This window comes from Euprymna scolopes, chromosome 28 (genome assembly GCF_053919585.1).
Source record: "Euprymna scolopes isolate OS-2025 chromosome 28, ASM5391958v1, whole genome shotgun sequence".
NCBI lineage: Eukaryota > Metazoa > Mollusca > Cephalopoda > Sepiida > Sepiolidae > Euprymna > Euprymna scolopes.
This window is the reverse complement of record NC_136509.1, coordinates 10,638,442-10,782,620: the sequence shown is the minus strand read 5'-3', so window position 1 is coordinate 10,782,620 and position 144,179 is coordinate 10,638,442. Positions and strand designations below refer to the sequence as shown.

The window sequence follows — 144,179 nt, the reverse complement described above, 5'->3', positions numbered from 1 at the left end:
CACCCTGTCCAGGGTAAGAAGAGGCGCGTCGTTGATGCACCACGTAATGATTTTGTAGAGGTAAAAGGTACCTTAAAACAGTCTCCAGACTTTTTTTGTACAAACATTTAAAATTGTCGTAGACTTTTGAAAATTCCGTATGTTATTGCTATACATCTTATAAGATGGCTTTTTGAGTTTTATGATTTCAGGTTCAAATGAATAGCTACAACAGGATTTGCAATACACCCTACTAAAGCCTGATTATCACAGCTGGTGAATTTACCAAATGCAATCTGGACGTGATGACACTTAAGAAAAACGATATGCAATAAAATTCTGTTTGAGGAGATGAAAAAGTCTGTGACGAAGTAATTGACACGTTCACACAAGAGGACATCTATGGAGCCTTCCAGAAATTGTAGGAATGGTAAAACAAGTGCATCTGACATCAATTGAAATGAATGGCTCTCGTCTTGGGGAGGCCTCATGTTTTGACAAGCTTCTGGGCTTGACCTTTACTCCTGATCTTAAATGGAACACGTACATCAAATCTGTTGCCAAGGCCGCTGGGAAAATGGTGGGAGACTTCTATCAATTCAGTAGATATCTCACTGCTAATGCAATTCTCTATCTATATAAGAGCCAGGTACGTCCAAGGATAGAGTACTCTTATCACATCTGGGCAGGAGTTGCCAGAAAGGACTTATCCTGCCTTGATAGAGTTCAAAATAGACTTCGTAGCCTCGTAGGAGATGCCCTTTTCTCTTCCCTGCATAGATCTTACAGATCGTTATTTTCATGGCAAGCGCTCGACTGAGCTTCAATCTATGGCCCACCCTCGCCAAACTTTCACAAGAAATACACGTCTAGCTGAAAACACTATCAATAATTACCCTCACTCTTTATCTGTGTCTAAACCTAAACGTAGATTCCATAAACAAAACTTCTTCTTAGAACTGCACGCCTGTGGAATTGTCTTCTGTTTTCCTGCTTTCCAGCTAACTACAATATGGTTGTCTTCAAGTCCAACGTAAACAAGTTCTTGATGAGCCGTTCCACTTAAGTAAACAAATTTACCGAATTTCCATTACTAAAGATTACTATATTGTCCAATTGACTACTGTACACTCTCAACCCTTATCCTCGAGTCGTATCTGGGCCTTAATAAGTGGTTATCCCTATGTAAAAAAAAAAAAACTGCAGCCGCAGGAGATTACTTCGAAAGGGGACTAGAGTTTCGTGTTTGTACTATCAATAAAAGTGCCCATACGGATAAAGTCTGGAAACTTATTGAAGGCACTTCGTACATATTTATTTGCAGGTATGAGACGTTTTCTAGCCGCAGCAGACTTGGCAGTATCTTCTATGTATTTTGCAACAATATTCAATACTAATATAGAAATGTACAGTTAGAGCGTTTCATTTCTATTGGCTTAATTTTGTAAAACGTATCACGTGGTGTAATCAAACGTAATAACATTCAGTTTTTTTTTTTGTTTTTGTTTTCATGAAGACACTGCTGATGAACCAATCTACGAGAGTCGTTCTAAAAGTAAAGCCTCCTTTCTTTTTTCAAAAGTTAAGTCTGTTATTTTTTTCAACCCAAAACGTTGGAGACTTAAAATATTGAAAATATTTTAAATTATAAATTTATATTTTTTACGAGATATCAGGAGCCCTGATTTCATAGAACTCCTAATTTATCGCGATCTCTTATTTTTCTCTCTCTCTTAAAAAAAAAGAAAAAAAAACAAAAACAATTACAATTTCCATATTATTTTTACGATTGGAATTCTTTGAAATAAGTAATTTGTATATTTATTTATTTATCTGCGGACATAGGATTCCAATAAAAATAATATTTAATACCATTCAGTACGGACCCGACAATGGAAGACCAGATAAGAACGAAAACTTAAATCCTACCTTGATCGCCCTTTGGGGCCGTGGCGCAGTGGATAGAGACGTTTTTAATCCTAACTAAAGCAGGCAAACTTTCACAAAAAACACTCGTCTAGCAACAACCACTATCGACAATTTCCCTCACTCTCTAATTGTGCCTAAATTTAAACACAGGTTCCATGAACAGAGCTTCTTTTATAGAACTTCCTGCCTGTGGAACACTGTTCTGTTGGTCTGCTTTCCAGTTGACTACAATATGGTTGTCTTCGAGTTCAACGTAAACGAGTTCTTGTTGAGCCGTCCCCTTGAATAATTAAATTCTACCCAATTGCACCCCCCCATTAACAATCACAACATTATTGTTTCGGCGACCTCTATGTTTTAGAGTAATTAAAATATTTAGCATGAATATTTGTTTACATTAATTAAGGAATGTAACTTTAAAATGTTATCATAACAATTAAGTTTACTACTCAGAAATAATGACAGGTAAAAACATCAGGTGATGATCTTAGTAACGTATACTAATGACGTCTTTTAGAGGGAAGGATATTCTTTTTCAGATACGTGTAAATTAGTGTTTAGAAATTGAAGGAGACAGACAGAGAGTTTAGGTCATAAGCAACCGGTGAACCGAGGGGTCCGACGCCTATCAAATGTAGAAATCAGCATTGCAACTTTCTAAGAGAGAAAACTACATTGGAATAAAAAAAAACAGAAAACTGCCAAAAATAAAATTGAGGCTCTGTCGTCCTTGGGGAGAATCTTCATTGCATCTTTTCCTTCAAGATAAGACGAAAGATGGGCCGGCTATGTTCCCGATTTACCATATGTTGAACACCCCAAAAGTGTTATTATACGTAAAGTATACATAGACATGTATCTATATATAATAGTTATAAGATGGTTTAAAATTAAATTTGGCGGCCTAAAATGGTCCTTCACATGTGCTTTAAATTTATTTTTTGCAATAAAATATATATTCTTATGTTTTTTTTTTTTTTTTGCGAACGTTAAATATCTTCATTTTATTTCATCAACCTTTTTTCTTCGCCAAAACGTTTTCATTTTAAGGAGAAAAACCTTACCAACTGTTCAGTGAAGAACATACATTTATCTCTGATGAGGTGTTTGGTGAACTTCGTTATTTAATGAAACATATGTAAGACGTACTTCATAAAAATCTAAAGATTGAGTTCGAATTAAATACATGTTCTGATTGTGTTTAATTCACAATCATAATATATATGTACACACACACACGCGCGCGCACATATGTGTGTGTGTAAGTTGTAAAGGTGTTTATGTATATCATTGTTCCATCATTTAAATGTACGTACGCACACAAAGAACTCTAAATCAGACGATCACAACGCTAGACAATCATACACAACCACACATATGTAGAGAAATAAAAATAATGGAAATAGTATTCCGAAAAAATAGAGAAATAAAAAGGAACAAACCGTATTATGTGTTCATCAACGTTTCGTCTTTATTTCGAGACTACCTCTGGTCGAAATAAAGACGAAACGTTGAGGAACACATAATACGGTTTGTTCCTTTTTATTTCTCTAGTTTGTCGGAATACTATTTCCATTATTTTCATCACACACATATGTACACACATATATACACACATATATACACACGTATATGCACTCGCATGTAATCATACACTAAACTATAATAGAAACTCATAAATATACAGACGATGTACAACCCCCATGTTATACAAAAACACACAACACAACACACTCATTTACCCTTATCCTCGAGTAACATTAGGGCCTTGATAAATGGTGATCTTCTTGTAAAAAATCCTTGTAAAATCACTTGGACATTAAAGGATGACTTGCGAACAGTCAAATTAATTTAGAAGATCAATAAGCGCCACAACAACGCAAAGCGATAAATATTCACACAGTAAAAAAGCGTTCTATTTCATAATTAAAAACCAGAGATTTAGATTCAAGTTTTCGATGTAGCTCAAGGGATTACGAAAGAATTACCGTCAAGATATTTCCTTGAAAAAAAAAAAAATTATGAATCATATTTTTGAAGCACTTACCGTCGTTCATATAAAAACCTGATTAAAAAAAATATGTTTTCAATTTTTGTCCTCGAAGAATGTTTGCATTTGCTGATTGCTTGAAATTCCAAACCTCATTTGGAAGCAGATTAAAAATTAATTAACGTGAAATTTAATTCTTTTCAGCTGCAAACGAAAAAAATACATTCATCTTGAAATCTTTACGTACGCGCGCGCACAGGCTGATTGATGAATTCATACAAATATTTTCAACGGAATCAGAATCTTTTCTTTCTTTGCTCTCTCTTCTTCGCAGACTCTTTTTTTTTACACTTGGAATCGAAAGGATATCAGAAGTTTAAAATATTTTCATATTATATAGCAGCAAGTGGACAAAAGAAAATGATACGCAAAATATACATATATATCTATTTATGTATATCTAGCGGAGGGGAGGGCGCCTGACTTTGCCTACGCGTAAAATACGCTTAAATATATTATTTTAATTTGTCCAGATTTCGTAAACATTATCACAGAGTCGTGATCACCTAGAATCGAAACGTAGCATTCAAAGCAAAGTTACCAATGCACCAACGTAACACACGTATGAAATACTTAAAAATTAAAAATAAACTAAGGTGTATGTACAGAATGTTTAACGATCTTTTCAATTTTGACCAATTTCGACCAATTTTGACCAATTTTTGACCAATTTTGACCATTTTTGACCCATTAAAAACAATTTTAACCAATTTTGACCATTTTTGACCAATTTTGACCATTTTTGACCCATTAAAACAATTTTAACCAATTTTGACCATTTTTGACCCATTAAAAACAATTTTAGCCAATTTTGACCAATTTTTGACCAATTTTGACCATTTTTGACCCATTAAAACAATTTTAACCAATTTTGACCATTTTTGACCCATTAAAAACAATTTTAACAAATTTTGACCAAATTTTGACCAATTTTGACCATTTTTGACCCCTTAAAAACAAGACTCATAAAAGAACGATCTGTAAAAAATCCAATCATTTGAGGCCACTAGTGCCGCTCTCTGACTTTTAGTTTCAGGGAAATAGAGTTTGAAAATATGGAGACAGACAGAATGACAGACAGAAAGACATATAGCCGTTTATATATTAGATTAGCAGGCCGCCCGGCATTGTCCGGTCGTAAAATACGCTTAAATATGATATTTTGATTAATACAGATTTTATATTTATTATTATACCAGCGGGAGGGGGTAAAATACTATTAAGTATGATAATTTAATTTGTCCAGATTTTGTATAGAATCAACAATAAATGATTCAGTAATCAACAATAAAGCAGGGGGAAAGATTGTCTTATTCTGTCAAGAAGTGACAATCACCATGTATATGTGTGTATATATGTATATATGTATGTATATATATATATGTGTGTATGTGTATATATATATATATGTATGTGTGTATATATATATATATGTATGTGTGTATATAGAGTCGTTATTTCCAAATAACTATTACATATTAATATTAATATACACACACACACAAAAAAACAAACAAACAAATTTATAGGCGCATAAATAGATATAAGATGGTTTTAAATCGAATTTAGCGGCCTACAATGGCGTCCTTCACATGTGCTTTAAATTCGTTTTCTTTTTTTTTGTGCGGTGGGATATAAAAATTGCAATAAGTGTTTTTTGCGAACATTTTATTAAGTTTTTTTTCTTCAACAAAGTATTTTCATTCTAAGTGGAAAATCCTTTCCAACTGTTGTGTGGAGAATATACATTTGTTTCTGATGAGTTACTCGGTGGGCTTCCACTATTCAACGAAACACATGTAAGACATATTTCATAAAAATCTACATAAAATATTATGAATGCAAATTAAATATATCTTGTGGTTTGGTATGATAACTAACTAATTAAATATATATATATATTTCTGTAGAAATATATTTTATTATTATATATCAATCCATATTTAAGAAGCTCAATGTAATTACAGAGCAATATAGAGAATAAATGACAAAAACTTATATTCCAAAATTCATGATGTTGACCATCTTATATGTCAAGTTCACATTTTATTGATTTTGACTCTTTAGCAGCTATTTTTACCGGTTAAAAGTCAAATCGAATTTGTTCTACATGCCCGATTTGTACTAATTAACTAAGTATATATATATGTATATATATATATATATATATATATATATATATATATATATATATATATATGTGTGTGTGTGTGTGTGTGTGTGTGTGTGTAAAAGTCTGAGGAAGCTATAGACGGCAAAAAAAAAAACGGCCGGGTAGCAGAAACAATAATGTAACTGAACAGAAAGATACGGTAATAAAAGATAAAACGCATATTTGCTCTACAACAGTATTGAGCACTTTATTCAGTTTTTATTAATTACCATCTCAACTAAATATATATATATATATATATTATTTATTAGTTATGAAAATATATATGGCAATTAAGCTACACAGAATATTCCGCATTTAATTCCGTGAGAATTCGTTTATGCGAAAAGTTGTGGTTATCACTCGTTTATATATACGTACATGCTATTGAATTTTCTTGTTAGCTAATCAGGTTCCTAGTTGCCACTGCGCCCATACTAATCAGCCAATGGGCACGCACTTACAGGACAAAGGCACAATTGTCCTACGGGTCACCCCTTCTCTTTGTGTGTTTATGGGAAAAGTAGATATCCTTTTGTTGTAGTAAGCTAACCTACTTTCAGCCTAGGTGTAGTTAGATATGTTATTTTATGTTTTAGTCTACATTTCGGATATTATGTTAGTTTTATATATTATATATATTTCTGGGTATTTACATTTATGGAAACATTTTGTTTTCAAATTTGCCAGTACACATTCATTTTTTTTTTTTTTTTGCATTTTGTGTTTACATTTGAAAGCACACATTTATTTTTCTTGTTATTTCAATTCATGAAAACATTTTGTGTTTGAAAGAGCACATTCAGTTTTTTTGCTATTGCAATTTATGGAAATATTTTGTGTTTACATTCGGAAGCACACATTAATTTTTCTTACTATTTCAATTTATGGAAACATTTTGAGTTTTAATTTAAAAGCACACATTCATTTTTTGTATTAGCTGTTACAATTATAGGAAAAATCTTTGTTTACATTTAAAAGCACACATTCATTCTGTTTGCTATTTTAATTTATGGAAACGTTTTGCGTTTACATTTTGAAGAACACATAAATTTCTTTTACTAAATATTTGGTCTTTACATTTGAAAACACACATAATTTGATTTTGCTATTTCAGTGTATTATAACATTTTGTGTTTATATTTTAAAGCACACATTCATGTTTTTACTATTTCAATTTATTGAAACATTTTTTTCACATTTGAAAGCACACGTTCATTTTTTTTTTGTTATTTCAATTTATTGAAACATTTTTTTTTACATTTGAAAGCACACATTCATTTTGTTTACTATTTCAATTTATGGAAACAGTTTGCATTTACATTTGGAAGAACACATTTAATTTTTACTATTACAATGTATATAAACATTTCGTGTTTACATTTGAAAGCACACATTCATTTTTTTTGTTATTTCAATTTATGGAAACAATTTGTGTTTTAATTTAAAAACACACATTCATTTTTTTTGTTATTTCAATTTATGGAAACATTTTGTGTTTTAATTTAAAAGCACACATTCATTTTTTTTTGTTATTTCAATTTATTGAAACATTTTGTGTTTTAATTTAAAAGCACACATTCATCTTTTTTTTTTGCTATTACAATTTATGGAAACATTTTGTGTTTTAATTTAAAAGCACACATTCATTTTTTTTTGTTATTTCAATTTATGGAAACATTTTGTGTTTTAATTCAAAAGCACACATTCATTTTTTTTGTTATTTCAATTTATGGAAACATTTTGTGTTTTAATTTAAAAGCACACATTCATTTTTTTTTTTGTTATTTCAATTTATGGAAACATTTTGCGTTTTAATTTAAAAGCACACATTCATTTTTTTTGTTATTTCAATTTATGCAAACATTTTGTGTTTTAATTTAAAAGCACACATTCATTTTTTTTGTTATTTCAATTTATTGAAACATTTTGTGTTTTAATTTAAAAGCACACATTCATTTTTTTTGTTATTTCAATTTATGGAGATATCTTTGTTTACATTTGGAAGCGCACATTTATTTTTTGCGATTTAAATTTATGGAAACGTATTGTGTTAACATTTTGAAGCACACATACTTTTTTTTTGTATTTCAAATTATGGAAACGTTTTGTGTTTACATTTGGATGAATACATTAATTGTTCTATTACAATCTATTTAAACATTTGGTCTTTACATTTGAAGGCACACATACATTTTTTTTGTTATTTCAATGTATTGAAACATTTTGTTGGTACATTTGGAAGCATACATAAATTTATTTGCTATTTCAATTTTTTTTTACACGGAGGTCACCACTTATCAAGGCCCGGAAGCCACTCAGGGATAAGGGTTATTGCAAGTACAGTACGTTAGTGTGGAGATTTGATGAAGTGTTTACTTTTGGGGGCGGTTCATTAGGAATTTGTTAACGATGGACTTGAAGACATCCAAATTGTACTCAGGTGGGAAGCAGGCAGACGGAACAGAGTTCCACAGGCGTGCAATTCTAAGAAAACATAGAAACATTTAGTGTTCACATTTGAAAGAACACATTCAGTTTTTTTTTTATTCAATTCATGGAAACATTGTGTTTTAATTTGAAAGCACACATTCATTTTTTTTGCTATAACAATTTATGGAAACATTTTTGTTTACATTTGAAAGCACGCAAATTTCTTTAGCTATTTTAATGTATTGAAACATTTTGTGTTTACTTTATTTATTTTAAAAATACATGTTTTTACTATTACAGTTTATGGAAACATTTTGTGTTTACATCTGGAAGCGCATATTTAATTTTCTTGGTATTTAAATTAAATTAAATCATACGGTATCACTGGTAGAATACTTAACATAATTAAATCCTTCTTAGATAAGAGAAAAATCCAGGTTGTCCTCGACGGTCGTACATCTAAACAGTGTGATATAAATGCGGGAGTGCCTCAAGGGTCTATCCTTGGACCTCAATTGTTCTTAATATTTATTAATGACCTCCCCGAAAAAAATGCCTGAGATGGGTATATATGCTGATGACACCACGCTCTATAACAGGCACGGCAGGAAAACAAATGAACACATAACTAAAGAAATGGCAAAAACACTAGAGGATGACCTCCAATCTGTAGTGGAATGAGGACAAAACTGGATGGTCACATTCAATGCTAAGACTAAACTGGTTTCCTTCAATAATTACAAGAAACCTTCTCTGCCACCAATAGCAATGGCCAGTGACTCCCTGTCTGAGAGTACGTTTCAAACTGCTTGGCCTAACGTTCACAGGAAACATGAGTTGGAACAATTATATTGAAAACATTGCTAGGGCCGCTGCAAAAAAGGTAGGCTCTCTCTACCGTGCTAGAAAACTACTGACACCTGAAAGTATTTTGTACCTCTATAAGGCTACCATTCGCTCATGTATGGGGTATTGCTGTCACATTTGGGTTGGTACATCTGCTGCTAGTCTCTCGCTCCTAGACAAGGTTCAAAAGAGAGTCGCCAATATGATAGGCCTTGAACTGGCATCTAAGTTTCAGCCTCTGTCACATCGACGAAATGTTGCATCCCTCTGCCTGTTCTACAAGTATTTTAGTGGTGAATGCTCTGATGAACTGCAGACACTTGTGCCCCCACGACGTAGACACCCTTGACAAACCCAACAAGCAGCTAAATCCCACCCCCACTCAGTAGAGATCCCTAGATGTAGAAGATCTTTCTACTCCAGTAGTTTCTTCCCCAGAACCGCTAGACTCTGGAATTCCATTCCAGATCCCTGCTTCCCCAACTGTACTGACATGCAGAAGTTCAAGTGTAACGTGAACCGATATCTTGCCGCCCAAATCCCAACATAGTGCCTCAGTAGTTGCTGCCCCTGATAGTAGCCCCCTACACCACAGTGGCAATGTGCCTTGTTTGGAGTGAAAATGTAAAAAAAAAAAATAAATAAATAAAATAAAATTTTTTTCAATTTATAGAAACATTTTGTGTTTACATTTGAAAGCACGCATTCTTCTTTTTTTTTTTGCAATTTCAATTTTTTGAAACTTTTGTGTTTACACTTGAAAGCACACATTTATTTTTCTCTTTTTTATTTATGAAAAAATTTGTGTTTACATTTGAAAGCACACATTTATTTTTCTCTTTTTTATTCATGAAAAAATTTGTGTTTACATTTGAAAGCACACATTTATTTTTCTCTTTTTTATTCATGAAAAAATTTGTGTTTACATTTGAAAGCACACATTTATTTTTCTCTTTTTTATTCATGAAAAAATTTGTGTTTACATTTGAAAGCACACATTTATTTTTCTCTTTTTTATTCATGAAAAAATTTGTGTTTACATTTGAAATAAGAAATATATATGAAAATAGAGAGGAAAAAACAGACAGCAATAAAAATGGAAAGAAGAAAGAAAAGAAAAAAAAGAAAAAGGAGCAATACAAATCAATTATCATCAATCATAAAATATAAAATAAAAAATAAAATCATTTATAAGAAAAAGATAATTAAAATAATACTCATAATAATAAAAAAATATTAAAATTACAAAGTTATAAGATTTTTTCTTTTTTTTACAAGATAGTCACCACTTATCAAGGCCCGGAAGTCACTCGGGGATTAGGGTTATTGCGTGTACAATAATCAATGGGATAATATCGTAGTAATCACTAGTAATGGAGATCTGATAAAGTGTCCTACTTAAGGGGGACGGTTTATCAGGAATTTGTTTATGTTGGATTTGAAGACATCCAGGTTGTAGTCAGGTGGGAAACAGGCAAACGGAACAGAGTTCAACAGGCGTGCACTTCTAAGAAAGAAGCTTTGTTCATGGAATCTACGTTTTGGCTTTGGCACAGATAAAGAGTTGGGGAAAATATTTACAGTGGTTCCAGCTAGACGGGTGTTTATCGTGAAAGAAAATTCAAAATTACTTTGAAAAAAAAAAACCTTTAAAATTTTTATACAGTTCCATAATCAGTGAAGAAGTCACCATCCTTGTTCAGAGCCTTGGTGAAATGCTTGATCAAGTTGAGTTTGATATGCAGCGGCGGGAAGAGTATCCTGTCTCTGTCCACTAGAGGTTCGTTGATGACATTCTTTTCTTTGCAAGAGACTAATTCCTCTCAAAGAAGCCAGTCCTTCGTGTATACTGAGCGTCAATATCCGACATGTCATTTTACCTCCACCAATCTCTAAAATGCCCCAAACATAAATACATGTAAACACAAACATAAATACATGTAAACAAAAACATAAAAAACGACATGTTACGGTAGCTCAAAAACCTGATCTGATTGAGAAAAAGTAATGTGATTTTTGGAATCAGTACATCGGATTCTACGTAAATTAGCTGAAAAACGCAAACAGTAAAAGAAAGATAAGCCCAAATAAACGATAGGTAAGTAGACATATATACAATATGTCCAGTCGAAACATATTGCCGGGTAGAAGCATTAGTCACATACTATTTAAAATTACACTGAATATCCTAACTTGTTACGAAAAGTGACAACATGGTGGATTTAGGGAAACATAAAACATCCATCTTTGTCTATGAAAATCAAAGGCGAAGTAACTCTCATAGTTTAAAAAATAATCTTACTTCCGCTTTTAAACACAAATGTTTTCAGTCTAATTTAAAATATATCTACATATTAATAGAATAGCGCGTGTGTTATTTATTTTGTGTGTCCCGCTTACATCCGAGTGACTGTCGTTTAATTGTTATAGACTTCCATTTGTTGTAATAAATAATTTTACCAAAAATTCTTCACAAGTTTTGGTTTCGGTTTCGATTATAGCTAATGCACCAAAGTCATATGGATATATATTTTTTATTTTTGAAATCAGAACTTTATAATATATAAAAATCGATAGAACATTAACTCTATTATAATATATACTAAATCTGCAAGAATTAAAATATCATATTTAAGCTTACTTTACGACCGAGCTACACCGGGTGTTCCTGCTAGCTTAGGTAAATACTTTTGCAGTATACAATAATATCATAGCGTCTCCATTTACGCTGAACATCTACAGAATATCAACATTAGTATACTACATATAAATGAGTTCTCTGTGGAATTTCCATAGGTCCCGCTAGTTAAATATTAATATTTAATATTTATATATAAATTAATTATAAGTTAAATAAATTAACTTTAAATAATATTTCCAAACGTACATTATTAAAACGATTAATTAAATTTTCTTTAATGTAATATGCAAATGAGGTTACTCATTGAATGTAGATGTCTTCTGAATAGATTGCATGTATAGAAATCATACTGGAATACGATTGTATATAATGTATATAAGTCCGTTTTCAATATGAAAATTAATTTCTGAAACAGTCTATCTTTTTGTACATATTAACTCTGTTCCGTCTGCCTGCTTCCCTCCGGACTACAACTTGGATGTCTTCAAGTCCAATGTTAACAAATTCCTAATGAACCGCCCCCTTAAACACTTCATCAAATCTCACACTAACATAATGTACTTGCAATAACCCTTATCCCTGAGTGGCTTCGGGCCTTGATAAGTGGTGATCACTGTAAAAAAAAAAATTCAATTGTGAACAAACAGATAGCGACACAACTTTATTATAATAGATTAACACAAATGCTCTGACCATTTACAAAAATGTATCAGCGGTTGTTTTGAAAAATAAAACGGTCGAAGCCCGAGGCGAATCCACGTGTTTATAATCCGGTCAGCAATCTTATTTTATTTTAATAGATTGACGTGTTTATCTTATTTGACGTTTTGACTATTCGAAAACCCACTCAACAACTACGGGCTCCTCTAACCCGAGGAATCAAGCTCCTTTGACATACGAGTCTTTTTTTCAAGAACGAGAACTTCTTGTCTGACCAGTATCTTGTGTCGTCGGGAACGATTATCCGATCGTCTTTCGACATGACATTAACCAACAGAAGAGAAACCGGCCACCATGTTGATGAAATCCTCCCCGTTTAATCCGTATTCAAGTAGAAATCAATCCGCCTTCTTGCAATGAAGGAGGTTTATGGAAAATGATAATCCAATTTTACATAAGATTACCTGACGTTACCCGGTATTAAACGTAATGTTAAATTCCTTTTAAATTTTTTTTACAAAGAAATGGTCATTCGAGTATTATATTTTTTAAAAACAGTTCACTTCTTGTAAGTTAAAAAAAAATACTTGAGATGAAATCGAAGCCTAAAGACAGTGCGTCAAGTACGATAACCACTAGACCAGCGTGATAGTATATTTAAAAGGTGGTATCAAACTACTTATTTCTAACATAAGTAATCAGTAATATGAACTATTCACGCATGCGCATTCGTGAAACAGTTGGCAAACAGATAAAAATACGGTGAGACCCACGCACCAATTTTGACCCATTAGCAGTCCTTTCTTCCGGATTAAAACGGATTAAAAAGTTTTCCACATGTCCGAATATCCTCTATATTAAATTTCAAGGCTGTAGATAAAAAATTCGTTGAGTATATAGGTTGAGAAGTGTCCTCACACACATTCTCACTTTTATAGATTTATTAAAATATGTACTCGGCGTTTCCCGATATTCAACGTAACGTTAAATTCCTTTTAAAAAAAATGAAGTAGAAAAACAAAACACGGAAAGAAACTGAGACATGTGCATGCGAGTGTTATGTTTTTTTCTAAACAGTTCACTTCTTCTTCTAAAAAAAAAAATGCTCAACCAAAACTTAAAGATAGTGAGTAGAGTACGATAACCATTAGGCCAGATTGATACGTTTTAGAAAGCGTTTTCAAACTTCGTGAAACATTTGACAAAAAGAAAATCCAAGTCAGATCACCCACAAGGACTAATGTTTCAATTTTTACCTCTTAGCAACTCTTTTTTTTTTCGATTTAAAACCAATGAAAAACTTTCCACATTTCTGAATACTCTATATACCAAATCTCAAGTCTGTAGATCAAAGATTCATTGAGTATATAGGTTGAGAAGTGTCTTCAAACACACACACATTCTGGTTTTATAGATATACTAGTAAGGAACCCGACATTGCCCGGGATTAAATGATGATCAACGAATATTTCACACCCCTATATTTTTATTGTCATCGAAATCCGTGAAATCGCCCGGGAAGAAGTTGCAGTAACTTAGTTCAAAATATATGTTATTCTACATTGCACTCCAGAGAACCTACTGTTTCTTTTGTAAAATTATTTTATATAAACTTCTTTCCAGTTCACGAAAAAAATAAAAACATAACAAAATTTTACAAAAGACAAAAACTAAAAATAAAAACGCGTAAATTATACGCGTCTTATAAAATTCTTTGCAATGAATGAAAAAAAGGAGAAATTTACGTGCGTAGTTTGAACCTAATCATGTAAAAAAGAAAAAAAAAACATGCTATCAACCCACAGTAGAATTTTCACGACCCGTTGTTCTATCATTGTTGCTAAGCGAAGACATGGAAAAATGGCTTTACCGATGATAGATAAATTAAAATAACGGTTTAGATTATCGATTATCGGTAATCATCGGCGGTATTCTGAGACAAAACTTAACTAAGATCCCTCTCAGACTTATACACTAAAGTTCTGTAAATTTTAAAGAAAATCTGTTCAGCCGTTTCGGAGTCTATGAGGAACGAACACACACACAGACAAAATTGCATTTATATCATTGTGTGAGATAGAGATAGATGATAATTAGTTTGCTTCGAGAGTTTTGTATTTGATAAGTAGATTGATTTGTAGAAATCTAATATGACGTCACATTCACAATACAACGCTACTATTTTTTTTTTTAATTTATGTGTTATGTTAATTTTTGAAGACATCTTATTTGAAAAAGTTAAAACGTTCGATCAACTCTATTTGAATATTATGTTTCCGAATTTTGGAGATGAGGATTGATAGTTTGCATTATTTGAATTGTTCGAACTGCTATTCTCATCTTTAGTCTTATTTTCTACAACGCTCCAGCCGAGTTAACCTCCGACCTTCGTCAGGTGTATCTTGTCGAATTCGGGAATCTTTCTGTCGAACATGGAATTCTGAACTGAATTTTGAACCGAACTTGTTATTTAATCCATGAGGATATCATGCTCTTGTTCCGTCAGCCATGATCAAGTAAACGTTTTAAGTAATCAACAATTGTTGTCTTAGTTTCGCTCGCCCTTGGGATTGAACCTTCAACCCCCAGAAGACTGTCACTTACAACTGAATTTCATTTAGTGCTTTATCCGTTACGCCACGGATTCTGGAGGTTGTACGTTCAACTCTCAGTGCGGGTGATACAAAAGATACAATTACGAATTATTTAAAATTTCTAGCCGGTCATGACTGACGAAACAAGAACATACTACCTCCCGAGGATTAACTAAAGGATTCAGTTCCAAATTTCGTGAAAATATCTTTCAGCGAAAACGAACAGCGAACACGAAAGATTTTGTAACCGTTCAATAGACATTATGATCGATGGATGCAGATTTTATTATCATATTTATTCAGTACTAGCAGGCTGTCCGGCGTTGTCGGGTCATAATATATGCTTTAATATATTTTAATTCATACAGATTACGTATTTATTAAGATAAATACGTTTGAAGTAAAAACAACTCATTATTATAAAATTAACAGATATTTATTTTGTTTGAAATTTATATTAAAATTTATAAATATATTTCGAAGTAAAACTTCATCTTCAGTATGTTTTTCTTTCTTTTTTGCTGAATCATAGAATCAGTAGAAGTCCGTTTGTTGTTTTTACGGTAGTCTTTTCAAATGTCGGAACGGTGCGTTGGTCACGCGGAATTCACGTTAGGGTTTGTGTACCTTGATAGAAGCGCTGGTTGCGTTTGAATGAAATAAATACGTATTAGATACGTTTGAAGTCAAAACAACGCATTATTACAAAATAAACAGATATTTATTCTTTTTTAAATTTATATCTTCAGTATGTCTTTCTTTCTTTTTTTTGCCATGCTGTTGTTAGACATTTGAAAAGACTACCGTAAAAACAACAAACGGACTTCTACTGATTCTATGATCCAACAACAACATTACAAAAAAAGAAGAAAGAAAGATATACTGATGATGAAGTTTTACTTCGACATATATTTATAAATTTTAATATAAATTTCAAACAAAATAAATATCTGTTTATTTTGAAATAATGCGTTGTGTTGGCTTCAAACGTATCTAATACGTATTTAAAACTCAACCAGCGCTTCTATACAAGGAACGCAAACCCTAACATACGTATTTATTATTACAGAGCCAATTCTTTGTCGATTATTGTATTGAACCTAGTAGTGAGATCAAAATTAAAAAAAAACCCGAATAACTTGAGTATCATTAGCTAGAATCGAAACCAGAACATGCAACTCTGTAGTCCCATTCCTTAGTCTCCGAGCCACCCTATACACATATAAATACTTAAAAATAACATTGATTAACCTATGAATGTAGAGCTTTGCATGTAAAGAAATTTAGTCGATTAATCCTACAAAGGTCAACTATTTTGTTTTACATTTTACATTTTCATCCCTTAGCAGCCATTCTGCTGACTAAAAACCAAATCGAAAGTGTTACATGCCCAAATACACGATATAGCAAATTTCAACTCTGTAGACCAAATATTCAGAGAGGGGTTTGGTAGAAACTTTTCGAACATACACCGACAAGGTCACACACACACACCGACACACACACCGACACACACACACATACACACACCGACACACACACACACACACACACACACACACACATACACCGACACACACATATCGACACACACACCGACACACACGAACACACACAGACACACACACACACACACACACACACACACACACACACACACATATATATATTTCTGTATGCTAGAAGGTTTTCATCCTAAATTCTACTCAATTATGCAGAATGTAAAAACTATGCAAAAATAGAATCTGCGTTATAGTTAAATGAAACAAATTATCTACTAAGAAACCACAAAAATGAATAAGTAGTTAATGAACGCTCATTTTGCAACATAATATGCTAATTAGTTAATCTTCATGTAGTAGCTTGAATATCCATGACTGAGTATATAAAGAAGTTTGTTTTGATAATTTTTCAAGGCAATTTTTATTTTTGCCTACTTCCGGAGTGCACTTTTTGGGGAACTAGTTTTACCTCCGCATTAAATTGTCTAAATTTTACTTTCGTGGAGAAGCAAATAAATATCAAGATAAAAAGTAAATCTGGGCTTAAGCGCGTGGGAAAATATCAGCAGCAGCGAAGCATGGCTGGCTTGCGAAAAGATTAGCAGCAACAGCAGCAGTAGCAGCGGAAAAACGCGCACATGAAAAATAGGAAGTGTGTGCGAGAAGCAAAAAGAAAGACGGAAAAAATTCACCACGTGGTCGTGGAAACAAAGTAGGCGTCGAGGAAAATGGACGTGTAAAAAACAGACATGTAGCAGCGAGAGACTTTTTAAGTGGTGCCGAAAGTAAAGGCAAATAAAGCTTTTGTTAAAAAAGAAAAAAATGCCGATTTTTATTTCTTTTCATTTTTATTTTAATGAATTATTGAAGTAAAATGTAATTGTAACGTTATATGTATTTAGTTTGACTGACGTGGACAGTCCTTTTAACATAATAGGTTAAATATGAATATAAAAAGAAAGAAAAAATGAACGTTAATACGGAGAAACGCAGTCGCAAATAAGGACTTAAAAACAGACTCGGCCGAGAGTTTTTTTTACAAGGTAGTCATCACTTATCAAGGCCCGGAAGCCACTCGGGGATAAGGGTTATTGCGTGTACAGTACGTTAGTATTGGGGATTTGATAAAGTATCTTACTTAAGGGGGCGGTTCATCAGGAATCTGTTTATGTTGGACTTGAAGCTTTGTTCATGGAATCTACGTTTTAGTTTTGACACAGATAAAAAATGGGGAAAAGTTTTGACAGTGGTTTCAGCTAGACGGGTGTTTTTTGTAGAAAACTTTCAATTCGGTGATTTGTTTGCTTCTTTTTTTTTTGTCTTCTCGCCTTTTTTTTTTTTTTTACAGAGGAGTCACCATTTATAAAGGCCGGGGGGCCAGTCGAGAGTAAAGGTTATTGAGTGTATAGTAGTCAAAGGGGAAATATCGTAGTAATCGTTTGTAGTGGAAATTGGGTAAATTGGATGACTTAAGGGGGCAGCTCTAGGTGTGTCAGATTTTTTGGGAATTTTAACACAAAACTGCGAATAAAATAATTAAAAAAAAACTCGTAATTTCTCTTTTTAAAGTGGGTTGTTTATTTTCTTTATCGAATATACTTCCAAAATAAACTATTAAAGTTGTTTAAAAAATAACAGAAATATTTTTTATTTAAAAAAAAACAGTGTTTACATGGTTTCAATTTTTTCACTTTAAAATTCTGTCAAACTTTTTCTATTCGTTCAATTTTTACGATATTTTCAGGTTCAATGTGAAATTTGATCCTCTTTCCGATAAACCGAATATAATATTCTAGACTAGCGTTTTTTTTTTAATTCCTTCCTCCCATTATCAAATGTCTATTCAAATGAAAATAATTAATTTTCTCACCTCAAATTAATATACCACAAATTGAAGATAAAAGATCAATAAATAAAATATGCTACTTTAAAGCAAAACAAAAGAATAGTCATTTGCAAATTCACCTGTAAAGTCCAAAGTTTAAAACCTTTTTTTTAAAACCACGTTGAATTTTTTTTAAGTGAAACCTTATAATCTTGTTATATTTTAAGTGAAACCTTATAATCTTGTTATATTGTCCAGAGAATTTTGTACAATTACGATAATTTTTTCTATTTTACTCAATGCTTTTTTTTTTTAGATATTAAAAAAAAAATCAAGTTATAAAGAAGAAATAAAATATATTAATTCAAAACTCATGTATTTCTTTGAGAGAAGAAAAAAATCGAAAATTCGTCGAGTGTTTTTTTTAAGGCAAAAACTGATAAGTAAAATGTGATCATTTTTCATCTACGGTGACCCATGTGTGGAAAATTGTTGAGAGTGGTTTCAGATAGACGAGTGTTTTTCGTGAAAGTCAGGCCAGGGATGGGGACCATAGATTGGAGTTCAAACAAACATTTGCCATGAAAATAAAAATAATGATAACGAGGGAAAGAGGTTCCAAGGATAGACTGCTTCGACGGTCTCTTGTCCAGATGTGACAACAGTACTCCATCCTTTGGTGTACTTAACTCTTATATAGATAGAGAATTGCATCAGATGTGATATATCTCATGGTAGAATGATCCCACCATTTTTCCAGAAGCCTTTGCAACGGTTTTGATGTACGTGTTCCATTTCAGATCCGGAGTAAAGTTAAGACCCAGAAGCTTGTTAAAACATGGAGCCTCTCCAAGACGAGAGCCATTCATTTCAATTGATGCCAGACAGGGATCAGAGCATTGATGATGGAAAGATTGAAGCTTGGTTTTATATGCATTGAAATTACCCAGCCACCTCTTTCACATTGCACCACGTGATCAAAATCTGAGAATCAGAAAGAACTTGGTCGTTTACGGCCTTTGAAGTGTTGCCATAGATGGTAGAGTCGTCAGCATAAATGTCTACGAATGATCTTAGGATGCGATTTTTGAGATCATCGATGTAGATCAGAAAGAGAGTTTGGCCCAGGATGGACCCCTGAAAGACTCCAGCATTAATACTGTAAGCTTCTAATTTCTGCCCATCAACCACTACTTTTATGAACATATCAGATTTAATACTTGAAAAGACATTTCCAACTATACCGTAACTGGAATCTTGTGGGGTAGACCGTTATGCCATACCGTATCAAAGGTCTTTGATACTTCAAGGGCAATTGCCTTAGAAAGGAGATTCGCTAATTCTATGAGATATAACTGTTAACACATTTGCTGTAGATCTAGCAGAACGGAAACCATATTGCATGTCACTGAGGAGGTTATTTTTTGCTGAAGTGGTTGACTACTTCTTTGTTAAACACAGATCCCAGCAACTTAATTATTATATTGGTCGGTATTGAGAGGGAGATGACCGATCACCTGGATGTTTAAATACGAGACATACTGATTAGGTTTTTCAATGTGTTGGGAAGAAATTCCCCTTAAGACAACGCTTAAAAAACTTTGGAAGTATGGGAACTAGTTCTGGTTGAAGCTTTTTGCAGCATTATAATAGGAATGTCGTCAGGGCCAGTTGCTTTACTGGAATCGAGTCTTTTGATTAGGTTGCGCACATACATTTGTATGTCGCGCAGCGTGTTTTCAGACACAGGATGAAATACAGAAGGTTGGCGGCCCTGATCGCATAGCGTAGAATTAGCTGCAAAGTATTTGGCAAAGAGTTTGGCTCTGTCTGATGCTGACGAAATTACCTCAGGTCCATTGATGATGGTTGGGATAGAGCACACACTTCTATTCAGGGCCCTGTTTGTTATTTCGCCAAAATTAGCGGGAACCAAACCGCTGCTCAGCTACTTTGGACTTGACAGAGTGAGCATGCTACTCTCTTGCGTTCTTTATTATTTTTTTTACAGTGGTTGCTGGACGTCCTGGAGATAGCTTTAGTCTCAGTACATTTGTTACGTTTAAACAATGGAAAAAGTGATTTCTGTGCGCAATGGCAGCAGCGCATTCAAGAGAGAATTACGGCTGGCTTTTAGGTTTTTGCTGAATTTTTTTTTGAGGGTACGAAGCGGTCTATACCTACAATTAACCATTCTGTCAAGTCTATACTATAGAGGAAACATATTTTTAAAACATGAAACGCAGAGGTAGATCTGATATAAATGTAAGAAAGCTATCCCAGTCAGCCATAAAGAATATATTGTATGATAGAGAGGTATCTCAGAGAATTTATTACATTTTGTTTTAATCTTAACTTAGACAACCGAGTGATCGCAAGCTCCTAGTGGGGACAGAACGGAAGATGAATATAGCTCAGGGCAAGTTGTGAGAAAAAGGTCTTTGTGAGACTTGCATATTGAGCAGCATTGTCGGGCACACGGGTTGATTCGTGAACAATGTGAATTAGGTTATAAGCAATGGACAGATCATAACAGAACCTCTCCTCATCATCTGTCTTCTTTTAGGGAGCTAACCATTTCACATTGTGAACATTGACGTCTACACAGACGTGAATGTTAGCTGAAGGGTGAACAGACAGGATGTGGTCAATTTCCTCAGATATGCTCTTAAATATAGTAACTCAGCTATTATGGGGGCGATAGATGGCAAATACAACCGCAATCGTGTGAGGAAATACAACCCACATATAGGCCAATTTAGAATCTTCTCTGGTGATGTCTCTACCACATGGAAAGCCATGTAGGCAAATATTCTATGCCCATAGCGATCTTCAAGGTCAGATTTGGATGTTAAATTAGGTTACTAAGACTAAGTTTCATTCCTTTAAACATTAAAATTACAAGAAAAATATATTTCCAACCACCGATTGCCATAACAAATAAGTAATATGCAACATGAGTTGGAACTTAAACATTGAGAACATTGCTAAGGCTGCTGCAAAAAAAGGTGAGCCTCCTCTACCGTGCTAGAAAATTTATCACACCAAAGTATAGCCGAATGGATACGGTCTCCGCTAATCGAGCCAGAGATGTCTCGTGTCGCGGGGTTCGAATCGTTCGGCTGGTGTTAATCGTGACACCCTGCACTGAAGAATCCCGAAAGGATGAAACACTAGTGTCTGTAGGTATTTAATTATTATAGTAAAAAAATAATTATATATATATATATATACAATTATTATTTTTTTTTTTTACTATAATAATTAAATACCTTCAGACACTAGTGTTTCATCCTTTCGGGATTCTTCAGTGCAGGGTGTCACGATTACTATCAGTCGAACGATTCGAACCCCGCGACACGAGACATCTCTGGCTCGATTAGCGGAGGCCATATCCATTCGGCTACCATTAACCGTGTGAAATAGCGTTGAATTTTAAACATTTTAATTTAAATGTTCATTACGTCAGACAGACAGTGATCAAATCGTTATACGATGATCTACGCATAAGAGCTAAATTGACCGACTTTTTAATTCAACTGAAAGTATATATATATATATATATATATATATATATATATATATATATACTTTTTAAATCAACTGAAAGTATATATATATATATATATATATATATATATATATATATATATATATATATATATATATATATATATATACACAAAGTCACAATTCGCCCATGCATGTAATAGCGTTGCCACATTTGAGCTGGTACATCTACCGAAAGTTTCTCACTCTTAGACAAGGTCCCAAAAATAGTCTCAAATCTAATAGGGTTCGCTCTATCCACCAAGCTCCAACTCCTGTTCCATCACCTCAATGGTACATCTCTGTGCCTCTTTAAGAAGTACTTTAATAGTATGTACTCTCATGAATTCATAGCACTTATGGCCTTTCGACGTACATACCCCTGACTAACCCGATAAGAGCAAAACCCCACCCCTTCACTGTTGAGGTCTCTAAATGTCGGAAGGCCTTATAATCTAATAGTTTCCTTCCCTCATACTGCTGACACAGAGCCGCTGACGCGTATATAGTTGCAGCAGCAGTAGCCGTATGAAATCTGTGTAAATAACCTTGCTGCTGCGCAGGTTAGCGTCATAGCCGAGAAGAATATAAGGAAAATAAAAGATGAGAGTATAAGGCATCACGTGGCCATAGTAACGGGAAGGCGTGCCGTCGTAAGATGGACGTGTGGCCACGTGTTGGCGTAAGAGACTTTTAAGCACGTCAACACGGCAGGGTTTTGTGAATTACATGACGAACTAAGACACTTTTATAACAAGATGAAATGCATTAGTTTGTAAAGTATCATGTATTCATGCGTTTTATTTTAACTAACCAACAAACAAAAATGAGTCGAATTTCTTTCCTTTTTTATTTCTTTGTGACTCTCTCTCTCTCTCTCTCTCTCTCTCTCTCTCTCTGCCTGCAACGTGTGGATACGCGTTAAAACGTAACGACACCGTTAAAGAAGATTAACGACAATTTTACAATGTAAGACTTTGGAATACACTCCTTCTCTGTCGAAGTTTAACTGTACCGTAGAAAAGAGATCCCGCCGCTCAAATCCTCAATTTACTTGTTATACATGATTCCAAATAGTAGCCGCTTACGTCTAAGAGCAATATGTCTGGTTTTAGAGTGTAAATGAGTAAAAAGAAAAATATTAATCCAGTAAAACGACTTCCGGCTTTGAAAATGTCCGACACTTAAGGGTGTAGCTTATACTAAATACCCCTAAGAAAATCTAGGTCAACGCATAAGAATATGGGAAAACTGATTTTTTTACATTGAAATATGTTTTTTAAAATAAATTTAATAAATGGAAAAAGGAAATAAATGAATATTTACCACAATTTTTTTTCCAAAATATAAATTTTAAAAATATGAATGAAATGCAATAAACGAAATATAACAGAAAACGTGCATTTGTTTAAAAATAATTACTTAAAACTTTAAATTCACAATTAATTGCTAATAATGTTATATATATAAATAACTGTGTGTGTATGTATACATGTATATATATATATGTATATATGTACATCTATGTGTGTGTATATATATGTACGTATGTGTATATATATGTATATATCTACGTATATATATTTATATATCTATGTATATATATATGTATATATATATGCATCTGTATATATACGTATATATATAGGTATATATGTATATATATATATATATATATATATATATATATATATATATATATATATATAGTGTGTGTATATTTGAAATTTAGGCAGCATTTTTTCATTAAAGCAAATATTATTAAATGCAACGGAGAAACTGCTTTCTTCTTCTTTTTTTTCAATTTTTTGATTTTCCGTATAATCTTTTTTACATCAAAATCAAAAATATTAATAAAAGTTCCATGATTGTTGCTGTCACGAGCGCTTCGGATTCGTCCACGAATCATCTTCAGGTGTCGAAGTAAAAGTGCGAAGGAGCGAAAATGAGAAGCAAAAGTGAAAACTAAAATATTCAGCAAACGGCGTTAGATGATAACAAATTAAAATATAGAGTCAGAGAAAAGTCGATTAAAAATATAGATCGATTAAAAATATAGATCGATTAAAAATATAGATCGATCAAAAATATAGATCGATTAAAAATATAGATAGATTAAAAATATAGATAGATTAAAAATATAGATCGAGTAAAAATATAGATAGATTAAAAATTCGAGTATTAAAATCAGGCCAGTCACTTTTTCCTCAATTTAATCTCATGACGAGGAAAAAAAGAAAAAGAATTAAATACTGACGAAGGAATATGACTCCGAAATATATATATATATATATATATATATATATATATATATATATATATATATGTATATATATATATATATATATATATATATATATAAATTTTAATCAAGTAATGCTTGTTTCTTTTATTTATTTTTTGCGTTGTAATTTGCTTTTAAACCTATTTTATACGTATTTCATTTTAAAATCCAGATCAACGCTTCTAACAGGTAAAAATCTACCCTGATATTAAAATTCAGACGTATTCTTCCAGCATTTTAAAAACAACACTGCCGGTAACATCACGCAGGCACTTCATTCACTTTTTCTTGAATTTAACATCATAGCAAAAAAAAAAAAAAAAAAAAAAAATTAAATACTGACGAAGGAGTTGAACTTCGGAATATATATTAATTTGCAGTTCGCCCAAGCTTTGCCCTATGCACTGTTCATAACTTTATGTGCATATGTTTATATATTAAAAACTTTGACTCATATCCAGGTAACCTACATCTAAAATTTCAGGTATTTAGACTCAAACTTGGCGGAGGAGTTTGGTAGAGTTTGCAAAGGCCATGTCTTTCAACTTCGACCAATTTGGCAATCAAATTTTCGCCCAAAACCTGATTAAAAATCTTGCTGCACGTCTGAATACTCTTTATGTAAAATTTCAAATGCTTAGACACAAAATTGAACTTTGACACCTAGATAGTCAAATTTTTAGCCGAAAATCGATTAAAAATCTTGTCCTATATATGAATATACTTTATGTAACATTTCAAATGTTTGGATCAAATATTGGCTGAATAATTTGTTAGAGACCGCAGAGATCAATATTTTTAAAAACTTTGATCCCGATTTTGACCCTTTAACATTTATTATTTTGGGCTCAAATCAAGTTAAAAAATAAATTGATCTATGTCCAAGTAATCTACATCTAAAATTTCAGGTGTTTAGACTCAAAATTGGCGGAAGAGTTTGGTAGAGTTTTCAAAGGTCAAATCGTTGAACTTTGACTCTTTGACAGTCAAATTTCTGGCCGGAAACCGATTAAAAACATTTTCAATACCCATTATGTCAAATCTCGAGTCTGTAGACTGAAAATGGACAGAGTAGTTTGATAGGGAAATGTACACACAAAGACAATTTAACTTTTATAGATATACTAGCAGGTTAGCCCGGCTTTGCTCTGGCCCTATGTACTGTTCATAACTTGCCCTACGTATGAATACACTTAATGTCAAATTTCAAATGTTTAGATCAAACTTTGAGTAATTTCGTAGAGATCGCAGAGGTCAATTTTTAAAAACTTTGACCTCAATTTGGACCCCTTAACGTTTATCATTTTAGTCTCAAATCAAAATACAAAGTTTTACCCATGTCCAAGTTATTTAAATCTACAATTTGAAGTCTTTAGACCAAAAATAGGGGGAGGAATTTGGTAGAGTCTGCAAAGGTCAACTCTTTCAACTTTGACCTTTAGGCAGCCAAATTTTCGCCCCAAAACTGATTGAATTGCTTGCCGCATGTCTGAATACCCGTTATGTAATGTTTAGACCCAAAATTGACTGAGTAGTTTGCTAGATACCACAAAGATAAAATCTTTTGAACTTTGATCCCTTGGCAGCTCAAATTTTTCCACCCAATCCGATTAAAAAGCTTGCTCTATCTCTGAATACGCTTTATGCAAAATTTAAAATGTTTAGACCAGAAATTGGCTGAGTAATTTGATAGAGATCACAGAGGTCAAATTTTTAAAAGATTTGACCCCAAGTTTGACCCCTTAACATTTATTGTTTTGGGCTCAAATCAAGTTACAAAGTTTGATCTATGTCCAAGTAACCTACATTTACAATTTCAAGTATGTAGACTCCAAATTGGCGGAGGAGTTTGGTAGAGTTTTCAAATGTCAAAGCGTTGAACCCCCCCTAAAAGCCAAATTTCTGACCGAAAACCGATTAAAAAGATTTTCCCAAATCTCAATACTTCTTATGTCAAATCTCGAGTCTGTAGACTGAAAATTAACAAAATTATTTGGTAGATAAATGTACACAGACACACACACACACACAAACAGACATTGTCGCTTTTATAGTTATACTATAGTTCCACCCGGCTTTGCTCTGGCCCTATGTACTGTTCATATGCGCATATGTATATATTTAGAAGTGTGAATATGTACGGTAATGCCGTTCTATATAATAGGCTTCCTTAACTACCATAGAGAAAAGTTGGTAGAGGCCGCAGACGTCAATTTTTTTTTAACTTTGACCCCAATTTTGACCCCCTTCAACATTTATTATTTTGGGTTCAAATTAAATTAAAATGTTTGATTCATGTCAAAGTAAACTACATGTAAAATTTCAAGTGTTTAGACCCAAAATTGTCGGAGGAGTTTGGTAGAGTCTGCAAAAGTCAACTCCTTCAACTTTGGCTTCTTGCCAGCCAAATTTTCGCCTAAAAACTGACTAAAAAGCTAGCTGTATATTTCAAATGTTTAGACCCAAAATTGACTTAATAATTTGCTAGAGACAACAAAAGTAAAATGTTTTGAACTTTGACCCTTGGAAGCTAAATTTGCAGCAAAAAACGACTAGGTCTGAAGACACTTTGCGTAAAATTTCAAATGTTTAGATCAAAAATTGGCTCAGTAAGGACAATATGTTTTAAAATTTAACCCCAATTTTGGACCCCCTTAACATTTATTCTTTTGGGCTCTAATCAGATTATAAAGTTAGATCCATGCCCAAGTAACCTATATAGAAAATTTCAGGTGTTTAGTCCCAAAATTGGCGGAGGAGTTTGGTAGAGTTTTCAAAGGTCAAATCGTTGAACTTTGACCTCTTAACAGCCAAATTTCTGACCGAAAACCGATTAAAACAATTTTCCCAAGTCACAATACTCCTTATGTCAAATCACAAGTTTGTAGACCGAAATTTAACAGAGTTATTTGGTAGGGAGGTGTGCACAGACAGACACATACACATGCACTTTCACAAATCGCGTTTCCAGGCGCATTCTTCCGGCATTTCAAAACCAACACTGTAGGTAACATCACACAGAATATTTTTTAGAGTTGAAACAACTAATGAATTTGAAAAAGTTTCTTTTCCTTTTCTTTTTCAATTATTTAAAACTAATTTATTTTATTTGTGAATATCATGTGCCTGATCAGAATCTGCAGTAAGCTTTTTCCCAACTTTCAATACGGGCTTTTGTATAAGAATCATCGCCTGAAAAAGTCTCTAGTTATTTGTAACTTGCTGACTGAAACATGCCCACGAATGTGTAGCATTCCAAATTTTATCATAAGAGATGATTCAATAAAAAAAAAAAAATTGAAAATTACGTATATTGACCCCGAAATGAAATTCATGAACTCTCGTCTAACGATAGAAAATAATCATTTTCCTAACTATGCTTCTTCTAATGCTATGATCCATCTATTGAAACTCCATGGAATAAGGAAAAATATTTAATTTCTTTGTATCTCTTTTCGTAAAATAAATTGTTGTAAGCTTTAATTTACATAATTTAAATCCAATTCTTCTACTATTGCTCTATCTGGAATATTGAGATTTTTCATTTGGTTGGGATTGTCTTATAAACATTAATATTAATATTTGTTTTACTTTTACAAATTTATTCATTTTACAAAGTGAAATTATATTTTTTCTTCTTAACAAAAACAGAACAATTTTTATGTCTTTTTCTTCTAAAAAAAAAAAAAATGCAAAATTGTTAAAAAAAAAAAATCTTATGCAAGGAAGATTACATTTTAAAATAATCTTATTCATTATTTCCGCGAAATTTTTCTGACTTCTGAGAAATTTTTAAAATTATTTCTGAACTGTATCTTTTTGTTAATCAGAAAATGACCTTTTCAGATTTTTTTTTGTATCTACCTATTTCGTATTTTTTAAAGATTTTTCGGACTATTGTTCTCACCTCGAGCGTTATTTTCGCAACGTTTCAGCTGATGTAACATTTGACCATCTTTCTACATGTCTTGTCGAACTCAGGAATCTGCGCAGAATATCAAACGAAACGCTTCGTTTGAATCACGGAGATAGCATGTTCTTGTTCCGTCAGCCATGACTGATTAAAAATTCTAAGTAATTCGCAATTGCATGTTAAGAGTCGCTCGCACTGGGAATTGAACCTTGAACCTCCAGAAAACATAACTTGCAACCGAATTTTCCCAAATACTTTATCCAATATGCAAGCATAACGTGACCGTTACGCTCGAACCGTGTTCATTTTAGTTCAAACCTCTCTCGGACCCCCACGTTATCCGGCACCGTCGAAAAATGAACAAACAAACAAACAAACAAAAATAAATAAACCCGACTCGGCTTTTCTTTCTTTTTTAACACGTCCTTTTCTCCTGGCTCGCGTTTCTCTTTCTGCTTCACTACACACCGGTCGTAAACAGTCATTTTTCAGCTTCGACTTTACACGCCTATATGTTTCAACCGCAATTTTTCTTCTGTCGACGACGTAGTGCCTTTTTTTTCTTGTCGCACTAGTTCGAGAACACTTCCTAATTTGCATATGCGTATTTTCCGGCTGCTGCTGCTAATATCCTCGCAAGCCAACTATCTTAAAGCTGCTGCTTATATTTTTCCACGCGCGACATCTAAATGGTTTTGTGTTTCTCGAAATATGTGATAATCTGAAGGAGCTAGATCAGGAGAATCTGAAGGATGAGGCAAAATTTCGCAACTGAATTCTTTCGGGTGATCTTTGATCAATAGTGCTGTGTTGAGACGAGCATTATCATAGTGGAAGAGGACTCCGTTTCTCTTAACTACAAAAGGTCGCTTTCGTGTCAACATAGTTGAGAAAATTGCAGAAAAATATGAATAATATTTTGGAAATCTAAAAAAAAGTTATAAATGAATCATGTTGATATTTTTACGTTATAATATGCATAAAAAATATCTTTTTAAATGTCATTTCTACAAAGTGAGAAAAAAATATTTGCAGCGACTTGATATTTTTTTCGTTGGGTTAGACGTTTCGTGAATGACTTCCAACTTTCCCAATTTAAAATTTCATCTTGAAAATGTAAAACGATGTTTTTGAACATCTTTATTTATAACAATGAGGACCGTTGCTCTATAACTTGGATTTTATATGTCAACAAACTTATAAATGCCACACTTTTGAATTATGTAGCTTTTAATTTGAAATATAAATTGAACGCGTGCTTTATATCCTCTTATGATGCAAATATCATCTAAATGGCTTTGCAATCCTCGGAATAAGTGATAATCCGAGGGATTTAGGTCAGCAGAATATGCAGGATGAGACAAGAATAAGTGATGATCCAAAGAAGCTTAGTCAGCAGAAGATGAAAGATGGGGCAAGATTTCTCAACCAAATTCTCCTAGAAGATCTTGGATTAGTATTGCTGTATGAGGATCTGCATTATCACGATGGAAGACGAACCACTTCCGGTTTACTAAAGACGGTTGTTTTCGAGTCAACATTGTTGAGAATAATGCAGAAAAATATAAATGTAACTTTAACTGAACGAAAAGTTATAAATTATTGAGGGTGATATATTTATTACATTTTCACCCCAAACAATACACATTGCCACTTTGGTGTAGGGGGCTACTATCAGGGGCAACAACTACTGGGGCACTATGTAGGGATTTGGGCAGCAAGATGTCTGTTCACGTTGCACTTAAACTTCTGCACGTCAGTACAGTTGGGGAAGCAGGGACCTGTAATGGAATTCCAAAGTCTAGCGGTTCTGGGGAAGAAACTACTGGAGTAGAAAGATCTTTTACATCTAGGGATCTCTACAGTGTGGGTGGGATTTTGCAACCTGTCGGGTCTGTCGAGGGTGTTCACGTCGTGGGGGCACAAGTGCTTGCAGTTCGTTAGAGCATTCACCATTAAAATACTTGTAGAACAGGCAGAGGGATGCAACGTTTCGTCGATGGGACAAAGGCTGAAGCTTAGATGCCAGTTCAGGGCCTATCAGATTTGCGACTCTCTTTTGAACCTTGTCAAGGAGCGATAGACTAGTAGCCGATACACCAGCCCAAATATGACAGCAATACTCCATACATGGGCGAATGGTTGCCTTATAGAGGTACAGGATACTTTCGGGTGTTAGTAGTTTTCCAGAACGGTAGAGAGAGTCCACTTTCCTCGCAGCGGCCCTGGCAATGCCCTCGATGTAATTGTTCCAACTCATGTTTCCTGTGAACGTTAGGCCAAGGAGCTTGAAAGACGTACTCTCAGATAAAGAGTCATTGGCCATTGCTATAGGTGGTAGAGAAGGTTTCTTGTAATTATTGAATGAAGCTAGTTTAGTCTTGGCAGCATTGAACGTGACCATCCATTTTTGTCCCCATTCCACTACAAATTGGAGGTCATCCTCTAGTGTTTCTGTCATTTCTTTAGATATGTGTCCATTTGTTTTCCTGTCGTGCCTGTTATAGAGCGTGGTGTCATCAGCATATATACCTATCTCGGGGGCAATTTTGTTGGGGAGGTCATTTATGAATATCAGGAACAGTAGAGGTTCAAGGATAGACCCTTGGGGCACTCCCGCATTTATATCATATTGTTTCGATGTACGACCGTCGAGGACAGCCTGGATTTTTCTCTTATCTAAGAAGGATTTAATTATGTTAAGTATTCTACCAGTGATACCGTATGATCTAATTTTCCTGAGGAGACCCTCATGCCATACCCTGTCAAAAGCCTTAGATATATCTAGAGCTACCGCTCTGCCCTCCCCCGCTTTGTCCAGTCAATGGTATATACGTTCAGAGATTACAGTTAGGATGTCTGCTGTGGAACGGGCATCTGTAAGGTGATAGACTAGAGCATTGTTAATTAAGGTCTCAAATATTTTGGCTAAAAGTGGGAGGAGGCTAATGGGGTGATAATTTAATGGGCCAGTTCTTTCGCCAGAATTCTTGAATACTGGTACCACAGAAGCAGTTTTCCAACAGCCCGGAAAGCAAGATTCATTAAGGCATTTGTTTTAGAGTTTGGAGAGAACTAGAGCTACTTCGGCTGAGCACTTTTTTTAATAGCATATGTTTAAGCAATAACAATGGTGATATGTTTAAGTAAAAAAATAATATGCATAAAATAAATTACAATGGTTTAAAATGCTCCTACAAACTGGCAAAAATTTTACATTGACTTAATATTATTTTTCGTCTTTTCGTTTCCTGCTTTTGTTAAACGTTTCGCGAAAAACTTCCAACTTCTGTCATCATTCCTTTGTGCCACTTACACGAACAAGTCATCATTAACTGAGCCATTCTCGTCTTAAGCGATCTAACGCGTGGTTTGTGATTATTGAAATCGATGTGAGGCACAATTTGGGGTGTTTCGGATGACTTGTATGGCCCTGTCAGCCGTCCTAAGTTGAAACAACGTTGTGTGGCGTAATTTCTCATCGAAGATTTTACAGTGAGACTGGAAACCTTCTCATTCGATTCAGTGTTTCGTGCAATTTTGACGATTCGCTGTTGACAATGTCCCACAGCAATGCAACGGCTAAGGTGACTGTGGCTAAGTGGTTAATGACATGCAATAACGATTAGGTTTGTCAAGTCAAAATCCAGTTCGTTCCACAAAAACACTTTCACCTAAGGGTATTGCCAACCACGAGGATAGCGCGTTTGAAACTTTCACATGGTCTCACTCGTAAGTAACATATGTATTTTTAGACAAAATTCTAATGAGAAAGATATCGGAGAAACGAATGCCAGCAATATAATCATCTAATTCACACGAAATGAACGCTGTACAAATCAAACATGTGTGCGTCGATATTTTCATTCTATGCGATCTTTGCGTTGTTGGAAAATTATTGACAGTTGTCTGAAGACTTCACGCATCAGACATAGGAACAAGTTGTCAAGATAGAAAAAAATTATTGACTATCTTGACACCTGCAACACTTTGTGTGTCATCAGGTGCTACAAATTAAATTAGCTGCATCTGCTAGACGTTTTGTAACACCGCTTATTGCACGTTGTGCATTTAGTGGAGTTTTCGTCAATTCCGAGGTTAGATATGTTTATCATCGTAACATGACAATCCACATTGGAGCATGCCTCGCTTACATGACCATCTTTGAGGATGTGTGCAATAGTCTGGACGTCGCCACCGCAGGGGCACCGAGCATCATGTACATAGCCCCACTTGTGCAGGTTGTTGTTTTAATAACCTCCAATCAGGCCCTGTTGAGTGTTACCCACTCTTTCTAGGGGGAGATCAGAGTCTACCGGGAGGACTTCTGTTGGTGCCGGAAAGGGCCTTGTTATTGTCTTTGGCGGATTCATTCCAACAACGCATGCGAAAGGACGCTGGTTGTTAGCCAGAGCCCTGTGACAAAGGCAAAGCTCTCTCGAGATGGTAGACGCTGTGACATCCCTTGGTGTCCAAATAAGGGATGCGGATTGTCGTTGCTCTGCTTGTCCCACTCTGCCTTCACTATTGCCTCTTGGCGGATCTGCAGTAAAGCGATTCCGGACATTGTGTAGACAGATTGGTCGATTTCAGGTTGCCGATAATAGTCCTGCGTGCCTTCGATGGCGACCTTTACAGCATGAACAGAACGAGTCCATGCTGCTGCAGTCGAGAATCACAGCGCTAAAGCTGACAATTAGAGATTCTGCATGGGTATTTGCCTTGTGGTACAAAAATAATCTCTGGAGTCAGATATCATATGCTTCGTCTTTATCGTGTTAATTTTGCGTTGCTGCTTTTCAAGCGTTAAATTACACCTGTTAAATGCTGTATTCATTTCTGTTATGCTGATAAGAATATCATAGGCAAAACGACCGTCGTGAACACACAAACTGTGCAACATGTGTGAGAGTTTTGTCAGCTCGTCAAGGGAGCTTATAAAAAGGAATGCAAGAGTGGGGTGATTATCGTCATCCTAACGGTTCAAAAAGCACTGCCGCAAAATTCACAGCTTTGATCGAATCTAGAAATTGCAGTCACCCGAGAATAAATCCTATAAATTTTGATTAAACACAAACATAAGCCAATAAATACAAAAAAAAAAAAAAAAATGACATATGATGTGCCTTCAACAAGTTTCCAGGCATGTTTCGTATTGGTACTTGCATTGATAGTAAACACATGAAACTCTAAACCCCTTCAAAGTAATCTCCTCCAGCTGCAATGCACTTGTTGTACCGTTCCAACAACTTCTGGAAAGCCTGATCGATGAAATTCTTTATTTGGCCAATCAACTTTGGTGTTCTGACTCCCTTACTCCGCCCACACCTCTCATCATCCTTCAGATTTCCTTGAATCTTTTATGTAACCCAAAACTGATGCTTGATTCATGCAAGATGGTCCAAAAGCAGTCTGAAGTATTCCATAGGTTTCTGTGGTATTTCTTCCAAGTTTAAAAAAATCTTATTACATATCGTTCTTCTAAATTGTCCTCACGTCCAAATTGCATTTTTTGCAATTCACCTGTAACAGTCGGGCTTTAGTAGGGTGTATTCCAATTCCTGCTGAAAGTGTTCATTTTAGTCTGAAATCACGTACAGCAATAACAAACTGAATTTTCAAGAGTCTATGACAATTTTAAAGTCCTGTACAAAAAGTCTAGAAACTTATTTAAGGCACTTCGTAATAAACAAACAACAAAAATTGATGGATTTCATTTTTTTTTATTATTGGAGATTTTCTTTTAGAGAATTGTAATGAATAAATTATACAAATTCGCTGCAGTTTATTTTTATTAAATAAATAACGAATATGAAGGTTTATGTACAAAAATATCAACCAGTTGCCATGGTAACGGTTGCTAACAAGTGATGGTCGAACACAACAGTGACCATACAGACGAAAACAATAAAAAAAACAACAAAGAAATATTAGACATCGCCACTACCACCAACAAAATGCGTTTGGGAACAGAAAAAAAAGGTTTTGCTTTCAAGTCAATCGTTTCGCAACTTTCATAAAATATATTTTCCTCTCCTCATCTTCAAATGTCTAATTGGAATTACATTTTCGTCGGTCTGTAAAGCTTAGGTTCGTAATAACATTGTCATCACTAAACGCACAGATTAAATGGACGTCTCTTAAAATAAAACGATATTTTCTCAGAAGTGCTGAATACGTATGTAGAGCTTTATAAGCAAAATTATATAAACTTTAAACTATCCCTACGCGGATTAATCTAGGTTTTGACGATGTTATTCTTATCGTGCGTAGTTTGTGACTAGTTTTTGAATCACTCACGATAGTAGCAAGAGTGAGAAGAGATGTTAGGTATTATGTGTACGCTTGATAAATATATTCGTGAAAGGGGAGAGTTACATTGTTCCAGACAATTGGTGTCAGTTTGAATATCATCTTTGCAAATAACCTTTTATATAGATTTTCATAATTTGTTTTATTTTATAAAATTTATTACATTAGTCTTCCTTTAATTATTTTCGACATTTTTGAAACCATGACGAGACGATTAACATCGTCGAAATGCGGATTGATTGGCGTAGGGATTTTCTAACCCTTTTTAATTTTGATCTCAATTTACAGTTGCCAGCACCAATGATAACATTAACAATATTGATTACTAGCAGGGTGCCCGGCGTTGCTCGGGTGTTTGGAGGTGTATGCTGTGCAAAAAAAGCAAAAAAAAAAACAAAAAAAAATGGTTAATTTTTTAAAACTTTGACCCCTATTATGACCCCTTAAAATTTATAGTTTCGGGCTCAAATCACTTTATTAAATTAGATCCAGGTTCAAAGAACCTATATCTAAAATTTCAAGTGTCTAGACACAAAATTGTCGGAGGAGTTGGTAGAGTTCTTAAAGGTCAAATCGTTGAAATTTGACCCCTTAACAGCCAAATTTCTGGCTGACACCCGTCACATCGATTTTCCCAAATCTCAGTACCCGGTATTTCAAATTTCGAGTCTATAGACTAAAAATTGACAGAGTTATTGCGTAGGGAAATGTACACAGACAGACAGACACGTTCACTTTTATAGATATATAGATAAGTGACCAATAAAACTGAACTGTAGCGTATGTTTACGTTTGCGAAAATAGATGCTTATATTACATGGGGTTTGATAAAAATCAACAGAAAAGCCCTGAACCTTTTTGGCCATGTAAAACGATCAACCACTGACCTGTCAAAGTTATGCTGCTTTGAGGGTATGTTAGAAGACAAGAGAGGCTGAGAAAAGCCAAGGAGAAGGTGGAGAGAAAATGTTTTTAGTTGGATCGGAAGGAATGGCGAAAAATAAGTCACGTGGGTTCGCAATTCGCAACAAGCGGAAGATGCGGCTCATTATGACATTGAGTTTTACGGTAATCCATAAAAAATTATATTTTTTTAAATGAATACGAATCATTAATTTTACGGGAATCGGTAAAAATATTGAAATCGTCCCATCACTAATACACACACACATGTTATGAAAGTATACTTCGCAATTAAGCTACACAGAATATTCCGCGTAGCTTAATTGCCATATATATTTTCATAATTACCTAGCTCCATGTATTGGGCACTGTTCAAGTAAATACTGAAAAATTTACACAAGTAATGATATATATATATATATATATATATATATATATATATATATATATATATATATATATATGTGTGTGTGTGTGTGTGTGTGTGTTGGCCGGAAATTGAGAGGATATTGAAGAGCATTTGGAATTTATACACAGGAATTCTATTCGAATCTACGGGGGTTAAAAAGGCAGAGGCACTTTTTTTTTTTTTTTTTTTTAAAGGTTGATATTAAACGTTATAGAAAAGATCTCTAGAATTTTTACAACCATACAAAAATATAATTAGGCCAACGTGGTATTTTGTAAAGTTTTTTTTTTTTTTTTTTTTTTTTTTTTTTAATTGAAAGAGAAAAAAAAACACATGAAATTGTTAGCTATTTCCTACGTTAAAAGTAAATGCACCTTCAAACGGAAACCATTAGAATATAACATTCAAGTTGACACAAAGCCAAAGTAGGGAAAAATTGGAACACCTAAAAGGAGATTACAGAGGGCAAATGGTTTTAAGCAGAGCTAAGCGATAATCTTGGCTGCCATTTTGGTTGTGTCGCTTAAGAGCCTTCATCGAAATAAATTTTTCAAATAAATTATCTTAACGACTTCGCGTTAAAATTATGTGGTTCGGTGAAGAATTATAATGCATTTGCTATAATTTTTTTTTATAGTTTAAGAGTTATTAACTGAATTATTCGATTTTCAAACTCTACTCATTAAATTAGACTAGTTCGGCAATTATACGTCAAATGAAGTCTTCCAAGTAATCTATTGTATTTATCAGCGTAGACTTTGGATTTTACGCATTTCAAACGAAAATAATCGGGTTATAGCACACTAACCAGATGGCTACTTGACAGGTTTATTTCGTGAAATTATTCGTTCAAATGTTTTATTCAGTAAATTGATCGTACAATTTGCAAACGCTGTCAGTTTTTATGATTTGCCATAGCAAGCTGAATTTAAAATAACGGATAGTTGCCAAATATGTACTTAAATTCGCCGCCTATAAAACCATTAAAATTTCCATATATGCTGGGTGTTTTATATGATAGGCAAATATATTAAAAAACGTTAAAATTTTTACTTTTATTCCGAGGCGAGGATTTGTTTTTAAGTCAAACTTAAAAAGATTTGTATTAGTACAAGATGGCGCGGAGGGACAGAGTTCAAATATGTTTAATATCACTATTTGATTAAATGTTACAAGGTTGGGGTCAGCGTAGAATAAAAAAAAAATTAGAAAAATAATCCATATAGGCATTAAAACGGTTTTGTTTTTACATACTAAACGAGTTATCGTTTCGATTTAAAATTCATTTAGTATTACGCGGCAAACTTGAGAAAAGCACGCTTAAAATGTGTCAACATTATCTTAAGCGCAATCACAACATCAGGTCAAATTCGGTCGCTGATTGGATTTCGCTTATTCAGATAATATTGCGACATTTTTTCAAGTTGACATGTGTAATACCAACTGGATTTGAAATCTAAAATATTTCTGTGATAATCTACAAATAAAAGCATTTTCAATGCTCTCGTCGTGACTTAATGTTTGTCCATTTATTTCTGTGGTAAATTACAAATTAGTTATATGTTCCAGTTTTAACACGAAAATATGGCGACCCAGATTAATCTGTTAACCAGATTCATTTAAGACAATGTACAGTTTTTTTTTATTTATTTTAAATGGAAACTTTACAGAATGTAATACCAAAACTTTAAAATGGACGAAATATGTTCGCTATGAAAATCTAAAATTTTACAATTTAAAAAAATAAATTTGTTTCCAGTTGCAGAAATATGTACAAATCTCATGGAATTTCAATGTTCAACAAAATATTTTTAGTGTGGATATTTACAAAGATTTCGACAGAATTTGGACGGAAGTTGTAAGTAATTTGGTTTCAGATGTAAAGAAAAATGGCATTCAGTGACGTAGATCTCAAAAACTCTAAATTTAGCTACCCTCCTCCCCTGTAATGCTTCTGTACTTTTTATTGTTGGTGAGGGGTGGGGGTGAAAGAAACATCAAGTGACCTTGCTGTTCAAAACGTCATCCTTTGAAAGCCTTTGTAAGAAAGACAACATTTAGTGTAAATTAATACCAACTGTGGGGGGGGGGATCAGTTTTATTTATTTTTTTTTTTTTAATTTAAAAAAAAAAAAAAAAAAAAAAATACGACATCTTGTTGGATTTGAGGATCACTTAATAGAAAATAGATTTGGATTTTTTTGTTGAATTGAAAGATGAATGGACGGAATAAGTTAAACTTTCATTAAAAATATTTTACTAAGGTAAGAGTACAGAGCAGAATAGTTAACAGAAATAGTAAAAAAATTACTTAAAAATCCTGCATTTGATACAAGTTATTTACAGTCACGAATATTTCTAGCATGCTGAAACTTAAATTTGATTTCCCTCGAAGCAGTTTTTGAGACGCAAAAAATACCTAGGTGTTAGTTCCCTGTAAATTAATTTTTTTTTTAAATATTATCAGGCATTAACCCTCCAGTTAGCCGACATATTGGTAGCCATTTTGTTTCCTCATATTCTGAGGAATTATCGTTGGAGTAAAATTTTTGCGAAATAAATGCACTTTTTCAACATGTTTTAAACATGCAGCTCGGTAGGCACTAAATTCCTTGCATTTTACGTTTATTATTTCATAAATAGTATGCACTTAAATTCTGAATATTTAGACACTTTATGATTAACATTCATTTCTGAAGACTTTTCATTAGAAAAAGATTTCTTCACGGAAAAGACATTGTTATTCGTAATTTACAATTAAGAAAAAAAATTTAAATTAATCCGCGACAAATTTCTATTAAGTTTCAAATAAACGATTAGTTTCGAAAATCGTTAAAGATATCCCTTAAAACAATTCTCTAGCGTTCCGAAAATTTAAAGTCATCCTCAGCCTGTAAGGTTATTTAAGATATGAAAGGCTTGCTTAAAGATTGAGGGGAAAAAATAAGAGTTAATTGTGTCTCTTCTAGTTCAGGACATTTGATGGACTTTAAAGTTCTGAAAGATAAAGTAAATAAAAACAAAAACAAAGAATCCACTGATGCAAACTGGCGAAAAAAAAAAAATCAGATAAATTAAAGATGGAGGTTTTTAGTAACAAATATTTCGAAAATGAACTGATCTTTACACTCTGCTGATGAAGGAGAGTTACTAATTATATACGACAAAGTAAGGCGCGCGCGCGCACACACACACAAATAACTATGCATGCTGATGCTATTCGTGTGACATTTAGGCACGTCATTCGAGCAATTTCGTGCATATTCAGATTGGCATTTATAGAGATAAAAAGACAATATTTTTGTGCAGCTACTTATCACGGAATGAAGATTGTATATTCCAAAAATCAAAAATTGATAATTTTTGTAGTTTTCGAAAAACAAATTTGCTGTTCTGTACTGATAAGCGATAGACGAGGCCATATGTCTTTAAAGAACATAAGGGGGAGGTAATCAAGTTTCCCCCGTGCATTAGGATTATCTGCCCTTGTCCACCGATTCGTTGATTTATTTTTTCACCCTAATCGAAAAGGGAACCTTTTTTTTTTTCCAAGAAAATAAAACGTGATCAAATTCTGATTTTTGGAATTTTTCATCTTCCCGCGACCTATACGTACAGACATTTCTGTACTTTTTAAATGCCGCCATAAGTGCGAATTTGAATAAGCACCTACAATTCAGTTAAAAACAAGCGGATTTAAATTTAAACGAACGGGTAGGCGTTTGTTTTCGCTAAGATTTGGAGGAATTAATTTGACATAGTTGTCTTATTTTTTTTTTTAAATTAACATTTACTGTAAAAACATTTACAAAAGGTAAAAATATTTTTTGGGATTCAACAGTAGCACCCCTCCCCCCCCCCCAAAAAAAAAACCCCACACAATTCAGTGTTACTATAGTTACAAGTTCTTTAGTATCTGGATTATTTTGCATGCTTTTTAAGTTTCATTCAGTTTTTACGAGCGGTTTCACAAACAAGATAGTGGCATACATGGTTAAACAAACCTGCCGCCATCTTGTTTGTAAAACCGCTCGTAACTAAATATTTGATATTGAAAAAGAGCATTCAAAACTATTTTAAAACACTAAAAATAAACCAAGTAGCTACAAAAGTAACTTTTATCGGCTATGGTAACATTTGTATATTTGAGTTTTATTTTTACCTTTTTTTTTTGCTCCTCTGCTAAACCCAATATTTTTTTCTTTTAAGGGAACATTTTATTATGCCCAACTCGTGTTTAAAATATCCCATTATATGAATAAATAATTAGAGCAATTCATCGTACCTAAATATCACGAATAGCATGAGTTGTCTTGCCTTTGTAGGGCCTCAATTTGTCGTACTTATTGAAGATTTGTCTAAACCAGGAAAACCATGGAAAAAAAAAAAAAAAAAAAAAAAAGATTTTCTTCAAAGTAAAGTGAATTCACTGACGAAGAATTAATGGCGCTGCCAAATACTTTCGAGGACTTTTTTTTGTAGAAAATTCGGCAAGCCAATACCTGGATTTTCCCGTTAAAAAAAAAAAAAAAAAAAAATGGTTAATTCAAACCCAAGAACGCATTTTGTTTGGATTTACTATTTAAGGAATAACTACCCTACAACGGGTATTTGTAAATTAAAAATAATCATGGTCTTGTGGTTTTGTCAGGTCTGGAAAGTTTCTGGTGAAGACAACTATTTTTTTTTTTGACAAAAATAAACTGTTGGGGGCGGTGTTCTCAAACATGCAACAAACATTTAAAATCAAATTTTTGTCAAGAATGTCTTTAAGAAATAAAAAACTGAAGTCTTTAACGAAATGCAAATCTGGCAAAAAAAAATAAATAAAAGTCACGTATAACGTTCTTCGCATTTTTTTATGTGCTCGTAGACTTCTGCTAATCGTTCTTTGAGGATCTTTACATTTTTCTCGGGTAAACTGGGTAGGAGATAGTGATAGCTCTCATTTTCTAAAAAGGCATCACGGAGAGCCTCGCCGACGTTACCGGCGAAATAGAGTTTCTTTAAGGCATCCACGGTCGGTTTGCGAAATATGCAAAGCGAGTTCAGCATAGTTTCGTGATAGATGTGGTATTTGTCCAGAAGGCGATAGCCGTGGAAAAGGCCAGACTCGTTGTCGAGGAAGACCAACTGCTGATTGGAAGGAATTTTAAGCAAATTGTGCGTTGGATTCTTCATCATGTTCGCATTCCATTGTTTGTTGAACATATTGTTGACTACTCTGTCCAAATTAGCCACCAGATAATCAAAGAGAATCAAATCCGACCACTGAGCTAGTTCACACAACTCCTTATCACTTTTGGAAGCGAGATCTGCTTTCTCTACCGGATGGAGTTCGAGTCCTTCTCCGCGCAGTTCTTTTGGGATAAAGGTTGGTTGCAGACCCGCAATATACTGACTGAGGACAATCACTTGATCCTCCATCCATTGAGACTCTGCAATGTCTAAGTGGATCTCGCTCCATCGACTGTGCTTTGGCTGGACCGCAAGGGTGATGGACGGAGCTACGTTTTTTATCTTAAGCAAGCGACTGAGATAGTAGGAAAATATGTCCCCCTGGATCTGGTCCGTATTTAGACGGTACCGTGCGCACGCTTTGCTAGAATCTCGGAAAGTTAAGAGCCGGTTCTGCATTCGGCCACAGCCTTCTTCCATTTTTATGATCTGCAAGGTGCTGGCCTTACGCCGCCAACTCGCTCGTTTTTCTTCAGAAAATCCCATCACACAAGCATTTTCGACGGAAGGGCGCCAATAAATCCCATCCACAATGTCCGACAAAGATAGATTCGATACCGTAGTAGATGCTTCAGCCATTATTGGAACTTTCGGCTTCTGTGAAGTTTTTTCTGTAGGCCTCCCATTTATCGGAATGGTTAGAGTTAAATGAACTTCATTATCATTCGGTAGGTTCTTTTCCGACTCTTGATGGACGTTATTGGGATTGTTGGGTTCTAAGTATGCCGGGGCATCAGGATGTGGCGTTTCTTTAAGAGCAAGGGAGTTATTTTTGTATTGCACTACAGCGGATTCAGTTTGCAGTGGCCGAGCGAGGCCCTTCTCACTTCCGTACGATCCGATAACGAGCTGTTCGTTAAGAGGAGCAATCATTCTTTTGCCGATGACAGCGCTCTTTGCTTCCCGGCTGACCGCATCATAGTGAATATTAATAGTCTGCTGTAGTTCATCGTGGCTAGAAGGCACAGATACCCCGGGTAGCTGGATGAGAAGACCAACAAGAATCCCAAAACAAAAGCCAAGTCCCGTCATAAAGAGGACGGTGTACTTCATGTTGAGTTCGAGACGTCGAGGAAGTCGGAGTAGACCCAGCTTTGTTGAAGAACAGTCGTGACATTTACATTCGTGGAGGGAGACACTGCAAAATGGCGACGAGGCAAATTCTCGTTGGCTTGACAACGCGCGTTTCTCTTCCATAAAAATACACCAGGCTATTCCAAATTTATATTTAAGGGATGTAAAAAACACAAACAAAAAAAATGAACGACACGTTGGTAGAAATTGCAAACGATTATCACAGTCGGGTTTTTTTTTTTTTTGTCCGAATCGACAATTTTTATATTTGATCAGGTTTTTTGGATTCCAAGTTTTGTAGATCTTTCTTGATTTTCCATGAAAATATATACCGGAATTCTTTACGTCTTGGAGAATCTTTTTGCAAAAACAATTTTGTGGTAAATGTCCAGAAAGTAAAAATTAAGATTCCAGGAATTCCGCTACGAATTTGTGGAAAAAATCTTTGTCGTCCGATAATTTATCTGAAATAGAAAAGAAATACATATTTAGAAAAGATAAATATATAAATTAAAAAATACATGAATTAAAAAATACATAAATTAAAAAAAAATACATAAATTAAAAAAAATACATAAATTAAAAAAATATATAAATTAAAAAAAATACATAAATTAAAAAAAATACATAAATTAAAAAATATATAAATTAAAAAATACATAAATTAAAAAATATATAAATTAAAAAATATATAAATTAAAAAATACATAAATTAAAAAATATATAAATTAAAAAATACATAAATTAAAAAAATATATAAATTAAAAAAATATATAAATTAAAAAATACATAAATTAAAAAATACATAAATTAAAAAATACATAAATTAATAAATACATAAATTAATAAATACATAAATTAATAAATACATAAATTAATAAAATACATAAATTAAAAAAATACATAAATTAAAAAAATATATAAATTAAACGACTAATTTATATTAAAAAATGTGACTGTACATTATAATTGGAAATTAAAACAAAACTGCATTTCACGTCAAAAAAAATATTACATCTTATGTCGAAATTAGTAAGGAAAAACATCACTATTATTAGCGGGGGACCCGACGTTGCCTGGAATCGAATGATCAACCAATGTTTCACACTCCCATATGTTTTTTTTATTAAAATTTGAATTTGCTCATTTTTTAATTAAATCCATTGATTGCCTGCTCTAGTTAGGGACCCATCGCAGTGCATCAGGAGGTAGCTTCACATGCCTCCACGCAGTGACTTAATCCATAATACATTGTAATATATATATTACATAGTAGAGAACCTGCTGCTGATTTTATTAAATCATATTATATGTAATGGCTCAAATTAAAAGTTTAAAAGGCAATTAGTTTAGTTCAATTGTGTTCTAAACAGAAGCATTCATTTCAAATGCACTTTTAATGTTAGGCTGTGTAAGGTGTTAACTTTGTTTAAAATCGTCTGTTCCTCCTTTCATTGGATTTTTTTTCGATTATCGATACTTATCGAAGACATTTCAATACAAAACATATCTAAGAACACTGAAGTACATTTGTGCGAAATTTCATAAAAATCTGTACAGTCGTTTTGGAGTACATAGTGAACGAACTCGAACACAGACGAATTTTCTTTTCTATAATATGGATCTTGGATCCGTCATTTCCTAACTTGAAATCCCGGGACTTAACTGAAAATAAGGGAGATAAGTCAGTTAGCCACACGGAATTGGTCGCAATAGAAGAAATCAATAAAAGTGCATTATTCAATAAAATTTAATTTCTTTCTAGGAAAAAAATTGCTCGTAGAACTTTCATTTAATTTTAGGCACAGACAGATGATTGGCGTTGCGTGATTGGTGCAACGGTATGTCTCAGAATCTGCAATCATGCATGCCGAGTTGACGCCGTATCAATTGCGTTAAAATATGCACTTCTGATCAAATATTGAAAAACATTTTAGGGTTCATCAGGTGTAATATTCCCAACCTTAAGAAACCCTCAATATTGGTTATTGCTTTGAAAACCTTATCTGTGTAGATCTTTAACTAACGAAGCCAGATAGCGGACGACCCCCCCCTTCTGTGCCAGTATACAAATCTAATAAAGATGTTAGTTACAGAAATATGAAGACATTTTCTGAAACCGAAAACGAAACCATTTAAAACAAAAAGATAAATACATCTTGTTGAAAACATTCAAAATCGAAACTACTTCCCTCCATTTCGCTCCACCCACATCTTGTTTGAAAATGTTGTGGCTTTTCAGAAAAGACAAATAAACGTTGTCGGCTGAAAGGTAGCAATTTGTTCAAACGTGTGGTCTGGCGCGCGGCGGAAGGGGGAGGAGGGGCACTTTTCAATTTATTTGCTTTGATTGTTGTGGTTTTTATTCTCTTTTCTTCTTTCTCCCCCCCCCCTCCCGTCCGCATCTTCTCTTTTTTTTCTTTCCAGAGTTTGCAAACAATTTGTCGTCTGTCATCGCCATCATAAAACCTTGCTCGGCTAAGTGGCAACAGTCGGTAATCGGAGAATCCAACGGAAAGCACTAATTCTCTCTAACTTATACACCACCACTCAACGTCCCAACTGCCGAACGTAACCGCGACCAACAATAACAAGGGTCTCCAACGTTCCGTATTGATCGTCGCGATAAGAAATGGCGGCTTTAAGATGCGTTGAAGGAGAAATGTTTATTGTTTGGCATCAGGATGCTTCAAGATGTCACCTCGCACTCGCCTTTTACCATCAGAGACCCATTACCTCTACTAGATGTGCTTGGACTCTACCATCCGTTTTATTTTTATTTGTTCTTAATTTCAAAAGATTAAAATTCTGTAGCCATTCATCTAAGACTTTCAGGCTGGTTTTGTAACTTCCCTGTTTCGGATTAATATTAAAAAAAAAAAAAAGTTAGTACGGAATCTGGAAAAGCATTGGAAGCGTCCAATCACTAATATCAACATTCAAATATGTTAGCTTTATAACAAGTGCTCAGCTGTTCATAGTATTGAGCACTTTAGGATTCAATGCATAGCTTTTACTACAAATACTTAATACTTTGAAGATGGCAGATATATTTTTATCGGCTTTGAAATAAAAAGGCGCCTTAGCTTGTCCGTAGCGAATACAGTTTTCTAGAAACTCAGACCTTTATTGGATCTGATCATGGAACGGAAATGAACATTGGAAATTGTTAAACAAAATGAACACAGATCGCATAAACCTCAGCTGGATTTTGAAAGGAAGTAAAGGGGGGGGGGTGACAAAAGACATTAAAATGTGAGATGCAAAAGAAAGGGTAAATTTAAAAGACTGCATTTTTTTTTGTCTAAGCAGTCGAAAAATAAAATATGAGGATTTTTTTTTATTGTGCGTATGTAAACTGACAATTAAGCGTGGACACTTCTGTTTAATGGTTAAGTATGACTGACCAACAAACATGACACAATGATAAAGAACTCCCCACATTTTAAAAGTCTGGCTTGTCCTTAAGGAAATACAAGTAAAGATGAACAAGTGAAGCATGCATTGCTCCCCGTGAGTGCACAGTGAACGAGGCATAAAAAAGCAACTAAGTTCAGCATTTGCCCCCCCCCATTTCGCTCCAAAAGTCCCCAAGGGACGTCAAATCCAGGTGAAAATGAACAAACGGTGCAGTTTTAGGCCTTAACATATGTAAATTTGAGTTCTGCACCATGAAATAAATAAATAAATAAATAAAAATGACCAAGTCCATCATTTGCCCCCCCCCCATTTAGCCCCAGAAGTCTCAAAGGCCTTAACATATTTAAATTTGAGTTCAGCACCATGCAAAACTGCTAAATAGACATACACAGAAAATTTTGGACAAATATGGTCAAATAGTCCCCATAATGGAGTGTTTTTATTAGCTCTAAAAGAGCCCCTGGGGCACACCCAAGAGTTATCGCAAAGTATAGACAAACAAAATTATATAGAAATCAGTTAGTTACAACTTTTCAGAAAGTTTTATAAAAATGCGAAGCATCAATTTTTTTTAATAAGCACAAAAGTGTCAATTTTAGCCACTTTAACCCGAAAGGCATCCTCAGAAAATCCGTTCTGTTACTTTTTTTTTTTTTTTTTTTTTACTTATATCATGTTTAATGTTTGTGCGAAATTTCAAAAAAAATTCCAAGGCATAGTTATTGAGAAAAGTGCGGACAGACGAACAGACAAGGGTCAATTTATTCGTTTGTTGGCTTCGTTGTTAAATACCCCAAAACCGCCTTTACATTCGTACTCAACTCTTTGTGATCTCAGGCTTCAATGATCCTTACGAGCGCCGTTCATATACGTCCGTATTATTCGAGGGTCTACTGGAAAAGCGACGTTTAGCCTGGTCACTATTAAAATGGGTCACCAGTTGGTAAAACAAGGTGCTGGATGCGATCTAAAGCACGAAGAGTGACGGGCGCCGACAGGCCTTGTCCAAGACGCGCCGCATGAAATACGGCGTTCGTACGACCACAAGGAGACTCATCCATCTTTGCAAAAGAAGACGACCGTTATCAGTCAACCCTCACTGTGACGTCACTCACATGAACTTGTCCCATCTCCTCCTCTCGTGATACAAGAGTAACTATAAATGCTATTTAAAAGTGAAATGTGACGGACCGAGAGACAGTTTTTTATAAGACGCATCTAAGTAAACGCAGTCTTTTATCGAGGCGGGCAAAACAACAATACTCGAATATAAAAAGGATATTTCATGTGTGAGAAACTCCAACGGTGCATTTTTTTTCTTTTTTTTTTTGTGCTCGGACGAATCACTAAAGTAAACGAATCGACCTGAACGAACAATTAAAAAACATGGCGGACGACAAAAGATTCACCGGCGCCGCGCACGTTTATTATTATTATTATACAGAAGAACGTCACAAACAAACAAACAAAAAGAACGATGATGACTAATGTTTAGGAGGAGGAGGAGGAGGAGGAGTTATTGTTGTTTGTGTGTTTACTTATATATTATCTCGTTTGATTCGGTCTACGTAAGTATCAAGAAAAACGTCCCCACTCTTACCCATTTAATCTCTATCGTCACCACCGATAGACAAGGCCCCTTAAAAGAAACATGACGTCACGCATAGTAGGCAAAGATGGTGACATCTCTATCCTTATCATTGCATTGCATCAAAGTTGAGTAAATATATAAATTACTATCAACGTAACAGAGGGAGATCTTTAAAACTTGAAGTTGTTATGTTTTACGGCATATCAATCCTAATCGGCGTATTTAATGCCAAATCCAGTGATTTAAAAAAAAAAAAAAAAAAAAAAAAAAAAAAAAAAAAAAAGAAATTAATGGTTTCATCTTCAAATATTTATTCATAATATTTTGTTTGGTTGATTTATGAAGAAAAAATGTCATTTGTTTTACAAAATATGACTGAATTTTGTAAATACTCTTTAGCATGCCCGGTCCTTACAACGAATATATATTTGTAAATATAAACATTTCTTTCTCTCTCTCTCGTGTGTGTGTGTGTGTGTATATATATATATATATATATATATATATATATATATATACACATTTCTTTATATATATATATACACACACACATTTCTTTATATATATATACACACACACACATTTCTTTATATATATACGCACACACACACACACACACACACACACATTTCTTTATATATATATATCCACACACACATTTCTTTATATATATATACACACACACATACATTTCTTTATATATATATATATATACATACACACATACATTTCTTTATATATATACACACATTTCTTATATATATATACATACATTTCTTATATATATATACACACACACACACTTCTTATATATATATATACACACACACACATTTCTTATATATATATACACACACACACATTTCTTATATATATATATACACACACACACATTTCTTATATATATATACACACACACACATTTCTTATATATATATACACACACACACATTTCTTATATATATATACACACACACATTTCTTATATATATATATACACACACACATTTCTTATATATATATATACACACACACATTTCTTATATATATATATACACACACACATTTCTTATATATATATACATACACACATTTCTTATATATATATATACATACACACATTTCTTATATATATATATACATACACACATTTCTTATATATATATATACACACATTTCTTATATATATATATACACACATTTCTTATATATATATATACATACACACATTTCTTATATATATATATACATACACACATTTCTTATATATATATATATACATACACACATTTCTTATATATATATATACATACACACATTTCTTATATATATATATACATACACACATTTCTTATATATATATATACATACACACATTTCTTATATATATATATACATACACACATTTCTTATATATATATATACATACACACATTTCTTATATATATATATACATACACACATTTCTTATATATATATACATACACACATTTCTTATATATATATACATACACACATTTCTTATATATATATACATACACACATTTCTTATATATATATACATACACACATTTCTTATATATATATACATACACACATTTCTTATATATATATACATACACACATTTCTTATATATATATACATACACACATTTCTTATATATATATACATACACACATTTCTTATATATATATACATACACACATTTCTTATATATATATACATACACACATTTCTTATATATATATACATACACACATTTCTTATATATATATACATACACACATTTCTTATATATATACATACACACATTTCTTATATATATATATATACACACATTTCTTATATATATATATATACACACATTTCTTATATATATATATATACACACATTTCTTATATATATATACACACACACATTTCTTATATATATATACACACACACACACACACATTTCTTATATATATATACACACACATTTCTTATATATATATATACACACACATTTCTTATATATACACACACACACACATTTCTTATATATATATATATACACACATTTCTTATATATATACACACATTTCTTATATATATATATATACAGACATACATACACACACATTTCTCTATATATACATATATATATATATATATATATATATATATATATATATATATACACACACACACATTTCTTTGTAAGAAGGCGCACGTGAGCGCGTGGAAAGTATCAACAGCAGCAAAAGAAAGCTGGCATGTAAAGAGATTAACAGCAGCAGAAAAACGTGCATATGCGAATTAGGAAGTGTGCGTGAGAAGATGAAAGAAAAGAGAAAGGAAAGAAAAATGCAACCCGAGCTCGCGGGAAAAACAAAGTGGACGAGGAAGAAAATGGTGGCTCCACACTCCCCAAAGCCCGCAAGCTGGGGCCTCACCATCGGATATATTTTAAGGTCATATCAAGGATCAACATATTTGGCTTGTTTAACATAATAATTAGGTATGTTTACCTTGCGTTGCTCGAATGCAGATATGTTATCGAGTGGAGGGGGATCTTAGAGAATAACAAAAAATAGCCTGGTTTATATTTTTTAAATTGAATTTTGAAAATTCGTTAGTGTTCATTTTTGATTTCAATAGTCGATTAAATATACAAAATAATGCCAAAGTTTCGTATAAGCGTTAAACACGCAGACACATAATTTTTTTCAATAAAGATTAGTGTTAGCTCATGAAAAAATATATTGAGCACTTTTAAGTATGAAGTTTTCAGTATTGATTCGGAATTAGACTGGAACGATTGTTCTTTAGATATATAAATTTTCTAATTGACTTTTCTAGGACTATCGGTAAGAAAATTTGCCACTTGAAATATATGAAACCTTTACTGAAAATAGAAAATATTTCATTCATAAATTTGTTGTAACAAAATTCCAATCTATATATCTATAAAAGTGAGAATGTGTGTGTGTGAGGACACTTCTCAACCTATATACTCAACGAATTTTGATCTACAGATATGAAATTTGATATATAGGGTAGAAATGCTTTTAATCCGTGTTCATCCGGAAAAAGGGCTGCTAAGGGGTCAAAAGTGAAAAATTGGGGCTTGGGGAGGGGGTCATCGGATTTTTATGTTTTTCAACTATTTCACAACTGCGCATGTGCGAATCGTTCATATGTTAAGAATAAGTAGGTTTGAAAGCACTTTTTAAAGGCCCTATCAAGCTGGTCAAATGGTTATCGTACTTGACTCCCTGTCTTTAGGTTTTGGTTTCGATCTCAGCTTGAGTTTTTTTTTTTTTTTTTTTTTTTTTTTTTTTTTACTTTACAAGAGGTGAATTGTTTTACAAAAGTCCTAATACTCGCATGTACATGTCGCAATTTCTTTCCGTTCTTTTTTTTACTTCATTTTTTTTTAATTTAACGTTACGTTTAATACCGAGCAACGCCGGTACATCTAGTTTATTTATAAATACTCACATTTTACTAATTTTGATGTAAATTTATGTTTCATTTAAATGAGGGGGGGGGGCGTGAAAACGAAAACGAAAGGAGGGTTCGATCGGCTTGTTCACTTGCAATTTATAAAAAAATATTTGAAAATCAAATCGATCCCTCTAAAAACAAACAAACAAACATTGGAACATTTTTAAATATTTGTTCATGAAAAATACAAAATAGCGAAACAAACAAACAAATAAACAAAAAAAATCACTGGATTAAAACCAATATCAAAAAATCGATAATTAATAACATGAAACAAATTATTATCGTATATTTTTTGCGATCAATATAAGGATTAAAAAAAAATACGTTTATCGAACAGAGTTGAATCAACTTGAATTAAAAAGACCAACTTGCGAATTCCTTCATACATACATATATATGTGTGTGTGTGTGTGTGTGTTCCTCGGGAATCGTTAGGCTCGAAATTTAGCCCGACGATTCCCTATAGGAGTGAAACACAAAAGATTCTGTATAGGTTAATTTCCATATAATTTCATAAGTTACTAGCTAGCCCTATTCACGTATTGTACACTCTTAAAGTAAATACTGATAATTAATACAAGATTTCTTCTGACATTATATGTAAATACATTTAATAATGCGTGTGTGTTTGCAGACTATGAGCACTTGATCGCACTAACTTCATGACACCTGGTATCAATTTCGAACATGTCATGGAGAACACAGATATGATTTATTCGATTAATTTATGTATATTAAGTAATTAAACGTAAGAACGGAGTTCATATTACTAATCCAACCACACACGGTATATATATATATATATATATATATATATATATATATATATATATATATATATATATATATTAGTGCTTGTGTGTGTGTGTGTGTATGTATGTTCGAATGCGCCGTTCAGCACGTGTACTAAGCAAGCACTAGTAAGTAATATATATATATATATATATATATTATACATGCACGAATTTGTGTGAAAAGTGAAACATCGAAAAATGCTTATATATATATATATATATATATATATATATATATATATATATAAGTTTCAGAGTGTGAGATATAATTATTTCCAAAGTCAAGCAATGTCGAAGCTCACAAGAGCCATTAAAACCAACAAACCGGAAGTCCAAGACTAGCGTTTCGCCCTCGTCAGTTAGACACATCTGAATTCGGGTTTCGAATCCAGAGTTTAGATTTCTCTCTCTAATATATATATATTAGGGATGGTATGGTACCAATTGATCCGATTCCGATACAATAAACAATTTCGATTCTTTTAAATTTCTAAATATAGTGTTTATTTTTAGGGGATTGATACCTGCAAACACCCATGAAATATGTACATATATTTTAGCAAACGAAATAGACCTGAAAAGTTGATGATCTATAGATTTTAGTTTTACTAATAGTTTAAAAATAATGAATATTTATTATTTCATCAATTATAAGAATCATTGAAAACTTGGGTTTTAATAACAAGAATTATAGAAAAAGAAACAAAAAAAAGGTAAAACAAATTAAAATATAAAGAATCGCTTTTGGCATCGGAAAATTTTTCCGATTTCGATAACCCAAAACTTTCAGAAATTTTTTGATGAACGCGTAAACAATTTTCGATTTTCTTCTGTGCATCATGTTGGATGTTTTTAATTCCATAAATGTATAAGTTTTGAAAATACATATGGCAATTAAGCTACACATAATTTTATGGGTTTTATGACTAAGGACTTTAAGCGTAAAATGCATTTTAGCATGACGAATCTTAACGGGAAATTAAATTCTATGCAGATTGACTGCCTGATATATATATATATATATATAAAATGTGTGTGTGTGTGTGTGTGTGTGTGTAATTTACTACGTTGCTCTACGCATTGAGCACTGTTGAAGTAAGTTCTAAAAATGGATATATAAAATATTATAGTAATGTCACTAAATCCAATATTGAGTTGATTCCGAGAAAAAAATCTGTACGCATGAAAAATTGTTTTTATGTTAAATATAATTAAATGAGGAATCAGTTCGAGTTAATATTTATTTCATTCCAACCATGTAAACACAAGAAATACACGATTTAAATGTGCAAAATTGCTAAAAACAAACATGGCCGATATTAAACGTCTTACAAGTCGGCCATGTAAGGTTTTAATAGCTACACAAATTTTGATTTTCTCGCAATTAACTCAATACTAGATTTATTGACAGTACCAATGTTATATCTCATAAAATTTTATATGAATACGTGAAATGTGTGTGTGTTCTGTTAATGTTGTTTGTTTAATCAAGTACATGTTATAAAAGACATGTTTAGTTTAATACTAGCATTAATGATATTCAACTATGTTGCGTTCTGTATGAGTGAAAAAACAAAAAACAAAAAAACAAAAAACAAAAAAAAAAACAGGGAAGCGATTAAAATAAAGCAACGTTATATTTTTCTAAAAGACCCTATACGTTAATCACGCTCAAACCTAAGAGACATTCCCTCTGTTTACAAAGAGAAGGCTTCACCAACCGAACGTGAATAGTCTCAAAGATCTTTATATGGGACAATTCAGAATTGAATTACAGACCATCTCATTAAAAACCAGTCATGTGCAGCAAAATTCAGCACGTTAGTTGACTCCCTCCTTTATTTTTTTTTTCTCCCACCTTTTTTTTTTTAAAACGTGTTTTAGGTATTTCATGTTTTATCATAAAAATGTCTTCCCTTCATGATTGCATTATATATATATATATATATATATATATATATATATATATATATATATATATATAATGCTACGCTGATGAGAGTTAGTGAACTCGAAACACGCGTGTACGTAGATTACTATTTAAAAAAAAATAAAAATGTTATATATATATATATATATATATACACACATTATATACACAATGTCTTCAAATGTAGATTATATATATATATATATATATATATATATATATATATATATATATATACACTACCGCATTTTATATACAGAATATTTACAAATTTATATATATACTAGCAAAAGTACCCGTCGTTGACTGGGTTCAAAAACAGCCTACCGAAAATGGACTCTGATTAATGAAAGTATGATAGGTTATGAAAAGGAAGGGTTGTAAAGAGATGGCTTCGAATTTGGGGGTATCAAAACCAAAGCAAAATATGATGAAAGTAAAAATAAAATAGATAAACCCCATAATTCATTATACCATACCTGTTCACACGGAAACATTTATCACAATATTCTGTGGATCTATATTTAAAAACCTTGTTAAACTTTGTGACATATTTACATTCTATGGAGGTCAGGCGCGAACGAACACCCCATACTTTTATTATACCATATTTCTTCAAACTGAAACATAATTATCCAAGTAGACTTACGCAGATAGATATGAAAAGTCTTTATTAAAGTTTGTGCCTATTTCCAATCTATGAAGGCCAGACGCGAACGCAGACCCCACACTTTTATTATACCATCCCTATTCAAGTTAAAACATACTTACCAAAGTATTATTATGTACATCTATATCAAAAACACTTGTAAACGTTTTTTTTTTTTTTTTTAATTTTTAAATTTTTTATTTCCATACCTTGTGGAGCAGGCGCGTACGGAGACCCCACAATTTTAATGACAAAAATTCATAAACAAAGTATTTATTTTTATATAAAACACATTATTAGATCCTAAGACCCCGAAAAATTTAATTTTTTCAACATTTTTTATTAGACTAAATATACGACAATCGAGGCCGCCATGTTGTTTTGAAAATTTGGCCTTTCTAGGGCTTGCCAGATTGGCCTTACATGGAACCATGATTTAGGCTGCCAGTTTTTTTTTTTTGGGGGGGGGGGGTCTTTTTCTAAATGTGCACTTCAAGTGCGTAAATTATTGTTAAGACATTGGTGATCATTTTTTTTTTCATATTGCCATTCTTTTTTTCCCAAATTATCATATTTTTTTGTTTTTTTTTTAATAAAATATGGACACCAAACATTATGATCCCATGAAAATATCCCTCTCCCAAAAAATAATATAATAATTTAGAAAAAAAGAATTGCAATATGAAAAAAAATGGTCACCAATATCTTAACAATAATTTACACACTTGAAGTGCACACTTAGAAAAGAGAGAAAAAAAAACGGCGGCCAAAATCATGGTTCCATGCATACGTGTAAAAAGACCAAATTTGGCCTTAAAAAGACCAATTTGGCAAGCCTTAGAAAGGCCAAATTTTCGAAACAAGATGGCAGCCTCGCTTGTCGTACATTTAGTCTAATAAAAGATAATTTGTTTCGGGTTTTATTTCAGCGTTAGGGGCTAATAATGTGTTTTATATAAAAATAAATAATTTTTATAAATTTTTCTCTGTCAAATAATTTACGCTGCTGAAATACACATTTGCCAAAAATATTGTTTGTTATTAAAATATATTTTTGATATAAAAAATATTTTTTGACATAAAAATATTTTTTTATATAAAATTTTTTTTTTTATATAAAAATTTTTTTTTATATATAAATTCTTCAAAACAGAACTTTAAATTTGACAAATTTTAATTTTATTCTGTTTTTTTTTTATTTAATTGATACTTATGCATATATTGTACCCCGTTGAAATAATAACGTTATTATTTAGAAATCCATTCTTAACATAGGGTAGGGAAAATGTTTTGGAACTAATCTATACTTTCACCTAAAGATTGAATAAAAAAACTCCCTTGTTTCACGATTTATCTTCCTTGTTTGATATGTCGCCTTTCTTTATACAAACACCATATATAAATAAATTTCGCATTCATATCAGTAACAGATACGAACATACGCAACAGTGTCTGCTGTGCTGGAAGGCTACTAGTTTTCAAAAGACGTAAGAATCATTTCTGGGAGTCCCCAAGCGAGAAAAAAAAAAAAAAAAAAAAAACTGCAAAAGAAATTACTGGCATCGTTCGTGGCAGACGAAAGAGAAATATCTATTTTACGCGCCGGTTGTGCACAAGGGACTTTGTAAACACGAAAAAGGCAAAGCAGCTTGTCCTTTGGGGGAAGCGAAGCAAATCCGCATAGGAAACGCAGACAAACAAACCAGTTTTTTTTTTGTTTGTTTCAGAAGAATTACGACGAGCCTTCACTGTCGAACAGTTACACACTTGTACGTGAAAATCACGTATATGCGTGCCACTTACCTATATTAACAAAAATAAATGAGTACGAATGAAAAGACAAAGTATGGCATATGGCAACTTGCGTTTCCATGCGTTTCGTTCCACTCATAACTTCAAAAGACCACATGTGCCACAGTTCTGCGAGAAAACGAAACGCAAGTTTTACGAAATTTTCTCGCGCACACATATGTATGTATTGATACGTGTATATATATATATATATATATATATATATATATATATATATATATATATAAACATCTAAAAATTAAAATGTTTAAATTCAACGTTATTTCTCGCGGTTCATGGTAGCCGATTGGATACGATATTTGCTAATCGAGCCAGAGATGGCTCGTGTTGTCGGCTGGTGTTAATCGTGACACCCTGCACTGAATATTCCCGAAAGGATAAAACAGTAGTGTCTATAGGTATTTAATTATTATAGTAAAAAATAATTTTATATATATATATATATATATATATATATATATATATATATATATATATATATATATATATAGGGCTCTACGGACAAATCTTTCTATATTTGACCATTTCCAACTAAATATTTTCGTTTACTAGTCAAACCTACATGATTTTTAGAATATGACATCTTCGTTCTGTGACGAGTATGTACACCATAAAAACTTTATGTGTATTGTTTTAACAAGTGTAATTCTAAATATACAACAAATTTTTGTTGATACTTCAATGGAATAAACATTCTAATTTCTTTAGATGTTTTTTTAAAACAACTTTTGTTCAAAAAGAAAGTATATTGTTCTATAAAACGTTTTATTGTTTAAACAATTTTACTTTGTTCGTTTTATTAAAAAAAAGTTGAAAAGATATTTTTCACTCAGTAGTGAGCTTCGGAAGATTGTCAGTGAAAGAAATGAAATCGCCAAAAGATAAGCGTTTCATTATTTCTGGTCGCCATTTTGGAAAATCACTCGCAAATGCGACTGTTTCACTCGCAATGTAGTGCCCTGATTATATATATATATATATATATATATATATATATATATATATATATATTTCTATGAATTTTTGTTGATATTCATCTTAAAAAAAAACTATTTTCTATTTATTTAAAAAGAAAATATAACTTTGTTATATACGATCGTGGAATTTAATTCACTAGCAAAAGATCTAGCTTATTTACATATTCTTTTAAACATTCATTTTAATTAATTCCTTATAATTTTTCCGGGTTTCTTATGGGATGATCATCTTTAGTGAACTATTAGGTGAAACTATATTCATGCACATATTACGCAAGTATAAATCATGTAGAATAAGTTTATAGTAAACGTATATATTTTTTGTTTAAAAAATTTTGCCTACCAAACTCCTCTTAGAGATTTTGGTCTACAGACATGAAACCTCATATTTAAGGCATTTGAATTCATGCAAAACTTTATATTTGGTTTTTAGCCGGGGGGATCGGTACAAAAGTGTGAAAATTAAAAAAAAAAAAAAATCGAAGTTTCCAGGTGGAGGTCGAACGCCTGCATTACGAATATGCATGCATAACGTAGTCAATGTTTTAATTTTTTAGCCTTGCAGCAAACATGTCTTGATAGCTCTTTTATTTACGACAAAGGAAAAAATAAATCGTAAACCAAACATTTTGGTTTTGATTCTCAGTGGTGGCGCACGCGTCATTTTTTAAATCATTACTATATATTGGATTCAATATAATATAATAAATACGAAATCTGCACCAATCAAAATATCATATTTAAGCATATATATATATATATATATATATATATATATATATATATATATACTAGCAAGCCGCCGGGCATTGACCGGTCGTAAAATACGCTTAAATAATAATTACAAATTTCGTATTTTTTTAATGTAAAATGTTTGGTTTCGGAAAACGAGTAATGTTGAACGCTACCGGAGAACAAGAAAAGATGGCCACGGTGTCTTTGAAACTCGATAATCACTTCAAAATAAGAAATAAAACAAAATGGTGGTAGAAACCCACCCAATAAATGTTACATTTAAATATAAAAAAAGTAACTTATTTTGCCTTTGATAACATTTATTTGTTATGTATTTGTTTTTTTGACAACTTTTCCGTACCCTTGTGTATAGTAATACAAACTCAAAACAGTTTTTTTTTGTTAATTATATATAGTAGTTATTTACGGACACATTTCACCTTTTAAGATAGACCCTTTAAAATATTTAATGTTATGGAGACATACGCACACATAAAAACATTGTTCCTGGGAAGATTAATCCGAATCGGGAATCAGAAAAATCGGGACGTTTTGAGCCATCGGAAATGGGGAAATTTGTGCCTATTTTCCGATGCCCAAAACGATTCCTTTCATAATCTTTTGAATTTGATTTTGTTTAAAACAAAAGCTTCCATGTATTGTCGTAAAATATTCCACGTATTATCGTAATAATAAAATAAATATTTATTTATTTTTAACTACCAGTAAAACTAGACCAAGAGGTGAGACAAGGGTCGTTTTTATGTTTTCTTCACATTTAACATGTGTGTTTACGCTAATTGGGAGAAAAAATAACTTTATCGTTAAATATTTAGAGATTTCTAAAGAATTGGAATAGGAATCTGTAATTGTATCGGAATCGGGAATTTATTACGGAATCAGTAATTGTATCGGAAAAATATTAGAATCGTCCCCAATCACCAATATATATATATATATATATATATATATATATATATATATATATATATATATATATATTATATATATATGTTAAAAGTCCACGTATGCTTCTAGGATAGTGATTGTTTTTTGAGGCATGAAAAACGATGTTACTTTCTGTATTTAATATTTTTATTGTTATTTTTTATATTTCAAGCGGACCTCCGCTCTTGGTCACAAAAAATATCAACTTTAAATCACTATATATATATATATATATATATATGGAAACTATCTTAATGGGTTTATAAATGACTATAGCTCATATTTTTGTGGGGGGAAAATTAGTTATTTTATCGTTAGGTTGGAAGGAGTATTAACGAAAACTTTCCTAGCCAAATAAATAAATAATAATAAAAAAAAAATAAACAAAATTGAAAACCGCATATAAATTTATCTAATCAACATTCGTGTTATATGTAACAGACTCACCCCCCCCCAAAAAAAACCCTCATATGCTATCTCTATGGGGCCACGCAAACATGTTTTGCTATTTACTTAAGTAGTAAATAATACAATAGTTTAGTCATACTTAGGGCAAGTAAGCTACGCTCCATAATAATATACCGGTTAAATGTGCTTAGCTTTTTGTGTAGCTTGCTTGCCATTTTTAGGCGTACATGTATAGATACTCAACTCCCCACAGTGTCGCAAGTAGTAGTTTTTTTTAACGTTCAAGTAACACTGTGCCTTGTTTGGGATGAAAGAAAAAAAACAAAAAACAAAATAAATAATAAAATTTTTAGATTTATACATGTAATTTCATATACACGCATTATATATCTGTGCATACGAAAATATACTTGTATAATGTGTGTGTGTGTTATCTATGCTGTATTTTTAAGTGTGATAACATGTTATCGCACAAGTGGCAATGAAAAGAAACTGGAATCTTAGGAAGATTTCTATCATTCCAGTAATTAAACTGGAAGTAAACTGGACCCATGAAAAAGTATTTCAAAATCTATCTGAGAAAATGTACCTGGTGAACCAAGTGTAACAGATTCAAACAACTGCACTTAAAGGGGCAGTTAGAATCTTAAAAAAAAGGGGGGGGAGAGACCTCTCAGTTGGAATGTATGAACTAACGGATGAATGTCTGACATCCGGTAGGGTGCCCCATCCCCAGTTTGAAGAAAAATAAGTAAAATAAAAAAATAAATGATAATTGAGCAAATAAGTATGAAAATCAAAACAAGTTTTACCTTTGAGAAATTGCTAAGGCGAGGCAAAGAAATTTCTTCGTGTTATCAATCCACCCGCGAGTTCGCAGTGTTGTTCACGGGAATCAGTTGGGTAAATAAGAAGGGAAAAACACAACTCGAGTTGAGCGAGTGAGATGCAATCGAATCGCGGAATTACACTTCGACAAGTGTGGCATATTAGGGGAAAAGGGAAGAGATGAGGAAGAGGGGAGAGAACGAGAGCGAGAACGAGAGTCCACTGTGCTGTGTCCACATCTTAAAGACTTCAAATGATGAGGGCCGGGCGGATGGGGAAGGAGTAGTCTGATAGTGGGACGGGCAGAAGCGCGGCGAGAAAAAGCGTTAGGAACTACGACTACAAATCGCACATGTATTTTTCGTCAACAGGTCAAATAATGAATTCGTTTTGGCCACACGAAAGGGATGTAATCTGTAAGAGTATTATTATTACCCTCTCCCATGACCTAGCAGAGACGTACGAGTGAGTCTGTTAATGCTATCATAATGATTTCGTTTAATATTAAATCCGCATCGTTTGGGGGAAGGGAAACAGGATACATCCAAGGTGTGGCACGAGAGAGAGAGAGAGAGAGAGAGAGAGAGAGAGAGAGAGAGAGAGAGAGAGAGAGAGAGAGAAGAAGGAAGAAGAAGAAGAAGAGGGGAGAGATGAAACAAAAAGAGGAAACAGAGAAATAGAGAGGAGAGAAAAAGAAGAAAAAAAAGGAAGCGAGTCGTGGTCGGCGAATGAGAGATTGCGGTTCCAATTGACAGTCAGGGGCAGCTGCTTTCGTCAGTTGCCATGACGACAACTGTCAAACAACTCAGCTGCCGAACAGATGTGCGCATGCGCCGAAAAACGAACTTCCGAAAGAGTTCGAAATCAGCATTATTTTGTAGTTTTCTTTTTCTTTTCTTTCAATATTGATGAGCACATGTTTTTTTCCTATTTTTCTCGGTGCTCAAACCAGATACGCCCCCCCCCCGACTCTACTCGACAACACAGTGAGGTGTTTAGGTTTATATCGATCTTGATTATCTGTGGAGCCGCCATTCACATGAGAAATAGAATAGGGCAGAAATAATATTCGAACTAATGGCTTTTGGTCTTGATAAGTGCTAAGGACCCCCCCCCCCCACAAGGTCACATCGCGTCTTGATCGGGAAGGAATGAATTCCCACGCATATTGATAACGGCTAGTAAACGTACTAACCGTTTTTTAAAACTTGAAGTACTTTCGGTTTAAAATTTGAAACTGGTTTCAAATAAAGGATTAAATGTTTATTAAAAATCGTACGCAGATCTACTTGGAAACGGCACTAACCCTATGCGGGTTTAACCGGCTTCTTCCAGAGGAGGAAGTTCTATGGGAGTATGAAATTCACAAGCGGTCCCCAATCGCATGCATATTCCCGTAAGGGGGGATGATCACGTTAGGGTTTTGCAACTCTTACAGGGAAGTGTCGCCATCTCGCTACATACAGCACGAAATTGGTCACCCATCTGGTACTGATCGAGATCCACGTGGCTTAACTTTGGCGATTTAACGAGAACCGGTGTGTCAACGTGATTATAGCGTATATACAGATCTACTGGTTTCAAATTCGTTCGAATTGAGCGAAAAGGAACTGTTTTTAAAAACGTCGAAATATTCCTTTTCAATAAAATATAATTTCGGTGAAAACCGGTTGTATCGTGGCTCAGTCGCATCACATTCACATAATTGTTGAAAATGGATGTTGTATGCATTCTTGTTCCGTATGAATGGTTAACTTTAAGGAAAGTCGTGTGCAGTGTAGTATATTGACATCCGATTAACATATACGTATAATTCCAGGTTAATATTTTCCAGAGTGCTCAATACCAAAGTAAGGCAAGATATACTTTTTATTTGTTTAACATAGGCATTAATATGTCGCTACACATTCATGAGCATGTTTCGGTCAGCCAGTTGCAAGTAATTGGAGACCTCTTCAGACGATATTGCTTATATAAAAACTTAGTCTATACATGTAAGCAATATCGTCTGAAGAAGTCTCTAATTGCAACTGGCTGAACGAAATATACCCATGAATGTGTAGCGACATATTCTTTGTAAAGCAAATAAAAAGTGTGTGTGTATATATATATATACACACACACACATCAAACATGTGTAGAGACGCACCAACACAAACACGTGTTTATGCAGACAATGGTGAAAGTTCTCTCTCGAGAAACACACACACACACACACACACACACACACACACACACACACACACACACACACACAACTGCTAAGAAATAAATATTCTTCTATCGAAAAAACAAAAACAAAAAAAAACAAAAAAATGAAGTCTATTTTACAAAAAAATATATCAACAATCTGAAAAGTATCACGACTACTGTTACGCAAAATGATTTACTTACCTCCCCACGAAAACAAAGTTAGACACAAGGTTAATGTTTATCAGCGGAAGGGGGGGGGGAATAAAGCTTTCTTGATAGAAACAAAAAATTAAAAAAAAAAATCAAATTGTCTCAGTCTAGAAAGATTTTCCCTTCAGACTAACAAAAAAAAAAAAAACGTAAAGTGTAGTATAAGAAAAGATACACTTTACTCCTAGCCAAGAAACCACATGTAGAGAGAGAGAGAGAGAGAGAGAGAGAGAGAGAGAGAGAGAGAGAGAGAGAGAGAGAGAGAGAGAGAGAGAGAGAGAGAGAGAGAGAGAGAGAGTTAGTTCTAATCAAATTTTTACCAATTGTGGTGGGAAGCGTCCCGTTTTACACTCCGTCATTCGTGGGCCAAACTTTAATTGCTTCATCATATATATATATATATATATATATATATATATATATATATATATATATATATATGCCCTGTTTCCAAGCCTGTCTCTAAATAATGAGGGCGTTTTTTATGGCTGTCGACAGATAATAAAGTATGCTTTTAATAATATATACACACACAAAGGCAGCACTATCTTTCTCTGGGCAACCGTACTGGGAGGCATGGTTTCAGTTGCATGTAGGTTTCCCAACATTTATGCTTTCACTCTTTACTTACATGACTCTAGAGGCGCTTTTAAGAGCAACATAACAGATGAAAGACATAGGCAAAAAACACCGTTTATGAGCAGGTGTGTTAATTTCGCCCAAACTTAGATTCCGTCATTCTTATAAATTGAGATTTTATATATATATGTGTGTGTGTGTGTGTGTGTGTGTGTGTGTGTGTGTGTACGTGCAATACAATTAAAAACTTATTTTAATCCCAACCAAATAAAAAAGCTCAATACACGAATAATAAAGAGTAGAGCTCATAAGAGAAAAGACATTAAAACAGTAAGTTGAAATTTATAATCAAATTTACCTAATATTAAAAAAAAAACAACAAAAAAAAAAAAACAGCACAATTTACAAATTCCTTATTCTGCGGAATTTCAAAGAATGCTATTCTTGCTATTCTTCTCATCAGCGGACAGAAAGAAATGAGCAAATTATATTTCTTTCTGTTCTCTGATGAGAAGAATAGCAAGTATAGCATTCTTTGAAATTCCGTGGAATAATGACTTTGTAAATTGTGTTTCAACCCATGGTTTTCAAAGACAAGCTCTTTTAATCAGAGGATGAAAATATCAGTAAAAGGTGGATTACTGCTATCCATAAAGTAAATAAATATACACATGGGAAATATTTAATTGGAATGAAAAATTAAGATAATAATATTCCTTCTATAATTTAATCTGTTTAATAAAACGGGGAATCAAATATTGCTAAGAAACACTCACACACACACACACATCATCATCATCACGCAGTCCTTCATAGCTGAAGATAACTAGTCATAGTTTCGGTACTTTATCCTACAATGTTTTAGCATTCCACACTCAGCGTGGAAAGTTTTCCCCATAAGTAGTGCATGAGTAGTTACCAAGGTTGTTGCCTTTGGTAATGTTTTTGTTCAGCCATGGCATTTATTTTTGCCTCTATTTCTGCCTTTCTTTTGTGAAAATTACACCGTCAGCAATTTCGGTCTGCTGCTAGCTCTTCCCAATTTTTCATGTTGATTGCCGTAAGATGCCGCTTCATCACATCCTTGTAGCAGAGTTTCTGGCCACCAATCTTTCTGTACCCATTTTCTAATTCTCCATACAATAAGATATTTTGGGGTGCGATTGTGTTCCATCCTGGCTACATGTCCAGTCCATCGCAGTCGATATACATGCACAAAAACAAACCCACGTTTAGTGACCCAAACTATTTTACTTTTTGCAAAACAACAAAAAAGGGTCAAGATACTTTTGGTTTGCTATTAAACAAGTAGTGACTAATCGCCAGAACAAATTATTCAGCCACTGACCACTAATTGGCGATCAGAATAGTTCGGTCTCGGTGACCTACGATCCACAAAATCCTGAATAATTAGATCCTCAGGACCAGATGAACATATGAACTTTCAAAATATTTACACTCGATATATTTTAAGCACACATGCAACTTTAATAAGTTCTTATGTGAACTCAATTAAAATAGTTTCGGATGTACACAATACATAACTTTAGAAATATACGAGTCATTCCAAAAGTTAAAGCCTTATATATATATATATATATATATATATATATATATATACACACACATATATATATATATATATATATATATATATATATATATATATATATATATATATATATATATACACACGTTTTTAACTAAAAGTTGAGGACATACAAAAACGGCAGTAGTACCATTAAACCAGGCGAGTTTTTGTGATCTAGAATTTATTTTTCTACATAGTCACCATTATTCTGAATGCCCTTTTGGCAGGAATTCATTAACGTGTTTTATCTTCTGGCGGAGTTGTTTTCTTAGAGTCTTACACCGTCAGTATTTGCAAAAGAGAGCGGAAACCTTCGGGTCATAAATGCAGAAGTTCATTTGCTAATATTTTTCTTTTCTCTTAATGAAATTTCTTTTTGAGTATTCTGTCGAACAATTTCCTTGTAAATTTTAATTAGTTTTGATCGTTTTTCCTTATGATGTGCTCTACTTCTTATTGTGTTTTTATTGAGCTTTTTTATCTGGTTAGGATTACCATATACATGTTTATATTTGTGTTAGATTGAAGTTTACACTTTCTTTTGTCTGGTAAAGTTTTCATCCTTATTGCCTGAATTGTTTATAATATATATGTCATCCACATATATATAAAACATATGTAAGTCATGAACGTGCGTCAGAAGCAGAGATCCGTACAGGAAAAATTGAACCGATAGACATCCACTGGTGCTTGTTGAACGTTAATGAAGTCGATGCCGTTGTGTCAGCATAGTTAATAGATGAATTCGTCGATTTCAGAGTGGCGACAGAGATATTAGCGGCGAAGCACGCTCCGTATATTTACGGCCGAGACATCAAAAGTAGCTGCCATGGAGAAGAGTGGTGACGTTGTAGAAAAATAAATCCGGGAGTACAAAAAGGTGCTTGTTTTAATAGTATCACTCGCGTCTTCGTAGTATTTCAACGCTTTTTTATTTTTAGCTACAAATAAGAGCCACTTGTATATGTTATTATTATTAGCTGAACTCTGTCACATCTCTGAAAAAATTATTTAGAAATCTTAATTTGCACATTTCAGAAAACCAAATGTTAAAAAATATTTTATTAAATGATTAAAATCATTTAATTTTTAAGGCTGTCATAGTCCAGTATAAATACGACCCCCCCCCCAAAAAAAACAAAAAAACTTTTCCCTGAACAAATTCCAAGAAAGCGTTTTACGATTTTTTTTATGACTATTATATGTATGGAACAACATACTGGGAATTTGTTCGGGTGAAACCGTATTTTAACTGGACTATCAGTGTAAGACAACTTTTTAAATAGAACTTTTGTGTTTTTTCTTTTCATTACGCTGGTGGTATTAACCCCGAGGGGTTAGCACCTCGTGGGGAAAGAAATGAACCCGTCCGATGATATTGCTGGTTGTTGTAAAGTCTGAAATCTCACATCGAAAGTAGAAAAAACATTTGCTTTTCGAAAATTTTCATATTAACCTAACGAAAGTATGTTTTTAAAGATTTTTATATTAACCTAACGAAAGAATTTTTTCAAAGATTTTTATATTAACGTAACAAAAGTATGTTTTCAAAGATTTTTATATTAACCTAACGAAAGTATGTTTTCAAAATTTTTATATTAACCTAACGAAAGTATGTTTTCAAAATTTTTTATATTAACCTAACGAAAGTATGTTTTCAAAGATTTTTATATTAACCTAACGAAAGTATGTTTTCAAAGATTTTTATATTAACCCAACGAAAGTATGTTTTCAAAGATTTTTATATTAACCTAACGAAAGTATGTTTCAAAGATTTTTATATTAACCTAACGAAAGTATGTTTTCAAAATTTTTTATATTAACCTAACGAAAGTATGTTTTCAAAGATGCGACAAAGTTCCTTTTATTCAAATGTCGCGCCAACCACGCAAACACACATCAATCACAGACTTCAGTAACATTGAACGTATGCTTATCTCTTTCGACGAGGGTTAATACCTTTAGCAAAATAAGAGATTTTTTTTAAAAGTCTTCTTCGAAAAAAGTGCCATGAACCGAAAGTTTCAGAAGAAAATCGTTTTAATTATTTAATAAAATATTTCATAAACATCCCATTTTCTAAAATTTTCAAATATATAAGTACTCGTCTATCTACAACCATTATCAACAATTATTCTCATTCTCTAGTTGTGCTTAAATGTAAACGCAAATTCCATGAACAAATCTTCTTCCCTGGAACTGCCGCCTGTGCAACTGTTCCATTAGCCTGCTTTCCCGCTAACTACAACATGGTCGTCTTCAAGTCCAATGTAAACAAGTTCTTGTTGAGCCGTCACATTTTACCCAAATCCCCACGACTAACGATCACTACACTGTTGTTTCAGTGACCACTGTACACTCCTTAACCCTTATAATTGAGTAGCCCTTGGGCCTTGATAAAGTGGTGACTCTTGTAAAAAAAAAAAGTGGGAAAGAGATTATAACATGTACACATGCCCCTATTCAGACCTATCTCTTTCCATCTTTTTCAATTAAGTATTTTTCCCCTCAAAAACCTCTCTTCTAGAAATGAACATATTTCTAGACACATTCGTATACTTCAATCAACATGAATAGAGTGAACGCCCCTTCCCCTCCTCCCCACTTGTGTACACAAGTCGAAGTGTGTGTTTCTCTATATAAACTTTCCATATAGATATGTCAAAAAATCAGGTTCCGGTTGACTGCAAGGAGCGGCCAAGCGATATTAACGAGAGGCAAGCAGTAAAGACAAGTTCTCGGCTGAACATGAATTAAAAAGAGAGAAATCCAACCGAATAGACTAATAAAGAAGGGTTTACTTACAAAGTACCAGAGATGTAAATAAGTACAAGCATCTTACGAAGGCCGGAGAATTTAGCAGGCGAATACTTGTGTCTATAGAAAAATAAATAGACCGTGCAAGAAAAATCACTCACACCTGAAAGTATCGATACCTATATCTTTACAAGGCAGCCATTCGGCCAGTCTCCAATCTAATAGCATCCGAATTATCAACCAAACCCCAACCTCTGTCCCATCGCCGAATTGTTGCGTCCCTGTGCCTGTTTTACAAGTATTTTAATGGAATGTGCTCCAACGAACTCCAAGCACTTGTACCTATCTGAAGTAAATGCTCCCGTCTAATCGGACAAGCAACAGAATCCAACCCGTACACTGTAAAGATTCCCATGTGCCGAAAGGCTTTCTACTCTAGTAGTTTCTTCCTTTGGATAACTAGACTTTAGAATTCCCTTCCTACTACCTGCTTTCCATCTGTATACAGAGAGAGGGCCTTCTCAACCGAACATGAACAGTATATATATATATATATATATATATATAACTAGCAGTCCAGCCCGGCTTTGCTCGGGCCCTATGTACTGTCAAAAAATTCATATGTATATGTATATATATTAAAAAGTTTGACTCATGTCCAGGTAACCAACAACTAAAATTTCAAGTGTTTGGACCGAAAAATTGGTGGAGGAGTTTGGTAGAGTTTTCAAATGTCAAATCGTTGAACTTTGACCCCTTGACAGCTAAATGTCTGGCCGAAAACTGATTGAAAAGATTTTCCCCAATCTCAATACACCTTATGTCAAATCTCGAGTCTGTAAACTGAAAATCGACAGAGTCGTTTGGTACGGAAATGTGTACACACACACACACACACACACACACACACACACACACACACAATTTCACTTTTGTATATATATAGAGATATATTCAATAGCGAATTGGTTCTGTATTAATAAAGGCAAAATTTGCACGAGTTAAAATATATTTAAGCACATTTTACGACTGGGAAAGGCCGAGCGTCTTCTGCGAGCCTTTAAAAAAAACAAAAACAAAAAAAAAACGAGCAAGTTGCACGTCCTAAAACGTAAACAAGGCATTCTATACTCCTTAGTGCAGCTTCGATTTTTTTTTTCATGAGGGTCACCACTTATCAAGGACCAGAGGCTACTCGAGGATAAGGGTTAATGGGTATACATTAGTCATTGTGATTTTAGCGTAGTGAACACTAGTGTGAATTTTGTAACTTGGATTACTTAGGGGGGCGGTTCAATAAGAACTTGTTCACGTTGGACTTGAAGACAATCAGATTGTAGTCGGCTGGAAAGCAGGCAAACGGAATAGAGTTTCACAGGCGAGCAGTTCTAAGAAAGAAGCCCTGTTCATGAAATCTACGTTTAAGTGTGGGCACAGATAAAGAGTGTGGGAAATTGTTGATAGTGGTTTTGGCTAGACGAGTGTTTTTCGTGAAAGTCTGGCGAAGGGGGGCCATAGATCGGAGTTCAGATGAGCACTTGCCATGAAAATAATGATAAAGCAGGGACAGGCTCGCTACGTCTCTTCTGTGGGAAAGAGGTTGCAGGGAAGAGAAAAGGGCATCCCCCACTAAACTACGAAGTCTATTTTGAAGACTTCTAAGACAGGATAAGCTGCTTCTAGTAGCTCTTGCCCAGATGTGGCAACAGTACTCCATCGTTGCCCGTACTTGGCTTTTATATAGGTAGAGAATTGCATCAGGAGTGAGATATCTATTGGAGCGTTAGAAGAAATATAATATTTAACCATCAACTTGGTATAAAGGACCCGTTTTAAGTCAACGAGCCATAACTTTTGTCCGTTTTTAACTTTTGCTAAAAAGTACACTGTAAGAAATCTGGTGAAGGTATGATCAACATAATATTCACTTAATTTGCCCTGCATTACGACCACGATTGTTTTACGCTTCTAAGCATATTTACAGTTTAAATTTTGAGCCCGTGAAATAGAAAAGCGCTTGTGGTATTTTTACTGTCCTACCGATAAGATGTTAAAAAAAAAATCTTTAGCGTTTGAGTGTAATTATATATATATATATATATATATATATATATATATATATATATATATATATATATATAGTGTGTGTGTGTGGAAAGAGTAAGAGCGAGCAAAAAGATGGAGAATGCGATTTGTTGAATGATGGGATATTATTTCTTCCCATAAAAGACAAACTTTTCATCGCCTTAATAAACACACATGAGACCCGATCCCAACAAACTTGAGATACTAGGTGTGCCAGATGGTAATTTCAGAGTGCACGAATCCAAAGGCCTTGTACCAGATTAACGTGATATATTTATAATAAAAAGTGGCCTGTTATAGATAATGCTCTGAAAGCAATCTTTGACTTAACAACTCGTAAAAGTGATCATTTTTTTCACTCAGGACAATTACACGTGCGTTGTGGGTCTCTTCGTGGATGACATCTCCTTAATGGCAAGACCCACCTACGTATTTTGGACATCAACATATTAGAATAATATAGATAACGCCTCTTCGATTATATCTGAGTGACGGGACGGATATATACTTATTATAAATACATATTGGTCTTTTTACAGAGTGGAGGATATTTCAAATAGAATCAACTTTTATTTTTAATGGAAAATGTATCAGACAATGCATGAAGCCACTTGATGTAAGAAGCTCAAACAAAACAAGTTACTACTTTAAAGTAAAAAAAAAAAAATAGCCAACTATAAGATGGATAGATCTCGACCGAGAAAACAGCAATTCTGTTTGTCAGAGAACATCGCCCATGGAATGTGACGACTACAGAAAATAAGAGAAGCCAATGTTTCGAGACGACCGGAAGTAAATCCATGGTTCACTTTCTATTCTCTTAAAATTAATTAGTGGTGAGAGTTAAATGAAACATGTAATTATGATAAACGTTAGTAATGTATTAGTACTGTAAACGTTACTAATGTATCTAGATTAGTAGAAAAACAATTTCCTTTAGTGTACGTTACCAGGGAGACCGGTTGTTCGAGATTGAATGGATATTACACACTTCCAATACGTATATTGTCATCGAAATCTGTGAAATCACCCATTTTTCAATCAAATCGATTCATTGCCTGCTCAAGTCGAGAACCCACCAGAGTGCACCGGGAGAAAGTTTCACATGCCTCCCCGCAGTGACTTAGTCCACAATACAGTGTAGTCTATATTGCACTGTAGCGAACCTAGTGTTAATTTTATAAAATTATTTTATACAATGGCTTGAATAAAAGTCTCAAGTGCAAAAGTCAAGTATCATGGTTTAATTGTGCTCTGAAAAGAGACATACATTTAGAACGCGCTCCTGTCTTATCAAATATTCGACTTTTGATTTTATATGGCGGGTCCCTCTGCTTGTGAAATGATAAAACTTCTCAAATGCACTTGTGATATTAGGCTGTATAAGGGTGTTGACTTTGGTCAAAATCGGACTGTTGCTTCTTTAAGCATATTTTTTCGATTATCGAGGGCGTTTCGGAAACAAAATCTTATATTTTAAACTAGCAGAGCTACCCGCCATTGCATGGGACAAAAGTGTTAACATAGCTTCCATCTTTTTCTATTCCCTCCTCTTCATCACCTCTACTTCTTCGTCTAGTCTATTCCTTTCTCTGGACATACACACAACTCGTCAGGCAAATAATTGAAAAAAAAAAAATCAGAGTTACTCCCCTTTACATGATTATATTAAATGATGCATAGACAGGTTTTTAACATTAAATAATGTAAATGACCATTTGACACCCAAATAATGAATGTTTTTTTTTTTCTAAATTAAAAAAAATATTTTTCCAGGATTATGTTGATTAAAAAAAAAAAATGTTAACTTTGTGGAGGTTTGTTGCGTATGTTTTTAGTTTTAGCTGGATATGCAGAGATTTGCACTTAGAAACAAGTAGGTAAATCAAAATAAACTGATTTTGACTAAAATAAATACATATTAGATACGTTTGAAACAAAAACAACGCATTATTACAAAATAAACATTTATTTTGTTTGAAATTTATATTCATACTGATGATAAGTGTATCTTCGAAATATATTTATAAATTTCAAACAAAATAAATATCCGTTTATTTTGTAATTTCAAACTCAACCAACGCTTCTATCGAGGAACACAGATCCTAACGTGAATTCCACGTGACCAACGCACCGTTCCGACATTTGAAAAGACCACCGTAAAAACAAACGGATTTCTACTAATTCTATACTCCTGCTAATCATGGCAAATAAAAAAGAAAAGAAAAAAAAGAAAAAAAGGCATACTGATGATGAAATGTATCTTCGAAATATATTTATAAATTTCAATATAAATTTCAAACAAAATAAATATCCGTTTATTTTGTAATAATGCGTTGTTTTGGCTTCCAATGTATCTAATACGTATTTATTTTATTCAAACTCAATCAGCGCTTCTATCAAGGAACACAAACCCAACGTGATTTTGATTAATTTCCCTTAACAATATTGTAACGTTTATCAATATCATTCCAAACATGCTGAATGTTCTTTTAAAATCCTGTCGTGAATTTCCGTGTCATACGGCGGATGGATTCAGAAAACATTTAAGAAGTCATCACTCCTCTTCAGCAGGAAACGAGAAGCTGAATTTGTTGGAACAAGAAAAAAAAAAACCCTTGAAAATGAAGAACAAAGCGTAGAAGTGACGTGCAGAAGAGGGGTACGCGTCCCCTGCCCCAAAATCAACTTAGTTCTACCCTTTGTGGTCTTCCGCCAACGCAGACCAACCCAATCACTTCGCCAGTCTTACAATCATTTGAGGTTTTAAACAGCGATCGCGTAAATGTATTTAGCTTGTCAAAATTCTTGAGGTGTAGATGTCACTCTCTTCAGTGATTTCGGTCTTTAATTTCTACTTGATTCAAAGAAAATAAAAAACAATGAAACATTTTAATGGTTTTCGAAGACTTCAACAACGAAAGAGGAAACCTTACTTACTAGAAAAACGGAATACGCATTTGAAAATACCGTGTGTATTATTCTCCCGCATTCAAATATAGCCAAATTAATCCCCTAACGCATGCCTCTAAAAGGATCAAATCACAATATCTATAACCTTAAAATCGTCTCCAAATCGGAATAGAAACGAATAAAGACAACAAACTTTGCATACACAAAGGCTTAATCATTTAATCCTTAGGCTTTTTCATAAAAGCACATTAACAGAAGTTTATGTTTATCTATTATAAATAATAAATTATATTTTAAATAATATTAATAATAATATTATCAATAATAATATCAATAATAAAAATAAAATAATAATCATAATATAATAACGATCATAATATTATAAAAATGAACATAATAAAATAATATTATAATAATCATAATATAATAATAATATTAATAATCATAATATAATAATAATATTAATAATCATAATATAATAATAATATTAATAATCATAATATAATAATAATATTAATAATCATAATATAATAATAATATTAATAATCATAATCATAAAAATAATAATAATAATAATAATAATAATTCATCTTTTCCTTTAAGGCCCATCTCATGGCAAAAGATACTCACATATTATATGAAATCCTTAGGGCACACACAACACGCTGTCGTATATCTTTTCCGTGGCAAATTAATTGTTCCGGGGATATTAATGTTTTTTCCAATCAATTATATTTAATTTCGAAATCATTTGGAATGGTTACTTACGTCTTATCGAAGACGTTCTAGGCATGCCCAATGAGTTTTATCAAAAATATTTAGTATTGCCGAAGTCTACAAGAAAAATATATTTTGGTCTACTAGTGTGAATTAGGGTTTAGGTTTAATTTTTATTACGATTCACGTTTAAGTTTAGGGCTGCATTTTTAGTTTTAAGTAGGTGGGGGAGAGGAAATAATGATTTGCTACAAAAAAGGTTAGCAGATTTTTTAAGCACAACGAAATCTACAAGAAAAATATATTTTCGTCTGCTAGTACGAGACAGGCCTTAAAAGGAAAAGTTTATCCTCTAGTCTGAAAAGAGGCTAAGTTCAGTCGCTTATTTTAAAACTGGTAAACCTTAATTAGAAATGACATTTTCAGGGCAGTCACATGAAGCTAAACGGTCAGCAGAAAACGAAGTAAACAGACGTGCAGAATTTAAACAAAGTCCGGTAAAGATTTTGTATGCATTTCATAAATAGATTTCACTAATAATTATGTTTGTCCGATTTTAAAAGTTAGACTTAAATAGCATTTTAGCGAATAAATCAAATTTGATTCTGACTAGCTAATTTTATTTTCTTATTGTTGGACCATGTTATTTGCATAAGGCACAGTTAAAAATAATCATGATTAATTTAATCTGCCAGTTTAAAAATCATAGACATGCTTAATTAATCACCTTAAAAGAAAAACTCTTAAGGTTAGTAATTCTTATTACTTTAGTAAAAGAAAGGCTTGATTTGTAATTTGAGCACAGATGAATCACATCGTTTTCTTATGTCTTGCTTCGTTTTTATTAAATCAAAATAAAGTTCAATTTTAGCTTAAACATGTCAGAACAGAAACATTCATATAAATATAAGGGTCATGGATCTCGGATAACGCCGTGTATGTAAACTTAGTTTTAAATAGATGGTGCATGATTTTTATACTAGCGAGGGCGGGTGGGTTTTGGTAGACGCCCGGCTTTGCTCATACGTAAAATACGCTTAAATGATATTTTAATTTGTACAGATTTCGTATATATTATTGATTTCCAAAGTGAAAAAAGTCAGGGGTGTAAGTTCCCTTATAGAAGCGTTGATTTAATTTTAATAAAATAAAATACGCATCCGGTGCGCTTGAAAGCCAAATTACAACGCAATATTGCGAAGATAAACAAATGTTTTACTTGTTTTAAATTTATAATATAAATTATACATTTAAAACAAGTAAGACATTTGTTTATCTTCGCAATATTGCGCTGTAATTTGGCTTTCAAACGTATCTGATACATATTTTATTTTATTAAAAACAAATATTTGTGTGCCATCAACTGGAGTCGAAACCTAAAGAAAAACTGTAGCATTCAAAGCTGGTGGCGTTACCACTGTACCAACATAACACGCATATAAACTGATTAAAAATAAACTAAGATGAATGTACAAAATATATAACGATTTTTTTCAATTTTAACTCCCTTAAAAACTATTTTAACCGGTTAATGACCCATTAAAAGAGCAGACTATAAAAAATTCAATCATTTGAGATCCCTAGCGCCGCCCCGCGACTTTTAGTTTCGGAGGTGATAGTTTGAAAATATGGAGACAGACAAACAGGCAAACATAGCGGATTTTAGATATTAGATTTTAATCTAATTGATGGTGGGTTAAACAAAGTACAAGCAGTAGAGTTGAAAAGGAACGAAAAAAAAAAAGAGAGCAAGACTAAAAATAGACATAAACTAATGGAGATAAGTAAGTATAAACAAACGGTGATAAGTCTAAAGGCACAAGTACATATATACGGGTTTAGTGGAACGATTTAGGTATTGAATGAAAAGAGAGGAACGGAAAACAATATGAAGGGAATCCCAATTAAACATTTAAGTACAAAAACAACAACAAAAACTGATAACAATTCTACACCCGTCAACAACAAAAATAAAGGGGGGGGCAGCGTTTATTTTTAGTAACTCAATCGGTCTTACGCATGCGCATACAGCATTACGGCGGACTAAAAAAATGAAAAGATTAAACAGGGAAATTGAAAAGCCATTTTGAACAGTGGCCAAATTTACATGGATTTTCTATGAATTTAAAAACTAATGAAATATTCGTTAAAAATTTACATGGATTTTCTATGAATTTAAAAACTAATGAAATATTCGTTAAAAATTTACATGGATTTTCTATGAATGTAAATACTAATTAAATATTCGTTAAAAATTTACATGGATTTTCTATGAATTTAAATACTAATGAAATATTCGTTAAAAAGAAAACAAATATATAATGAAATGTTTTGTACTCGCAAATGAAAATAAATACAACTAAATCAAACGTGTGGTAAATACGAACATAATTTTGCTGTTAAAACATTTCCCTCGAGTTGCTTTTGGCCTTAATAATCGATGTCCTATTAGTAAAAATATATTTGAATAGGTTTCAATATAGAAATACTTGTGCGACAACTCTTCCCTATAATAGATTAATTTTCCAATACTATTCTTCGAATCATGATCAAAGCGTAATATATGTTCTGAGGCCATCATAACAGGCATTGCCATCTCCTATGAAAGACAGATTAATATATATATATATATATATATATATATTACATATACACACACATGACAAAGACTATATTCCAAAGTTCATGATGTTGACCATCTTATAATTTATTCCTTTAATTCAGTTAACATTTATAATTCTTGTCAGTATCTGTTTCGTAGCGCAAAATCAATCACTTAATTATTATATCAATCAGTGAATTTATTATGCCCTTAACTCATCAGAAGAAATAGCAACAATCAATCCATCAAAAGGAAATAAAGTGTGATTTGACATGATTAAAATCTGAAAATTGGAAGAGAAGCTGTAAATACCTTATGTTTCCATTACGCCATTTTGAATGTCAAGAATTGTTAATTTCAACTGAATTAAAGGAATAAATTATAAGGTGGTCAACATCATGAACTTTGAAATATAGTTTTTGTCATTTATTCGCTATATTGCTCGGTAATTACATTGAACTTCTTAAATAAGGATTGGTATATATTATAAACCCATATATTTCCACGGTAATTATAATTATATATATATTATATACCAATCCTTATTTGGAAATATATGGTCTTATGATATATACCAATCCTCATGCAACGAAACAGTACTGTATGTGGATGACGAATTAAAGCCCCCCCCCTCTTTGGGTTGAGCACTTTGTAAATATATTTTCACCCGTATTTAAGCAATAAAGCGAAGCCCACTATTTATCTGTTTGTAAACAAATGATGGTTTGAGCGGGCGTGGATTTACGGCATTGATTCGTAGCCCGATGGTTAGAGCTGTCAACGCGCTTGATTTCTCCTTGCCACTAGAATCTGGCAATATCTATTCATAAGGGGTGGTTGGAAATTACGCAAACTTTGCTTCATAATTACATGCGCAGCTACACCCACAGAAGGGCATCCATTGTCTTTCGAGACTGAATCGAAGCGATGATGATGCTGTTTAGATTTGGGCCTGTATTTTCTTGGCTTTCCTTTATAATTTATTTTACTCATTATGATTCTCCAAACTACTATTCTCATCTCGAGTCTTATTTTCACAACGTGTCCGTCGATGTAACATCCAACCTTATAGCACGGTCCTTATACTGCATAAGTACCCAAAATATTTTCGCCCTAAAGGCGCTTAATCGAAACCATATTGCCAGTTCTTGCTGATTGACGCCAAAACCGAGTAAGTAACCATCGATGCATTCGAAAAAGGAAAGGCTTTGATTCCCAAATGCAGCTGTCGTGAACCATCCAGAAAGTAAAGGGTTTGCTTTAGAGTAGAGAATGTTCAACCGTAAGTATTTTCTACTTGGGCACAGATGTTAGCGCGTTATGTAGGTCATCTTTGCGAGTGCTGCTATTAAAATAATGTGTTTATTGTAGAACGTTTAGCCGGGTTTCACGCACGAGATTGACATGTTTTATTTTGGTGAAAAATAAAATACAGGTTTATGATATTCTATCGGGAGAGGGGGGGGCGCCGGCTTTGCCCGATCATAAAATACGCTTAAGTAGGATATTTTAATTTGCCCAGATTTCGTATATATTATTACAAAGTCGTGATTTAAAAAGTAAAAAAAAAAAAAAAAAAAAAAAAAAAATAGTATTTGGATACCATCAGCTGGAATTGAAACCGAAAGCAAAAGTGTTGCATTCAAAGCTGGTGACGTTACCACTATACCAATGTGATATGCATATGAATTGATTAAAAATGAAAACTAAGATGAATGTACAAAATATTTAACGATATTTTTTTCAATTTTGACGCATTTTTGACCCTTAAAAACTAATTGAACCGGCTAAACACCCAGAAAAGAACGGTCCATAAAAAACTCCAATCATTTGAGGCCCCTAGCGCCGCTCTGCAACTTTTAGTTTCGGGGGAGATAGAGTTTGAAAATGTGGAGACAGACAGACAGACATATCGCCTTTTATATATTAGATCATAGGATAAATTAGGCATTAAAAATTTTTTCATGATTTTATTTTTGACATATATTACTAAATGAGAAATCTTAATTAAAATTCGGTTAGTATTATGCATTTAAAAATGAGAAAATCACGCTTAATAGCGTCAACATCATGTGAAAGAAGCCTAATCAAAGCAAAATGGTTACTAAATTTGAATATATGTATATATCTAACAAGGAAACTCAAAATGATTCTCCATTTAATATTTATTAATACCTACCGGGGGAGGGGGCTCCTGGTGTTGCTAGGTCGTAAAATACGCTTAAATATGTTATTTTAATTCATGCAAATTCGTATTTATTATTACAGAGCTAGTTCTCTGTTGAAGATTATATTACTTCTAATATATATAAGACTGACAAGAAGGCTGTTGCATTTTTTTTTACTTTTAAATTCAGATGAACATATTTCGACTAAAACAAAAATTTATTGATCGAAATAAGCATCATCAGAATCCACACTTTTGCCAACGCAAAACAAGTATATTTATGCTAGTAACGTGAAAATCTTGCGTTCTGGTGGCGATGAAGTCGCTGAAGGCGTTTTTGATATCGCTTACGTTTTTGAAGCATTGCTCACGTAGAAAGTTGTCGAGATGCTTGAAAAAAGTGGCAAGTGAAAGTTCTGAGGAGTATGGCGTATGAGGCAGTTTCGTAGCCGAATTCGTTCACATTCTGCAGAGTCAGTTTAACGTGCGGTCAGGCATTGTCGTGGAGGAGAATTGGGTCTTTCTGTTGACTAATGCTGGGTGTTGTTGTTGAAGTTTCTGATGCATTTCATCCATTTGTTGACAGTACTGCACCGAAGGTTCGATTTTTCGATTCTGATTAATCATATCATCACATATTACATTATCCCGATAAGTTTCCTCTTAAAAGAATTGATTATATTCTCTTCCTTTAACTCCCATACATATATATATATGTGTGTGTGTGTGTGTGTGTGTGTGTGTGTGTGTGTGTGTGTGTGATTTCATTAAGTATACACAATTTCTCTGTAGATAGTTCAGTTTCCTAATGAGTTTTTTTTCTGACTAAAAACTGGCTGATGTAACTGCCCTAATCACTTTTTACCTGATCCGTCTCGATTCATCTACAGCGTTAGGCTATTTATAAGGTGATTTTTAATTATATATATAAGAAATTCTTTATAATAGTGAAATATTTTTAAAGAAAACAAATGCTGTCTAAATTATATATTTATGTGCATTTATCATTCAAATTATATATCTATATGTATCTATGTCTCTCTCTCTCTATATATATATATAGATAGCTTTTGAAGTCCAACGATGTGTAAATATAGTTTTACCCTTATTTCGGCGTTCATCAGGTTTATGCTTAATTTTTTATTCAGCGATGTTATTTTTTTTTTAATTTGAGGTAATTTCGTTCAGATATATATGATTAACAGAAAGAAAAACATTTCTTGGGTGTTAGTAAAAAATCGACATGTTAGCATTTATTCAAACGTTCTATAATTGCTGGAATAGAAAACAAGTACGTGATTAATAATAATAATAATAATAATAATAATAATAAGCAAAATATCCTGTTTATGAAGAGAAATGTCGGGTCTTAGGGACACACGGCGCCATATCTAACAAAGATGTCGTCCGTCTTTCAACTAAAATAAAATAAAACACATTTGCTTTTGGTTCATTCGGTGGCAGACGATAAGAGAAAAACCCGCGGAACAAGTTGTACTTATTACAATGGCGGTTGGGAAAACCGTCGGACAAAAAAATGTCGAATAACAAAAACTCTTTTTCCCCGTGCACAAAGCGGACATCTTGGTTAGTTAGATAAGCTTTTCAGAGAAAAAAATGAATACACACTCTAAGCTACTCACGCCCATTATAAACTCATGAACCGATCATTATGAATTATCGAATATATATTCTAAGAAAACACAGTGAGCAACATAGTCATATTTTTTAAATTTTATTTTGGGGCAGACTTTACCATTAAGTGTATCCCAGAAGCCGTCCCCTATAAACTCTTAAAAATATACAAATTAACAATTAAGCGGATACAAAGCAGAATTTTATATGAAACTTTACAAAGCTATACCGACCACTAAAATAGGGGAAAATCAGATCTAACTTTATGAGGTTGGATAGGAAACTTCAACGTAAAGGAAGAATTATTTGAATATGGAGGCAAGTGCAAAGATAAAAACTAAAAAAAAATGAGTTTCAAGGTAAATAGTGACAAGGGTTCGAGGAATTCCTGTTTTAACGAAACGCAGGATCTGAAGATTAGAAAAAAGTGAGTCATTAGTTTGGATTCATTTACACCATTTCTGATATTGCAGATGAGGTGCGTTATCTCGCCAAAATCTTATACACAGAATATATGAGACCGAAGGTACGGTCGAAAATTCCGTTCTTTTAGAAAAAAAATATTTTTCAGAGATTTTTTATTCCTATATGTCACCAAATGAAAAAGTGAAAACATGTAGACATAAACGTTTTGTATATATTTTTTTACATGGAGTTCACCACTTATCAAGGCCCAATGACCACTCAGGGATAAAGACATACACACACACACATACATATATATATATATATATATATATATATATATATATATATATATATATATATATATATACTTTCAGAGACATACAGAAGGGTTCGCTAGGGGTGCCGAAACACCTGCGTCTTTACTCCTGTTTTAAAAGCCTTTTCATATATTTATATATATAGGCATGTGCCCTACAGACACCACTTTTCTTTCACTTTAACTGCCATGAAAAAGTTCTCTGCACGTCATTATATAATGTATGTATGTATGCATGTCATTATATAATGTATGTATGTCATTATATAATGTATGTATGTCATTATATAATGTATGTATGTATGCATGTCATTATATAATGTATGTATGTATGCACATCATTATATAATGTATGTATGTATTTATTTATTTCAGAGTACAGGGAAAAAAACTAAATTTAACCCTTTTAACAACGTTTGAATTATTCCAGGTCTATAAATGTTACTTATACTAAGTAGTTATAAGATTATCATAGGGTATTTTTTTAAATTCCTTGGGTTTGTTTTTAAACATCAGAATCCGATATTTATCCACCTAATGCCACTACAGTTAACGTTGATGTCAGTTTATGGTTGAGAATCAAACTCCTTTCAAGGGGTGGTAGTCTGGATGGGTGGAACGTTTTCAGTAATCAAACCCGTCCCTATTCCCCGCAATAGGGCGCCGGGTGCGATTAGCGATAAACTTTGCCGAAAAGATGTAAGGCCTGGGAGGATGTCCCCGTAGGATCGAATAGAACCATATTTCACTCCAGTCCAAAGATAAAATTCTCCTGAGCCAATTGAATAAATTTTATCTCTAGGAGTTCACGAAACACAACAACAAAAAACTACAATTTATATTTTTTGTAAAACATTTGTTTTCTACCAAACATTGTTGATATAAATCAATGTAGTTCGAGTTAGATATAGGAGAAGGGTGGCACAAAAATGATTTAATTGAATTGTGAATCTGTTGAACATGAAAGGCGAGTTCAAACTTGAATTGCAGGACGTTTTTTGTTCAAACAAAATCAGTCACATAAGTAAAAAAAAACAAACAAACAAAATATAATATTTTTAAGCAATAAATAAATGTATGTGTGTGTAATCTTACACGGTTATTGGAAAAGGTATGAATGTAAATTTCCCCTCCACTCGAGTAAAATAGTTTAATAAATCGTAGACAAAAGCAACTGTTTTGGACAATAAATAACCGTTTATAATTATTAATACCGTCTGTTTACCTATGTTTTTTCATAGAATTTGAAATAAAACTTGGTAAATGTTGCTCAAAGCCTCGTTATCAACTCCATATTGTGAAAATTTTAGCAATTATATATTCGATAAATTAATTTTTCTAAAACTTATTTTGTATTTCATTAAGAAAGACTTTAGCTGATTTTTTTAAATATAAATATTTTTAAAATAATTATTAACGTCTATAATGTTTTTTTTTCATGAAAAACAAATTCATGCGCCTTTTTTAGTATTTAAAACTATAACTTTAATAAAATTTACACAAAATAATAAATTTTCGCTAATATTTAAAAAAATAATGCTTTTTTAAGATTCCGTAATCGTTAGTTAATAAATACTGAAATTTTCATTAGTTAGTTTTTCTGATTTTTGGTAAATCTACAGAGTGAAAATGTTTTTACATTTCGGGGATTGGTCATTAATTTTGCACATATTTTGTGCATAAAGCAATTGCTTTACGGAAGATTTCTTATTGCTTGATTACAAAATTTATTACCTTTTCGTTTGCAGGGTAATAACCCATTAGCTTTTTCGACCAGAAAACAAAATAAATATTTTTTTATTCTCCAAGATTCAAAGAAAACTCGCAATGAGAAAGAGAAGCAGTAGGAGGTGCATTAATTTCGAAGTAAAAAAAAAAGAAGATATTCTGCAATGACAAATAAAGTAATTATATTTTTCGGTTATTTAAACATTTATATTTACGTTTTCTTGTGAATTCGGTTAAAAATGCTTTAAAATAAAGAAAATAATATTAAAAAAAAGCTAAATATTATATTTCATTTTTTTTTTATCAACAAACTTCATTGTAACATCTTGAAAGCATTAAGCCAAGTAAAACGAAACAGCATCCAAACAGCGTTGTGTCTTGGATGCTAAAAAGTTCTTGGCGAGTGAGCGTTGAAGAAGAAACTGATCATCGTCAAATGGTCGAATTCATTTCAACGTCTGCAATTTAACGCCGTGTAAATCGCATTAACGAGAAATGCGTCTACTTTCTTGACATTTAAGACATACATCGTAGAGATTCTAACGCCATAAAAACGGGCAGAAGAAAATGGATGCAGGAATTGTGGAGGAAAATACAAAGATGTGGCTTTTATTACTCTGCTTAAACACTCATCCCATCGTTCAATACATATAACAATAGTAAATATTTAAAAGAGAACTCTCTTAACATTTTTTACTGCAGTTTCACAAATAAGAAAGTTGCTTCTTTCTATCCGACATTTGAATGCGAGCTAAAACTATCTTTTTTTATTAAGAGTCACGGGTAATAATACCATGCATAAAGTAGAGGATTGAAATATTATACTGTAAGCAATAGGGAATATCACCAAAATTAGTAATATTATTTAACAGATAGCTAAGGAGACAGAAAGAGAAAAATAATGGACGGAAAGGGGGGAAAACGACAGAAATGTGGGGGATGGGCAACAAAAAGAAAAAAACGATAGAAAAGAGAAAAATGGAAAAAAAAAAGAAATGAAAAAGGAAATGAAAAAAGAAATGGAAAAAAAGAGAAATGGAAAAAAGAGAAATGGAAAAAAGAGAAATGGAAAAAAGAGAAATGGAAAAAAGAGAAATGGAAAAAAATGGAAAAAAAAGAAATGAAAAAAGAGACATGAAAAAATAAGAAATAAAAATAAATAAAGAGAAATAAAAAAAAACGAGAGGGAGAGGTATATTTAAAAGAATGGAGGAAAAGACAGAAAAGGGAGAAAAGAAAAGAGAGGAGACAGAAAATGAGAGAGAAAGAGAGGAAAGGCACGACAAATTAAGACATAACAAATTGCTTCTGCTGTTTTTTTTTCATTAAAAATCTTTGTCAAAAAAAATTGTTTTTCACTAAAAGTTTTGTAAAAATAAACAAGTTTTGTTTTTCAGATAAAGAAGAATATTATAAAACCTAAAGAGAAGAAAAATGTTGATTTACATTTTTTTTTATATATATTTAGTAATGTGTACACACACGTTGACTCACCAGATCTCACCTGATCACCAAGTTAAGCAATGATGAGTCTGGCAGTACTAGATAGGTAACCATTTGGCAAGGATTGATGCCGAGCTGTATAAGTTTCCAGGTTGGTACCTGGGGGCACGTTTAACGCACTGGGGGAAACGTACCCCCGAATCAAGATGGCAAGCAACGTGAAACTACCGTCTTTACTTGTCTTCCGGAGATTTCCATGGTTCTACAATTTGGAGAACCGTGGTCGTCGACACTTAAAACAACAGGGCCGCTGCTGATAATGAAGGTGTACAAAAATGGTTATGAAAAGTAAATATATCAACAAATAATTCTTCCAAGTCTGAAGAGAAAACTTGTATATATTTTTAATTACATCCTCCCCCCAAACAAGACACAGTGCTACTTTGATGTAGGGAGCTACTATCAGGGACATAAGTTGCAGGGGTACTATGTAGGGAGTTAAGCAGTAAGATGTATAGCCACATTACACTTGAACTTTTGCATGTCAGTACCGTTGGGGGATCCGGAATCCGGAAGGGAATTCCAAAATCTAGCAGTTCTGGTGAAGAAACTATTAGAGTAGAAGACTTTCTTACATCTAGGGATCTCTGTGTAGGGGTGCAACTTTGCTGCTTGTTGGATTTAATGGGGGTATTTACATCGAAGGGGTACGTGCTTGTAGTTCGTCAGAGCATTCACCATTAAAATACTTGTAGAACAGGCAGAAGGATGCAACATTTCGTCGGTGGAATACAGGTTGAAGCTTAGATGACAGTTCAGGACCTATCAAGTTAGCGACTCTTTTGAACCCTGTCCAGGAGCGAGAGACTAGTAGTAGATGCACCAGCCCAAATGTGACAATACATGGGTGAATGTTGGCCTTATAGGATACTTTCAGGCGTAGGTAAGTTTATTTCTGTTTATTATTTACAAAGGTTTCGAACGAAAAATACAAAGAATAAATAAAAGAAAAAAACAGCAGTCCGTCTAAATTAAAATCCGTTGCCTCTTGTTCTTGACTCAAGTATCCTAGGTTGCTCGAATGGCGTGCTTAAATATCACAAGAACAGAGAATCAACAGGAGCAGTTGTCATGCTTTATGATGCCTTAATTTGTCATTAAAAAATTAGTGAAATCCTGTTTAGTGAGGTATTGAGGTAGTACCCCTACAGATTCTGACGATGGACTATTTCTGACGTCATTTCCGGTAAACAGGTTCTGCTTCCCAGTCAGTCTTGACCAAAGGCTCAGAGGGAGAGAGTTGTAACGTTACTCGTCTTTTAGATAAGTGGAGTTCCCATTCAACTAACATACTTGTCTGTATTTCTGTTAATATATCACCCATTTCATTGTTTCCGGTTCTTCTCGTTATTCTTTTCAACATGTACACCCAAACATGATGAAATAACTATTGAAAACTAAAGCGCGACATACCCACTCCCGACGGACAAAGCGTTTCAGAAATATGCGAGGCTGTATCTAAATAAAAGTTGTTTTTTAAAATGTAATTCATCTCTTTTTTTTTCTCGCCGCCATTTTTTTACGTTTTGTGATCGGATTCAAATTCACCAAAAACCGATTTGTATTGCAGAAACTCTTTTGCAAGTAGATGGGATTTTAAAAGAACGGTTTAATTAAAGGGGTTCGGCGTTGCAAGTTTTTAAACTACCGATTAGCGAACAGCTTCAAAATTATAAAAAACAAACAAACTTTGCTCTGACAAAATGGCCGCTGAACTAGGAAAACTGATCCGAGTAAAAATCGTGTTGATTAAAAGATTTTGTAAACCAGATTAAATAATTTGTTCGAAACAGTTTTTTAAAGAATGCTTATCAAAATCGAGCGTAATCTTGGATCAAGGATTAATGCTATGCAAATGAGTTTTATTTTATTAAACTTTGATTTGAAGTAACTCGCTTGTGTAGATTATTATTAATCACTTGAACATAATCCATATTTAATGAAGGACAAATTAAAGGATTTTGTTCGAATTTCCGGCTACAACAAAAAGCAAATTAAGAGTTAAACAGTACAATTTTTTTATATGCTGCTAATGTAATTTCAACGGCATTTCAACCTTGGTTATTTCATGCCAAAAAGTACCCTAAGGAATAAAAGTTGATATATATATATATATTAGTAATTATTCTTTTATACTTGCAGACATTAGTGTTTCATGCTTACGCAATTATCAGCGTAGGAGGTGAAAATTTCTGCCGATTGGGAGATTCGAACCCAGCCACGAAACAACCTATGTCTCCATTTGCTAAGCCTTTACCTCGGGTCACCAAACAATTGTCACAAAAATAAAGGGAATTAATAACTGATAAACGCACAATTCAAACGTAGACATTACATATATAATATTTTATTACTAGCAACTGACACTCAATTTATGTGCGTTCCCAAAAGTTAACTATATAGTCAATAAACGAACTTAGTACTAGTATTACTCTGTCTCGTTATTTAAACGAACGCTGTTATTTTCTTACATTTTAATAGAGTATTTTATTTGATATGCATATATATATATATATATATATATATATATATATATATACATATACATACACACACGTGTGTGTGTGTGTGTGTGTGTGTGTGTGTGTGTGTGTGTGTGTAATATAAAAATTTTCCAAGTTCCAAATATCAAGTTTTCTCTGTTGGTCATTTATTACTTTTCAAAAAGGTATCCATTACAATATTGTTTCGTATTTCGACTATCAAGTCTGAAAAATTATGTTATTGCTGTATATTTAGTCACGTACTCATCTACCTTAAAACTTAAAAATAACATTAATTTGGACAACTACATACACCTATATGCAAATATATATCCAATTATATACCTATATATACAGATACACTTACGCCTGTACACAAATAGGTGTACAAATTTTTAAGTGTGTTACATTTTATAATAGATGCCATTTTTTCAGGTATTCAAATATTCAATCTGATCAATCCAGTTATTCAGTTTGGAGGTTTTTTTTTTAAATGTTTTTGGCTGTTGTGTTTCAGTTCTGAACATTAATAAATATAAATATTTATAATTTCATTATTGGTAATAGCGATAGCAAATTCAGTTTTAAACAAATAAGAATAAAAAGAATCGTTTTGGAATCGAAAATTAGGCCAAAATAATTCCCGATTCCGATACATGATTTTTGTCGATTCCCGATTCCGATTAATCGTGCAGACACTAATTTTAATCATTTCAAATAGTGAAAGCGAATTCATTTGCGGATTAGCTGGTTAGACACAAATATCTTAAAATCCATTAATTTTTGGCAAAAAACAATCGAAAGTTGAGATTATGTTTTTTTTTTCTTTAAATAGTGTAAATCACAATGAGTGTGTGTGTGTGTGTGTGTGTGTGTGTGCGTGTGCATGTGTGCGCGTGTTGGGGATCACACTCCATTTACGCTTTTTTTTCAATTTGCAACTGAACGCGGTTTTATGCAAATGCCAATTTCAATCTTCAAAATGGCGGATAACGTTTATCATGGCGGTTTAATGTCAGGTTAGCCAACCGATACTCGCCAATTGGTTGGTAGAAGCATAGATCAAACTAAACACCAGAAAAAATAAAACGCAGATAAGTAGCAGTTTAGGTGTGGAATTAAGTAATGGTTTCTTAAGTGTAATAATTTAATTTGAACAGTACGAATTATCCGGCGTTGTAGAAATGAAAACGCCTGAAATGGGGGTTTCTTTCATTTTCAAAGCGTTTTTCTTAAACCCTTTTAATTTACAATCGAATCTTAAAATTTGAACGAAAGTTATGTTTACTTACACAAACTGATGTACATTTTTGAACTTTTGAGATAAGGATTGATTATTCGTATTATTTGGATTTTTCGGACTACTATTCACATTTAGAATGTCATTTTTCTGACGTTTCGCTCGATGTAACCTCTGTCCTTTTTCCGGTTTATCTCGTCGAACTTGCGAAGGCTCATAGCATAGTGGCTAGAATACTTGATAAAATTCCGTTGCAATTACACTTTTCTAGAGGTTGAAAGTTCAATTCTAAGTGTGGTCGACACTAAAAATATATATATAATTGCGAATTACTTAAAACTTTTACTCATGCCTGACAGAACGAGAGCATGCTACCCTCGTGCATTCGATAAATTATTCCTTCGAATTTCCGTGTAAATTTCAGAGTTCCACAAGACACACTTGAAGAGATCGGAGGTAACATCGGCTGAAATGTTGTAAAACTAACACTCAATATGAGAACAATAGTCCGAAACATCGAAATAATACAGAGGTTAATGTCAATTTTGGAGTAAAAGAAAACTTACATGTTCCAGGGAAAAATCAGAGTGGTCTTTAATATATTAATATTATTATTATTTGGAATATTTTAAATAGGGTGGACCACGAATAAATGGACTGTGGAGACTTAATTAGTAATAAAATGGACGACAAACAGAGGATTATCACTGACCTCCCTAAATCCCAAGTTTTGGAGGCCTTGTGTCTAATTTGGTAAAATTACGCAACCATATAGGTTTAGCAAATAAATATTAAAAAGTGTAGCAACTGTTCTGAGTATATTCGCATAATCACGTTGACAAATCATTTTCAGTTAGATCTCCGAAGATAAGCAACATCCGAGAATTAGTACCATGCACTGCATGTAGGAAGATATCGATAGCTTTCTGTAAGAACTGTAAAAACCTAACGTGTTCATATTCCCTAATGGGGATATAGACGGGACTGGGGACTGCTTATGAATTTGATATTCTCATAAAACTTCCTCCTTCAGAAGAAACCCGTTCAACCAGATTGTGGCAAATACCGCATCAGTTCGGGTATCTGTAGCCAGAAGTGGAATACTTGTAGATGACATTTTAATTTTTATCCCAAAATCAACGGTGCTCCCTTTTGTGAGGCAGTTTTCCCCTACGGTAAACATAGACCTTATCTTTAACTTTGCTCCTGTGGGGAGAACACTGAATTAGAATGGCGACATATTGAAATAGATCCGCTAAGGTGAATGCGTATCAGCGTCATGTTTACTGAAATCTGGTTACGATCTTCGAGTCAAGATAAGAAACGTTGAGAAGTTTTCAGTCCTTGCCTTTGCTGAGAAATGGGGAATAATTAGCAGGAGAAATTTCTGACAGGATAAACAGTTTTAGATTTTTGTCTCATAATCAGAGATGCAAATATACGGTTTCTGATTTTTCTTTTTAAATTCTTCCAAGAGCCAAAACGAGAGCATATGTCAGCTTGAAAGACACGCCATATCTAGCCACACTGAAAAATCGTTATACGACATAACCCTTTTTTTTTCTGGATAACAATTTCTTTCCACTCGTGGATTAAGTTCTAGTAAAGAAATCAACGAATGCCATTAACGTAAATCATTGGTAATCGTAAACGAATTGAGCTCTTTAGATAGTTGATAATGTAAATGTCAGCAAATAATTTTTCTTACTTCTATAGAGAACGCAGGAGGAGATTTGAATCGTTGATTTCTAGTAACACTGAATAGCTATGATACACCAGTATATATATATATATATATATATATATATATATATATATATATATATATATATAATGTGTGTGCGTGTGTGCGCGTATGTGTTAGTTAGTTAGTCTATTCATGTGGATGACGACGTCTTCATTTTTTTTTTTTACGGATTCCGTTGATAACTATGAAACCCAATGCGTTGCACAGAGAGCATAGCAAGACAGGATTTGGGGCTTCATGGTGAATGTCCGCCGCTCTTCGGTGTCTCAGTGTGCGACGCTCAATAGCTGCTTGCTTATGTTTGTTGTTGAAGAAAGTAATCTCGCTATCACATGTGGAGCGCCAAATGTCCGTTACCAAATCTCCAAAAGATTGAAGGGGATATTGCAACGCTTAAGGGTGAGCTTGATGCAGTCTATGTAGCGTTTCTTCGGGCATATATATAGTATACGAATAATATATATATACTAAATGCATGTACCTAACTATTGCTTACGTCGTCGTAACGCTCGCACAAAATCTTAACTCTACGACTTCCGTGCGGGCACCTGTCAATTTTGTTCTTAAATAAATTCAAACATCTTTCAGTAACTCATTCTGGCTGGCCGAACGGTTCATGTTTTTTTCACATTTTATTTTCGAACTTCGCCTCACGGCTTCGGGTTCGATCCTACCAACTTACCAAATCTTTTTACTCCCCCACCCCGGTTTCTTTTTTATTTAAGAGCACACACACCTCGAAACACCCGGGCAACGCCGGGTACCCCCGCTAGTTTATAATATAAATCTCATCTGTCTGTTTAAATGTATGCATGCATGTTTGTTTGTATGTCTGCCTAAAACTTTCGACAGAGGCGACGGATTTTCATGAGATCGATATCGTTTTAAAGTCCGACCATTCGGACGACAAATATCGAAAAATTGGCGAAAAATATTAATTCCTTCACCCTCAACTGGCCACTTTTCTACAGGGAGAGGTCGCTTTTTTTGTCGATATTTTCGAAAGGCATCCCCTCTTTTCGATTGACTAGCCTTCATTTAAACCTTCGCCACTTCCGGTTTGGCGACAGGCGCAACGACAAGTACGTCACGTTTTTTTTTTACGTTTTTTTCCTCCTTCGCGGTACAGGTTCGAGCCTGCCTACTACTACTTTTTTTTTTTGCTCAACTCAACTACAGCTTTCTCGTTCTCGACTTTTACACGGCTATTTTACTCAGAGCAGCTTCTTCCCTCGACCACGTAGTGTATTTTCTCCCTTTTTTGTGACGTAAGCTTGCACACACCTGCTAATTTTTATACGTTTTTAACAGCTGCCGCTAATATTTTCACTAGTCAACTATCATTCGTCTGCTGCTGATTTTCTCACACGCCCCCGTGTGCGCTCTCTTACAAAAAATAAATTACCGTTATACAAATTTCCGTCTTTTCTAGCAATCGTTATATATATATATATATATATATATATATATATATATATATAAGTTAAATTATCATATCATATGAATTCGAAGATTCTATCGTTAGCATTGGTTTCCCCGATATCTTTCCATGTAAAATTTTTACTAGAAAGACATTAGGTATTTATGCAAGGAACCACATGAAGGTTGCCAACACCTATGTGAAAGTAATTTTTGTGGAACGAACTGTATTCGATCTTGGGACACCCAGGCGTTAGTCCGTGTCTTTAATCACTGAACCCCTATCAGCTCCCTATTAATTAAATATACTTTTCTCTGTAGCGCCAGTAATAAATACCGGACAAAACCATTTAAAGTGTTTAGGGGAAGAGTGAAATAAAATAGCAATTATGCCACTATATAATTTTAAATGCGGAATGCCATTATTTTATTCCGATAGTTCAACGCTTCGCCTCCTTTCTTCCTTCTACACTGTTTATCCTTATTGCTTTTGAAACTTTCCAGTTTGAGATGTTTTCTGTTTTCTTTATCTTTAACAATAGTTGTTATTTTATATGCATATTAGTACGAACACTGGCGAAGTATAATCATTTTCTGTCATGTTTGACGGCAGGTGTAAACTGGTGTTTGACTTAGTTTGTAATTCGAGAGCACGAGCAGATAATGATTTACATGTGCGAGAGATAAGGAAACTCATATACCAGAATTAAGTTCGCCAAAGACAAATTGCAAATTACAAGAACAAGAAAGAATTTGTTGTGTAAATAAATCGAAGCGTATCTCCAAGAGAAAGTTAATTAAATAAAAAATGAGTTAAGCTAAATTAACTGCATATCTTTCCGCTTCTTTTAGACTTTTAGAGTCAAATCCTCTGTTTGCAAGACGATATCTATAACGAGAAGCGGTGTAAGGGGATTTGGCGCCATTATCAAACCCTTACATGTGTGCTCCTTTGAAAGATGATTAATGAAGATGCAGCACCATCATTACCGCATTATTTTACAGACTCTTCAAACATCACTAATAATTTTTATATCCCATTACTTTATCTTTGCAAATAAGCAATTATTCTTCCCTTTCCCTTTTTTGTTGTGTACATATCTTCTGGTTATTCACTCAAACCTTTGATCCCCTCTCTAACTATTCTAATCAAATCTTTTTACCTAGTGTTGTAATACAGGGTGGCCCACTTAAAAGTAGCCCAATCTATCCAATCTTTCTCTTACGGACCAACTGACACCACAAGACAAAATGCAATTCCTTTTCCAACAAGATAATGCTACACGCCACACGTCTCAGAGATCACTGACACGAGTTCATGACATTTTTACGGAAGAGAGAACAATAAGCAAAGGGTTATCGCCACTACGTTCCCCGGACTTGTCATAATGTAATTTTTATCTTTGGGGAACTTTAAAACAAAAAGTTTATGCAAATAATCCTCACAATCTAGACCAACTAAAGGAGAACATTACCAACACTATCAAGAGAATCACCAGAGAAGATCTATAGGCAGTATCTGCAAACGTTGTTAAATGTTTGCAGATACTGCCTGTAGATGTCAACGGGGAGCACTTCCAGCATCTTTTATAACATTACAGGTAATTTAAACAATCAAAGAATGTGCCTCCTCTCTACTACATTTTCTGTGCTACTTTTAAGTGGGCCACCCTGTATTACCGCATTGTTTTTTTTTTTTTAACTTTTTTATCTTGTGAGTTTATTAGTTCATCTATACAAATTGGAGAGAAAATTGAACGATAGCGAAAATTAATTGACTCAATAAAACGCTCACATATGTCCCCGTCTTATAGTTAGGCGGCTGAATAATAGAAAAAAAAACAGAAATAAAAAACTAAACAGATAGTGACGCCCAGTTGATTTCATCTTCAACGGTCGCGTGAACTAACGCTAATTCTCGCTGATCGTATGCAAATTAGACGATCCTGGGCTGCATATAAGTAAGTCGTTAGAATAACGGGAGTGTTCGTTATTTTCGGAAGTCGAGCTGTGCACACTTGCCACGAATTACGGTGTCAGTGAAAAGAGGTGCAGTCAATTTATTTCATTTTTCCTTGCCTATTTGTCTTTTACTTGCCTATTTGTTTACATACTTTTCTTCTGGTTACACAATCGACCCTTTGATCTCCCCACTATCTCTTTTAACCGAATGTTTGACTTATCATTTTTGTGAAGTTATTACTTCGTCAATTCAAATAATAAAAAAAAAACCTGACGTTTTTTTAGTTCAGATGTCGGCCCGTGAGCGTGAAGATTCAACTTGAAAAAATAATTATATTTGATAAACACGCAGAATGAATGGACACATCTTCAAATGAATTCTGTTTTTGTGAAACGCGATTTCCATATTTTTTTTCTGTTGTTTTTCGCATTCCCGACGACAAAATATTTTATATATTCTGCTGAACCTGTATTTCTGAGAACCTAGTATCTTTTAAGGAACAGTCATTATTAGATGTTTCTTTTCTGTAAATGCTAAGGTTTTTCTTTTCTTTTTGAGAAGGGCTATTCCTCTCGAAATATTAAACTAATTTCCGTTATAAGAGTATATGAAAGATTTATTTAAAAATCGATAGATACGTTTGCAAATATTGTCTTCAATTATTTGTTTTTGTTCATTTTCTCTTTCATCATTCCATTTTACGCATTGCTTACAGCCTTATTACTTGTTTATGAAATCGTCCTAAAAATCGTCCCTGAAATCACTTGATGTAAGAAACTAATAAAAACAAAAGATTGTCAAACAGACAGATGCTTACTGATCGTAGTCTTGAAAAGACCAAGATTATAGGTAGGAGGAAAACAGTCAGCACGAAGAGAGTTCCACAAGCTTGTGGTTCTTAGAAGATACTGAAATAGGAAGCTGTATTACAGTGAGGTATCAAAACAGTGAATTGATGGATATCACAACCAACAATACAACCCCCCCAAAAAAAAACACACCCACATATATTATTTATTAGCAATGCTTCAAGCAAACTAGCACATGTACATTTTTTTTATTTATGAATATGTTTAGTAAAAAAAAAAAAAAAAAAAATGGGCCATTTTCAAATAAAGAGTTTTCGTAGGGTTTGCTTATAGCAGCTGAAAATACCGAACAGATCTCAGATCAAGGCACCTGCCGGATTAACTTTATGAGGTCCCGAAAAGAGAAAGAAACGAAAAAGGGCTTTCTTTATTTTACCTTAGGTAAAAAAAGAAGCTATCATGCGGGCACTTAGCACTTGGCTTTGTTGTATTTGGGCCGCTGTGTACGACAACACTATTGTCCAATGGTAATGAACTTATCATTGACGGTCACAGCCGTCAAAATTTATAGCGCTAAGAAGAATGAGGCGAAGCTGAGCAATACCCAACACGCAAGGCGTTAGGTTTATAGGAGAGTTTTCGTATGCGTGCCAATAGGGAAGTGGAACAGAATACGCACGTGCAACGGTTTATAGGCGATTTATAGAATATCACATGTGTAAATCTTATATTTTAATTTGTAAATTGTTTTACGTTTTCAAATGCCGATGCAAAACAACACTAGGATGACAGAAAGATACGCGTCATTCGTTCATGTAATGAATACTACGGTATTGAAATATAAATACCGATGATGAATTAAGTTTATTGAAAAAAGCTTGTAATGAATTATACACTCGAGGTTAAATTTAAAAAAAACAAACACATTTAGCTCTTTTAACGTATTGAGCACCATTTATCCTTGCTATTTATAAAATATACCTCTCTCATATATATATATATATATATATATATATATATATATATATATATATAAGATTAGGTAAAACAAATAAAAGTAAAACAAAATGAATTCACTGCATTCTAGGTAACACAATGCTGCTGGTATTATATATATATATATATATATATTGCATACACACAAATGTCTGAATGAATACTATATATATATATATATATGTATATATATTATACTAGGTATAGATTATATCTCTATATGTACATTAGACACACGCATATATAAATATAGATATATACATGCATATCTACACGCATATATAATATACATATATACATGCATATATAATAGACACACTTCTATAATGATATGCATACAGACATATAATATACATATATACACACATGAAGTATACATATAAACACATACTATATATATGTGTGTTTATATGTACGTATATATATATATATATATTGTATGTATTTATATGTATACTTCATGTGTGTATATATGTATATTATATGCCTGTGAAATCATATTATAGAAGTGTGTGTATTTTATATGCATGTATATATGTATATTTTATATGCGTGTGCATATGCATGTATATATCTATATATATATATATATATATATACACACACACACACACACACGTGTATATGATGTGTGCGTACTCATGTGTGATGTGTGCGTTACTAGCGAAAAAAAACAAACAAAAAAACAAAAAAAAACTGCGGAGTTCAAGTTCCATCGTGGCTGAAAATTCACGAATACACCCAGGGAAGGTATGAATGTATTATTTTACCCCATTCTCTCAAATCTAGCGGGTGGCCGGACAACTCATCGAGGAGAAAGATACATCTAAATGGAACACCTGCATCCAGGTAAATCTTTGAAACATAACACGCTCTCCTGGGAGGAGGGGGTTATTTTTTCCACAACGGCGGATCCACTTTAATTAAATTTACCTATGATGAAAAATGTGACACAGAAACATGTTTATGTAAAGATCATGAACAAACCTTTCAAAATTTGAATAAAACTGAATGTAGATACTGGACAAATATACGGCTCAATGTCCTATTCGGTAGAACTATATTAATAAACGCACTTAGTTTTAAGACTTTAATCAGTACAAAATGCATTATAAATAATAATTTTAGATTTGTATAGAAATAGTATTCACACACACACACACACACATATAGTGTCTCAAAAATGAAAAAAAAAATGTACTCACACTTCCAATGACGATGAAACTTATTTAACATAGGGCAGGATGGAATAACTTGGAATACAGAAGACAAATGTAATTAAAGAATCATGTTTGCAAATGTACAAATTGATGACCATTTTTTTTCCAGACAACGCTCAAAACAGTTGCAGTGTGAGTACATTTTCTGAAACACCCTGTACGTAAATACACATTTTTTCTCTCTCTCATTATATATATATATATATATATATATATATATATATATATATATATATATGCATATACACACACACACTATATTAGTTAAGCTTTATTTTCTCGCTTTGACATTAAAAGGCTACTTTTTAAAAATTATTGAAACGAACTGTTTTTAATATACTCAGTCATGGATAAGCGAGCGCCTACATGAAGGTTAACTAATTTACATATTCCTTTAAAAAAAGAAGCGGTAATTAAGTATTCCTTTTTATGGTTTCTCATTAGATGATTGGTTCTATTTTACTATTAAGCCGCATTCTATTTATGCATAGTTTCAACATTCTGCATAATTTGCTTAAATTTAAAATGTAAACGTTCTAGCACACGGATGTGTGTGTGTGTGTGTGTGTGTGCCCGCGCGCGCAACCTTGCCAGTGTTGATGCGAAAGTTCTCTACCAAAACCCCTCTCTGAGTATTTGATCTACAGGTTTTAAATTTAGAATTTAATATATAGGGTGTTTGGGACTGTAGCACAGTTTCGATTTGTTTTTTAGCTGACAAAAATTTGCTTAAAAGGTCAAAATTGAAAACAAAACAGTTGACATTGGCAGGATAAACCAAATAAAACATTGCGTTTGCTGTTTCTTTTGCGCATGTGCAAACTTAAACATTCATAGGTCAAAGTAGCATAATTTTTAACCGTTCGTATCCACGTGTCCGTTACTAAGACGGTAATAACACAAGAGAGATAAATAACGACTAAGACTGGAGCGCTAAACGTTCTGATTTTTATAACTTTAGAAAGAATTACTATATATTGGATAATAATCAATAGAGACTTGGCTCTATAATAACAAATGCCCTATGATAACAAATGCCCTATGATAACAAATGCCCTATGATAACAAATGCCCTATGATAATAAATAAGACATCTGCATGAATTAAAATACAATATTTTACGATCGGAGTTGAGTATATGTATATGCAGTGGTTTCAAAAAGGCAAAAAATTAAAAATCTAAAATTATTATTTATAATGTATTTTGTACTGAGTAAAGTCTTAAAACTAAGTACGTTTATCATTAATATAGCTCTACCGAATAGAACATTGAGCCCAATATTTGTCTAATATCTTAATTCAGTTTTATTCAAATGACAATAAAACCTTCATAAACATAGAATTAAATGGAATAACTTGGAATACAGAAGACAAATGTAATTGAAAGAATCATGTTTGCAAATGTTCAAATTGATGGCCATTATTGGCCAGACAATGCTGATAACAGTCGAAGTGCGAGTACATTTTTTTTAGACACACCGCACATAAATTCGCGCGTGCACGTGCACACACACACACACACACACACACACACACACACACACACACACACACACACTGAAATTGCCTGTGTCTGTGTGTGTATGTGATTTGATATAAGGGGCATTGAGATTTGGGAAAATCTTTTTAATCGGTTTTCAGCCAGAAATTTCGCTACCAAGGGGTCAAAGTTCAACGATTTTACCTTTGAAAACTCTACCAAACTCCTTCGTTAATTTTGGGTCTAAACACTTGAAATTTTAGATGTAGGTTACTTGGACATGGATCAAACTTTCAATTTAATATGAATCCAAAACAGTAAGTGTTAAGAAATCAAAATTGGGATCAAAGTTTTTAAAAAATTTACCTATGCGGTCTCTACCAAATTACTCAGCCATTTTTTGGTCTAAGCATTTGAAATTTACATAAGCTTTTTAATAGGTTTTTAGCCGAAAATAGCAAAAGAGGTTAAAATTCAAAAGATTTTACCTTTGAAGTCTCTAGCAAACTATTCAGCAAATTTTGGGCCTAAACATTTGAAGTTTTACATAAAGGGTATTCAGACATGCAGAAAGGTTTTTAATCAATTTTTGGGCGAATATTTGTTTGGCAAGAGGTCAAAGTTGACCTTTGCAAACTCTACCAAACTCCTCCGCCAATTTTGGGTCTAAACACTTTAAATTTTAGGTGTAGGTTAACTGGACATTGGTCAAACTTTTTAATTATAAATATATATATATATATATATATATATATACACACACATGCATACATATGCACATGAGGTTATTAACAGTACATAGGGTCCGAGCAAAGTCGGGCTGAACTGCTAGTATACATACATACATACATACATACATACATACATACAAACAAACAAACTGATATTATATGTATGAACATCTTAATGTTTCTCCTTGGGAAATTTCCTCCTCCCAACTGTTTGAATATCTCACCTTTGATCCTTTTCGTTCGTTTATATTTGTTGAGTGTAGAGGGAAACTGTTGAAACATTCAGAAGGGATTCACACACGAGGAATGTAGGCACACTATAAACAAGCCACACCCACGTAGGGCGTAGGTGGGTGTTCTTATGCGCGTTTCTATGTACATATTATAATGATAAGAATTATAAGAAGAATACGATCACACAAACCAAAAAAACTGAAACTGTAAAAATATTACTACGTTCCCATACTCTAAAAAAATATAATAAAGACAATGATGCCTACATCGGATGACTCACACCAAAGAGTTGTGAAAATTCCGAAAGGATTGAGAAGGAATAACACTAATCAGACAGACCTTAACGAGAAAAGTGCGGCGATCGCTTGGGCCTTTGTTATTTTTTTTGGGGGGGATAAGCGGCTGTTGCGATAACGTGTAGCCATCTGCACTGGTTATCGAGAGAGGTGGAGAGCACTGGAAATCTGGGAATACTTGTTACTCAGACTTTAGGGAACTCCAAGTGAGTGATTGCTGACGATGGCCTGTGTGAGAACTCCAAGTGAGTGATTGCTGACGATGGCCTGTGTGAGAACTCCAAGTGAGTGAACAATAATAATTACACGGAACTTCAAAGACTATGAAACATACAGACAATTACAGTTGAACGAATACTTGGAACAATTCTGAATCAAAAAATGCTGGGGAAAAGACGATATAAAAAAAAAATCATCTTATGTAGTAACCAGATAACACCGACCAACTATAAGTACCGTTTGCATAATATATTCAGCTTTTTGACTTTTTTGAATCTTTTTTATTTACTAGCAGGCCGTCCGGCGTTGCCCAGTCGTAAAACATGCATACATATTATATTTTAATTAATACAGAAACCGAGGCATATGCATGAAAATATTATATTTTTTCTAACCAGTTTCTTGTAAGTAAAAAAAAAAAAAAAAATAAATATTCGAGTTGAAATTGAAACCAAAACCTAAATACAATGAGTTAAATATGGTAACCATTACACTAGCTTGACATGGATTTACAAAATGTTTTTAAAAAATCTTTTTTTTTTTTTTACTCATGTGTACCCCTTAGAAAGCATATCGCCACTTGGACGTAAGGGGTTACTATTTGGGTCCCTATCTATGAAAGGTTTACAAGATATTTGTTTATGTTGCATTTAAACTTCTGCATATCAGTACAGCCACAGAAGCAGGCAGCAGGATGGGAATTCTAAAGTCTAGCTGTTCGAGGGAAGAAACTATTAGAATAGAAAGCTTTCTGGCATCTAGGGACATCAACAGTGAAGGGGTGAGATCTTATTGCTAAGCGGGTTTGTTATGGATATGTACGTCGAGGGGGTACAAGTGAAACAAGTTCATCAGAAAACATTCCGTTAAAATATTTGTAAAACAGGCACAGTGATGCAAGATTGCGCCGAAGGGACAGGGGCTGGAGCTTAATTGATAAAGTGGGACCGATTAGATAGATGAAGTAAAAAAAAAAAAAGTTGTCAAAGAGGGAGAGACTAGTGGTAGATGCACCAGCGCAGATGTGGCAACAATAGTTCATAAAAAATAAGCTGTCATGTTTTTCGACCGCGCAGGCACAGTCGTAAAACAGTTGATAAACAGATAAAAATCCGACGACCCCCCCCATATACCAATTGGCTAACTTTGACCCTCTATTCCTCTTTTTTTTTCGGATTAAAACTGATTAAAAAGTTTTTCACGTGTCTGAATATTCTATATACGAAATTTCATGTCTGTAGATCAAACATTCGTTGAGTATATAGGTTGAGAAGTGTCCTCACACACATTCTCATTTTATATCTATAATATAAAGCTGAACGTCTGTGTGTGTGTGTCTGGTCACGAATAGGCTCTTATATGGTTGACTATTATAGAAAACTGATCACATATGATAGAAGATGTATCGAGACACAGGAATAGGTATGTTTGATCTGGCATAATGATAATTCATTAAAATTGTGGGGTCTGCGTGCGCGCCTGGTTCACAAAGTATGGAAATAAATTAAAAAATTAAAAAAGAACGTTTACAAGTGTTTTTGATATAGATGTACATAATAATACTTTGATAAGTATGTTTTAACTTAAATAGGGATGGTATAATAAAATTGTGGGGTCTGCGTTCGCGCCTGGCCTCCATAGAATGGAAATAGGCACAGACTTTAATAAAGACCTTTCATATCTATCTGCGTAAGTATACTTTGATAATTATGTTTCAGTTTGAAGAAATATGGTATAATAAATTTATTGGGTGTTCGTTCGCGCCTGACCTCCATAGAATGTAAATATGTCACAAAGTTAAACAAGGTTTTTTTTAATATAGATCTACAGAATATTGTGATAAATGTTTCAGTGTGAACAGGTATGATATAATAAATATGGGGTTTATCTATTTTATTTTTACTTTCATCATATTTTGCTTTGGTTTTGATACCCCCAAATTCGAAGCTATCTCTTTACAGCCCTTCCTTTTCATAACCTATCATACTTTCATAAATCAGAGTCCATTTTCTGTAGGCTGTTTTTGAACCCAGTCAACGAAGGGTACTTTTGCTAGTATATATATATATATATATATATATATATATATATATATATATATTACCTTGCTATTTGTTATATTAGATGCGACAGAGAGAGGAAGAGAGATGATGATGGAGGAGGGAGAAATATAGATGGATGAGGAGGAGAGAGACAGGAGAGGAGAAATAGAGGAGAAAAGGAAAGGAGATAGGAGAGATGGAGAGAGAAGAGAGTAAAAGGAGGAGACAAAGGGGAGGAAGAAGATGATGAACAATGTATAAAACAACAGAGAGGGGGAATGTAAGTGGACTTTGTAAGAAATGGATCATTTCATCAGTTAATTGAAAATTACGGCTAATAAACCGAATTAAAGCAAACTATTTTGTTAAACACAACTTGAAACGTGGGAGGTGACCGTTGCAAGTGTTTAACGACACGGACCGACAATCTGAGTGTGCCAATGTCGAATTCAGGTCGTTTCACAGAGACATTCATTTAGAATGTTGGCAACCTTCACGCGATCGCTCTCGTAAGTACCTGGTGTCGAGGGAACGAATGCCAACAATAGTATCATCTGGTTCATATGAAATGAATAAACGAATATTTGACGTACAGAATATTTTAGCGCGTATTTTGTGTGATTAACATATATAGGCGAAAAGCCTCAAGGAAACAGACACTGATTAACTAAATTTTCACACAACAAGTTATCTTTATAATTACTGTTTCCACTCCACTTCCGGTTAACCATTCGTTTTTCATTCAGTGTTCACGGTATATTTTGTTTATTAAATTGTTAGGTCAAAGTACAGAATAGGAAAATGAGACCCCATTATTTAACACGTGTTAAATGCTTAGTGTAATTTTTTATTTTACCTGCAACTCAACACTCACCTTTAAATTGACGACTTTAAAAAAAATTTCGCGTATGCTGAAAACGAATATCACATTCAAATTTGGGGCAGACCAGTAGTTCTCTGTATATTAGGATATTTTTGCCAATCTATTACTTAATGAATGCCAGTGGCTGTTGCTATTCTTAACATAGGGAGGGGATGTTTCGTAACTCTCATATGCATTAGTACCTGTTCAGTTGAAAAACATGGCCGCCAGTGAAAACAAGGGATTACATTAGATAAGGGTCTTTATATCCAGAAAATTACTTTCTGCCCCAAATGTAAATGTGATATTCATTTTCAGGTACATGAAAACCTTCAAAAGTCGCCAATTTAACAGAGAATGTTGAGTTGCCGTTAAAGTAAAAAAAAAAAAAAAACAATAAAAAAAAAAACAACAAAAAACAAAAAACCTTCAATAGTAACGTCATCATTTTGGAAAAAAAAAAAAAAAAACATTCTTAACATGAGAGACAACCGGAAGTGAAGTGAAAGCAGGAATCGTGAAGCTAACCGTACAATAATAAACGTGCCGAGTGTTTAGTTAGTATAAACAATAAAATGATTACAATAAGGTGAAAATTGGATAGATTTGACTAATGAGGATTTGTGGATTAAATGTCGATTTGTTCAACGTCGAAACCAATTAATCTCCAAGCACATCTCATCGGAACGCAATTTGTGAGGCTAACAATGTTTGGAACGGATCATCTTCCTCGTTTTGTTTTCTCAGTCAGCGTTTTAGGATTTTTTGATCGTCGCTTTCCAATAAGTGAAATTCTTTTTCCGTTAAAACAACACGTAAAAAACCCGAAATGATGTCTTCAACGCGAGGATGCCATTTTTGAAATTTAGTTTTTATTGCTTCTCAACTTCCAGCAGGCATGATGAATGGAATTCAGACAAAAACGACGCGTTCTTTCGGTAGAATCAGATTGCAGAGTGGAAATTTTTACCCTCTTATTCCCTAGAGCTTTACCTTGCTATTTTTCTTCGTGTTTCACCAGCCCCGCTGACGTGAACATGGACCCAAAAAGCCACACGCATGTGCCCATGTGTAAAAGAATATATATATTAGGGATGGGACGATTCCAATATTTTTCCGATTCCGATATAGTTATCGATTCTGTTTTAAATCTTCAATTCCGATTCTTTATAAATTTCTGAATGTACAGTTTTGTTTGTTTCTTTGTATGTGTGTGAGTGTGTGTAGGGGGGGGCAAAACCCCATGTACCATGAGCATATATTTTCGCAAATGTAAAAATACATTTATGGATGTGGTCTATAGATTTTTGTTTTACTGGTAATTTTTAAAATCAATAAATATTTATAACAGAACGCGGGTGCACTTATTTAATATGTATGCGAAATGACGTCAGGGTTGAGGAAAAAGACTATAAAAAAGAGAAAGAGCACGCTAGCGTGTGAGTGACGTCACACCCATAACGAGAAGTCACGCGTGGCAGGAAATGAGGAAATAAATGTTAAAAAAAAGAGTCGCGTTATTACTTGCCCCATGGTCCTTGCGACGTACTCTGCTACAACGTGTTGGGTCTACATGTGTAAACCTGTTTCACGTTACATATATATCCTTTCATCATTATTGTGAACCGTGTAAAATTAAGTTTTAAGCAAAAATCAAAAGGAAAAAGATTCGTTTTGGAGTATCAGAAAATAAACACGATTTTTCTCAATTTCCAATAAAACGATTCCCTCAAAAGTTCCGATTTTTTCGATTCCCGATTCCGATTAATCGTTCTAACACTAATATACATTGTAGCAGAAATCGGAATTCAATATTCTTCATTGAGAATTGGTATTTGATTTTTGAAATATTAGCAATTCCGCAACGCGCACTTCACCGTTTGTTCTGTAGATTACCAAACCGAAGCGACATTCACCTTAGGCGGGTTGAATCGGCTTGCTCCAAAGGAGGAAGATTTTTCTTCCTTTTTATTTTATTACAAGGAAGTCACCACTTATCAAAGCCTGAAGGACATTCGAGGATAAAGGTTAATGAAGGTAAGGAGATAGTGTAGTAATTGTTCAGGGGACGGCTCAACAAGAATTTGTTTACATTGGACTTGAAGGCTACCATTTTGTTGTCAACCGGGAAGCACACCAGCAGGACAGTGTTCCACAGGCGGGTAGTTCTATGAAAGAAACTTTGTTCATGGAATATGTGTTTAGATTTGGCCGCAGATAGAGAATGGGGAAATCGTATATAGTGGTTGTAGCTAGTCGAGTGTTTTCTGTGAAAGTAATATCAAATTCACAAGCGGTCTGTAGACGCTTGTATAGGTTTTTGTAGTTCTTGCAGTGAAATATCAACGTGTTCCTACATACAGAACCTGGTATTTCGAAAATGCTTACCCATCCGGTACTGACTAGACTAAACGTTGCTTACCTTCGGTGATATAACGAAAACCTGTGTTAACGTGATTATGCTGTAGATATTATCAGCAGAGGATATACACAATTTCAAAATTAATTAATAAAATAAATCATTATGAGATTAAAACTTAACTATTGATTATTTTTTTTTGATAAAATAATGACATAGCTGCGTTTGCACATTTATAATACCGTTTGAAATAAGAATTATTTTTTAAAGCAAAATATCTTTCAAGTATTTTCATTTCCATTAACGCATACACCTTTTGTTTCGTTTACATCTCGGGTGCAAACTTTGTTGCCCCTGTGCAAATGATATTGCAGCAGTAACGCATCACTATCTTTCTACGGATCGATATTATATTGTGGTTCCTCTATTGACATTCCTATTTGCAATGCCTCCCCACGGGACAGAGTTAGAAACCAGGGTCGTTTTTTAACGTGGAGAAAAGGAACAAAAATAAAAATTGTCTCAGTCGTGAACGATCTCTCCTCCTCTGACAGGGAACAAGAAATGGAAGTGCAGCATCTGAAGAACAGATACTACACTTTGATCTTGTCCCGAAGGCCAAAGAATCAATCGATAACATTTTCGAAGCAAAACATCTTTCAAATCGTTTTTTTTTTCTTTTTCACTCATTTCCATTTATGCTCACGCCAGTCGTCTATTTCACAGGTGCAAAACGTATCTAAATTATCGACTATCTTTCATAACATTATACACGATCACAAACGGGAACCAACAGGTTGTGGCCTCAGTCGCAAAGTGGGCAAAAAATAGAAAAGAACTTCAACTCGTGTTTTTTTTTTGTACAATGACGTTTTTTTTCTCATTCTTTCATTAGCACTTGACGTCCCTAGAGCGTCATCCACGCCTATCACGTGATCTCGAACGTTATCCCCGTCTCTAATGTGATCTCCTTTTTAAAGTTTACTTTTCCCTACCGGCGATGTCATTGTGCATGCATTTGCATCCGTGTTATGTTACACCTTTAAATTTATTTTTGAAAACGTTAAATGTGGATTAAAATATGCGAGTCGTTGGGTACATATGGAATGCATTGTTACGCGATGCATCTTATGGGATAGATATGTACCCCCCCCAAAAAAAAACAATAACGATCATTTTTAGTCTCTTTTAGTGTATACTAAAAAAGTGCTCAGGCTGTTAAGCCGCGGTGCACTGTGGGAAATTTTAACAGCAGTTCGAAGTTAACAAGTATCTTTATTATTATTATTAAAGTTACACATATTTAATAAATTCAGACATTTAAGGATTTAATACCTTTTTTGTACGTGTGAATGTCAAGCACGTAGCTATAAAAGAGATTGATTTCTGTTATCCTTAAGGAATTTTTCCTTTCACTTTTCTATGGACATATTTCTCTCTTCACAAGCAAAAACCTGAAACACTATTGTTATTGGCCTTTTCGTTATGAAAAAATACAAAATATTTTTCACACAGACAACAATTCGCGCGGCGCTTTTCATCGACCTTAAATTTTTTTTCTTTAATACAAGTCTTTTTTTCTTTCTTTTCACTATAAAACGACATTCTCGGCGTAGTTGAACGATGAAAGCAGAACACATACAAGGAAATCATCAGTACAAGGTTATCATAACTTGAAACTTATAGAGATTGAAATTTCGGGCAACATTTTATCAGGTTAGAAATCAAATTATTACACAGGAAAATAAACGAGGAAGCAAACGCACTGATAGCTTTTTCTTTTACGTACTTTTTGGCATGAACTTTTAGGATCCACAATATATATATATATATATATATATATATATCTTTGGTTTACTTTCGGCAGCTTTATAACTCCCGCTTCCCTTATTGTCTTTTAGTTCACACGTTGCAGAAGCGATGTTAGTGACAAAGGGAGAAGAATTGCTGTTTTCTAGATCACAATCTATTATTTTCAATCATCGTTGGCAAGCTCTTGACTTGGAATTATTATTTATCTCCTTACATCAAGTGGTTTCATTCCTTGTCTGAAGCGATATATAATCATAATTTCAAATACTTTTTATACTAACACACACACACACACACACACACACACACACACACACACACACACACACACACACACACACACACACACACACACACACACACACACACACACACATATATATATATAAGAAAATAAGAGGTTGTTTGAAGCATTGCTGGTAATTAAGTATGTGGGTATTTATGAAGGGTGATAACAATGTAGAAAAATGAAATAGTGCAAAAGAGAATGAACAAAAACAACAGAAAACAATATCTTGACAATATTTTTCAATATAATTTTTTTTACATATTATAACATTAATTATATGAGATTCATTGAAAAATACTATAAAAAATAAAATCAGGGATCTTTAGATAATTTCAAGAAAACCCTTCCCAGGAAGTAAAACCGTATAACAGAAAAGTATCATATATATATATATATATATATATATATATATATATATATATATATATATATATATATATATAGGGTGTCCATAAAGTTCTTCTGCATTTTAAAAACAAATAACTTTATTCATATTTGCGATAGAAATAATCTGTAAAAAATGTTATAAATTTCCATGTATCTAGTTTTAAGTATAGTTATTGAATAATTTTTCACCACAAAATTCGTAACAATTTTTAGATAAGTAAAAAAATAAGTAAAAAATATTTTCTTTTGTTTTTCAGAATCAATTTGATGCCATGGCTTCAATTGAGGAAAAAGTAAACTGTGTCCTTTGGTTGGCTGAATTGAGATCTACTATTGATGTACAAAGAAAGTTTAGAATTGAATACAATAAAAAAGCGCCTCATAGAAACACCATTGTTAAATGGATGAAAAAATTTAAAGAGACAGGCTCTGTCCATGATAAACCACGGCCTGGAAGGCCATGTGTCAGTGACGAAAGTGTTACTTCCATAGAAGAATCCTTTACTGCAAGTCCAAGAAAGTCTGTAAGACAGGCATCATCGGAGCTCGGGCTGCCAAAGTCTACTGTGCATAAGATTCTGTGGGCAAAACTTCATATGAAAGCTTCAAAATTCAATTACATCAACAGTTGTTAGAAGAGGATTATTATGCACGGCTAACTTTCTGTCACCAGTTCAATGAAAAACTTTGCAATGATGATGCATTTGTGAGTAATTTACTGTTTTCTTATGAAGCAACATTTCACGTTAGTGGCAAGGTCAACAGGCATAATTGCCGAATTTTGGGAACTGAAAACCCAAATGAAACTGTTGAACATGAAAGGGACTCTCTTAAAGTTAATGTGTGGTGTGCTTTGGGAATAAAGCGAATCATAGGGTCATATTTTTTTGAAGACCGTGTTATTAACAGTGACAGCTACTTAGATATGTTGCAGAATTACTTTATTCTGGAACTTTAACAATTAAACGAAAGATGATACAGTGTTTCAACAAGATGGAGCTCCTTATCACTTTGCTCGGTGTGTTAGACAGTTTCTAAATCAGGAATTTCCTAACAGATTTCATTGGCCTCCACGTTCGCCAGATTTGACTCCATTAGATTTTTTTATGGGGACATGTGAAAACAATTGTGTATGCAACCAAACCTAGTTCATTGGAAGATTTGAAAGCTAGAATAACTGATTTCAGGCATTATTATAAATCATTTAGCAAATGCTTTTCGTGAACTGCAAAATCGTATTACCCTTTGTATTGCTAATGGTGGAGAGCATGTGGAAAATTAAATAAAATTTCAATAAAAGCTTAAAAAATATAGACTTACTTCTTTCAAATCCATTTTAAAGATTATTTCTATTGCAAATACAAATAAAGTTCTAATTTTTTAAAGTGCGCACGGACTTTATGGACACCCTGTATATATATGTTTTAGTATAAAAAGTATTTGAAATTATGATTATTATTAATAAATCTTGAAAGTAATTCAACATCCTAAATAGAGGATTAATAAACTAAGAAAACGAACTGGAAAAACGATAAAAATTAACATTGTTGCATCAAATGTTCAAAGAAAGGAAATACAATAGAGATTATTCTTTAGTCCATGGAGTTTCGAAAATTTACATTTTTCACGACAGAAAGAAATGTAAAAGAAAGAGCATAAAAATGAAATTTTAATTTTTAAGTTTTCATTTTTTTAATACGGGCAAAAATGGTGGAATAAAGATACGGAGAAGATAGTTTGGAAAGCAGAGTTATCAGAATTTTTGTTCCGACTACTTTTTTTGTATTGTATTTAAAAAGTTAAAGACTAAAGTTAATTTCCAAAGGGAAAAAAGTATTTGTACACGTGAAAAAAAAAAAAAGTTTTCTCGGCGAGCTAACTAATTCAGCAAAATTTTGAAGCTAAATAAATTCATTGTAAAAATCCTTTGAAAGATAAAGAGTTCTTAGACATTGAATTTGATAAAAAAAAAGAAAGAACTTGCTTGTACAAAAAAACCCAACTTAATTAGCTCCCAAAAGCGAGAGATTCTTAGTTCAACTGAAAGAAAACAAATTCCTCATCACATGGATTATACGAAAACCCAAAATTTCAGACACTCGAAAAGCTGTCTGAAAATGACATTAGATACTTGAAGAGAGGTAGATGGTGCTGTTTTTTTTGTTGTTTGTTTTTTTACTTTTTTCTTCCAGATTTGGATCTGTACATTCTTATCGCGAACGTTTGTCTAATTTTTACTATTTTTAAAATGATTTATTTTCATATGTTCCTGCTTTTAAATTTAAGAAAATTTTTTATTTTTTCAAAAAATATGTTACGCCAAAAGTATCACATTCCTGCAAGCAATGAAAACATTAGAATCGTACATATAAAAATTATGCAAAATCTGTAATTAAAAAACAAACGTAGAAATATTTTTCGCAATTATAATTATTTTGTGTGAAAATATTAAATAAACAATGCTTAATTCAATGATGATATCGGTATTTCAAGAAATTCATCTTTCTTTCGCGTTATATTGAATTTATAAATACGGATTTTTCGTAATGTTTCTGTAAAAATTATTTTCTTTTAATTGTTATAATTTACGATGCTTTATTTTCATAAAAAAGCAAAAATAAATTAATGCATTTTTTTTACTACTGAAAAGCATAATTTTAGAAAAGGTATTTTGTTTCAACAAATAATACATTTTCACTAAGATTTAAGTAAAAAAAATGTGTTCATTATATTTCGTGATCATTATTTGATAAACACTGAAAGTTTCATTAAAATTGGTTAATTTCCTGATTTTTGGTGAATTTTTAAGTAAAGGGAGGGGTCAAAATGTTCATACATTTGGAACATCGGCATTCATTTAATCCTGATCCAGAAATGTTTTGTTTTTATTTTACACTCGTCTTTTCACTTTTTCACAGGAGAAAAGTGTAAATGTTCGAAACCCTATGGAATAATAAATAACATCTATTGTCTTTCTTTTTTTTAAATTTTATAATGCAATAAATGTGATTTTTATCAATCATCAGTTAAATCTCTTCGTTTATATATATATATATATATATATATATATATATATATATATATACTAGCAGATTACCCGACGTTGCTCGGTATTAAACGTAATGTTAAATTCCTTAAAAAAATTAAAAAAAAAAAAAAAAAAAACTGAACTAAAAAATGGAAAGGAACTGAGACATGTGTATACGAGTATTATGTTTTTATTTCTAAACAGTTTATTTCTTGCAAAAAAATATATTCGAGCTGAGATCGAAACCAAAACCTAAAGACGGTAAGTCAAGGACGATAATCATTGCCACGATCTTTTATAAGTGTTTTCCAACCCTGTGAACAGTTAACAAACAGATAAAAATCCGATTATCCCAAGTACGAATTTTTAAATTTTAACCCCCTTAGCGGCCATTTATCTGGATGAAAACTGATTAAAACGTTTTCCACATGTTTGAACAACCTATATACTAAATTTCAAGTCTGTCGATCAAAAATCCGTTAAGATGGGTTTAGAAGTTTCCTGGCATACAATTTCACTGATATATATATATATATATATATATATATATATATATATATATATATATATATATATATCCGATTTTTCTGGATATTTTTTTTCGATTCGCCGAGCCGTCTTTTTTATTTCAATCGACATGTTATACAGCATGTGATTGTTCAGCCATATTCTTCTCAAGCGTTTTCTATCGGTGTGTCCAATTATCATCAGGGGCGTTTGTTGTTGCCGTTTTCCTTTTCTTTTCCTTCGAAGCTTTTGATGATAATCGGACGCACCGATAGAAAGCGCTTGAGTAGAATATGGGCGAACAACAACTTTTGGGCGCCATTCTGTACAACATGCCGATTGAAATAAAAAAAACGACCGCTCGGCGAATCGAAAAGATATCCAGAAAATTCGGGGGAAAAAATAAGTATCGTGTTCAATCAGATGTGCTTGAATAATGACTTGCTGCCAAAAAACTAACAAAAAGTAAAACATTTTTGTATCTCAAAGAATTGCGTTTCATTATTTGATTTCATCACAGAAATATTTATAAATAAAATTTGATTTTTGTAAAGAAAAGGTTCAAGGTTATTCAAAGAAACCAATCGAAACTTTCGGACCAACTAAAGCTTTCGCTTATTTCAATTGTATGAATATTTGCAGATTAAATGCACTTTTGTTTGGTGACCACTTGTAATTTGCAATTGTTCACACACAAACAATTGAATGTGATCTCGAAATCAATGCTGACAGACGCATGTACGAACTAATAATGGAAGTTAGACAGCAAGAACATGGTTTCCCAAAGTGGGCTCCATGGAGCCCTGTTGTTCCGTGAATGAGGCATACGGGCCCTGGAACTCTTTCTTAAAGAGGACAAAATGCTTTATATGGAAAAATTAAATGGCTGCATACCGACTCAAGAGACCTCGATCAAAATTGGAAAATCGTCTCTTCAGTTTAGCAGATTGTTTTAGGGAGGATCCTGGACAAGAACGAAGAATTTTCATATTTAAATTTTTATGTGAATAAATTGTGTTTATATTTAACAGCATGTTTAGTGAAATTTTAGTGCAAGAAAAAGAAAACAATAATAGTAAAAATGGATTAAACCATGGAGCTCGAATGTGAAAACTTAAAAAAGTAAATTAAAATCACGTTACTGACAATCTCAATAGTTCTTATTCTAAAGTGGCTTTATGCCTTTGTTAGGAGTGACTTATATTACAAAAATATGAGGAACATTCTAACGATACATATGCTACAATTGAATCAATACTCTCCATTCAAAATTGCAAAACGGTCTGTTAAAAATAATTGTAATTAATTTTCAAAAAAACAGTGACTATGAATAAAATTACGTTTCTGAATTTTTTAGATGAGGATTGGTTATTTGTATTATTTGGGTTCATCGGACTACTGTTTTCATCTTGAGTGTGATTTTCAAAACGTTTCGGTCGATATAACCTCCGACCTTCTTCAGGTGTATCTTGTCGAACTCGGGAATGTTTCTGTCGAACTTTAGAATTTGGACGGAATTTCGAGCGGAACCTTTTATTTACTTCACGGGAGTAGCGTGCTCTTGTTCCGTTAGCCATGACTGGATAGAGGTCCTAAGTAATTTGCAAATGTATATTTCGGTCGCCAACACTGAGGATTGAACCTTCAACCTTCAGGAGAATATCACTTTTACAATTGATTTTTCCCAGTATTCTAACCACTGCGCCACAGGTTCTTGTGGACAAATTTCGTCCAAATTTTCCGAGTTTAACAAGATACACCTGAAGAAGGTCGGAAGTTATATCGACCGAAACGTTGTGAAAATCACACTCAAGATGAGAACAGCAGTCCGATGAATAATAATACATATGAATAAAACGTCTTTTCCGTTCCTTTGTGACCTTACACCTTTTTTTTTATCTTTCTTCATCGACTGTTCGTATGGTGAGTGCAAGATGGAGAGGGAATGCGGACAATACTAAAAAGGGCCCGTAACTATTAAAAACCGTAACTATGAAAAAAAGAAAACCAAAAAGAAGGAACCTCTGGCTTCTGTAACTGCCAGGCAGGATAAAGCACGCATCGCCGACCGGGGGGGGCGCCCTTCACTAGTGAAGAGGCTAAATATTTTTAGAGTTGAAAAACAGAAACAAAAATCAAATGAAACAAAGTTCGAGGGAGAATTTAAAGCCATTTTAAAATGAGGAAGATCTTTTCTTAGGAAAAGTTTCTCAGGAAAATTTTCTGCTCACAAAAATTACTTAAAAATGATGAAATATTGTAATTATCTTTACTTATATACCAAACCCACTATGTGTCTGTATACGAGTCCGTTCCCCATGGACTCCGAAAAGACTGGGCTGATTTTTATGAAATTTTCACATGAATATACTTTATCTGCCTGGGAGTGGTCTTAGATATGTTTTGTATCGGAATGTCTGTTATAATTGCTAATCCAAAAAATCCGATTAACGAAGGAACATTCCGAGTTTGAACAAAGGTAACACCTTATAAAACCTAACATCACAATTGTGCATTTGAACAAAGGTAACACCTTATAAAATCTAACATCACAATTTGTGCATTTGAGAAGTTTTATCAGCGCATAAACAAAAGTTCCCGGCGTATAAAATTTGCGTCAAAATAATTTTATAAAAAATATTAAAACAACATTCACACTTTAACAATGTTTTTTTTTTTAAAACATTTTGTTCAATTTAAAATGGCGTCCGTTCGATCTCGTGAGACAATGGACACCCTCTGTAAAAGTGCCTGCGTATCAGCCCGATCCTGAGCCCCACAATCAACAGAGATTAGAGCATTCCTGTAATGATCCGATCCCTGTTGATTTTGTAGTGGGAGTTTAGTTCTGTGCAGTTCTAGGAGGTCCACCATCCCAGGCCTTACCTTATTTTCTCCGAGAAAAGATTAGATTATTGCTAATTGTCTGAGGCGCCCTCACCGGGGAATGCCGACCGGACTGCCCATGCACTTTTTGCAGGTCAGAGTAACCTTCCCCGGAGGGTGCTGATTTCTGAATCCCACTTTCCGACTCCAGTGTCGGAGTTCGTGCAGTGGGAGAAAACTAAACAAAACTCCCAAGAAAACCTCTCCTGATTCTGCACTGCCTGGTTCTAGCAGACGATTAGAAACAATGCTGTGATAAGCGGAACACATACAGCACCCAACTTTTACAATCCTATATTAAGTTGGGAGAATGACAAAAAAAATAACAAAACAAAAACAAACAAACAAAAAAAGGCATTGTTAAAAAACGGACTAAAAATTAAAATACAATTACTCCCGGGCAACACTAGGTAGATACAGCTAGTTTCAACAGAAAAACAAACAAACAAATATTACTTCACTTGTAGTATAGAAATTGTTGAGATATCTCGCCCAGTTCATCGAAATAAAATTTATTGGTCGTTTAATACAATATCACTTTCACACAAAATCGGCCATTTTCTTTGACATCTTTATCAATTATCGATTACACACACACACACTTTATTTTGCCTTCAATTTAAGTTTTCTTTTGCATAAATTAATGAGGAGACGATTCCAATATTTTTTTCGGATTTCAATACAATTACCGATTTTGTACTAGTTTCGCGTTTCCGATACGATTACCGATTCCTTATAAATCTCTAAATATTTAACTATAGAGTTGTTATTTTTCCTGATTCTGGTAAAAAACACGTAAAATGTGCAAACATTTTCTCAAACAAAAAAAAAAAATACATTTGTGGAAAATGATCTATAGATTTTAGTTTCAGTATTAGATTAAAAGCAATTAAGATTTATTATTTAAACATCTATAGTCGAAGATTTTACTTTAAAAAAAAATCAAATAAAAAAAAGGCAATAACAGAATCGTTTTTGGCACCGAAAAATCGGAACAATTTTTCCCTCGATTCTGATACCGATTCTAATACTCCCAAAAGTTCAGATTAATTTTTCCCAGATTAGTATAAATACTCTTACAAAATTCTTTGTGTAGAATAATGTTTGTAAAAAAAGTTTGTTTTTTTTACAAAAAAACAAAAAACAAAACAAATGAAACCATGGTCGCGAGCAATAAAACATTACATCTAAGCTTGATTTTCGTGACTTAAAAAGTTAGAATATTTTTCAATGACAAGAAATACAATTAAAAAATCGATTATATCTAAATTTGAATCTTGAGCTAATAACTGGAAACGAGTGAATTACTTCTCGATCTTCGAAATTTAATTTTTAAACTCTTAACAATTCTTTATGCATTAAAAAACTGAAATATTTGAAAGATTTTTATCCCTAATAATTTTATCGAAATAAAAACAACATTGTTGTAATAAAATCAATTGGTTTAAAGTAGTTTGGTTTACTAATTTAATAACTAACGATTTCATTAAATGTTCGATATACTGTTTAGTGTTTTTCCAAAACATAATTTGGTAGAAATAAATGAAATAATTTTAAAAAATGTAAAAAAAATATAAAAAGAATAAAAACAAAAATTTCGGGCTACCAGGAGTTGACATAGTTGTATTAAATATATACAAATGTTAACATTTCCCGTTACTAACATAAACATGGCCGTCGAGATCAAGTTTTAAAATCGCTAATTGTACATTTATATCTCGGCAAAACCCGAAAATCCCATTAATCACGGTTTGTTCGGGTTTGTATTACTGTACACACAGATTTTAAAAAGTTGTCAAAAAACAAATATGTGTTATCAAAGGCAAGATAAGTTACTTTTCTCCGTAACTAGATACTTTTTTTAGTGTTTTTATTCAACGTAACAATAACATGTTTATTAAGTTCGAAAAACATACAGTGTTTACCGATTAATTGGAAAATTTAAAATGCCGCCGAATCTGTTGAACACGGGAAGTTTGGGAAACTGAGTTAAAAATATACAAAATACTGTTAAAAACCTACCGAATATATGTCAGCCTATGTCACGGTATTGAGCGAGTTTCTAACAGTATTTTGTCTAGTTTTTTTTTTTATTTATAACTCCTTTTCCCAAACTTACCGTGTGAAAGAGAGAGTCGGGCGCCATTTTAAATTTTCCAATACATCGGTAAACACTGTATGTTTTTCGAACTGAATAATCATGTTACATTAAATAAAAACACTAAACACATATCCAGTTAGGTAGAAAAGTAACTTATCTTGCCTTTGATAACATCTATTTGTTATATATTTGTTTTTTGACAACTTTTTCGCATCTATGTGTATAGTAATACAAACCCGTTTATTTTATTAAAGTAAAATACTCACATTTGTTTGTTTTTAAATATTGTTTCAAAGGTGTTTGCAAAGCCACAATCTCGAATTGCTGATTTTTATTTAACACCATTTTTTGTTGTTGCTAACTTTATGCCAATCGTTATTTTAATGTCAATGTTCTTTAAAATACTTGATCTTATTCTGATGATGCGATGTTGAAATGACTTATTTTAGTCAAAATTTTGGTTGGTTAACTTAGAGCGAGTGCTTTATATCAAATTGATGGTTGAATATGGTTAAATTTGTGTTCATTCTTGCATTAAATGCTCATCCAATTAACCTTTATCTATGCATCGAACGGTACGATAATACTTAGTTCGCTGGACCTTATAATAACAAAAGTCGATACAAAATTTCAGTTATATCCGTCCAGTAGTTTCAGAGAAAATTTCTACAGTAAAATGTAGTACTGTGGTGAATAATCTCTATTAATCTCTAACTATGCATCGAAGGCTAACATAATACTTAATTCGCTCTACCTTGTCATAACAAAGGATCGGCTCGGTAGTTTCAGATAAAAGCAAGAGTAAATGTGATATTGTGGTGCTAATCCTAATTGTTCCATAACTGTGCATCAAACGGATACCATAATGCTCAATTCGCTACACCTTATAAAAATGTCCCAAACATTTCCAGCTAGATCAGCCCAGTAAATAAATCAGCAAATAAATAAATAAATAAATAATAAAATAAAACGTAGAACGGACAAAGAAAATTATAGTTGTAATCGAATTTTTCTCCTTTGTTTTCGGATTAAAAGCTTATTTTGACCAGAAACATTTGAATTTTCTAAAAAAATAGTTAAAAGAAAATAAATTCCTATTAATTATTAGAGATTTCTTCTATTTCAAATAATAAAATAATTACTAGGAAATTAATTATATTAGAATAGAAGAATTACCGGTTCAGAATAATTTCCTGAACATAGCTTTTGCATCACTCATGTCCTTATATGAAAATTAAAATCAATATATATATATATATATATATATATATATATATATATAGACATATAAACATTTTGCATACAATGCTTATTCAAATTTTGATCAAAATCCTTTATATGGTTTTCAATGTAAAAAAAATGTCTAAAATTTGAAGCTTAAGATGTCTTAAGAGGAAACTGAAATTTAGGAAATCTTGCTTAATTGATGTCTAATGACAATGCTAATCTTTTTTATTTAAAAAAACAAAAACAAAAAAACTTTAACATAATCACAAAAATAAAAGTTGATGAAATTTTATAATTGAAACTTGGTAAAATTTCTAAAAAAAAAAACAGAACTTTCTGAATGTTTACGAAGGTCTTCCATCCTCTTTTTTAAACTAACTGAAACACACACATATATATATATATATATATATATATATATGTTTCTTCAAAAGTGCTCAATACACGTGTAGAACATTTATAGGAATAAAATTATATAAATATTGCGGATCGACCAACATTTCTACATTCTTTATCCTGACAATACACGAAGAATATCGATCCAGGTAGACCTTCACAATAATATATATAATATATATATATACACATATACAGGTTATAGGTATTCAAATGTGATAACCAATGAATTTAACAAGGTTATTAAGAGTGCTCAAGAAAATAAGAGCAAAATATATTTTTATTAATATAAACAACTTCACATGGTCGAAACACTGAATGTGTTAATGTTTCGGACAAATAGTCAGTTAAAACCAGAATCCCTCGTCACAGTTACTTTCCACATAAGAAACCACTCCTCACGTGTCCTCATGTCATATATATATATATACATATATATATATGTATAATTACATAATTATTCTTTTCCGTCGTAGAAATCATACTAAGTTATGATCTAAACTTTCAAGTTCCTAATTCCTTCTTCCTAATCAAATCTCGATCTTACTATTTTAACGGAAAAGCAGATTTGAAACAAATCAAAAACAAGTTATTTGTGATCTATTTGTGTTAATAAAAATTACTATTCTATCTTGTTTCTATAAAACTCATTCTCTGTGATGCTCGCTATAGAAGGAAAGGTTTACATTATATGTGTGTGTATGTTTCAGTTTCAATTTATGCGCTAAACAGCAAAATCAAAGTTTTTCTATACATAATATTTTTCTAATATCTTTCCTCTGAAAAAGGAAGGCAGTCTTTTAAACTCCACGGAATAAAGAATTTTCCAAATGTTAATTAAGTATTCCTGGCCGAATAATAAATTTTTGCAAATCTTAATTTACAGAATTTTATATATATATATATATATATATATATATATATATATATATATATATACCCAAAACCTCTGGCTTTGATGGAAAGGAGACTAAAACTTGCTTATATGGTTTCTAATGATCTGAAATAACAGCAAGGGGAGACTTGATCTGAAATATTTCTCATACGTTATATCTCCCCTCCTTTGGAAATAGTGTGCGATTATGAATATCTCCAATATCAAATAATTTTTATACATTGTGAAATTTACTTTATGTATGAAAACCAAAGAGGGAAGATATAACATCTGAGAAATATTTGGAATCAAGTCTCCCCTTGCTGTTATTTCAGATCATTTGAAACCATAGCAGCAAGTTTCAGTCTCCCCCTCTATCAAGGGCAGAGGTTTTGGGAAAATAGATATTTTGTAATTCATATGCAAAACTAGGAAAACAAATGATTAGGATTGAAACATTTTATGGCTGTAAAAAAGTGCCAAAAATAAGCTCTGGATAATCCCTTTAATTTGTGACCTTAAGAATAAAAGGTCACATAGCCCACTACACAATTCAGGTCATTACCTTTCCAACTAGCTTTCATTTGTTAAATTCTGATCAATAGTCGCTGAGATTTAGAACTTATAAAATTGCCAAAATAGTGGTGTATCTATATACAGTAGAACCTTAGCATATGATCTTTTCATGTTACAATGTGGAATACGATGTTTTTATGGACACTAGTTACGATATTTGCCCCACCTTACGGTGTTATTTATAATGTTATTTAATTATATACATGTGTATTATATACTGTACTAAATTTTATACTAATGTTTAATGCTGTATCTCGGGGTCCTAATATATATATATATATATGATGGATATATCTATACTTGTAACCAAATTGAATATTGAAATGATCTTTGGTTCTATGGGACAAAGCGACATAAAAATTTGCAGGCTTTTTGAAGATTATATTATTCTATGGTTAAAATTTTATGACAATTGGTAAAAAAAGAACCTATATTTTCAAACCAATAAAATATGTCCAAATTGGCATAATTTGTGTATATAGTCGTAGCAGGCCAGCTTCAGTTTTGCTGATTTAGGATGAATTTTGTAAAGTTTTTTTTGCTTGGTTGTCTCCTCTATGGCCTTGGTAGGCCACTAATATACCAGTGTTGGGACGATAGATCGTAATCGGAAAGCGAAAAAAAAAAAAATCACAATTTTTTAGAATTTGGAAAAAAATTGTGCCAGTTTTCGGTAATGAGCCCCCCCCCCCAAAAAAAAACAACAACTCTGTAATTAGAAATTTAAAAATGATCGGAGCGGGGCGGGGGGAAATAATATTGAAATCATCCCATATATATATATATATATATATATATATATGGTGGGATGATTCCATGCGCAAAAACAAATATGGCGACCACTGAAAGCAATAGGAATACATTGGATAATAAAGGTTTTAATATTATAAAAGCTACTTGTCAATGACATTTTAAATGTGATATTCGTTCAAAACAGACCCGAATACGCCTAAAAAAAAAAAAATCAAGATTTTAAAGGTAAGTCTTTAGTTGATCCTCTAGCGCATTTTGACCCTTAGTTGGAACTAAAGTTTCGATCAACGTTTATATAAAAAAATCGAAAACACACACAAAAATTTAGTGGTTGCGCCTTTGCTCTAAATATATAGATTTGATCTATTTTAACAGATAAGCAACATTGGAACAAGGCAGAATTCGAACGGTCTGTTTTTAACTTATCTTGGTATTTTTTAACGATCTGCCCCAGCGTAGTATAAACACCCCCAACCACCCCATGTTAAGAACAGCTTCCGCAATAAACACCTCTTCAACCTCGAAAGCCGTTCTTAACATGGGGAGGTTGGGATGTTTATAATAAGCTGGAGAAAGTCGTAAAAATTTATCCTTATTTTAAACCGTTTATTTACTTTGGAGCATGAGTCAGTCGAGTTCCAACGAAAAGAAAGATGGTTTTATTATAGCCATTTTGACTCGATAATGGCTCATAAATCATAAAATAAAACGCTTTTTTTTTTTTTACTTTGTTGTCTATTGTAAAAATAACTCAAAGAGTTATAAAACGGCGGTTTTAAGAGAGACAAAGCAAACATTTTTAGGGGATTGATGACGGTAAAAAAACAAAAAAAAAAAAAGAAACGGGAAATGAATAAAGAAAAATTTTGAAATGCAATAAAAAAATTTAGTGAATCTATGTTACTGCGCTTAGTGCTTTTAAGTTGGGGAAAACATGGCATCCAGTAAAAACATAAGGGATTACATTGGATAATAAAAGTCTTAACATCCAGAAAACTACTTGTCTGCCCCAAATTTAAATGTGATATTCGTGTTTTCAACATACCCGAAAACCACTTCAAGTCACCAATTTAACGGTGAATGTTGAAGTGGAAAGAAAGTAAAAAAAAAAAAAATTATTTAGAAAGCCATTCTTAACATGTATTGTAGCTATTCTGTACTTTCACCTAACAATTTAATAAAAAAATAAAAAAAAAACTGTCGTAAAAAGTGAATTTAACTTGAAAATATAAAAAAAAATTAATTAAAAAAAAAATAGCGCGGTAACATAAGTACATAAGCACCTTTTTTTACCTACCTTTTTTTTTTTTTTTGTTGAGTTGGTTGTTGATTTTAGAACAAAAAAATTGCCACGGATAAAATCCGACGTTTTTTTTTTCCTGGTAAATTGATCGCGACCCAACACAATTCTATAAGAATGTGTGTGTTTTTGTGCGTTTCGGGAAGTACTTCTTTGTCGAGTGAAATAAACGTCAGGTAGATATTCGTCCTCCGTACGGCCAACAACAACAACAACAGCTAGGGTGTGTGATAACAGCAATAGTTGCCGTGCAGCAAATAAAAAGGAAAAGAAAGCCGAATAAACGTGAAATGAGTATTGGGTGCGCGGAGGGGTTGTTTTTGTTGTTGATATTCGATCAGTTCTTTCGTAAGGAAAAAATTGCTTTTTTAACTTTTTTTTTGCACGCAAAAAAGATGTTGATGGTCCATAAAATGGTGTGGGGGTGGATGTTGCAATTGTTGGTAGTTGATAATTTTCTTCCGATTTTTTTCCCCTGTTGTATTCTGGTACTTTTTTTGACTACAAAAAAGAAATAAAAAAAAGTATAAATACGCACTTAAAAAAACAAAACAAAAACAAAACAAAAAAAACTAAATACAACAAAACAGATGAAGCTAACATCATCTCTTAATGGTTTTATTTCGACTAAGGATTCCTTTTCTTCTTTCCAGCAGCTGCATTGGGGTGGGGTGGGGTGTTAAACAAAAAAGAAACCAAATCCAAACGATTTTGTTTTGTTTTTACAACAAAACAAAATCAAAGAACAAAAATAAAAAAGAAAAACACAATCTCAATCAACAATTCCTATTATAAACGAACTAAGGTACAAACGTTTAGGGTCACGCACACATTCTTGGATACTTGTGCATTTATGGACCCGCGATTTTCACGAAGTTACTCGGGTGTGTCCGGCAGATAACGAAAATAACCAGAAACGGCCGGGTGAGCCTTATAAAAAAAAACAAAAAAACAAAACAAAACAAAAACAAACAAACAAATTGTTAACCCCCACTTCATGTAAAAAATGGCGACAACCACTGAAATTCATATGTAATACATTGGAAAAAAAAATGTCTTTCACTTAATATCCAGAAAACTACTTGACCATTTTCGGTTCTTTCCGTCATCCGCCAGCCACACCCGAGTAACTTCGTGGAAATTGCGGGCCCATAAATGCACAAGCACCAATTTTTAATCTTATTTTAAAAGCAAACACTTATCTTGACTTTTTTTGGTTCCTTTTTACAATAGCCAACAAAACCAAAAAGAATAAAATAAGTAAAAACAAATAATTGTTACCAAAGGCAAGATAAGATACTTATCTACCTATCCGGATAAGTTTATTTGTACTTTAACTGAATTTAATGCGTCGTTTAGTTTCAAGTTTTAAGAAAATAAAAGTTGTATAAAATAAAACGACAGTTTCGTTACAGTCTCGATAATTCCTCCTAAATCGAAAATTTAAAATACCGGTAGAAACCTGTCCAATAAATACAACCCATCATGTGAAAATGTAATGTTCTACAAGTATTTTCTTTAATTGTCGATTTTTGAGCGATTAACGAGAGTTCAAATGATTGTAACGAAACCGCCATTTATTTTCGTTCAAACACAATAAATTTGACACTACTTTTGTTTCAAAATGAACAAACGCTTTAAAATAACACACAAAAATACTTATCCATGTAAGTAGAAGAGTAATTTATATTGCCTTTGGTAACATTTGTTCATATATTTTTTTTCACTCTTTGTTTTGTTTTAAATTGACGACGTTGACAGGTTTTCAGGTATGTTGAAAGCGAATATCGCATTGAAACTTTCCGGAAATAAGTATTTTTCCGGATATTAAGCAACGTAATTGCTTATATTAAAAGTGGTGACCATTATTGTACACGCAAGCGCGCATATTTTTTTTGTTTGTGGTAATCTAATCCCCCCCCCCCAAAGAAAACAACTCTGTATTTAGAAATTAAAAAGAGTCGCGCATGTGTTTGGAGCACGCACTTGCGCGTACAACAATGCCCACCACTTTTAATAAGGAATTACATTGTTTAATATCTGGAAAACTACTTATTTGCAGAAAATATAAATGCGATATTCGTTTTCAGCATACCCGAAAAACTACAAAAGTCATTTTAAACGAAAATCATAAGGTGGAATGGAAACCAAGTAAAAATTTCTCAATCAAGCAAACCTTTTTTTTTCCAATGCCTCTCCTCGCCATGTTAAGAATGGCTTTTTAAAATATCACAAATGTTTGAATTATTTGAAATTCTCCATCTTGTATTACATAATCCAGTTTAAAGATCGTCGATTATCGTTTAGCCATAAAATTAATTTTGTTTTTAAATAAAAATAAACCTACTTGATCCTTCTTGAGATTATTACGCAGAGAAGTTTTGATTAGTTTTGTTGGATAATTGTTGACACAATTTTTTTCAATTTTCAAAAGTTTAGCTGTGGGCGGTTCCTATCAGTATTTTGTTTAATTTTCGATTTTTGACTGATTATCGAGACTCAAAAGAGGTGACCATCTCATGTCCACCATTATTGTTGTTCCAACGTAACACTCGACACGACGTTTTTCCGAGCCGAATAAACGCTTTAAAATAAGTTAAAACACTAAAAACTTATTCAGCTAACTTATCTTGCCTTTGGTGACATGTTTTTGTTTTCAGACCACTGTTTTCAGTGTTTCGTTGTTGTTAATAGTAACAAATACCCGACGCGTTTGCTACGAGTTTTCCACTGTTAACTATTCTGTACTTTACGGAAAGAAATGCGTTGTAAAGGGATAATGTACGCGAAGCAGACGCACGAACACACGAACACAAAAAAAAAAAACGGATGGGGGAAACTGAGAGAGAGGTGGGGGTACAGAGAAGATGTTTATTTTACAGTTGTAAAAAAAGGGGAGAAAACGATCGTTTGTTGCGTTAAAACTTATTCAAGTGAATGTATCCCCCCCCACTTTTTTTTTCTCCATCGGACTCTCGTCGTCAGCTTTCGTTTTGCCCGCCCTCCCTCCATAACACACACACACGCACGCGCGCACATTATCAAAAAAAAAAAAAAAAATAATAATAAATAAATAAATAAATAAAAATAGACAGGATAACGCTAAATGCAACAGGGTACGTTCCGAGATGGAAATGTCGTTTGATTTTAACCGAATTCTACCGTTTTTCACACTTGAGAATCGGAAGATACTAGAAGGTAATATTTACTTTCCCACGGGGAGTGCATGTGAAACGAGGTCGATTTAACATGCGTTTGTGGGGGCAGGGGGATTCCTCGTTCTCAAAAAGAGGATATTCTGGAATTGCAAAATTTACCGCGATCGAAACAATGTCCCCTTCCAAAACAGAAAAGTGATACCTGGGAGGATAAGCCCCTCCCTATGATGAAATAGAATCATACCCGGCTGACATTAATCGGAAAGTCGAAAAATAAGATGAGGTAGGACCAAGAAAGCCAATCCGTGAGGTGCCACTGGAGGTGGTCGTGACATTGAAGACGTTTAGGGCATTTTTTATAATAGCAAACGAGTTTGTATTACAATCCACAGAGATACGAAAAAGTCGTCAAAAAACAAATATAAAAAAAATAAATGTTATCAAAGACAAGATAAGTTACTTTTCTATCTAACTGGATAATTTTTTGGTGTTTTTATTTAATGTAAAATGTTTATTCGGTTCAAAAAACAAATAATATTCAGCGCTACCAGAGAACAAGAAAAATGACACACACACACACACACACACACACACACACAGTAGTAGGGGTAAATTTTTTGATTAGGTCCACCTCCACAATTTTCTTTTAAATGACGACGTTAACAAGTTTTCGACTATGGTGAGTACGGAAATCGCATTGAAATTTTGCAGAAATAAGTAGTTAGCGAGATATAAAAAGTTTTATTATGCATTGTATTCTTTGGCGGTTATCTTTTGACATCTTTGGCGCGTAGATGTGTTTATGGCGCGCGCGCACGTAACAAAGATGGCCGCCAAAGAATACAATGCATAATACAACGTTTTATATCTCGATAACTACTTATTTCTTCAAAATTTTAATGCGATTTCCGTATTCAGCATAGTCGAAAACCTAGTTGAAATCCGTCATTTAAAAGAAAATTGTGGAGGTGAACCTAATCTAAAAAAAATACCGTAGTGGGTTATGAAAATATGAATGGCAATTTAGCTACACAGAATATTCCGCGTTTCATTCTCGTGAAAATTCGTCAGGTTTATATGTTTCATTATTGTAAGAATACATCATATTCATGCATACATAAGTCTAACGAATTCTCACGAGAATGAAACGCGGAATAATCTGTGTAGCTTAATTGCCATATATATTTTTCTAACTTACTACCTAGCTCTACCCATGTATTGAGCACTGTTGAAGTAAATACTGAAAATGTACGCATAAAATTATATCTTCGTATATTAATTTATGTGATTAAATGAAGTAGTTATACATACATATAACTGAATAATTTTTTAGTGTTTTTATTTAATGTAAAATGTTTATTCGGTTTAAAAAACAAATATTAAAGAACAGAAAAAAAATGTCCGCGAGATTTCTTTACATCTTTGAACTTCAAAAAATAATAATAAAGGGGCATAACACAAAATGGTAGAAACTAACCCAATAAATGTTACCGTGACATTTATTGGGTTAGTTTCTACCATAATTTTGTTTTATTTTGTTTATTTATTCGTTTTTTTTAGTCAAAGTTATTTTCCTACCAGGATAAGTTTTGTATGTTTCAACTTATTTTAAACCGTTTATTTACTTTGTAACAAAAGTACTGTCACGTCTGTTGATTTAGTACGAAAAAAATGATGGTTTTGTCTCAGTCATTTGAAACCTCGGTAATCGCTCAAAAATAAAAAAATAAAATATTAAACAAACTACTGGTAGAACATATTTTTTTGCACAATTTGTGATATTAATCGGATAAGTTTTTAGCATGATTTCGTTTCATTTTCGAGTTTTGAGCGATTATCGAGTGTCCAAATGACACTAACAAAATTCGTCATTTTCCCATTCTAACTTGACACGATTTCGGTTTCAAGATATAACTAAAAACTTAAAAAACGTTAAAACATAAAAAAATATTCAAGTAGGATGAAAATTAATTTAGATTACCTCTGGTAATATTTATTCGTTATATATTTTTTTTCACTCTTGTTTTTGTTTGTTGATTATTGCAAGAAAAAAAAAATTATAATTCTACGTGATTGATTGCAAGTCAAAAGTTTTCAGCTTTATTTCTACTCCGATCCCCGGAGATTCTTGTAGGAGTACATTCGGATTATACCAGAATAGCACGTGATCCGCATGAAAGTTCCATCATTATTTCGTACTATTTTTCCGATTCGTGTTACCCAAATAAAACAAACATCACTAAAGTTGTAGACAACAGCAGAATTCTATTTATGACGTGTTATTTTGGAACAATTCATTTTGAAAATAAATAAAATCGTCGTATTTGTCCGAAAATTACACAATGAATGTAATTGTCAACCACACAGAGTGACAACCTGGATGTACCAAGTTCGTGCCACAGAGATCACTTTCATTTATGGATGTTGGCGAACTGATTGTACGGTGATAAAATTTCTAAAATTAACTTCTGTATCACAATGTTAACTTTGGTAAAAATGACTGTTCCTTCTTTAATCTGATGTTTTGATTACCGATTTTTTTATTTTACACTTATTAGGACTATTCCGATAGAAAACCTATATATATATATATATATATATATATATATATATATATATATATTGGTACACTAGTGTTTCAATCCTTTCGGGAATCATCAGTGCAGAGTGTCACGTTTACCGCTGGTTGTGAGATTCGAACCCAGCCACAAAGCCATCTTTGACTCCATTAGCATTAGGGCCAACTTAACCGCGAGAAATATCGTTGACATTTATATTTAAATGCCGATACGTCCGTCATATATATATATATATATATATATATATATATATATATATATATATATATATATATGACATATATACAAGGTATATCTATGACATATACATATAATATATATATGACATCATATATGACGTATACATAACATGACATATGCATTATATATATATATATATATATATATATGTGTGTGTTGCATGTCAGTGTGAATATATCTGACAATGTATATAATAAATTATATATACGTATGCATGAATACCTATTTAAGAGCAAACATTGTTAATTAATAGGACTACGTAGAAAGTTATAAAGAAACCAAATATTAAAACAACGAATTTTATAATTCGAAGAACAAAAAACAAAAAAACAATATCATACAAAGGAAAAAAATCAATTTACAAAACATCGCGTTTGTTGTCAGTTCATTTTTTTCTAACCAACTTATCTTAATATTTTAATGCGAAAAGAAAAAAAAAAAAAACCGAGAAAATAAACCAAACAAAATTCAAAATTATAAAATATAGAAATGTGAATGAGGGGTTTAAGATAAATTAGCAAAATAGTTAACACTCGACTTTTTGTAAAAAAAAAAAAAAAAAGAAATAAAATAAGCACACACAGTTTATATGAAACGTATGAAAATTATAAAATAAAAAGTGTTTAAAAGTGTTGGTATTATGCAGAATTATAGGGACCGTGTTCTTTTCTAGAAACGAATTTCAAGCTAAATTTAATTTTATTGTATCCTTTATTAAATTGTTGGTTTGTATTACTGTACACAGATTCGAAAAAGTTGTCAAAAAACAAATACATAACAAATAAATGTTATCAAAGGCAAGATAAGTTACTTTTCTACCTAACTGACTATGTTTTTAGTGTTTTTATTTAATGTAACATGTTTATTCAGTTCGAAAAACATACAGTTTTTACCGATGTATTGGAAAGTTAAAAATGGCGGCCGACTCTCTCTTTCACACGGTAAGTTTGGGGAAAAGAGTTAAAAATTAAAACTAGACAAAATACTGTTGGAAACTCACTCTCTATATGTTACTGTGACATAGTCTGACATATATTCGGTGAGTTTTTTAACAGTATTTTGTATATTTTTTATTTTTAACTCCTTTTCTCAAACTTACCGTGTGAAAGAGAGAGTCAGCCGCAATTTTTAACTTTCCAATACATCGGTAAACACTGTTTTTCGAACTGAATAAAAATGTTAAAATAAAAACACTTGAAAATTATCCAGTTAGGTAGAGAAGTAACTTATCTTACCTTTGATAACATTGTTTTTTGACAAATCTTTCGAATCTATGTGTACAGTAATCCAAATCCAAATTGCTAAATAAAAATACAGAATAGTTAAAAAAGCATCCCACTCTATGTTAAGAATGGCTTTCTAAATAACATCATTATATCAGCACGACCCTTTGTCTGCATTGTCAGAGAGACATTTACTGGCTAGGATTCTACCAGTATTTTGTTTAATTTTCTATTTTTGGGCGATTATCGTGATCCCGCAGTCCATCGTCTTGTGTCAGCCAATTTTTTCTCGTTCTAATTGAAGACTCAAAACTACTTCTGTTTCAAATTAAATAAACACTTTAAAATAAGCGAAGACACAAAGTACATATCTAGGTAGGTAAAAGAGTAACCTCTCTTGTCTTTGGTAACATTTATTTGTTATATTTATTTTTGCTCTGTTGTCTATACTGCAAAATGCCTGATTTTTTTAAAGAGTTTGAGATAAATTGTGTTTCATTTTTGTTTATCTCCGAGTTATCAAGTGTTAACTATTCTGTACATTTACCGGTTTAGATTTGTTGTACAATCGACAGAGGCACGAAAAACAAATATATAACAAAAAAATGTGGTTGGTTTTACTAAACACAGATTCAAAAAAGTTGTCAAAAAACAAACAAAAAATGGGTTTGTATGAATATATTACTGTATACATGGATTCGAAAAAGTTGTCACAAAACAAATATATAACAAATAAATGTTATCAAAAGGTAAGATAAGTAACTTTTCTACCTAACTGGATATGTTTTCAGTGTTTTTATTTAATGTAACATGTTTATTCAGCTCGAAAAACATACTGTGTTTACCGATGTATTGGAAAATTCAAAATGGCGCCCGACTCTCTCTTTAACACGGTAAGTTTAGGAAAAGGTGCTATAATATAAAACTAGACAAAATGCTGTTAGAAACTCGCTCAATATATATTACCGTGACGTAGGTTGACATATATTCGGTGGTTTTTTAATAGTATTTTGTCTAGTTTATTATTTATAACACCTTTTCCCGAACTTACCGTGTTAAAGAGAGAGTCGGACGCCATTTTGAATTTTCCAATACATCGGTAAACAATGTATGTTTTTCGAGCGGAATAAACATGTTACATTGAATAAAAACACGAAAAATATATCCAGTTTAGTAGAAAAGTAACTTATCTTGCTTTTGAGAACATTTATTTGTTATATATTTGTTTTTTTGACAACTTTTTCGAATCTATGTGTACAGTAATACAAACCCCCAAAAATATATATATAAGAAATAAATGTTATCAAAAGCAAGATAAGTTGCTTTTTTTTTTTTACCTAATTGGATAAGTTTTTAGTGTTTTTATTTAATGTAAAATGTTTAATCAGTTTAAAAATCATACAGTGTTTATCGATATATTTGAAAAAGACAAATGGCGGCGAGGTCTCTGTTGAATACGTTAAAAGTGTATCTTACATCTTTTAAGTCTCGATAATGACGTAAAAATTAAAAAATAAACAACACATTGTTAGAAGTCAACCCAATAAATATAGTAACTCTTATTGGGTTTGCAACCATTTTTCTTGTTCTCATATAACGCTCGACATTACTTGTTTTTCGAACCGAATAAACGTTTTATAAGTAAAAACACTAAAACCTTATTCGGCAAGGTAGAAAAGTAATTTATATTGGTTTTGGTAGCAATTATTTATTATTTCCTTTTTTTATACCACTTTTTACGTAACATAATTAAATCGCCCCTCTCCCTAAAAAATAAACAAATTGAAAAAAAAAATAATTTCAACAGTTTGGGAAAAGGAGTTATAAATAAAAAAACCAGACAAAATACTGTTAGAAACTCGCTCAACATATGTTACCGTAACATAGGCTGACATATAATCAGCGGGTTTTTAACAGTATTTTGACATTTTTATTTATTTATAACTCCTTTTCCCAAACTTACCGTCTCCGAGAGAGAGAGAGAGAGAGTCGACCGCCATTTTGAATTTTCCAATACATCGGTAAACACTGTATGTTTTTCGAGCTGAATAAACATGTTACATTAAATATAAACACTAAAAACATATCCAGTTGGGTAGAAAAGTAACTTATCTTGCCTTTGATAACATTTATTTGTTCTATATTTGTTTTGTGACAACTTTTTCGAATCTATGTGTACAGTAAAACAAACCCCATTTTTTTCTTGTTCTTCCGTCCGTTCAACATTGCTTGGTTTTCGAACCGAACCAGCATTTTACATTAAATAAAAACACTAAAAACTTATCCATTTAGGTGGAAAAGTAACTTATCTTGCCTTTGATAACATTTATTTATTTATGTAATATTTATTTGTTTATTTAATAAATATTTGTTTTTTGACAACTTTTTCGTACCTTTGTGGATTGTAAAACAAACCCCAAAAACTAATTTAGGTTTGTGCTACTACACATAAATTCGAAAAAGCGGTAAAAAACAAATATATAATAAATGTTATCAAAGCCAAGATAAGTTACTCTTCTACTTAGTTTTTAGTGGTTTTAATCACTTTATAACGTGTAATCGGTTCGAAAATCATACAGTGTTTATCGATATATTAAAAAAAAAAAATGGCGGCATGCTTGCTGTTGAACACGGTAAGTTTGGGAAAATGAGTTTAAACAAACAAATTATACAAAATACTGTAAGAAACCCACCGAATATATGTCCGCCTATGTCACGGTAACATATATTGTGTGAGTTTCTAACAGTAGTTTGTATAATTTTTATTATCCCAAACTTACCGTGTTCAACAGTGAGTATGCCGCCATTTGCATTTTTCAAGTACATCGGTAAACACTATTTTTTTCGATCCGTATAAACACGTTACACATAAATAAATAAATAAATAAATAAATAAAAACACTAAAAAAAAATATCCAGTTAGGTACAAAAGTAACTTATCTTGCTTTTGATAACATTTGTTATATATTTGTTTTTTTGACAACGTTTTCGAATCTATGTGTAATTTAAAATAAATTACATATATAAATTATATATATATAAAAAGACTTACCTTTATAAATAATCCGAAGTATAATCAACGGTTGAAATGTAGTTTCATTAAGAACTTCGTAAATCGTTGTTATTGTGTAGGTTTAAACATACAGCGAACTAAACACCAATGTTTTTATCTTTTAGGGAAAGAGATGCATTTCTTTTAAAGGGAAATAAGTTGTTACTCCTGGACACTTTCTGTTGGATGTAAATATGAGGTGTCTTGCGTTACACGGCGAGGTGAATTGTGTGAGCTATTGTGCATGGAAGATGAGAAGCCACTTCAGAATGATGAGGTATGATGAGGTTTCTCTCGCTAGTTTCTAAAAGAAAAAACAAACAAACAAAAAAAAAAAAACACGAAGGGAAACGCTCGCACTCCTATGCGCGACCTGCGTGGCTATAGAGAGAAAGCCGTTTAAACAGCCGAAACGAGGAAGAGAAGACTGACATGACGAAGTGAAATGATGTCCACCTTCGTTACCCCAAGCGTACAGTTCTCCCCTCTCTCTCTTTCCCTTTCGTGTGGGTGCGCCTTTCTTTTCGCCGTCGGGTCGGTGCGACTCAAACCGTTCGGTTCTCTACCCGCGAGACTGACTTGTACGCCGGACCGAGCGACAGAGGCAATTGAATTGACACTGGTGTGTGTAGGGCTATAAGCAGAGTTGAAGAAGAAGAAGAAGAAGAAAGAAAGAAAAAAAAAAACGAGAAGAGGGCAGAGGGTTGGGAGTAATAAAAATGTTGGAGGAGGAGGAAAGCATTATCTCAGGCCCGGCCCCTCCTTCTCTCTGTATTGCTGGTTTCTTCTCTGCTTCCCCCATTCATTTTCTAGCGCTCATATGTACTCCTCCCACTTCAACCTGTCGTCTTCGCTAATCGCTTATTTCAATGTACAACAGGTTTACCTCTCCCCCGCCTTTAACGTCCCCCCCTCTCTCTCTTTTTTCGTTCTTTCTCTAGCCACACTGAAAAGCAGTGACACAATGAAACAGTTGCTAGGACTGACTCACCTTTCTCTGCTAGCTGCAAACCTTTCGGCTAGGAACAAAGTGTAGTATCTGTTCTAATACTGCACTTCATTTTTTTTTTCTATCATCAGTCTGCGAAGACAATCCTTCTAGACTGAGGCAATACCTATTATTGTCCCAATCTAGAGTGCCCGTTTTAGAAAGAGGAGGAGATGGTTTCCCCACATGTAGTAAAAAAAAAAAAAAAAAAAAAAACGTGGCTATGTGTCTAACTATGTTCTAGTGGGGAGAGGGCGGCAAGTATATAAGGATTATCTCTCCCCTCTCCCTTTCTCTTTCTCTCTCATATATATATATATATATATATATATATATATATATATATATATATATATATATATATTCATACACACACACATTTTAGTCTAGATTTATTTTCGAGATCTAGCGTCACCAAGCTACGAATACAAACTGTGTATAAACTATGTAGTCAGTAATCCATGTATGTATGTATTATCTATCTATCTATCTATCTATCTATCTATCTATCGTTATATAAAAGGAACTTTTTGTGTGGGTTCATTCCTTATAGTCTACGAAACGGCTTGGTCGAATTTTATGAAATTTCAAACTAAGTTTTGAATTGGAATATTTTCGATATTATCGATAATCGATAATCGAAATAATCCAATGAAAGAAGGAACAGGCGATTTTGATCAAAGTTAACACCTTATACAGCCTAACATCTCAAGTGCATTTGAGAAGATTTATTACCGCACAAGCAATACGGCTTCACATATGAAATCAACAATGAGTTTTTTGATATGACAAAATGATGTTTGAAATGAATGTTTCTGTTTTAAACACAATTGAACCATGATACTTGACCTTTTAATTTTTAACTTACATTCAAGCCATTATAACCGCACAACCAGTAAGACCATGCATATGAAATCAACAGTAGTTTATTTGATATAACAGGGGAGCGTTTGATATATATGTCTTTGTTAAGAGCATAATTGAATAATGATACTTGATATTTGCATTTTAAACTATAATTAACCCATTGTATAAAAATAATTTCAACAGTAGGTTCTCTACAGTGCAATTTAGACTACAATAAATTGTGCACTAGATAACTGCGGGGAGATATGTAAAACTTACTCCCGGTAGACCGCGAAGTGTTCCGAAATGGAGCAGGTAATCAATCGATTTAATTGAAAAATGATCGATTTCACCGATTTCGATGAAATAAAAATATGGGAGTGTGAAATATTCGTTGATTATCATTTAATCCGGGCAACGTCGTGTCTCCCTGCTAGTATTTGTATAAATAAATGAAGATTCCACAATTATATGTACACACAAACACACACACATTAGTGGCCTGGAAGGTCAGAGAGGAGATGACCGAAGCAGCAAAACTAAAGCTGGCCCGCATATAATTATCCAGTGACACGTGTTTCGACGTCTACCACTCATCAGAGTGGCTGAATCTAGCGAGATATAACATTATTATATATTATTTAAATAATAATAATAATAATATATATGTGTGTGCGTGTGATTAAACATATTGATATGTGTGTGTGTATATATATATATATATATATATATATATATATATATATATATCCAATCTGTTTTTACATAAGCAGATATGAGCATTTTTCGGTATTGGGTACTCTTGTATCAACCACGTTATATTTCAATAATTACTTTACCTCTAGAAAATAAAAACCTCTAAATTTATATATATATATATATATATATATATATATATATATATATATATATATATATATATATATATATATATATACTAGCAAAAGTAATCGTCGTTGACTGGGTTCAAAAACAGCCTACAGAAAATGGACTCTGATTTATGAAAGTATGACAGGTTATGGAAAGGAAGGGTTGTAAATTTGGGTTAAGTTTGGGGGTATCAAAACCAAAGCAAAATATGATGAAAATAAAAAAAAAAAACCCATAATTTATTATACCATACCTGTTCACACTGAAACACTTATCACAATATTCTGTGGATCTATATTAAAAAACCTTGTTAAACTTTGTGACATATTTACATTCTATGGAGGTCAGGCGCGAACAAACACCCCATAATTTTATCATACCATATTTCTTCAAACTGAAACATAATTATCAAAGTATACTTACGCAGATAGATATGAAAAGTCTTTATTAAAGTTTGCGCCTATATCCATTCTATGGAGGTCAGGCGCGAACGCAGACCCCACAATTTTATTATACCATCCCTATTTAATTTAAAACATACTTATCAAAGTATTCTTATGTACATCTATATGAAAAACACTTGTAAACGTTTTTTTTTAATTTTTAAATTTTTTATTTCCATACTTTGGGCGCCAGGAGGGAACGCAGACCCCACAATTTTAATGAATCACCGTTCGGCCAGATCAAACATACCCGTTCCTGATCCTCGATACATCTTCTATCATTATATGTAATCAGTTTTTTAAAATAGTCAACCATATAAGAGCCTATTCGTGATCACACACACACACACACACACACACACACACACACAGAGCTTTATATTATATATCTATTTATAATAAATTATGGGGTTTATCTATTATATTTTTACTTTCATCATATTTTGCTTTCGTTTTAATACCCCCAAATTCAACCCAAATTTACAACCTTTCCTTTTCATAACCTATCATATTTCATAAATCAGAGCCCATTTTCTGTAGGCTGTTTTTGAACCGAGTCAACGACGGGTACTTTTGCTAGTATATATATATATATATATATATATATATATATATATATATATATATATATGGTTTCTGAAACGATCGCACATATATGTTTTTTTTTATGTTTCCTCCTATACGAAAGTTGACCATCCGATCAGAAACCCTACAAAACTAATAGATAATTAATTAAAATATATGCTTAAAAGAATATGGAGATCAGCTAAGTCTTTGCAGATAAATGCAATTCCCCGACTCATATTTAAAAAGATGTATTTTCTTTTTAAATAAATAAAAAAGTTTTTTAAAATGAATATCATTACACGCACAAAAAATTATTGTATATATATATATATATATATATATATATATATATATACACGACATTTAAAAGTTTTATTTTGTATCCTAAACTTAAATAAGTATAAATTGATTGGACGATGTTAATAATATCGTTAAAATAAATAATAACATATTCCCATTTATTTAATTAGACGCACACATAATTACATATACTCGCGTGCATGTATATTAACCATTATATAAAAGGAACTTTGTCCGTGTGTCTTTATATTCGTTCCCTGCGGACTCCAAAACCGCTGAACCGATTCTTATGACATTTCACACCAAGATACTTTATGTGTCTGGCTTTGCTATTAGAGATGTGTTGTATCGGAATGTCTTTGATAATCGATATAATTCCAAAGTAGAAAGAACTAGTAAATTTGATCATTATTAACACATTATATATACAAACATCACACGTGTATTTAGGAAATTTTATTTTCACACAAGCCGAAATCCGGACATATAAAAAAGCAGCAGTAGGTTCTTTGATGTGACAGGGTTGCATTCGAAATGAATGTTGCTGTTTAGGGCATAATTGTTAGGTATGGGCAAAAATGGGCGGATAAAAATAGGGGGACATAGTTTTGAAAGCCGTTTATCATAATGTTTTTGCAGGCTTCCAACTAATTTTTTGATTGTATTTGAAAGATTAGAGACTAAAGTTAATTTCCTAAAGTAAAAAAATATTTGTAGACGTGAAAAAAAAGTTATGAAAAATGTTTTCACGGCGAGCTAACTAAATTTTGAAGTTAAATAAATTCATTGTAAAAATACTTTAAAAGATAAATATTATTTTGCTGGGTCTATTTCAATAATAATTAGTAAAGTCCTAAGATACTGAATTAAATAAAAAAAAACCTTGTTTATACAAAATATAGCTTAATTAGCCCATAAATAGCAAGTAATTATGCCATTCTCCAAAATGCAACCGATAAATGTTTGTAAACACGATTATACGGAAGCCCAAAATTTCAGCCAATCGAAACGCTATTTCAAAATGAAGTCATGATAGTAAAAGGAGGCAGGGGTGTCAGATTTCTTTTTTTTTCCCCAGACGTGCATCCGTACATTCATATTCTGAACGTTTGTATCAATTTTTATCATTTTTTAATTTAATTATTTTTTATGTTTCTGTTTTTAAATTATTTTTTTAAATTATTGTTCGAGATTATATAAAAAATTATGTTACGCCGAAAGTTTCACATTCTTGCGAGCAAGGAAATTATTAAAATCTTGCATATAAAAATTATGCGAAATCTGTAATTTAAAAACAAAAAGTAGAAATATTTTTGCTATTATATTTTTTGCGTGAAAATATTAAATAAGGTATGCTTAATTCAATGATAATATTGGTAGTTCGAGAAATTCATTTTTCTTCAAGTTATATCGAATTCTTTAATACGGACTTTAGGTTCTTTTTTTCGTAATGTTCCTGTAAAAACTAAATAATTTTTTAAAAATTGTTATAATTTACGATGCTTTATTTTCATAAAAAAAAGCAAAAATAAATTCTTGCATTTTTTTTTACTGCAGAAAACCATAACTTTAGTAAAGGTATTTTTGTTTAATCAAAATAATACATTTTCATTAAGATTTAAATAAAAATAATCCGTTTGTTATATTCTGGGATCATTATTTGATAAATACTGAAAATTTCATTAAAATTGGTTAATTTCTTGATTTTTGGTGAATTTTTAAGTAAAGGGAGGGGTCAAAATTTTCATACATTTTTGGCATCGGCATTCATATATATATATATATATATATATATATATATATATATATATATATACATATATATATATACATATATATATATACATATATATATATATATATATATATATATATATATATATATATCTGTGATAATATGTTGTTTTCAACCATATTCACCTTTAATTTATACCGATCCTTAATTTATGAAGCTCAATGTAGTTACGGAGCATAAAAGAAATAAATGACAAAAGTCTATATTCCAAATTTTATGATGTTGACCATCTTACAATTTATTCTTTTAATTACGTTGACATTCACAATTATTTTTTTTATTTTATTTTATTACATTTTCACCCCAAACAAGGCACATTGCCACTTTGGTGTAGGGGGCTACTATCAAGGACAGCAACTACTGGGGCACTATGTTGGGATTTGGGCAGCGAGATGTCGGTTCACGTTACACTTGAACTTCTGCATGTCAGTACAGGTAGGGAAGCAGGGACCCGGAATGGAATTCCAGAGTCTAGCGGTTCTGGGGAATAAACTACTGGAGTAGAAGGATCTTTTACATCTACGGATCTCTACTGTGTGTGGATGGGATTTAGCTGCCTGTCGGGTTTGTCGAGGGTGTCTACGTCGTGGGGGCACAAGTGATTGCAGCTCGTCAGAGCATTCACCATTAAAATACTTGTAGAACAGTCAAAGGGATGCAACGTTTCGTCGATGGGACAGAGGCTGAAGCTTAGATGCCAGTTCAGGGCCTATCAGATTGACGACTCTCTTTGGAACCTTGTCTAGGAGCGAGAGACTAGCGGCAGATGCACCAGCCCAAATGTGACAACAATACTCCATACATGGGCGAATGGTGGCCTTATAGAGGTACAGGATATTTTCATGTGTCAGTAGTTTTCTAGCACGGTAGAGAGAGCCTACCTTTTTCGCAGCGGCCCTGGCAATGTTTTCAATATAATTGTTCCAACTCATGTTTCCTGTGAACGTTAGGCCAAGCAGTTTGAAAGATGTACTCTCAGACAGGGAGTCACTGGCCATTGCTATTGGTGGCAGAGAAGGTTTCTTGTAGTTATTGAAGGAAACCAGTTTAGTCTTGGCAGCATTGAATGTGACCATCCATTTATGTCTCCATTACACTACAGATTGGAGGTCATCCTCTAGTGTTTCTGCCATTTCTTTAGTTATGTGTTCATTTGTTTTCCTGTCATGCCTGCTATAGAGTGTAGTGTCATCAGTATATATACCCATCTCAGAGGCAGTTTTGTCGGGGAAGTCATTAATAAATATTAGGAACAATAGAGGTTCAAGCATAGACCCCTGAGGCACTCCTGCATTATTGACGGGAAACTGTTTTGTAGCACAAAATCATTCATTCTACAGAAGAGACGTTGCGAGCTTTCCTCTGCTCTATCATTATTTTCATGGGAAGTGCTCGGCTAAGCTCTAATCTAGGATCACCATTGCCAAATTTTCACAAAAGACTCAACTAGCTACAACCACTAACAATAATTTCCTACACTCTGTATCTATACCTAAATCTAAACGCAGATTCCATAAGCAAAGCTTATTTCCAAGTATTGCTAGTTTGTGGAACACTGTTCAACTCGCCTGCTTCCCGGACGATTACGATATGGTAGCCTTCAAGTCTAATGTAAACAAGTTCTTCTTGAGCCATCCCCTCAAAATTCTACTCAATTTACATCATTAACGATTACTATATTACCACCTTACATTCATTAATCTTTATCCTCGAGTGACATTTGGGCCTTGATAAGTTTTGACTCCTTTGTAAATAAAAAAGATTAGACTACAAAAGAGTGACGGAGGTGTTAAAATATGACATCTGCGAATAAACGAAAATTGGAATCGGAAGTCAATCCCCGGCGAGAGGATTGTTGTCTATTGACAAATCACAAAGAAATCTGCGCTCGTTCCAAAACCCTGTGATAGTCTTGCATAAAGGCGACCAGTGCCCCCATCTCTCTCGCTCTTTTACTATTAACTCGGTGAACACTTTTATCCCCCCCCGCTCTCTCTCTCTAATTTATGTAATAGTTTTATTAAAATGTTGCTTATTGTTGAAACTCGACTGAACACATGAAAATAAATGAAGATGTGTAAATTGAATACACGAAAAGTTAAAAGTCTGAAAAAAAAAAAAAACCCCAAAAAACGCGGAAACTTTGAGAAGAAAAAATGCTTGGACCATACATCCATACCTTCGACAAAAAATGTATATACAAAAAAGATAATACGAAAAATGAAAAAACAATATGAAAAGAGGTATTTTTGAAACTCAACTGAACACATGGAATAAATAACTACAACACAAAAGTAAAAAAGAACAGATATATTGAAAGCAAGAAAGTATATACAATATTTACATAGAGTTCATTGGTATAGTCATGGGAAGATCGTCCCTGGAGAAGGTGTCGGCTGGGTGGTCGTCGATTCTCGATCTCGTTGTCTCTCTCTCTCTCGCTGAGTCTCTCGTTGGGTCTCTCTCCCGTCTTTACAGTACCACACATATTTATATGGTTGACACTCCACATATGCTAATTAGGTGGATCCTACCACAACAATATATATATTCTAATATTTTTCATTTTCACTTGAAAGTTCTCAGAGATGAAGGTGAGCCTTACTATGAGTAACGTTTCATCATTATATCGTATGAATCCGAAGATTCTATTGTTGGCATTGGTTTCCCTGATATTTTTCTAGTCAAAATTATTTCTAGAAAGACATCGGTGATTACGGGATAGACCACGTGGAGGTTGCCAACATTCTAAGTGAAAGTGATTTTTTGTGGAACAAACTGGACTCAAACTTGAGGCACCCATGTTGTCAGTCCGTGACGTTAACCACTTAACCACCATCACCTCCCATCTCTATGTGAGATACATAGATACCCAAGTATTTCTTTAAAGTTCTCAAACGTTGAGTTAGTAAAGAAGTTAAGAAAATTAATTTCCTCTCCCCAATCGACCAGTTAATTATACCATTCTTGTGGCATTTTGGTCTTACCGGATTCTAGGACAAGAATCCATCTGGTCTGTTTGAGTATCCAGCTTAGTACTGCTACTAGAGATAACATGTCTTGTATAAGCCAGTGTGTATTTCTATCTAGGAGTTCTTATTTGGACTTCGAATAGTATACTATTTTGCATATTTGTTCAGGCGTATTTGCTAGACTTTCTTGACAAACTCCTGTAGAGAGAGAAATTAGGCACACGAGGACTGCATAATAGACATTCAAATGTCCTCATCCACTTCAGTCGAAGTTCTCAGAAATCAAACACCCCACTACCTGGGGCTAACACTTGAACCCTGTTCGCTTGAACATATGTTCGCAATTTCTTTACTAACGAACTTACAAAGAACTTAAATTGAACATTCGAAGATCTATGTATCTCATATAGACATACATAGATATTCGAATGTTCAATTTAAGTTCTTTGTAAGTTCGTTAGTAAAGAAATTGCGAACATAGTTTTCTTCTCCCCAATTAACCATTTTCATGTATTGTAGTATATCTTCCGTTTCGGTCTCTTGGTGTTACTGGATTCAAAGATAAGAATTTATCTAGTCTGGTGGAGTATCCAGCTTCATGTTGTTACCTGAGATAACATCACTTGGAGAAGATGCGCCATTCCTCGTAAAAGCTAATGTATGTTAGCCATAGTGAGGAGATCTTATTTGGGCTGCGAATACAAAATGTGATTTTGAATATTTGGTCAGGGTTTACTTCCATGGGAAAAGTATCTTCATGCCAGGTTGTCTTGACAAGCTTCAGTACAGAGAGACCTTTGACACTTGAGGATAATGTCTAGTAAGCATTCAAGTTCTCTAAGTCTTGTGTGTCTCTTGAATTAATCAAAGAAAAAGATGAGACGATAAGTGAGTCACGAGTGTAGAACGAATCTGCATCAACGTAATAGAATATGTAAAATATGTACAACAAGAATTATCTCACATGTCAATCTCCAAAGTGCAAAACTGTGAAGATTTGTATGAATTGTACAAGACATTTGGAAATTCATGGTAGGTAATGCTCTTTTTCTCTTCAATCTCCATCACACAGAAGAGACGTTGCGAACCTGTCTCTGTTCTATCATAATTTTCATGGCAAGTGCTCATCTGCGCTTCAATCTATGGTTTGTCTGCCAAACGTTCACAAAAAACTCCCGTTTAGCTACAATAATTATTATTATTATTATTATTATTATTATTATTATTATTATTATTATTATTAATAATAATAATAATAATAACAACATTGAAGCTAAATATGTATAAGTTTTCCATCCCACTTCAAATTACCCGATCCCCCCCCCAAAGAATGATGCCAAATAGCCGAGAAGGTTCAAGGAGGATGGAAAGACTGAGGAGAGCGCTGACCAGATCTCCGCTGGACAAATGCCAAGAGAAATGGTACCGTGGGGAGGTTTATTGCCACTCAAACTCCAATGGAGACCAATGGCCGTTGCTAGCGAGAAATCAATGGTAAGTAGCTGTTGCGATAATGCAAATTCATTTGCAAATGCTAGCGAAAGAGGCGGAGAGTACTGGAAATCTGAGAATGCTTGTTGTCACTCAGCTTCCAGGGAACACCACAGGTTGTTCTCAAGGAGAAATCCTTTATGACCGGTGTGAAAGTTCCTTATGAGCCAATAATAATAATAATAATAATAATAATAATAATAATAATAATAATAATAATAATCTGCTTATACCTTGAAGTTCCAATTCTTAGTGTGGACAACCGAAAAATACAATTGCGAATTACTTAGAACTTCTATCAGTCATGGCTGACGAAACAAGAGCATGCTACCTCCGTGAAGTAAATAAAGGGTTCTGTTCGAAATTCCGTCCAAATTCTCGAGTTCGACATAAACATACCAGAGTTCGACAAGATACACCTGATAAAGGTCGGAGGTTACATCGACCGAAACGTTGTGAAAATCATACTCAAGGTGAGAAAAGTAGTCCGATGAATCCAAAAAATACGAAAACCCAATCCACATCTAAAAATTTAGAAACGTAAGAAAATGATACGTATTTAATAGTTGTGTGTGCGTCTCTGTCTGTCCGTCTGTCTGTCTGTTTGTCTGTCTGCCTGTCTGTCTCTCTCTTTCTCTCTTATATATATATATATATATATATATATAGAGAGAGAGAGAGAGAGAGAGAGAGAGAGAGTTTTGAATTTTTGTATCAACAAATTTTATAAGTTATAAAATTATATTTTTAATCAGTTTGTTTTTATTTTTTTACTTTAAAACAACAGTAGTTTGAAGCCTTTTGAGTTACAACGAAAAAAAATAGCGATTTTGTTATAGCCATTTGAACCCTCGATAATCGCTCAAAAATCGACAATTAAACAAAATACTGACAGAACATTATGTTTTCATACACTTCGTGACATTAATTAGATAAGTTTGTGCCAGTATTTAGCTTGATTTACGATTTTTTAGCGATAATCGAAATTCAAAATGTTTTAAACGCAAGACACTATACCGTTGCAAAGTAAATAAATGCTTTAAAATAAGTTAAACTGAAAAATATACTCAGGTAGGTAGAAGTGTAATTATATATATATATTCTTAACATTTATTTGTTACATATTCATTTTTTTTCGCAAATTTTGGTTTGTTGTCTATCGTAAAAGAATTTAGGAAAACTCGTCCCCGGAAAACTTGTCTCCGGAAAACTCGTCTCCGGAAAACTCGTCCCCTTTTGCTAGGTAGGAAAACTGGCCCCTTATTGAATAAATATCGATTGAAAACACATTTTATGACCGTTCTTGAAGAAGGTATTGTCTGTAAAAGAGAATACACATCCCATAATATTTTTTAAAAATATTTTTACTTGTTTACTGTTGCTTTAAAAAAATTAAATTGATTTTTCTAAGTGTTCGTTTCCTACCTTGCTTTGAAAGTTTTTGGTCTTTCAACTTATTTTAAAGAGTTTATTTAGTTAAAAAAAAAAGTAATGTTGAGTGTTCCTTATGAACAAAACATGTCCGACATAAGAGGATCGCGTCTTCGGAGGATAATTGCTCAAAAATAAAAAATTAAAGAAAATATTAAGGTAGATATAGTTTTAAAACGAGCCCCCCCACCCTCCAAAAGAAAATAAATTTGTATAATTTTAGGAAATAATGCACATCCAATAATATTTAAAAAAATATTTTTACATGTTTATTGTTTTAAAAAAATTAAATTGATTTTTCTAGGTTTTCGTTTTCTACCTAGCTTTGTAAGTTTTTGGTGTTTAAACTTATTTTAAAGAGTTTATTTAATTAAAAAGAAATAACAAGTAATGTCAGACTCGACATTACTTAGTAAATAACTTTTAACAAAAAATGTCCGAAAATTAAAGAAAATACTGAGGTAGATATAGTTTTAAAACGAGCCTCCCCCACCCCCAAAAGAGAATAAATTTGTATATTTTTTAAGTACTACTGCACTAGTGCTCCCGAAATGACTTTTAAACGATACACTCCCCTCCCGATGTTAAGAATGGCTTTCGAAACAATAACGTTATTATTTCAGCGCATTACCAAAATTACATAAGACCGTGTTTTCTTTTTTGTTTTGTAATAACACAAGAATTATTTAAACTGAATTAATTCTTCTAAATAAAATAAATGCTTTATTTGATAATACGTGTTTTCTTTCTTTATTTTTGTTTCGTAATGACACAAAAAGTGTTAAAATTAGAGTATTTTTTAAATAAATATTTGGTTTCATTTTTCGTATCTTGCCTCCGTGATCAAGTTTATTTTTTTTAAGTAAACGTTAAAAATAATTTAAAAAAATGTTATGGGGGTGCATAGTCTCTTTTAAAAACAATATCTCCTTCAAGAACGGTAATAAAATGTGTTTTCAATCGATATTTATTCAATAAGGGACCAGTCTTCCTACCTAGTAAAAAGTGGGGAGTTTTTTGGGTACGATTTTCCAGGTTCGAGTTCTCCGGGTACGGGTTTTCCGGAGACGAGTTTTCCCGGGACGAGTTTTCCCGGGACGAGTTTTCCGGGCACCATTGTAAAAATGCCCTACAACTATTTATTTGAATTATTATTATTTTTTAAAAATAAATTTTGATTAATATTCAGTTCAGCCTTATGAATCAGACCGTGTTATTTTCTTGTCTGTTTCTAATAAAAAAAGGTTTAATTCATTATCAACAACCTGCATTTTTCAGCATATTTCGCTAGCCCCAAAGTGTATAACGTCACGTTCGATTGCGCAGGCCTTACTTTATTGGGAAACAAATGTATTCATCGACACAAGACGCAGAAAGCGGGGTGGGAGTGCGGAGGCTGAAATGTTTATTGCCTTTTATTAAAAGCATATCAATCGCTTTTTTTCTTGTGTCTCGACGGTTTGAGTCCGGGTAGAAAGCAGTTTTCGCAGTGGGTTTTTCTTTCCCATCCTTTTCCGAAACTCATCAACTCCTCGTTAGGATGTTTGATCTGGCTTGCCGACGACGCGAAGGGAGGAACACAAAAACGATTTCGCTTCACCCCCATTGGTTTTACGATCCCGCGGGACGACATGTCGATGGTCTCTCAAAGGGGGCGACACGAGTGAGAGAAATCAGAAACATTTCCCATTTGGAGGGTGTTTTTTTAGGAGGGAGGTGGGGGTCGAGTGTTGTAGAGGGGGTGATTTGAAGCCCTTTGCGACTTCAGTACGGGAGTGTGGTTGTGGTTCAGTAGGAACGAGACGTTTCTGTCCTCAACTGCTCCCCTACGCGCGTTTCCCGCCGATACGCGAAAGATCATCAGAAATTGTAAGAGATCCTGGGCGTGCCATATAGGCTCAGTAGTCACACACACACACACACACACACACACACACACACACACACACACACACACACACACACACACACACACACACACACACACTTACGCGCACGCGCGCACACATACAGTTCGAATGCTTACTAAACACTATCCTCGAGTGACTTCGGACCACCTTGTACTAGTGCGTGAGGATACATGTCCTTACAATCAATACTAATCAATAGGTACCCCCAACGAGCGCCACAGAATTACCTCCTCCTATATATGTAACAAGATATAACTTCAATATATGTTAATATTATCATAATTTTTATACTATTTAAAAATAATTCGTATTATTTGGACTCATCGGACTATTGTTTTCATCTGAAGAACCCGTGGCGCAGTGGTTAGAGCACTTGAAAAAGTGATAGTCTCATGAAGGTTGAAGGTTCAATCCTCAATTGTGGCGACCGAAAAATACAATTGCGAAATACTTAGAACCTCTATCCAGTCATGGCTGACAGAACAAGAGCATGCTACCCCCGTGACGTAAATAAAGGTTCCGCTCGAAATTCAGTCCAAATTCTCGAGCTCAACAGAAACATTCCAGAGTTTGACAAGATACACCTGAAGAAGATCGGAGGTTACATCGACCCAAACGTTGTGAAAATGACACCCAAGATGAAAACAGTAGTCCGATCCAAATAATACGAATAACCAATCCTCATCTCAAAAATTCAGAAACGTTAAAAGAATGAGCCTAAAATAAATTAATAGTAAATTTATAAAAACATTTTCAGCGTATGAAAATATTGAAAATGCGAGATCAAAATTGTGT

General features: G+C 33.0%; 1 protein-coding gene across 2 annotated transcripts; it reads right to left on the bottom strand.

The window, feature by feature from the left end:
* Positions 1-39,524: 39,524 nt before the first annotated feature.
* LOC145249447 (four-jointed box protein 1-like) lies at positions 39,525-119,869 on the bottom strand. 2 transcript variants are annotated; one of them, XM_080111007.1, is made up of 2 exons: positions 119,517-119,869; positions 39,525-42,757 (listed from the first exon to the last, which is right to left on the bottom strand). In XM_080111007.1, the coding sequence occupies exon 2, from the start codon at positions 42,414-42,416 to the stop codon at positions 40,815-40,817; it is 1,602 nt and encodes a 533-aa protein (XP_079967133.1). In that variant the 5' UTR covers positions 42,417-42,757; positions 119,517-119,869; the 3' UTR covers positions 39,525-40,814. The 2 variants fall into 2 exon arrangements, with proteins under 2 accessions (XP_079967133.1, XP_079967134.1); XM_080111008.1 differs by lacking the exon at positions 119,517-119,869 and adding an exon at positions 59,864-60,328.
* Between the last annotated feature and the right edge of the window lie 24,310 nt (positions 119,870-144,179).

Coding starts and splice junctions, on each gene's coding strand:
- LOC145249447 (XM_080111007.1), bottom strand. CDS start 42,416: ATGGAAGAGAAACGCGCGTTGTCAAGCCAACGAGAATTTGCCTCGTCG.